A 144179-nucleotide genomic window follows, 5' to 3' on the forward strand; every position below is an offset into this window, starting at 1 on the left:
AGGATGGTGCATCTGTCCTGGGCCGCGGCCTGATTAAGATTGTTGGAAAAGGGTTTCACCTCACGCCAAAACCCATAAAATAATACAGTAAATAGAAAACCTTAAAATTAATTAATATTAGTTAGTACACTTACCCTAGTTAAACATTGCTAATTTAAATTATGGCCTGAGTTCTTTATAATTACTTAAGTTTATAATTATTGTTTCCATAAGAGTTCAAGTCAGAGGGTTGCTTATTCTGAACCATGGCCATAGGCCAGCAGGTGCATTCCGCAGCCAAGGGTGACTATTGGTAGAAAGTTGGCGACCAGGCTTCAGACCTCATGAGAGGTACGAGACCACCATATATATAGACACACACACACACACACTCTCTCCACAAGTTCTGGCAGTTAATTTACAAGCTATTTCTCACTAACATATAAATTTTGTAGGTTGGAATGACACTCATTTTGCAATTTTAAAATTTAAATTACACATGTTCTTCAGCAATCACATGTAGTTTTGACATCCTGCTGCCTTCTGTCTAGTTGATGCTGTTGTTATTACTGAGTATGCCAACTTACTTTGTAGGCCTGTGAGTTAGTCCACAAGTAGAGCACAGACACTTACTCGTGGCATGACTTCGCCATGTGGCCGGCATGCAGAAGGTGTTGGCCCGACAGAAATACCACCGGCTATAACAGGGACGCTATGCTACCTCAGTGGTCATTCCTATCACTACACAATTAGTAATGCATTGATTTTTGTAAGACTGCTTTTAATTGCACTGCCATCACCAGCAGTTTCATGGCTGAACCTGGGATTGGGTATAGTGGATGCTGGCGTGAATTGAAAGATACTGTCTGGGAGGGCATCAGGCTAACTCGTGTGTCTAACCAATGATGATGTGTGCACTAAGCTCACAGGCTAAAACTTAGGATTGAATAACTAATACACTACTTCACACTCCCTAGTCAGCATTGTGTGCTGATTCCTAGCTAGAGTAATTGAGTGTAAACAGGTACATAACTGTAAAATGTTTAACGAAAAGATGTGACTAAGTATACATTTCTATGTTACATGCAGGTAGCTCATGCTGAAAAAATTACAATTACTCTTGAAACACTTTGCTTGTTCCATCAGTGACAAAACAATAGATTAGTCCTAGAGGCAGTCTTGTTAAGATAGGGTAGTTTTGATTGGAGGCAGCCAATCTCGTAAATTAATTAATTAAATGTGAACTGGACTCTATAGCAAGAGTAGTGATGCTACATTAAATGCTAATTGTTGCTCAAAAGTTTAACTGCAGATCAGGCTCAACTGCTAGAGCCATTAATCTACGTTACTGACTTTATGAATGTCTTGGTGTTGGAGTCGGCCAGTGCCAATAAACGATTAATCGTGTGGCATAATGGTCATGCAGCAAGGCGAAGTTAGACAGCCGGGTTATGCCCTGTACCTACCATAAAAATGAACCGGGTGGGGGGAGGGGGGCTTGGGAAGCGATAAGAAAAAGGTTTTAGGTCAATGAATTATAGTTACCAGAGTTACGAAATAGTGCCCAGTAATCATAGTGGCACCCCGGCGCACACTACTGACATGCACGTGCAGGACATGTAAGGCCCTTCGACTTCGACATCAACTTCATATAAAATTCTACATAAAAAAATTTTCCACATACAATTTTCTTCTGGGATCCACTGTTAAAATACTAGAAGTGATTATTTGGCATTTCCTTACTCATTATTTTGTAATATAGAAATCTACCGTTTAATGATTTACATTTAGTTAGTGTGTCTTTCTAGCCACCAACACTCAAAACATTCTTTAGTGTTATCAATATAAATAAATACAAATAACAATGTTCATTTAATAGTTATATCCATTATTGTATGGCTTGTTTAAATATACAATGTTTTATCGCATAATCGTTGCACCGTTATTTTCAGGCGTCAAAATTTGGAAAAACAAATTATTGCATTGACGTCGTCCAAAGTGCTCCTCCGGCTCGCTGAGGCCATTATTGCCTGTTGCTGCTTCAGGCTTGCGTGTGCACCGGCGCCCGTGTGCAAAAGTGTAACAAATGGCCTTGGCCGAGAGGGGAACGCCCTGCAGAGGCACCACCATAAGAGTAATGTGCCTTTCATAAGGGTTTTATTTATGTAATTATGTGAGTGTGTAAATATCTATTTGTGTTGTGTACCTGTAGTTGTGTTTCCCGGGCGACTGAGCAGCGTCTCCCCGCCTGTGACCATGTGGGCTCCACGCACTCGCGCACGAAGGGAAGAGGGGGGAGGCCGCTGAGACGTCGCGGAGCGTGGGTCGAGTTAGTCGCCTGAGTGGGATGACAGAGTGCGGTCGCGAAGTTGTGAGTGAGAGTCGAACGGACACTGTCAGTCGTGTCACCGTTGTCACGTCACCGTCATTCGCGTTGTCAGTCACATCACCATCAGCCACATCACCGTCGTTCACGTTGGCAGTTACGTCACAGTCTTTCGTGTCATCGTCATTCGCATCACTGACAGTCACGTCACCATCAGTCACGTCACCAACGTTCGCGTCGGCAGTTACATCAGTCTTTCGTGTCATCATCATTCGCATCACTGCCAGTCACGTCACCGTCAGTCACGCCACTGTTAGTCACGTCACCTTCATGTCACCGCCAGTCACGTCACTGTCGTGTCACCGCCAGTCAGGTCACTGGTAGTGTCGTGTCGCGCTCAAAGTGCGTGGAGCCGGGCCTCGCCCTGATGGACTGTCACAGATGGGGGCCGTGACAGCCCATGTACAGTGTGTGACGTGTGCAGTAAACACAACTTAACGTCATAAACTCTTTTATTTCACCCGAGTTAGGGTAGTTCCCTTGCCACGTGGCACGTACCCTCTCTACCGGAGCAGCTGGGCAGCGACTCCGAACCACGGGAACGGCCCTAACGTCGACAGCATAAACGTTGCATGACGTTTTTGGTTCCGCTGCAGAGTCTGAGCGCTTTGTGTAGGTACATGTTAAAGCACCGTGCAACAGCAATTAGTTTCCAAGTTGCAGACAGGCAGTTTGGTGGTTATAATAGGAAAATACAGTAATTACAATACATGTTTAAGATGCACTTGCATAATACGTTTTCCTGTATAATATGGTAAAAAGTTTCAGTCATGCCATATTCTGTGGCCGTCAGGGCCACATTTAACCTTGTAATTTAATTTTGCTTTATTGAGGTTACTGGCTTTTAGTTTTATATAATTTTATTTTACGTATTTTTACGTTTTCATTTTTATTTGATGTTAATTCATCTCTTTAAATAATGGTTGTGACTGTTAATATTTTATTCTAAGCTAAGCGCTTTATTTTGTAACTATGGATTGGTAGTTACGTGATATCGATTGTGTTTCGCATGAGTTCCACTTGGTGCGCTCCCGGCGGTTTGGCGATGACGTCACCGATGCGGCCGGCCGGGAGTGGGAGGTATCAGCTGGAAGCGAGGACGATTGGCGGGACTAGTGGTGAGAGGACAGCATGTGACGGCGCGGACTGAAGAGCCGGGCGGCAGCGGGCGGTTATGGGCAGGGTCAGCATGGAGACACCACGCAGGACGACAGGGCAAGGGATTGCCCGACGATGCACACTTTGAACAAGGTAAAAAGAGGCGGCCGCATTGAATTTTTCCCTCGTGGTGATAAACTAACTGTTGCGAAGATCGTAATTTGATTTTATGCCCATGCTGAACTTTTCTAGTTTGGGCGGAACTTTTGCCCCCTTTTTGTGAGAAGAGGCCCATGTTTTTAATGTCACACATTGGTGATGTGATGACGTGTTTTTGTTAACGGTCGCCCGTTTGCCCGTTTTGTGGGACACAAAAGTTTATTTTTAAAATAATACGGCGTTTAGGAAATTGTAGCAACGTTTTGAGACATTGGCATAATCAGCGTATTTTCAATTGGACTTTACTAATTCTAATGACTTTCTGCAGTATTATAGAGTGTATGCGAGGGAGTTTTGCCGCACGCACGGACTGATGTTAGTGCGTAATTTATTCATTTTTATGTAACAGCATGTCGGCGAGGCATTAGACTCTCTAAGGTCAGCGAGCCGGCGGACGTCTAGAATGTTAACATAATGGCAAGCTTGTAGTGACAAATTATTTCAAGGAAGAGAACAATTAATGAGAACTGAGAAATACGTTTAATTAATGTTTTGTATTAGAACATTTTATGTACAATTTTATATAGAATTTTATATATATATATTTTTTATAATTGGTATTAAGGTAGGCCATCTTGCATTTAACTTTTTTTGTGGCCACACCTAGCGACCTTCGTTGTGATCATTTAATTATTAGTAAGGCCGTTGTTAATATTTATATACATATTATATATATATATATGTATATATATGTTGTCATCGTTATTTATATTTTTATAATATTTAATCTGTAATGATTATTTTTGAGAATGGGTTAAGAGACTGCCATTATTATCACCTTTTTTGTAACCAAACGTGTATTGTTATATATAGTAAATGCTAATTTTTGAAAAATATCTTTTTTTAATAGTAATTACCCAAAGTCTTGCCTTTATTTGGAATATTGTTTGCTCTGCTTTGTCTGCTTTAAAGTTTTTTTGGCCTGACCCCTGGGCATTGGTATGGGGAATTTTTTATTGTGTAGCCTTTCATATCTTTTCATAATTTTTGGAATTTCCCTTCGCGCCCAGAGTGAGTCGGGGACGCAACCCCTCTTCCAAGTTAGGAGGAAGAAGGGTTACAATTCTCAATAAGATACATGTAATTTTTTTCGATGTAAGATGTTGCCCACAAACTTCTTTTCCAGTAAAAAAGTATTTTATAGTTAAAATCTAATTTTTGTTTGAATATTAAAGCTTACTTATTTAATTAACAGAAATACAAAGTTGAATGATGTGTAAATTTTCTTTTGAAGATGTTTTCCAACATTATAACCTTTACCCGTTTGTCTTCATCACTGCTGTGTATCACTCATACAAATGTAGCCAGTGCTACATTGATGCCCATATAGTGTGTGTGCGCACAGTCAAATATCAATATAGACCGCTCACTGCAACACGCGCTCATTCTAGTACCGAGTAAACTACATTTGATAGCCCGCACTCTTTAGTGGTTAGTGTGAACTATGATGATAGTTATGCATTTATCCTAGCTCACGTTCAGGTCACAGTTTTCGGTTTTCTATTTAAATTTGCAAATAATATGTTTTTGTTGCATGACTTATTAATTTAAACTGTTTGGCGTGCTTTTGTACACTCTACTTTTTAAATAAACATACTTTCCATGAATAGATTTTGTTTTTACGAATGACTTTACCTCCACAAAAATGCTTTTTTCACATAAATATTGTAACCCTAGTTTCAAACTTGATTTTAGTATAAAATATGTGATGATTATGCGATAAAACACAATAGTGCAATCTGAGAGATAAAAGAAATTAAAAACATTTATAGACACTAGTGTTTTAAGGAACAACTCAAAACAATGACTTAACTGAAAACACTAAATTATTGCATATTTTCGATCACTGTTGAAGCAGTTTAATCACATTTAGACACAAAACTACGGCATTCAACAGTTCATAATTTAATTTTGTATACTTCTAGTGAATGTCCATTTTGCAGCAATGTCTCATCATTTATGCTTGAAGGCATGTGTAACCCTACACAGCCAGGGGCGCAACAACTAAATTTACAAAGGGGGGGGGGGGAGGGGCCCAATATACTTTTTTTATAAAGAATCATCGATCCCCCCTATTGAAGTGGGGGGTCCGGGGGTCCTCCCCCGGGAAAATTTGTATTTCAAGGTGGAAAATGGTGCTATTTAAGCAGTTTTATTATCTAAAAATTGATTACACAGCACTTTCTTTGCCCCCGTTTGCCCACACTTCAAGGTTTCAGAGGGGGGGGCAAAATACCCTTCCCCCCCCATGTTGTTGCGCCCCTGTACACAGCGAGTACTACTGAGCACGTCTAGCTTTAATTTGAGAGGTTGTGGGTTAGGTCCCAAACCATCTGCACTCCACGCTCGTGCTGGAATGAATGATTTAAGATTTACGTCTCATCCCCATTCATATCATTACATTAGAAACTACAAAATGAGAATGGAGAACTGATGGAATGAATGAGTACGGGAAACAGCAGAAACCCCCCCCCCCCCCCCAAAAAAAAAAAAACCTTGGCTCACAACACATCCACCATGTTTACCAAAGCGAAAAATTCAGTTCAACCAAAATAAAGCATATTTTACCAAAACAATTGCTGCCTGATTTTGATACAAGTGTTTCGTTTCAGTCATAATTTGAGCCATAATGATGAATATATATTATTATTTTGAATGTCACGATAGTCTAATATTGTGATGTGTTGCAAGAGAGGTGTGCTGAATTTAAATCTCTGGGCTCCTTGCAAGAAAAAGGGAGACCACTGCATTGCTGCAACTAAAATTTTTATGGGCTCACATGTAAAAAAGTCACCATGGAGTAATACAAATAGATGTGGCTGTAAATATGGACACACACAAGAGGTAAAAAATAAGCTAAAGTGTGTTAAGCCATTCTAAAAGCAGCTCTTCCCCCTCCTATTATTATATTCAGGTTCCAGGTAACAGAAGTATCATCACACAAAACAACTCGTCATAAGAGTAGTAACCACTTCAAACTCTTCAAACTTGCATAAGAGTCCTACTATGAGTGCTGGAAAATACTGCATAACTTTTTTGTATAAAATTTTTTAATTATTTTATTTAAATCAATTACACTGAAAAAAATTTATTTTTTCAAAAGTTTCTATTGACTACAGTCAATAAATATACAACTTAAGACTTAACTACTTACAATACCAATTAGAAGAACATTTATTTATGAACATTTATCTATTTCTAAATTAATCTAAGTGCATCAAATATTTCTATGGTTTTCTATACATGGCTGTTTAAAAAAAAATGCAGCTATCAGGCTTTAGATGCAAGGAAAATGTGTTTATAAATTGGATGTGTTGCAAGTAAAGTGTGCATGTGCAGTGAAATGTGGATCACATTCTGCAGAAAATTAGACCAAGATCCCAATTCATGGACACACTATCAGTAATAGCATACAGTTGAGATTTTATGTACGTGGAAACAACAGTGCAACCACAAAACTTGAACAGAAAGACTTTCCAACATATTGACGAGTGTTTTGGCCAAGTGCCAGAACAGCAAAAGATGACCGCAAAGTGCTAAGATTGTCGGTATGGAAGAACAAGAACAAATTACTTCCTACTGAAAGCCACCCTGACACTATCCTTGAAGGCATAGCCAGGGCAGCGGGTGTACTCTATGCCAATACGCTACTCTGTATCTTTGACACATCCTCGGAGCACAATGCATGTTTCCTAGAACACGTTCTCTGGACAGATAATGGCAACCATCACTAGAATTAAGTGGGTGAATGAGACATCTTCAGATAATAATGTAGTTCTGGGAACATCATTTCTTGGTGTATATCTAGTGTGTGATTGTAGGTACAGTGTGTGTTAGTGGGATGGTTTGTGTTGTTACTCGCACAGGTTGTCTCCTGGATTGAAAAAGTAAAAGTTTAGTGACTTTTATGTCATTTTAAAATATGTAAAATCATGTAATTTTCAACTTACTTAAAAAAAAAAAAACACACACACACACACAATTAACTGTATTATTTACACCTATTGATTTTCTAATTTATTGAAAAATAATAACAACAGTGCACTATAAATTATCCCACTTTTATACTTTCTGCATTTTGTAAAAATTTGTTTTGATACCTCAAAAGAAAAAAAATTAGGGTCTTTACTCTTTAATGAGTATAATTTTTACAAGTATATTTTCAAATAAACAAACATCAGAATTTATTGATATAAAACAATCATTTAATAGCCTAAAACAGAAAAATACAGAAAAGTTTTGACATTTTTAGGATGCTTAAGGACTTCTGTGATGCAGTCAAAACTTTGCTGCAAGGCGATCTACTGGATCTAATCAAGCAAGTCATGATACATCGCACAACAGCAACAAGGCCCTAATGATGTAATGGTTCACTCCAGAGAGATCATCACTCTTCTGGATAGTGGTGGCTAACACACTGTTATTGCATCGTGGACTCTACATGTTCCTGCCAACCACAATGTCTTAGTGAGGGTACAAATCATTCTGTATATTGTACATTTGTAACATTTCTTGAAGCATCTCGCACACCTTTGGCAGTGTACCACATCCTGCATCTGGGCACACGCTAACTATGTCTGCCATAGGAAGACTTCAGAAGATGATGCTGAATCTGCCATATATTTGTTAATGAAGTTGTCTTCATACATATTTCATACAGTCGCAAGCATCTGCCATAGTTTTTATACATACTCTATATGATTCTTTAGTTACATTTATTTAAAATATAAAACAATTAATACGTAGGTTCATCACAGTGAATAATTTACAGCAGAGTATTTAATTGAAAACCAAAATTGATACTTTAAAATACTTTTGTCAAATTTATGAGCACATAATATACACTAGAGCTGGGCCGATACCAATTTCCAATAGATTAATCAGCTGATATTGTTATTTTACCGTTTGTCGTGATCAGAATCATGCTCACTCATATTTCACACTGATCAGACACCGCATTCACCCGCAGAAGGGTCGCCCCCGCGTATGGGTCGAATCTATAGTTTTGGACCAATAACTGTACCATTTTCACCATCAGGTTTGTCCTTGAATATGGATCGCACCATATATTTGTCTTCAGTAGTTATATAGATAGATACAATTGAAATCTTTGTAATCCTCATCTCAGCTTATTGGCAAATAAGAAATACGGCAGACATGGGTGTTAGCTTTGGTCCTTTTTTGGCTACTTTCTGACCTACTTTAGTACTGAGATTGGGATCAGGTGGTAGTCCTATGCTTACTTCCCTCCCCCTTCCTTGTATATGGCCCATTCTCTTACCACACCACCTAAAAAGGAAAAGAATACTATTTTTATACCCATGTTTCCCTTCCCATTTACATATTTTTATTTTTTATTTTTACATGTCCCTTTCTCGAAGAGAGGAAAGGCGGCAAGCTACTTTTGTCTATTGCTACTACAACAACTACACACATTACTAAACTCAGGAAGGATGACGGGGGAGGGGGGGAGGGGGGCGGCTGGAAGGAGGAATACAAGAGCCCTACTTCAAAATCCCCCCCAACTATGGCTACAGTTTTATCATGGAATTCTACAGTTGAAAGCATGGGAAATCTCACGCAAAAACAATAATGTTTGGGCAATATTGTGTTATAAAAACATGTTTAACTAGACACATGAAGATTGTACCAGTGACAGTCCACCACAGATATTTACAGTGATGAGAGGGAGAGGGAACCATCATCACTGCAACACTGCTCCTTGGCCACACACACTCACAGAATGCACATACACTAACCATGACTGGTTTATTTTTAGATTTTCCCTCCAGCAATCCAGCCACGTCACTTCCTGGTGCTGACCTGGCGGCCGGCAGACATAGCATAATGATACAGTTAATGTACTTCAAATGCACTGCTGAGATATTTTAATTAAACAATTTTTACTCACTCGTAATGTTATATTTCTTAAAAATCTACACAGACTAGTTATTTAAGCACAAATTCAACCACACAATTGTAAACTTAATTTAACATGAACATTTACCATTATTTCATGCATCAACTGTAAAAAAATACTATAAGCTGCTGATATTTCAAATAATTATGCTGTTTATAAAACAATTTTCAATGACATTTTGGTGTAAATTATTATAATGCTTCCTTCAGTAAATTTGCGTGAAAATTTTATTTATTTGAATATCTTGAATTCAAGTGAAATATTCACTGCTGTGTTTGTGTGTCAATAGCAACAAACAATATAGTAAAACAAATAGTTAATTTAAAACTTTTAATATTGTTCCAATTTTATTTTTTTAATCACTATTGCCAACTTAGTCTGTTCAAATATTGGTTTGCATGGCTCAATTTATTAAATAAAAAAAAAGAAGCAACAAACCAACATGCTCCATGGTGTTTTAATGTTTTTTGAAAGGATGAACGGTTAGCAGCCAGATCCGCAGCAAGCGATCGGTATCTACATGATCTGCAAACTCTGATCGGTCCAGCTCTAATACAAACACATAAATAAATTTAATACTTACTTCATAATAAAAATAATAACTATACATATTCCTTGATTTAAAGGCTTTCATGATTACATAATTAAACTTCATTGCCAACCTGGTTTATAATTTACATACATTAAGCTACAATAAAAATTATGTTAATCTGCAGGGCAACTCCTACAATCCTTAAATATTTACAGTTGAAAATTGATAACTAGAGGAAGTACACAATAACATCGGTGTCACTATATGTTGCTAGACTATAAATTATATTTATGAAATATTTTCTCACAAAAATTAAACAACTAGGCTTGGTTAAATAAATAATTCAATTATGAAGGAAAATACAGTAGAATTCTATACAAATTCTTCATTCAATAATTAACACATTACCAAATAGAACTCTGGGATAGTTGTTGAAGATGTTTTACAACATTCTGTACAACATCAACACTTGTTGCCTGTCCTCCCAAGTCTGCAAAGAAAATAGAAAACAGCCTCTTTAAACTGGTTAACTATGATTTTAATAAAAAATGCTCGTTGACACACAAATCATTAACATGTACACAGATAGGAGGCCCACAGGTTTAAGCACTACATGTGTTAAGTGTTTGTGTCTGCAAAGTTTTATCATTGTTCATTAGCAACTAAAGAGTAATATTGTCAAAATATCCTCATGAGTGGATGAAAGATAGGGGACTTCTATCAATTACTTTCTCTGTATGCAAGCCAGAAATAATAAACATTACAATTACTACCATAGCAAATTTTTATCGGCAAAATGTAGGCTCAAATGTGATTTCAATTGTTGCAGGAAACATTTGCAGGGTATGATAGCATTGCTAAGTACTTTATCTTTGTCTATATTCCAGAACTTGTAAGCTACATTTAAGATGGTACGATAAAAAAAGCAAGGGTGTTATTTTGAGTTATGATGGGAGGAGGATGGTGGCAACAAAGAAATCATATTATAAGTAGAGGCACTGGAAAATAGCTTTTATAATGGCTGTTCGTAGCATTTATATTTTGCCATATAGCATTTATATAGCTTTAATTTTAATTCTCCCAGTTTATGCAGATGTTGCAAGCTTTGCACATAAGTATGTTAGTGTCACTAACATAGAAATGGTGCGACTTGTATTGCTCTGCACACTGCACGTGAATGCACGGTAACATATTTTGTCCGTCCCAAAATGGTAAAAATAATAATAATAATAGTAAAAATATTTTATAGTTCTAACTGCATTGCACGCAAACGCGATACAGAAAACCAACTTTAATAACCATAATTTTATTGTGAATAGCAGCGCAATATTTTAGTTTCACAGATTACCGTTAGTTTTTCGGGTTAGGAAATTAGGAAAACACTAGGTACGTTCAACAAATGAGCGACAAAAGCAGAGAGCTACATTGCTGCCATTTTTTTTTCCCGTTAAAGTGCTAACGAATTTTACTGAAGTAGATTTTCGTATTTTTTTTTTTTGTAGTTGCCAAATATAAGCTGCGTGTATTGTAAACTTAAATTAAAGCATTTTTATCTTTTAGTTGTTGTCATTTAACAGTAAATAATTTGATTGCTTGTGTTAATATCACGCACACACGCACGCTTTGGCAAACATGGCAGCTTCAATGTTTTCACCTTTTGTCTATGAATGTTTTCTTCACTTTCTTACCCGTGAAAATATTCATGCACGTAAATAAACGTCTCTTTAATCCTTTACATTTGTTTGGGTCGTACATTACTTTTGCCGTTAACCAAGTTTCTGCGCGAGCCTATGCGTATTTAAATTGTGTTTCGTGTTATTTACAAGATTCATAGATAGTGTTGATTGTTTATATGGCTCGCCATCGTCACCGTTTATTAGGTAATCTTCAAACGCGGTAAGAAGATGAATAAAATAAAGAATGTTCTTAATTGTGTGAGGTTAGGCCGTTAATAATAAGAAATGTTTTATTTAAAAATATTAGGTAAACCTAAAATTTACTGGAAATTTTAAAATTACTTGAAATTTTAATAATTACTTCTAAAAACGGGATTGTAGCGTTTATTCGTCGGTAAACCATTTTGTCGCTGTTATTCGCGCCTATATCGTTTTAACGATTTTCCAGTGCCTCTAATTATAAGGTATATCATCCAGCAAACACCATTCCTATCAAACTATGACTAACTATTTTTTCCATAAATGTTCCGTTTACACACACTAGTTCCTATATCTTCTTAATACATATAAAGGGTAAATACAAAAAGAATGAAAACACTCTTGACTAATAGGTAGGGACATGCCATTATCACATTTGCAATGTGAATTTTTAAGCAAATTTTGGTGATATCTTGGAGAAAACATGAATTTTTCACTTTTTATAAAATACTGAGAATTCACTTTCAAAAACTTGGAATACCGCAAAATTGACATTTAAAAATGAACTTACGTCAATTTAAATGATTAAGTAGTTTCAACAACTGCATGAAAACAATGACAAATGTTTGCATATATTATTTTTCTAACTAGTGTTTGTATTTTATCCATCCGCAACATATGTTGTTTGAAAACTTGGCATCATCACTAAAGATTCATGCTTCAATACTACTAAACTACGTGAATGCAAGCAGCCAAACAATGAAAGCTACATATTCGATAGTTTGGTCAATATTTTGAGTTCTATATGCTGTATTTAGTTTATGACCAGCAACCATTTGACTAAGAAGTGCTTCTACAGTAGGGGAGAGTTGAGACACTTTTTACATATATATTTTTTATGTGCTCAACAAAAGCACAAATATTTCATATTTTCATGTCTGCCTGGTCCGTGGTGTTACTTACATATAATTAAAAATAATGAAGTAATTATGTTTGAGCGAGTGCCTGTAAATTATTTATGATTTTTTTTATTTTATTTTGGGTTTGTGACAACAGAAAAAAAAGCTAAAACAGCAACAAAAAAAACTTAAACAAAAACAGAAGGACAAGTACATAAGAGATATGGTCACTGCATGCGGCCAGGCACCGCAGGTTTGCACTATGCCAAGGTGGTCACCACCACACAAAAAAAACCCATGAAGACGAGCACACCCGCAAGCAGTTGCAATCCACCAGTCAGTACGCACACATGCAGGGGCCAAAAGACAATACAAAAACAAAAACAAATACAATAATTATAGATACACCATTTGCTAATTAGGGGGAAATAATGAGCCAGGTATTTATATCACACAATATGAATTAACCTCAACAGTGAACACTGGTATTTGACAAAATCACGAGGTATAGCCCATTGAAATTTAGTAATTTAGAAGTGTTAATATTCAAAACCCAATTGAAGACAAATAATAAACTACTATGTATTTGTATAAATATCTGCACAGGCCTAAACATAAAATTTCATGCCCAATGCTCCATTTTAAAGAAGGCAAAATACTGAATTCATAATGTCCTCTGGACTGCACCTTTTTCTCTCTAATTAATTTTCCAATCCTCTAAGTCAAATTGTCTACTTAAAATGATCAAACATTAAATCCTGACAATGATTAAGAACAAGCTAAACTCTTTTACTACATGATTCATTTATACACATAAGTAAATAAAGAAAATATATATAGTTACTAACTTCAGTTCTATTTTAAGCAAAAAACTTTATTTTTAGGGAAAAATATTAAAAATCACTAAATAAAACATTTTATTGAATTTTAATAGACTCAAAATAGTACCTAACTTATGTTTTTCAAATTGCTTTGATGCAGTGTATACTTCGAGTAATAGCAGATTATGTAATCAAGGGGTGATTGTCAGCCAGGAAATACTACCTAAATGGTAGATTTCACATGTTCAAAAATTATTAAAGAATTAATAATTCAACAAATTTAATTTAAAATTAGTAATGCAAAATAAGTATTATTTCAAAAATTTACAAAAGCAGGGTATATTTTTTAAAATGCTGTTTAATATTTGGTTCTGGACTGAAGATAAACTTTTTTGTATAATCACTTTCCCTTTGCAATACACTGCTAATTTAGAGTTAGATTACTTAATTATTATAAGGTCAAATGTTAGTTGTCATTAATCAAAATTAACAACAACATAATTTTATTAAGCAAAATTTTAAACTTATATTACAATTTTTGGAGTTTTTGCACCAGGAACAGGACTATGTAACAAGTTTGCCTTGACAAAAATACTAAATTTAAATCTTGATACTTTAAAACTCTACAAATTGTTTTAATTAAATAAGTAAAACAAGGGTAAAGTTAATTGGGACAAGAACACTAGTACACTAAGGTGACCTCATGACACATTTAACCCTACAAATTAAGAAAAAAATATAAACATTAAATACCTGGTGTATGCAAACGATCCTCATTAACAGTCTTTTCAATAGCCTTAAGAATTAAGTCTGCATGATAATGATGACCCAGGTGTTCTAGCATGTCCACAGACGCATTCAACATTGCAATTGGATTGGCAATGTTTTTACCAGCAATAGCTGTTCCTGTGTTTCGAGTTCCAGGCTCAAAAACAGCATACTAAAAATTTAAAGAAGAAAACATTAGAAAAACAAAATCATACAAACTTAACAACAGTTGACATAAATAGATATTTAGTAATTTACTACATAGTCATGTACCTAAAGTGTAAAAAATAGTGCTGGGTCGAACGTTCGAATTTCGAACCGAACCCAAACTTTAGGGTTAGGTTCGGATAAAATTTCATTACAAATGTTAAGTTCGAAATACTGACAAAGAGTTCGTATTTGGTTCGAAATTGAACGTAATTAACGAACTTTAAAGCTAGCCCACACAAAAAATATCTTACATCCACAACTCGTATTTTTTTGGTAAAACAGAAGGTGAACTACTGTTGCCAACATCGGTCACATAATGATTACGGTTAAAATTGATTATTTATCGATAGTTGTAAGCAGAAAAACATGGCGTCGTCTGTCACCCTTGCATGCAAAGATTTCATGCGGATGTCATAGATTCATTAACACAGCACGTGTAGTTATTTAGTTGTAATCGTCAGAAAATACGTACATTATCTTTAGTTGAGCAAGCCCTAAAGAATCTGCCACACACAATGTGAGTACAATTTGATTCGAGACACCAACATAGACTGTTAAAAATTATTCCAATAACAAAACACTTTCTAAAGCTCTTTATCTCTTATGAGCCCAACATATACTAGGTCAACTTAATACAGTATGAAGAAAGTTTATAAATCAACTAAAAGACTGCAGAGGATGATATTAAAAGTGACCATCATATGATTACTTACTAGGAAGTATCAGTTTAAGAGGATAGTTCACAGGTATACAGAATAGTTCAACAATGTTATAATTATGTTATGGAGTATGAGAGATGATGGAAGAAGCTGTAAGCATCAATATTACATTATGAAACCAGTACAGAAATACCTCAATGAAAAGAAAACATTTAAAACATGTTTCATGATAGTCAACAAATATATTGCCATGTTTGAATTTACCAAGTAAAACTTTAAATGAAAATAGAATGAAAAATCAACACTAATTTTTTTAAATGTTTTTGGAGATTTTAAGAATTGAGTAGTTTCGATAATGGCTAGCAAATTGCAGTTTCTTAGAACTAACCTGGTCTCCATAATTCTTGCCCGACAACAAACCTGCACCGCCCACCAAACCACAAACAACGTTGCTTACGATCGTACCATACAAGTTTGTCATGATCATTACATCAAACTGGTGAGGCCGCGATACAAGCTGCATGCAGCAATTATCAATAATCATATCGTTGTGCTGTATCTCAGGATATTCTTTGGCAATTTCTCGAGAGGTTTCCAAAAATAGTCCATCAGAAAGCTTCCTGAAAAAAAAAAAAAATGTACATGTAAAGAAATCAATGGTACAAAATTTAATCCATAGATCAAAATTAATAAATAATTACATTTTTTTGACTCACATAATATTTGCTTTATGGATGGTCGTTACCTTCTTCCGTCCATGTTTTCTGGCATATTCGAATGCATATCGAGCAACCCTTTCAGAATTCTCTTGAGTAACCACTTTCATGGACTCTACCACACCTGTCACACTCTGCAAATAATATAACAGAATAAAAAACGCTAAATGGTCCAACAAATTATTTAAAACTTCATGGAAATATTATAACAAAGTCCAAGGAAACAATCTCTCAATGTTATTCCAAGTAACATGAGCACATACGAAAATTACAACTCTTACAAGTTTAAGTAAATTTTGTAAAAATTCTTTTTAAATCAAGGATGATTAAATGTATTACTAATAATTAATAAATTCATAGTGAGCTAAGAAATAAACTTCCTGCACTATGAACCCAGATGCATGTTTAAATGTAGAAATTTTGAAAATCAGACTTATTTGGGAAATAGTGAAATAATTTGTTTACATTTATGATTTACATCATAGTTAGTCACCCATTTTGGTTATTAATAAAGGAAAACCATGCCTACTTCTGCAATATCTCAAACAATTCCAGCACATTAATTTGCATTTATTTTCTTCTTGAGTCCCATCTGCATTGTCATAGATTGATGCAGCAAGTATGCTACTAAACTAATGTGTGCACATGGTAGACTATCACGAATATTGATTTATACATCGTTGCCACTAATGCACCCACTTTTTTTCCATAGAAAAACAGTTCCCATTTACTGTTGCCTGCCATGGTTGTAGATTATTTTATTAAAATTTTCTCTGCTACCAAAACAAGAGACAAAACAAATAAATGTTAGATTATATTAGACTTCAAACAATATTCCCCTCAAAGTCGGATTACAGTAAAGTTCCTTTCATTATAAAACTAAGAAAAAGTTACTTTAGTGGCTGGAGGAAGAGCTCTTTCTATAACAATTTCATTAATATTTTATAGATTGCGTTAATGTCTAAAGTTTGGATCACATCATCAGTTACTGTTTTCAGATTATTTTAACTAGTCAAAAAAAGTATTTTTGAATAGAATACAAAGCCATGATCTTTTCAGCATTCTATTCCAAAAACTCTGTTAAGTGAGTAATTTGTGGAAGCCTGTGTTTAGATGGAAAGTTATAGGGTACATTAAGTTTCCGCAGGAGATTCTTGCTCAGGATGGAATGTGTCTAGACATTCCATACTTTTGCCACAGACTTATAGCCTCTTGAGGCATCCCACATGCCTCTACTTGTGCATGTTTCTTCACCCAAAATCATGTCACACAATTTTAGCTCCACACATTTAATCTTTCTTCCCACACTCTACATTACATGAAATAAAACACCAGATCTATAAGTAAATGGCTTAGAGAAGATCCACAGCACACCTTCTGGACAGACAAAAGCTAGAGTTCGTAGATATGCACAAAATAATTAAACAGCCTGCAATTACAGTGAGCTGAAGGAGGTAGGCTCTACAAATAAAAAAAAATTAGAAAAATGTTTAGTAAACTTTACAACAGAACTATCAGTTCTAGTAAAGCCAAGTCTTATTCTCAGAGTATGTAAACAAACACTACCTCTGCCGGCAGTCCAAGCAGACTGAAGGAGGTGTGTGCACTAAACAGCAAGGTAGTGCACTAGTGCTAATATCACGACCGGTATAGATACACACAAACATTACAAAGATACAACATTAAAATAAATTAACAATATGTGAATGTTATGTCAAATAAACAAAACCACTATTTATTAAATATATAAGCAATAAATAATATATAAACAAATACTGTGTTTTATCGCATAATCGTAGCACATTTTATACTAAAATCAAGTTTGAAAAGTAGGGGTGCGACGATTACGTTAAAAAAGCATTTTTTGTTAGGTAAAGTTATTCATAAAAACAAAACCTATTCAAGGAAAGTACGTTCATTTATAAAGTAGAGTATACAAAAGCTTGCCAAACAATTTAAATTAATAAGTCATGCAACAAAAACATTTTGTTCAACTTTAAATAGAAAAACTGGAACTGTGACGCGAACTTGAGACGGAGCTCATAACTATCGTAGTAAACACCGCAAGAAAGCTTGGGCTATCAAATATAGTTAACTCGGCACCAGACAGAGCGCGTGATGTTGCATGCAATCGATGAGCTATCTGTATCGATATTCGACTACGTGCGCGTGCTCTATATGGGAATCGACATAACCAAACATGAATGATGCCAACTAGCGCTGGCTACATTTTTAGGAGTGGTACACAGTGGCGACGAAGACGAAAAGATAAAAGTTATAATGTTTTAAGACGTCATTAAAAGAAAATTTACACATCAGACAACTTCGTATTTCTGTTAATTAAATAAGTGGTAACATCCGAATGACTATTAGATTTCAACTTTAAAATACATTGTTTTATACAGGAAAACTACCTACACAAAGCACTCGGAATCTAAAAACATCATGCAACGTTTATGCAAGAATTTTTTTTCTCCAAATTTTGATGTCCTAAAATAACGGTGCAACAAATATGCAATAAAACAGGGTATATAACAAAGTTAAACTTAGTGAAACTATGCGAAAGTTAGTAAGTTCTATTCACTATTTTTATATAATTTAAACATAAGTGTACAATAATGTTCAGATTATCTGAGCTTGTCAGGGGCAGCGATACTGCAGACAATTCAAAATTGTGGAAAATCCGCTAAGTTAATGTACCCGCATTATATTTACTTAATAAATAACTTCAAAGCACATTGTTTTAAAACATATTAAAAATATTTTTGGTGGCTTCTTATGTATGAATTAATTTAAGTAGATAAAATAACACCATATAAATGCAAGTACAACATATAGCTGTGGCCAAAAGTGAACATCACAGCTAGTACAAACATAGTACATGTTATTAGCCAACCTAAATTCACCCCCATTATGAAATACTTATAATTTTCTTGCGGTTTGTGTGAATTAAATTTCTTTTTAATCCCTGCATGGCTCATCTGTATTTCCTATACTACGGATTACAACTGACCAACTATAACAACCCGGCAGCTCAATTTTACGCTTCTTCACAATGGCAACTTGGGGGCTTTAATCAGAGTTTTCAGCATTTTCGAAATTCTATTTATGAGCAGTGGCTTATCACTTTCGCATGCATCATTCTGACAGCTAGCATGCAGTGTTCTACTCTAGATAAGGTTAGCCATTTTATTTCATGATGTTTATGGACAGAGAACAAACAATATTACCTTCCTTGTGTTTGAATTAAAAAGAATGAAGCTTCATATTTTAACTACAGTTGTTATTTGTATTCTTAAAATTATGTCTTTTTTAAATGTAATGTAATTTAATTATAATATATGAATTAAATTAGCTATTAAATTAAGGTTTATTATTGTTTCATTACAACACATATTTGTTTTCATAAAAAATTTTGGTGAAACAAAATATATGATAAAACAATAAAAGCATATGCCAAGGGATGTTACTTTTTTTTTCAAGTCATCTGCAATCCTATCAAAAGAGTTTGCAAAGCCTTGATGAAAGAGGCTACTGTTTCTAAATATTTTGGTGGCCTTTCTCTTTTGAACTCTACAACAGTACTTAGGTTACAAAAGTATTTCAACCTGAACAAATCCTAAGGCTTTAAATTATTGAAGTAAAAAATAGGTATGTATTAACATACAAATAAAGAAAGAGTGGTGTCTCTGCAACTAGGGTTGCCTTACACATAGGAATGGTGAGATAAGCAAGATTAACTGACTGCAGGCAGCCAAGTCATCTCTACTAACAAGGGGAAGAAAGGACTGAGTGTTGAACAAAGAAGCACATTACAATGTTGTGCCGGGATGTCGTGCACAAACCTACTTTACTAGGCAGGCAGTAGTATTACCGAATACATTCTAAACCACAGTTCTCAATTTTTTTGTTTTGTTTTCCATATTGTAGAATATCGATTATTGACAAAACAATAGGTACAATTAATCTGTCAGTTAGAAAAAAATACTTTTTAATCAATTATTACTGCTGATGGGATTTGATAGAATTAAATGGAAATTAAATATGTCTATGCTACTCTACAGTTCTAAAAGAGCAGTGGATAAACAGCAAAGTGGATAGTCGAGAGTTCATTATACAAAAAAAAAAAAACCTTAAGAAATAAACCTAAAGCAACTACCCTAAAAAATGCCGCTGGTACACATTCACTGCTACCAACCCTCGTGTACTGTTTAAACAACATTTTACAGGTACACCCATGCATGCTCACACATATACAAAAACCACAAACACATAATAGTGGTCAACGTGGGACGTGACATGGCCCATCAGACTTATGGGCATGGCATAGAGGATGCAAACTTCTACAGGATAACATAAAATTCACAGTACAGACTTGAAGTGAAAGAAAAAAATAACATTTTGAATGGTATGCTTTTTTTCAGGCTACTTTATAATATTAATCAGTTTTACGATAGTATTGAACACCTTCTTTTACATAATAATAACTGACTTACTGTCTGTAAACAACTTTTACAAGTTGTATGTATACAGTAATCATGTGCACAAAATGAAATTTTACTCATAAACAACTAGCTGAACTAATAACCTACCTCATGTTCTAACATAGCATATTCTCCTTCAGTATTCTGCCGAATGATCAAAATATCAATATCCTTTTGACGTGTTTGAACGCCTGAGTAAGATTTGCAATGTAGTACATTGACGTACAGATCAAGTTCATTTCGAAGAGCCACATTACGTGAAATAACACTTCTTGACATACTGCCAGTCTCAATGTTCCCTATAAAAAAGAAGAAAGATCAGCTTACACCATTAATTTTTTTTTTTTAAATAAAACAACACTAAGCATGTACTAGACTAAAATATAATTTTTACAATTTTTTTCAATTGCACAAAATGAAGGTCACAATTTATCTTCTGTATTAGTTAACTGAATTAATTAGTATTTACAATCTTGCAAACAAAACTAAGGCAAGCAAGTACAATATTGATGCATTCTTTTGACAATGATTTTTGAAATTTGGTCAAATAGGTATGAAAATAAAACACTTAAAACAGGATATAACATAGATTAAAATAAAATAAAAAAAACAGACCTATAATGAATGATCACAAAATAAAAATCATCAAAAATAAATCATAAACACAGAATCACTTTCACTTAGGGAAGGTTTCTCCAAATGGATTAACTCTTTACACCAAACACATTTGACAAAACTAGATGAAGAATAAACCTACGCTTAAGTTTGAGTTGTGTTCCACCAATTTTTCCAAAAGTTAAATTTACCTGAGATTTCCTAAACTTTTCATTTTATGTCAACTGAGTTGCCTTTATGGTGGTGGAAATGCCCAAGAAATAGTCTTCTGTTAACAAACTTCATTCAGAAAAACAAGAACATTTACGTTTGTGTTATTCTGAAAGAAAAAGTAGCAGAGGTTGAGATTTCAGCACATACAATGGCTTGGGAATTAATAAAGGTTTATAAAATACCAGAAGTAAATAAAGCAAAACAGACAAACTATTTTTTTAGTTTGGTGTGCCATGAATGGCAATAGCTGGGTAAGTATTACTGTCAACGTAAAGTATTTTTAGGTTGATTTTTATCATAATATAAAAAATAAGTTTCATTGAATTCTAGGATACAAAGAAACAGTGAAAGTACCTCCAAAAACAAACAAAAAAACTGTATGTAAACCCTAAAAATTTTGTTTTTGAAAAATATTTTTCTGCTGTTAAATATTATATGCAGTATCTTATGCTTGTAGAACCCACTACATAAATTGTTGGTCGACAATTTATGTAGTTGTATGTTCTCAAACTCGTACAGATGCTAAATTATTATTACTACACATAGACAGAGCAATAATAATACCTTTATGATCCATACTTGGGTTCCAGTTTCTGCTGGTGTAAATGCCCACTTTGGTGGTATAATTTCTATGTGTAACCTTAGTCCGATTCTATGGAATTCAGCTGTTATGGTGAAATAATCAGTAATGTTAATAATTCAAGATAATGTGAAGCGAATATATTTTAGTGGTATAGATGAGCGTTATGAGTAGTATAAAAGTATTTCAGAGCCCTGGGTTTTGGGTGAGGTTGGAGGATGGGGTCCGCCATCTTGGATTATGTTATCATGTCAGCCATATTGAATGACCTTGACATTTGTAAAATTTACAAAAAAAATTATTTATTAAATTTTAATTAATAAATGCACTTACATCATGGAGCTTGGAGTCCTCGGTTTGAACCCAGTGAGGGTAAAATACAAATAGTGACGGATCCTTCCTCCACGGAAGCCACCGGCAGACTGACCTCCCACCACCAATGTCAAGGTGTATATCGTCGGCTTACTTCTAAAACCTCGTAAGTCCAGATTTTCATAGTTTTATATTCCGGATGTGTTTGGTGTATTTTTTCATTTTTTTTTTCCATAGTGCATATGCTGATAAAACCTCGTAAGTCAACTCTACTTAGTCTCTTTTCTATTCACAAATTATAAAACCTCGTATCTTTGTCAGTCCAAGCCGTGCTCCAAAAGCTCATAAGTTCTCCTGTATTGACTGAAATGGAGTTACGAGGTTTTAGAAGTAAGCCGACTATATATATTGCCAGCTATAGCCCGTCCCACTCTTAGATTGCAGTACACGGCTTATGGCGCGCGCTGTTGCCAAATCTCTAACACATTACGAATTTCAGGAGATATGTGTCTTTGTAATTGGGATCGAACAAGAAGCATTTTAAGAAATCATATCGTAATTTATAATATTTTATACTATTACACATATAAATTTGTAATAATGCCAATTTTATGTAAATTTCAAATAAAAACTACCTATTGTAGACGAAAATTTCTTATAGTTTTCTTTTATGTTCTAAAAATCGCATATATATATATATACACATATCACATTTTCATGGGCCCGATAAATGCCGTATTTTTGGACAAGTCATGTCCAAAATGATAAATAAAATACGGTAATGGAAATTCTCGGTCGAGTAAGTTATGGGAAAAATCCGAACAATTGGGTCGAAATGGGGAATATTTTTTTAAAAACCGGAAAAATCGCAACAACTCCCATAATATGAATAATATTGCATCCCTGTTAACGTATGATAACTCGGGGAACCTATTGCCAAAAAATGTTTTCTAAATAAATTTTTTATACGGCCAGCCATAACTGCATGGGTTCGAAAAATATTTTCACCGGACAAAAAAAACGTAACTGCCTTAGTAGACACCTTATCAAATCTGTTTAATTGGTTTGTAAATATCATAATTATTTTCCAAAACTTTGTCTAAAACAATGTTTGATAAGATGCTTGGTGTTGAGAAGGATAGAAAAATAATTCAAAATTTTGTACCATGATCGCTATTAAATTCCTTCGTATTTATTTCATACATTTTACATTATGTTCAAGATTCGATTAAAATATTTTTGTAGCAACCATTACTGCAAGGGGAAGAAAAAAATATGGGTTTAAGGATATAAAAATCCCTTTTTGTTCTAATGTAAATAAATATAATCATCAAAATCTTCCTGCGTTTTTAGGCTGTGCCGATAAGGAATTATTTTTAACTTTAACTTACAACAAGAATCTGTTCACACAAATTTCATTCATAGGAATTTATACGATAAATGTAACGTTAACTTTATTAAGAAATTAATAACATCACATACCATTTAATCACTATCGCTACCGCTGACCAATGTTGATACCCCTTCCATAAGAGTAGCATAGAGCTGACCAGAAGAATGGTAAGCTTCCTTAATTGCATTGCACACACTCATATTTTTTTGAAAAATACTCAAATACCTACATTCAACACAATCTTGCGCTCCCTCCCGCGTAGCTTACCGATATAATTTCTTTTCGGTGTTCTATCTTCCATATTTTATATTTACGTAATAAAAATAAATGTAGAAAATAATATCACGTATGTTAATACATAATTTGTCAAAATTATAACTGTAACGAGTCACCGGACACAACACGTTGCTTCGTCGCGAGACGCGATACTAACTGGCAGGCTGGTTTTCAGAAATGCGTGTCTAAGGAAATACATGGTTGACTAAGGAAGCCATGTATTTGAAATTGCTTGCAGGACAGAACCCCACTTATCTAAACACACAGCCCTGTTTCCTCTTACGACGGCAGCTTGTGAGAGAAACCTCTATTGCAGCACGCTCTTGTACTGATAAGACACGTCTTTAAAAGCTATTTCCACGGAAACTATAGAATCAATTGAGATGGAGCTACTTTTAAAAACTAATTCAATTCATTGTGAACATTTTTCACGCTTTCGTCCCCCATCTATCTTTAATAGAAAAAAAGTTTTCCGCTGGTCAACTTTTTGATGTGTCAGTTTGTGAGAAAATGCATTTCAATATATTAAAAAAATTATTTAAGTGAAACCTGTACAGTTTTTGTCTTAAAATTTGTTCGGTGGCGTCCTAAGGAATTAATTTATTAATAAAAAAATCGAATGAAATACACATGTAGGTTATTTTTATTTTATGTGAAACATCTCGGAATACTTCAAAACAGTTCGCAGTGAATAAGTTATGTTTTTTAATTTTTTCGGACACTTAAAATATTGTTAAGTATTCAAAATAAGCATTGCCTGATGCGTATTGCGATGCTATACAATATAAAAAAAGCTTGGTCCAAAAATTAAAATTTTAATTTTGTTTGATGTTTGGCAACAACGCACGAAGAAACAAGGACAGCGCTAACGGCAATCGGCGTGTGTTAGAGAGAGAGAGAGAATGCGCCCATTTACTTCCACACTGCAATCTAAGAGTGGGATGCTCTATAGTATGACGTCACATCCACCATCTAATTTTTCGTATGCTAGAGGGTGCTACCACCATGTTAGGTTAATTTTTACCTGCTAGAGTGCAGTAATAATTTATTACTGTGGCACCAGTCTTCTTGACATTTGGGTGCCATTTTGGAAATTCAAAATTATTTAGATAGAACTTCAGGAAAATTTCAAATTTCATCAAAAATAATTTGCACTTTATAAACTGATTGATTCGATCAGTTCCTGTCCTTGGTTCAATACTTGATCGATGCAAAAAAATTTCAATTTTAAGTAAAAAATTATTAATTTTAATAAATATGGTAGAAAGTCCTAAAAGAGGCTTAAATTCCTCTAATACCACCCTCCCGTAAGCCGATGATGACATATTGACCACCATATTGGAAATTTGTAATTATTTAGCTGGAAATTCTGGAAAAATTCCAAAAATCATCAAAAAAACACTCAATTTACTGATTGAATCAATAGATTAATGTCCTTGCTCCAATCCTTGATCAATGAAAAAAAAAGTAATTTAATTAAAAATACCACAAAAGTAACAGGTTCAAGAAATAAAACATCACAAGTTCTTTACAAACATACAAAAAATATATTACATAAATTCTACACTACCATCAACCAGGGCTACTTTGGTCCACGTGTACCTTGGCCCAACACAAAAAATAAGTTATTATTTTTTGTTCTGAACAAACATCACAACATAAATAACAGTTTATGGACTTGAAAAATAGTTTTTACCCTGTTTGAGGGTAATTCAACAGTTTGAAGTAAATTTAATTTTTTGTTATTGGCAACACTGGAGTTTATGTAAACATTTGTTTGCATGTGAAGATTTTTATCCTTCTAACTTTCTCCTGTGAAGCAATCTTTAAAAGAGTTAAAATGAAGGTTATTTTCAAAATATGACCTTTAGTAACCTGTCACCAATGCTAGATCATAGTTTGTCTGAATTTTTATGTTTTGACAATGAATTTTAAAGTTTTCATAAAGTTAACATATAAACTAGGTTTTCGGGGCTACTTTTTGCCAGGCCTAGTTTGGATCAAAGTATCCTAGCTACATAGAAATACAATTTTTACCACTAAAACTTTTAAAAAATGTTTTTAATAATTTTTTTCGAACATTGCTGTTGTAAAATGTTATTTGTTATTTTTGTTCCAGTAGCTGACGACATCATGAACAGAAATAACAAAAAGCAGGTTCCAGAAAATATGCTGACAACAATGCTGAGGTATTGCAAACTTGTTTGATGGACAAATGAAGTGGAGTAAGAAAATGCAAGTCAGTATTATACCTAGAAGCACAATAATAAATAAGCTTAAAACAAATTAGGTAAAAAAACATGGCCATCCAACAGTGTTTTCTCACGAAGAAGAATGTTTTTTCAGACCCATATCAACAAGCTGGATGAATTTGGATTTACAATTACTGATCTTGATTTGAGATACTCCATGAAATGCTTTCTTGACAGACAGGGGCATACAGTAAATAACTTTAAAAACAATTTCCCAGGACCTGATAGGGCAGCATTGTTTAGGAAACGCAACCCAAAATTAACGGTGCACACAGAAAGCAACATAAAACAAGAGCTGCTATTGATGAAAAAATAGTCAACGATTATTTTGATAATAACTTAGGAAATGTTCTCAGTGATGTGCCAGATGAAAATTTCTGAAACTATGATGAAACAAATCTAAAATATGACCCAGGGTCAAGAAAGATTATTTGTAAAAGAGGACAAAAGTATGTAGAATGTATTATGGAGTCTACGAAATCTTGTACTTCACTAATGTTAAGTGGAGAGATGTTACCACCTTACGTAGTGTACAAGTCAGAACACTTGTGGTCTACATGAACAGAATGTGGACCTGCAGGGTACAGATATAATAGAATCAAAAGTGGTTGGTTTGATATAGGGACGTTCAAAGTATGCTTTATCTCAACCCTGCTTACTCGTTTGAAAAAGCTCCTCTGAGACAAGGTTGTGATGAGAGATAATTGAACCTCGCATATCAAAGTAGAAAAATTAAAAGCATACGAGGAAAATATTATAAGGTTTGTGTAACTACCCCAAATTCTACTTGTCTAACCCAGCCATTGGATGTTACCTATTATGGTCCTATAAAAGGAGAGAGGCATAAGATTTTGACTCTGTGGAAAGAAAAAAGAAAAAAAAAACCAGTCAATGACAAACTTGCCCAAGGATCAGTTTCCTTAACTCCTAAAACAGGAAATTGATTATTTGTATGTAGAGAAGAAAAAAAACCTAATTTTTGGGTTGAAAAAAACAGGTATCATAACTATTTACAGAACCAACATTCTGGAGCGCTTGCCTCAAAAAAACATCAGCAGCGTTCTTTAAAAACTGATAAGAGACTCTTTCTTGCAAAAACTTGCAGAAAGAAGGTAGGAGTTGACCAAAAAATATCCTAGTAAGAAACGAAAGAAACTGGATGTGCCAGCTGGCAAAAGTGTCTGTTCAAATTTAGTTTGATGAATCGAGTGCAGATGAAATGGACTTGAACGTCTACTCCTAAGCCGAAAAGAGGACACCCATGTAGAAATCAAAAATCGAAAACCAGAAACTGAATCTGAACACTCCAGTTCTTACAGTCTCCATGAGGATTGTTGTTTTGATTCCGGGTCCAACTTTTATGAAAGTGAATCTGAAGATTTAGGAGAAGATGTTGGTACAAGTGGGCCTAGCAAAACACATCTACTGGAACCAGAATCTCTAAAAGGTAATTTAAAAGAAGGTGACTTTGTCATAGTCAAATATCCAGGAAAGCACTATCCTGGTTTGATAACAAAATGCAGAGTGGAGAAGAGTAAGGCCCTACAATAGACTGCATGAGCAAGACCAAAAAGTTCTAAATCAGACAATGCTATTCCTTCCAAGGTTTTCACACGACTTGAGAGCTACACACACCTGGCCTCCAGCAAACTTTTGTTTCCTAGGTCTATAACAGCTTTATCAAGTGTAGTGCTCTGTAACTTTTGCAGTGTTACTGCCCAGCTTAAGAGTCACAGGAAACATTCGGCATTTTTTGTCTCCATATCCTTCAGTAGGCTGAACTGTTGCAACAACTGGAGTTATGCTACCAAGACATCTTCATATTTTATTCTGCTTCCAATCGTAATTTTAAAAGCAAATTTTATAAATAGACATTCAGGTAATTCATGTTCTTCGATTTGTTCTCTCCTAAGAACAGGCCACTTTACTTTCTTGACAATCTCCAGTGCTCCATTTACAAGCCCGTCTGAGACCAATATATTTCACATTAGAATGACCCAGGATTCTTCACCTAACTTCAGCGCTGATAATAAACATCCGCAGTTATAGACATCTTTTGGAATGACAGTGTTTGGTGGCATATTTCCATATGTGGCTGTTTCACGATACTCATTTACAGCATTTGTGGTATAAACTCTACGTGTTTTCACATTTTCTGCTGTCATATTATCATTATAAGCATCCACTTGTTTCACAGTGGGTTACATTCGAACTGTAACTCCGACAGCCAACTCTCCTGTTAAAGACATTCTGCAATGTTCACATAACAGTTGCATCTTATTGGCAGTTAATTCACCAACATGCAAATTATTTAACAGATTGATTATTTCACTATTGTTATGCTAGCACAAATTTATTGTCAGCTCGCAAAATGAAAACTGATGCCACAAATTAATATGTGCTGCAAACATTAATGGTTGCAAAAAACACCAGTGACCTTTGACAAGAGGCAGTTGCATTATGTCACCAAAGAGCAAGATGTTAACTCCGCCAAATAATTTCTAGTTTTTAAATTCCTGTAGATGTAAATGGATAATTTATTCTCAAATTCTTGTAGGAGACCACTGAAATTTAGTCTATGACTAGCCAATTTATATGGCGGCACTTGTCTCTCTCTTGATGAAGCTTATGTTACGACTCAAGTTAAGGATGTAACTTAACACAATTTTGGTTTGAGTAGTAATACATTGATAGTTGGAGCATAACATTTAATGTGTTCCACTAGTAATTTTAATAACTATGACTTGCCACTGTCTGCACCTCCCATAGTGAAAAGTAACACCTACTCTTCAACACCATTTAAATCATCTTTAATAGCTTCAGAAACCATATGAAACATTTAAATGATAAGCATATTCTTCCTCTGTTTGGCTAGCCAGTTTCCTGTAAATTAAACTAAGTAGACGAGCACGGTGTTCAAAATCTTCATTTGTTAAATGAAGCTGAGAAGCAAGGGGTTTAATGTATAATATTAGTATTTCACGAGTCTATTTTTCTTTACCTGGGCAAGGAGTCCCTCTCCCCTTTGGCACTCTCCCCCTCAGTGATATGTACTAATGATGTTACTGCTTGCAATGCAGAGTGCAATGTTAACAAGTAATCAAAGTAAACATTAAAATATTCCAGTTTGTATCAGAGAAAGCTCTGCTAACACTTATGTTCCTTTTCAGACATCATTCAATGAATTTCGAGAAAGAATAGGTTATAACTGGTACTGTTATAAATTACAGAATAAATTTAAATATCAAGGATGGGTAATATTTTTGAAAATTTCTGCAAAAATTGAAATAATGGTTTTTCCTGTTTTTTTATATCTTGTGTAGTTTTTTTGCACAACTTATTATTGAGGTATTCTTGTACCAGCCAAGATGCATATTAATGTTAGGTATTCGTGTACTAGCCAAGATGCATGCATATGTGTATTTTCCTACAGTGTTGTTAATATATATTGTCTTTTTTTAACCAAGGTGTGCCGAAGTTGCGGTATTGTGGGTGTACTGGGCCAAATCATATATTTTGTCATTTTATGGGCCAAGAGTGCCAAAGTATGTTTCTTCGTTGTTGTGTTGACCATGAGGGTCTAATGATTCAAGAAATTCTGTGAAGCTTTGATTACGGAAATCAACTGTTTGGGATTATTTTGTATAAGCATATTTTGGGATAGGCATCAACTAAAATTTTTAAAGTGTAACACTACAAATGTAAATTTGCTTAGCAGGGATAAAGGATGGATATAAATTTTGTTTCTGACCATTGTTTGACACTATTGTAAACCAGATTGTCATGAATAATAGCATAACAAGATTAGTTAAACTTTAATAATAATAAGAGAGTAAAAGTTGTAAATTTTTCAGGAGTAATGTAATGAGTTTTAATGAAGGAATAGTGTAGTAATGATGTCTTCTTTTCACTGATTGATGATTTATTTATGTTTGTGCATAATAATCCTTGAAATGGTAAACTCACCGGACAAAAACTTAGTTACCCCTGCAGAAATCATTACAAGCATAATTTAATACAGGGTAAATCTACCTCTGGACTTGATAACTGCCTGGATTAGGTTAGGAAGTGAGTCCACAAGGTTGCGCAGGTACGTACGTCACATCCAGGTTAAGCCACTCGCTGAGGATTGGATCACGCAATTCCACCAAATTGTGGGGATGCTGATGTTGGTGTTTTACCCGCTGTTCCAACATGTCCCACAGATTTTTAATGGGATTAGAGTCAGGTGATTTTGCAGACCAATCGAGATGTAATAGGGTGAGGGAGTCTTCATAAAACCAGTCACACATATGCATCCAGCCCGATGGACTTTGCTATCGTTATCTTGAAAAATTGGGGTATCAATAGTATACACATCATGCAAATGTTGACTGAAAGGCACCTGATCATCCAGAATGTTTAAATAAACATGCTGATCCATGTTAGTCGTCACCGCAGTGAGCAGACCCCATCCATGTATGAAAAACATCCCCAAAACATCACAGACCCACCTCTGGCTTGAACCTGACCTTGTACACATGAAGGATGAACTGTTTCATTTGGCCTTCGATACACTTGACGATATGTGTCATATAATGCTGATTATTGTCGCTGGCATGAATATAATATAAAATATGCACATTTTCAAGTTATTTTATAGCTTTTACTTACAATTTAAAAAAAGTTAGAGATAAATCTTAGTATTTCATTTCACATCAGCCTGACCTGACCTACTTGTTTCTGCAATACTCTGTCAATTTCATCAAATAATACTGAAATAACATGGGGATAATTAGCTATAGTGGGCACCATCATACCAACAAACAGTTCAGAATGTTTAATATAATAAAATAAATATTGATAAAACTGATTTTTGTTGGCAATTATATAATAATGTTGCTTTGGCTAGGCATCAAATTATAAGTAGAACACAAGTTATTTATCTACTAGACCACTCGGTGTAACTAGAATGCTTTTGGTTTTCTGTAAGCAGTAAATATTTTATTTTTGCCAAAAATCACATAACATTGCTTTCTCAGTAGTTTAATTATATTTTTTATAACTAAGATATGTAGCTGAATTACTGAGCTACTGTGATATTCAATAAATACAATTAAGTTAGCTTTGCTAAATATGTATGGTTGCACTCACCAAAGGACAACATGGCTAAACTTATTTTGCAAAGCCTATATTCAATACCTTCAGGTATCACCCGGTCTAACCTACACTATGATTCTTCCAGCAGGGTGTGAACTAAAAGAAACCAAGCTATGTCTTTAATAATTTTGGAAAAGAAAGCTGAAAACTCTGCCAAGCCAGAATCACATCAATCTCCTGCCAAGCCATAAAATAATCTCCTCTTTTCCAAAATTACGTAACATTTTCAATAACGTTAATTTAAATTCCACCAGTCTTAGACATAAACAGTGCTGGTAGCCAAGGCAAAAGGCCACATCAATGACAACTGCATTCCTTTCATATAAATGTATAACACTTCCATTAAAATTATAACAAGTGTTCAAAATCTAAAATCCCAAAACATGTAGGTACTAAGTGAAACTTGTACATAAATATATTCAGAAATATGTAGAATAAAGAACAACCAAAGTATTTATTTAAATTTTAAAATAAACACTAATATTGTTCCAAAATAATAGTCCAAAAAGAAAGTACGTTCCTAGAGATGCAAGTATATCTTGAACTACATGAAATAAACAGAACAAATATTAAAATATATAAAATGAAACTACAATATGACTTTTTTGTGCATGTATATATACAACAAAAAAAACTCATCATCAAAGGGATGTAACACCTAACCTACTAAGTCACAGTGCAGTAATTAACGAAGTTATAAAAAAGGTATAAAGTTGTAACAACTCAGATTACAGCCTTCCCCATGCAATCCAGTACTAATAATTTGTTATAAACTTTTTGTCATATTTCAGGTTAGATGTAAAAATTTTTCCTTTCAGAAGTTATTGTGAACGTAATTCACCGGGTTTATTGTTTTTATTTTTATAATTCATAAGTTTATTTTTCTAGTATTTTTTTTGCTGGCTTCTTTGTGTGAGAAGGCATGCTGACGTAATTCTCCTTCGTTATTTCCACAACCGAGGCTTTGTTTCACACGCTAGGCGTTTGAGTCACTGTCACGGGAGTGAGAGAGAAAGAGAGAGAAAATTGCTGCGTCGTGGGAACAGAAGTAAGAATTTCGTGGAAGTTTCTGTTGCCATGCGCCGTGATTGGCTGAAAATTACGTCAGCCAGCCCAGGACACTGCCCGCACAAAGCGAAGGAAGGCTGTAAAGTTAGTCATTGTTTGAGCACCGGGCCAAGCAGGCCGTGGTCGGGCGATGGATCCGTGTTTTTATCTTTTCTGGATGTACAGTTTAATTTTTGTTTTGTGTTCTGTTGTGCGGAATATATATTGTGATTTTTAAGTGAATAAAAAAAACAGGTAATACATCGAACATAGCGTATAAATTACTTAGTGACCTGCTACCAACCTGTATGTACACTCATCACCTAATTTTGAGCTAGCGAGAGGTGGTGAGTGGTAACAAAGTTAGTATTGTATTCATTTGTACAACTAACATTTCTACAGTATAGTGACACACCAATTATAACCAAATAATAAAAAAAAAATATTCCATACAATCTTCATTGACATATTCTGAGGACCAATCATTTCAACAAATATATATTTTCGTCATATTGTAATATCGTCAAGAATTTTCAAAATAGTTATGTTTTTCACAAATACAGAAGCCTACACACTGAAACAAAGACATTAAATGTGCCTTTTTTAAAACTATGTTATTCAAAGCTTGAGCTGTTTTTTTTTCTTTTTTAAATTATATTAGTGGAAAAAACTGGCAAAACTTGGAACTCTCATATTAACCTCATTTTTTCCTGAAAAAATTGAGTTTAAGTGCATGGAGGACCACAATATAGAAATAATTGTGCTGATTTGCCAACTTAATGAGACTAAATTGCTTAGACTTGGTTGGTGAAACTGGCCCTTAGTGATTTTGAATAATCGCGTTTGGAACTGAGCAATGACAGCAATGAAGAGTATGCTAATAGAAGTCTCATCTGACTGGCTTTGATTAGCAATTACTTGGAGAGGAAGTCAAACAAGCTTTATATTGGTTGAAATATCAGTTTCCATAATGTACGGCCAACACAACTTGTTGGCTGTAATAATCTTTTTTTATAGACCTGTCCAAATAAAAAATAGGATTTGTCAGTTTATATTACAAAAATCAATCCTCTCAATCAATTTCAACCAAATTGTACACATGTAATCTTCAAGATCATGACTGTACAAAAGACAGACCACTACTCCCACTCACTGCATTTCTAATTTTGAAATATGATTTGCATGGAAAGAAAAAAAAACTGTTAAAATATACACGGAAATAAATTTTTTTTTTTCACTATATGGGATGAGGTGATTCATTACATTAATTACTTCACACTCACATCACCTACATAATTATTAAAAAATATGGCCATATTCCATCACTCACATGAAGACTCAAACATGCAAACCCATTAAAATTGCTTCATTATTCCATTCATGTTTGCAAAAGTAACAGAATGGCTACAGTTCACTACTTTAGAAGGTGTTTTTTTTTTAAATTCAAATTCATGATAGACTCTTCACAATACATAGTTCACAAATATGTTGTATTTGAAATATTCATTCTACAATGCTCTTCTATTACGTTGAGAAGCACCTGAAAATTGACTTAGCTCTTCCGTATTATTTAGCTACACACAGGCTTACATAAATTCTAAATTTGACCATTTACTAACACACTAACTTAAAAATGACCTTTTATCTACTAAATGCTGCCACCTTACTATGTCAGCCCATGAATCACTTATGCTTTAGGAAATGTGCAGACGATACACAAAATTAGCCGAAAGTGGAATAACATAACACTAACACTCATGTGCTATGGAGCTCCCTCCTACCCCTATGCAATGTATGCATAAATACAGAAACAAAACTTTACCTTTAACCCTTGTAATAGTTTTGTATTACTGTACACAGCTGTGTTTTATATCTAGGATACTACATTTTGCACTGCATTTAAATGCACAAAATAGGATTGAGTACTGTGGAATTAAAAATTGTGGGAGTAAAATCTGACAATAGCAGATAAAAATTATAAAAAAAAAAATTGAAACTGAAAAAACAAACAAATTAAAGAAAAAAATTAAATCTCTGTTCATGACACCACAGGTACACACTAAAAGTTTTATAACTTAATAAAAAAATTAATAAACACAAACCTTTGATTGCAACACCATTCCTTCTGATAGTAGTAATGGCATAATCCAAATCTTCATTGCTTTCACTCCTTGCATCAGTCTGAACTTCTTCAAAGTCAACAGGTACACCTCCATATCTGTAAATCACATGAACATCTGAAAATTCAAACATTGCAAGAACACAGAATGTGCTACAACACACAATACTAAAAATGTAAGTCCAAATTCACAATTTGAAGAAAACATTTGAGCATACTTGGCTAATCAACATAGTACATAATGGTAACGAAGACACAAGGTCAAGGCATAGATTGTAGGAAACAATCTAAAGGGATTTACTGTAGTAAAATTCCTTGAAACCTCTCTACCACCAAGCCTTGACACTGGACACTGCCAGGTACTAGCACCTACTTTGAAAGCATACATAGCACTCCCTGCTGTCAGCATGTGGAACTTTCTGCTTCAGTTTATCTGCAAAACATTATTGTTATAGCCCAAAAGGCTTTCGACCTTTAGCCAGTCTTGAACAATCATACCCCTTCTACCAAGATTTGACTCCTTGGCAGCATTACCTGCCAGACTTCTTGAGTTTCAATTACTTAACACCTGGACACCACTAGAAACTGTTTTACATGGAAAGCCCGGACTTTGCCTATGTGTATGTGTATTTATAATCACAGTTGACAGTATGTGAACTACCAACATATATGTATATCGTCTGGAGGACCTGGGTTTGAATCCCGGTAGTCAACCTGATTTGGATTTTCCAATGTTTTAGAAAATTCCTCCAGGCTGGTGCTGGAATATATGGATAATGCAAAGAGTTGCAGAGTCCTTTCCCAACACCCCCAATATGAATTTATGTTCTCATTTCTAATGACCTCATCAGCAAGACTTGAAGATAAATAAACAAAATAAATAGTAGCCTAATATGATCAACTCCACTTAAAGGAATGTAATTTTCTACCAAAAATTCAGGGAAATCTGCCTCCACTTAATAAACTTAGTTTTCTTTTTGTGTGTTGCCAAATAAACTACTGTTTGTTTTCCCCCCATAGTTCTATCAGAAAGTATCATACACTCAACATTACTGTAATTATTTTTACCATACCTAAACCATTCTCTTCTGTCCAGTTAAGAAGGCCTAAAACTGTACAGATAACACTGACTTTAAACATGTGCACAATTTATACAAGGTATTAAAACATTAAAAATTAGTGTCATGTTCTAAGTTACACAACTAAAAAAAAGTCCAGGTTGATGAAAACATATATTTCCACAATTAAAAAAAGGTACAAATGTAATAAACAAACAGACCTATTAATGCTTAAATGTTTTAATCAAAATTATTTTGCTAAATCTACATCAAAAATAATGTACTTTCTCATCAATCCAAACAGGTTTCTTATAAATTCACAGTAGCTAACAAACCATCTGTTACAAGAAATTTTACATAGAATACAACACTGCATTTCAAAACAATAATGTGGTATAACTACAATGTACACCTGATTTTAAGTACTGTAAAAATAATGTTTATATAGGTAGTATTTCTTATTGTCAATGCTTACATTTAACTTAGAGACTGAGACAGTGCAACTTGCTAGTAAATCATAAAGGTGTAATGTAAAAATGTTGACCAAAGATAAAAATAGAATATTTGTACATTGCCTTAAAAAATGTGATACACATCCTTGCTGTAAAAATAACAGCAAAATTGTAAAATTTGGCTAATCTACATTAGCTACATGCACAGTGGACATGCAAGATTTTCTGACTTTGTGTACTTAGGCTTATTTCATGACTACTGTTTTTCAAATCTGTAAACATCCTGCACTAAACAGTAAATGTCTTACATATTCATTAAATTATTATTTCTATACCATAATTTTTAACTCACACCATGTTATACCCTAAATACATATCTTACACGTTCCTCTATTTTCACAACTTGTCTGTGCAGATACCCAGCCTACATCATGGTACATACCTGAAAATCTCTTTCACATGGCCCATCAGTTCTGGCCCAATTCCCGACCCAGGAAGCATTGTGACAGTATGACGACCTCCATAATGGGCTTTTGGTATTGGTGGCTGTAATAAAATGACATAAAATAATTAGGCTGAAGACTAACTGACTTTCATTAAAAAGACTTTGAATTAATGATCTTCTAAAGACCACAAAAATTTTCTCTTCGTCTTTTATTTACATGTTGATAAATCAAAAGACCGGCACGGAAGAAAACTTACGTTATCTGGTGGCGTGTTAAAAGCATAATATAAATTATTAACTTTTTGCTATTTCTGTGCTGCACATGTGATAAATATTATCAGTAACAGTTGAAGCCACCCAGTCAAACAGCAATTCAGCACTGTACACCAGTAATTTTAAACTGTGTGTGTTTAATTTGTAAATTTATAAATACTTCATGAGAGAATATCGTTTCTGACAGTTTTTCACGCTTCTGCTAATTTAACACCCAGCTTCAATTATGTCACATGTGGGCTAGTGCTATTAAAAGTTGAACTCTTCTCACTTTCCCGTTCAGTAACCAATCCATGTTTCAGGCTTGGCATGAGACACTTGTTGGTTTTATGAATGTGACTATAAAAGCTAAATTGCAATAATTTTCCAAACTGTAGAAACTGTGCAGCAAATAAGGCATTTTTCTTAGCACCATTAAAATTCCTATTTTTTAGTACTTTGTTCAGTATATAGAAGCTCATACTTAAATTTTTATAACCTCTGTATCCTAAGGGGACATTATAATTTAAACTTTAGCCTGTGGGTCTGACGCAGGTGCCTGCCGAGCTTTCTTCTTCCCAAGCTGTGTTAGCAGCGTGATTCCAGTTCCCCCCGTCTTCCTGCATGTCCTGGAGTGTAATTTCTCCTGTCCTAGCCACCAGCAGCACGCTCCTGCACTCGAGTGCCTGCAACCATCAGCGCACCCAGAGCACGGGCGTGGCTAAGGTATCGGCTAGGCTCTGCGTCTTTTGTCAGGCACGCGTATCTTCTGTTGGCCTGCCAGAGCACGTCAGGCATTGCATATCTGTCAGTGGCAGCATTTTCCCCACACCCCTTCACCATTTTGTTTTTCACTGTAATTCTTCCCCCTCCCATGGGGCTTCTACCTTTATCCACATTGGCCCCCCAGCGCAGCGCTATTTGCACTATCTCTCGGGCCCCTGCGGAACTTAAATTAAGCCCTTTAACTCCGTTTTGTCCCACAAGACAGCACCCTCCCCTAGACCCCCATCTTTCAGCGATAGGTTATACTGCGGCATCTCTGAACGCCACCTAGCAGTACTGTCACCAACTATGGTCGGTGCTACTAAGTTCAGTTCGACTTCTCTGCCACCGAACCCCACTGGATGGATGGTCCTCCTGTAACCCCCCCCCCCCCCCTCCTTCCCCAAAAAAGTCCTTCCCGCATGGAGGCACTCGGTGCCACGAATCCCCCCTCCTTTTCCTGGGGCCCCTCCCCTATAACTTTTCGCTACTCAACAGTCTCCTGGTTAGCACACTTTCATCTCTACATGGACTATATTCTATGTAACTTTGCCTCCCCCTCCCCCCCCCCCCCAACCATTATTAAGGCCAACGTACTGGCAATGCGTATACTGCCTGCCCGCCAGCACTACTTAGCCTCCAGGCGGAATGATACACAAGGCCCGATATTTCTCTCAGCCCTCGGCCAGATCTCAAGGAATTTTCCAAGCCTTCAACATATTCGGGTGTGACCACCGCTCTAGTCTGAGTCACTCTTCACATATTAGTACTCAGTGATAATTTTCGATACGGGATGTAGTCAGAAAACTACAGGATTGGCTCCCAAAATCTCCGTCTATTATAACTTGTAGTTGCCTTTTCTGGTCTTTGCTAACTTTTAGATATTTTACCGTGTGTCGTTCTACGCGGCAGAGCATGGAAGCTCTGGTCTTTCTTGATCATCTCATCATGTTTTTATCATTCGTTGACTACCCAAATAATTGGCAAGTGGAATATTTTTTATAACTCTGATGCCCCTTTAATTTTTGTAAAGTTACGACTTTGAGTCAAAGTTCTTTTGCCTTTTACTGTCACTAATCATGCTGCATTATTTGTGATGCAGTGGGTCCAAGCACCGCCCCCCAATTCAACTGTTTCTCCGGTATACGGGCTTTTGAGGGATTCCCTGACCGTCACATCCTGAGGATGTCTTCTCCCAGGAGGCTCCTGACAGCTGCTAACATCCGTGTTTAAGGGAAGCAACTACTTTCAGAATCTATTTTCACTTTACCTTTGAAGCACTGAAATTCCTAACCTATGGACACCGAAAAAAAATAAGCCTTATAATTTTTGTGTAATGTTGTAGTAAAAACATAATGTTAAAAAGCCCCCAACCCCCCCCCCCCCCTTTTTTTTTTGTGTTGTTAATGAATTTTCTGTTCTCGTAAAATATGAAAAAAGAAATTTCTCCTGACCACTAAAGCATAAAGTAACAAACCTAACTGTAGTTTCTTTTCTTTATTTTTAAATCCTCGTCTCAACCAAAGGCTCCGTCCCACTGAGTGTTAATAATGTTTAACAAATTAATTTTTTAATAATTGTCACGAATCTCTCAACATCTGAAACTCAGCATGTTTTCCAACATTCTATTTATAAATAAAATACAAATAATGACAGACGTGACAAAACACGGAAAATGAATCTTTAATAACCACAGTAATGCAACAAGTCAGAAAAAGTTTTTAGTAAATAATCCATGCCTAACAACAAATTGCAGATGATGTAATGAAACATGTCTTTGGAGAAAAAATTTACAAAAAACATATTATGTAATACTTACATAGAAAAAAAACATAATTGCCACATAGGGCCTACGTATAATGAAATGAAAATGCAATAAGCAAACATAGCGGGTGAGGTTGAGCCTCAAAGTCTCCTAATTTTCATTTTTCGGATAAGCACAACATAGGTACTTATGAAACCAGCTTCAAGGTACAAGCTTTGGCACTGGTACTGACAAATCACTACTCTCGTGCCTCTGCTCTAATCTACTGTTCGCCCATTTTTGCTCTATTGATCCAGCAGGTCTGATGTGCTTCCGCGTCACATGTTGATGTGCGTCGAGTTCAAGTAAAATTTAAGGTCATTTAAGGATCCTTACGCAATAAAAATTGAATTAGAGCCTTAAGAAATTAAGAGGCATACAAATACATAATTTAAATTACAATTTTTACACATGTTAAATATGCCCCTCTCTAGTTGCATAGTACATCTACAAATTAGTTTCAACTTGTTCCAATATTCAGTCTGAACGATGTTAAAACATTCACTTCTGTTGTGCTAGAGCAGTGTTGCAGTTCTAGAGTTGTTGAAAATGGAGATTGGAGGGTACATAAATGGTTTTTTTTTAGCATATAAATGGGGTTTTTCACAAAATCCTGAAAATAAAAAATCACTCTTGAGTCAGGTAACCTTGGTGGCCAGTGGAGCAATGCCATCCAAATATGTACACCCCTTATGGCCAATCCCATCATTGAAAAAGCTCATTGTTAACAAAAATTTTTGTGGTGGTGCTCCATCCTGTTAAAAAATTAATATTCCTGAAAAAATTAGTTCTGCGACATGATCAGATGTGAAATTCCTGCAACACTGTTTCCTGCAAAAAATGTTAGAACCATAGAACTGTTCTTGGGAAGAAGCACAAAATATATTCAATTTTGAGAGGCCCTTTCAAGCTAGACTAGGTTGCATTTCCACCAAGATGAAGGATGATCTCATCACTAAGCTTGAAAGAATGTGTCATATTGCATCCCCATTCCCAGAAAAAATTCATAAAACTCCACGCTTCATTGTTTAAATCTCCAAGAAGAGCTTGTACCTGTTGTGATATGTGATGTTGGCATCTATGAGAGTTGGTATCTATGAAAGGAAGTGGTAGAGCGGGCAGTGGATCGTGATGTAATGGTGGAGAGTGAATGTAACATAATGAGTAGAGCGATTTTGAATAAATATGTGATAGTCGTACAGTGTAATGAGTTGATGTCCATTTAAACAAGGTGAAAACACAACATGGCGCAGTCGGTAGTAAATCGCATAGTGTTCGCAACGTGACCTTAGTGGTGTTGTTTCGTTGTTGTGCCACGTGGAGATAGAGGTTATACAGGATTCGGCGCGATGGAATCGTTTAAGCCACCGCCGGCGCTGCTTCTAGATGGAAATCTGTGTGAACACTTTCGGCGGTTCAAACAGAGCTTTGATATTTTTATGCTAGCGACTGGATATGAGTCCAAACCATCGGCAGTCAAGGCGGCGATGTGGTTAAACCTCATAGGAGACGAGGCTGTTGAGTTGTTCAACACATTCGATCTTCCAGCGGAAGACCGTAGGGATTTTGAAAAGGTGTTGCGAGCATTTGAACATTATTGTAATCCTGTAAAAAATATCGTAGTTGAGCGGTACAAGTTTAATTGCCGATCTCAGGAAGAGGGAGAGCCGTTTGACTCGTTTGTGAGAGATTTAAAAAAGCTGGTTCAAAGTTGTGACTTCAAGGACCAGACAGACAGTGTTGTGCGGGACAGAATAGTTTTGGGCATTCGGGACAAAGGGCTGCAGGAACGTTTGTTGCGTGAACCGGATCTCAGCTTGTCACGGGCAATGGAACAGTGTAGGGTGGCTGAGCTAGGCAAGCAACGTGCCGACGCTATACAAACCAAAGCTGTCAATCCTGTTAATCGGCGTGAGGATTCGTCGGATGATGAAATTCACCCGAGAGGAGGCACAGTTGAAACTGTGTGGCGAAATAGAAGAAAGCAGAAATCAACTGAACAGCAGCAGGTACCATACAAAGGGGGGGCTGAACAGAAGCATGTGCAACAAGGAAGTCCTAAGTGCCGAAGGTGCGGGAGGGTACATAGGAAGAATGAGTGCCCTGCCTTTGGAAAAAAAATGTTACAAGTGCATGAAGTTCAATCATTTTGCAACCGTGTGCACCAACCAAGTTGAAGAGGTTAGGTTAACGGGAGGTGAGATGGAAGAGTTCTTTGTCAGCACATTAGAAGTGGCAGAAGCAACGACCGGGGTGGAGGATGCCAGGCCAGGCCGAAAGGAGTGGATCCAAGAAATGTGGGTTGAAGGTAAGACTGTATATTTCAAGCTTGATACGGGCTCAGAGGTAAATATCATATCACAGAGTATTGTGAAGCAGCTGGCTCGCCCAACCCAGTTGAAATGGTCACACATAACACTCGAAGGGTTCGGCGGCAAAAAAGTGAAACCAGTGGGTGTCATTAAGCTAATGTGTGGAGTAAATACAGCAGATGGTGCTCAGGAGTGCCTGGAGTTTGTTGTTGTTGAAGATGGTAGCTGCAGAATGCCCATTCTTGGACTGCCAGGATGCGTGTGTTTGAAGTTAGTTTCTCGCAGTTTTGTCCACACCTTACACAGTAGCGTTTTATCGGAAGATAAGTTCCTCTCAGAATTTGCAGATGTATTTCAGGGAGTCGGGTGTATTCCGAACAAGTGCACATTGGTAGTAGATAAATCTGTTCAGCCAGTTGCTAAACCATCTCGAAGAGTGCCCTTTGCCTTAAGAGATAGATTAAAAATCAAGTTGGACGAGCTTGTTAAGCTAGGAATTATTGCCAAGGTTGATCAGCCAACTGGATGGGTTAGCAACCTAACTGTTGTTGAAAAGGGCGACAAAAGTCTCAGACTCTGTCTAGATCCAGTAGACCTGAATAAGGCAATTTGCAGGGAGTATCACATGATACCAACATTAGAGGAGTTGAGCTGCCAGCTGAACAATAAGTCCATTTTCACAGTGTTGGACCTGAAAGATGGGTTTTACCAGGTGGAACTAGATGAGGAATCAAGTATGTACTGCACTTTCAGCACACCATTTGGCTGTTATAAATTTCTCAGGCTCCCATTTGGGTTATCGAGTGCACCTGAAATTTTTCAACGAATAAACATGCAAAACTTTGGTGATATTCCAGGGGTACTAGTATACTTTGATGACCTCTTGATTGCTGCTGCAAATGAAGTTGAGCACGATCAAATATTGTTACAGGTAGCACAGAGAGCGAGAGCGCTAAATGTGAAGTTCAATGTACGCAAGATTCAGTTCAAAAAGAAGGAGGCAAGGTATTTTGGGCATGTGTTCTCCTCAAATGGTATGCAGCCAGATCCCGACCAGGTGCGAGCTATTCTAGCACTACAAACACCCACCAACAAAGTTGAGCTGCAAAGAGTGTTGGGTTTCATCAGCTACTTAAGGAAGTTTTTACCTAACTTAGCTAGCATCATAGCTCCACTGAGGGAACTCCTGAAGAACGATACTGAGTGGCAGTGGTTACCAGTGCACACTGATGTGTTGCAGCAAGTCAAGGAGTTGGTCAGCAAGGCACCAGTACTCGGCTTGTATGACCCCAACAAAAAACTGTCCATTCAGTGTGATGCCTCAAAAGATGGACTGGGATGTTGTTTAATGTGTGATGATCAGCCAATCAGCTATGCTTCCCGAAGTTTGTCCTCAGCAGAAAAGAATTATGCACAAGTCGAGAAGGAAATGCTCAGTATTGTGTTTGCAGCGAGAAAGTTTCATCACTACATATATGGAAGGCATGTCATAGTACACACAGACCACAAACCATTAGTTCCAGTGTTTAAGAAAAGTATAGCAGATGTGTATTCTGTTAGACTTCAACGGATGAAAATCAGGCTGCTACGGTACACGCTGTCGGTAGAGTATCTTCCAGGCAAACTCATGCATGTAGCAGACTTACTGTCAAGGGCGTATTTGCCAGAAGTGGAACATGCAGATGAAGATTTGTCTGCAGAAATGGTTCACCTTGTGAGTGTGAGTGATACAAGTCAGGTGTCGACTACTAGAAAGGATGAGTTCAGGCGGGAAACTGCTAAGGATACAGCACTGTGTGAGGTTATGAGGTACTGTCAAAATGGGTGGCCAGAACACAAACATCAAGTCAGCCAGCAAGCTCAAATGTACTTTGTCCAAAGGAATTGCTTGCATCTCGACAAGGGTCTAGTGTTCTTAAATGATCGCATTGTAGTGCCAGTGGCATTGAGGCAGCAGATGCTACTCTTACTCCATGAGGGCCACTTAGGCATAGAAAGAACCAAAGCACGAGCCAGGCAAGTACTGTATTGGCCAAAAATGGCAGAAGACATTGAGATATTGGTAAATAGGTGTTTCACATGCCAAAAATTCAGAAGCCAGAATAAAGCAGAACCACTCATATCTCACAACATTCCAGAATTACCGTTTGAGAAACTTGGTATTGATCTTTGTGACTATGGGGGCAACAGCTATATGGTTGTCATTGACTACTATTCCAAGTGGATTGAAATAGTACCAGTAGCAAATAAACAAGCTAATGAAGTCATAAGAGGACTGAAATCTGTGTTTGCTACTCATGGTGTGCCAAAGCTCATTATTTCAGACAATATGCCATTTAACTCCTATAAATACAGGCAGTTCGCAATGAGTTGGGACTTCGAAGTAGTGACAGCAAGTCCTCACTACCCAAAGTCGAATGGGCTTGCAGAACGAGCAGTGCAGATTGCTAAGAACATGTTGAGGAGGTGTTCGGATTCGTCTAGTGATCTACCTGTCATGTTACTAGAGTACAGAAACACTCCTCTGACTGCTGTAGGCCTGTCACCAGCACAGTTGCTAATGAGTCGCCGGGTAAGGACGAAACTACCAATGAGGCAGCAGTTACTACAACCGGAAGTGCAGGGAAAGGTAGCAGAAGAACTACATAACAGGCAAGCGAAGATCAAACAGTGGTATGATCAACGGGCAAGAAAGGCAACCGAGTTCGAGCACCAAGATAGGGTCTTGTTAAATAGAAACAATCAGTGGGAACCAGCAGAAATTGTACACAAGTCTTCGACTCCGAGATCATACGTTGTCCGTGATCAGGATGGCCAGCACGTGCGGAGGAACTCCCATCACTTGAGACCATCCAGCCTTGCTCCTGAGTTGCATAGGAGACGGTCCAGCCTGGACTCTGATGATGAGTTCCGGGGGTTCCCAGCAGAAGACGAGGCAGGAGGAGAGTCGCAGGGAGCAGGGTCAAGAGTGCGGCAGGGAGAGTGCCCACCAGCACTGATGAGTGGTAAGGAAAAGGTCAATGTGTCGAGACGTACAAAAAGTGGACGTGAGGTGAAAGTGCCAGCAAGATACAAAGACTAGTGAGTACCAAATAATATGATTCCCCAAACTGATGACTGTTTTAACTTTTGCTCTGTTTCTGGATTGTAGTAATATGTCAAGAGTGTGGATGTATTTGCTATAAAAGGGAAGGTGTTGTGATATGTGATGTTGGCATCTATGAGAGTTGGTATCTATGAAAGGAAGTGGTAGAGCGGGCAGTGGATTGTGATGTAATGGTGGAGAGTGAATGTAACATAATGAGTAGAGCGATTTTGAATAAATATGTGATAGTCGTACAGTGTAATGAGTTGATGTCCATTTAAACAAGGTGAAAACACAACAGTACCAACTAAATGCTGAATGGTGTTAACTGGTAGTAAATCTTAATATTCCTTGTATTCCTATGTGCATTGTATAATTAATCACAATGTTTTAGGGTTCATTTTTGTGTTACAGTGTACTGAAATTGAAAATTCTTTTTATGTAACCTTTATATACAAAAATGGCTAGCATAAGTCTAGAAAATTACAAGTAGACCAATAACCTTTCTAAATCACAAAAAGTTTTCAATTTAATCTATTACTGTCTTATAGCAAACACTACACAAAAGAAAACCAACTAAATTATTTTTCACATGAGAAATTTTTAAATATTTGAATAAAAACATCAAAATTAGTATAACTGAGGGAAGATGCACAACTTTCAATTCACACATGCAAACATACACAAAGGTCTACCTCACCTCAATTTACTGAGAACATTAAATTACAATGGAAGACACCGGAAGCTAGCAGTGACACACAAATATTGAAGTAATAATTCCAGAAAAAAGTAAAACTTTCAATTTTCTCTATTGGATAAAAGGTACCTAGCTTTTACATGCCCATATGTTTAAATGTTTTAACATCAACACTACGGTGATTATAGGCCAACTTACCACACGCTTCTGCAGTGGAGTCTTGTGCTGAATATCAAAATCTGAAAGTGTTGCTGCCTAAAAAAAATTGAAACTCATGTTAAAAATGTATTAATACCTTCAATCATATACATAAAAGTATAAAACAGAACAATGTAATCTACATTGCCCAGTATCATAAAACTAATATATTAACACGTATCATCTAAATAAAATACACTTGTCATACAAAGTGCCTGCTGCTACACTTTTCAGTATAAATATTATTTAGTATTTACTTATAACTAATTTTAACATAACATCCCTCCTACAATGACAGTATAAACAGCTACTGCCAAGTATAAAAAACTAAAAAATTACAATTTAAAGAAATTACCACGGTTTAAGTTTAAACCATGTAGTTTTTATGAAAAACCAATTTTTTTTAAATAATGTATTTTTAAATAGAAAATCTTAATTTTTTTTTAAAGAAAGGTCTGATTCCACTCTACTAGCAACAAAAATTAGCTCATTAATTTTTCTTGTGATTACAGGAACAAAAATTTAAATACTAATCAAGATCTTATCATTTTAATTATCTGAACAAGTTTTAAATTATGCCCAGCTAAATACTCCTGGAAAATGAAATTAATAAGTTAATTGTAGACAGAATGTAAAAAATGAGGAACAAAATAAATTTATTATTTAAAAATATTCCTATTCTGTGGGAAATCCCTGCCAGCCCTGAAAATCCATATTCTGTGGGAAACATCCTTGCTATGGAGAATATTCTTCCTGTGGGGAACTACCCTTTCTGTGGTTAAGTTCCACTAAGATATGCAGATTTGCTGAACTTCAGTTCTTTAGTTCTTTGATTTTATAACTTTTCTGGTTCAACATGAGTGGCAGAAAGCAGGATATTGTATGGCTTTCATTTGAACATGCTAAGAACCAAAATAACTAACGTAATTTAAAAAAAAAGGGTTACATAAAAAAAACCTGGTTTAAACCGAATAACCAAGTTTTTGGTTTTTAAAAAACCTGATTTTTTTTTTAACTGTTTTTTTTCCCAACCCTGCTTGGAATACTGTCTGCTATCCATTTTTCAAATGTAAGAATATTAAACTGGTTGAAATGTATTGGCAGATAAATTTAGTCCACCATGAGAATGTAATGATGTGTGTTGGAATAGTCAAAAAATGGGATAGGCAGTTCAGTGAAGGCTGTGAAAATGCCCATGAAGATGAATGGAGTAGTAATTGAGTAACATAATGCTAAAAATTAATGAGAACAGACAATTTAAAGACTAAATTCAAGGAAACAATTTTAACATGGAAATTATCTAGGTATACAATTTATAAGGGCAGTAATGGCCAGTTGCAAGAACATTTTGAACAAATGATTTAAGTTCCGAACATATCCTTGATTCAACTAAAGTTCTATAGTAAATGTGTTGCTTACTATTCTTAATTTCTATCACTTTGCTATCGCACGGGGGGTCGTTTCGGATTGAGTTGGACGTTTCATTATGCCTAGGGCGCCACCATATGTGTCTCTGGGCATGTGGACCCAGCTACTCTTAAAGAGTTGTCCAGGACACCATGTGTGATGGATAGAACTAAAGTTCGTAGAGCATGACAAAAATTCAGTTAATGATAAAATAATAATAATTATGTAAAGTAGTCTACTACCCAAGGTAAGCCCTGAAGTTATGTGAAAGTGATTTATACAATTTAAACGAACAGATGGACATGGATCAGTAAATTACAAAGTTGATGACGACGGGTAGCGGCAGCAACAGACTGAACTCCTCTCAGTGACCAGAGGCAGGTCACCTGCTCGTTTCCGGCCTATGTACGTTACAAACAATTGGAAAAGGGTGCCACTGGGAATAACAATAACTACATAGAAACCTTACTTACATTTAGCCAAATGGCTGCAAACAATAATATTGATTAAGGCCCGCTTCGGGACTGTTCTGCAATTTTCGGGTCTCGTAATATTTATTACATTATAATTAAAAAGTACCTGTCTTTAAGTGGTCATTCTGTCCGCTAAAAACACAAAACACCACGGAACAAATAAATCAAGTTACATACCAATTATTTACTTAATTTAGGGGAACCAAGGTGGCCACTCTTCTGGGATAATAAAATTCCTGGTTTTTTCCAGGTTTTTTTAAGGGTGGTATTTATCAATATTTGCATACAATTTGCATTTTTGTTACACAAAGCACACACAATATGATGTTTTATTGGCGTTAAACAATAGACAACTTAACTATAGGCTTAAAAATTAAATCAACGAACTTGCTTAAAACAAAACCTACCACCAACAAAAAAATTTATAATCACATCACCAAAATTACTTGACACGCACGTGTTTTGCCCCTCTTGCGTGGCTGGCTAATGCTGTTCTTCCCATGCTACCGATATTGATTTTAACATTACACAAATTGCAAATGGCGATTGTCCTGCACTTTGGATCTTTCTCCACCCATTCAAACTCTTCCGTATATTTGTCATTGTTTGTGGTGACCGAACTCTGACATTTTGATAGTCTGCGCAAATTACATGTTAGATTAAAAAATTCAAAACAACGTCCCGCACAACTAAACTTTTAAAAAACTCGAGAAAATTATCCATGATACCGTGACGCAACAACATGAGCGCAAAGTAAAAAAAAATATAGGCTATATATAAAACTAGTGGTACCACCCTACAACTTTTTCAGCCAAAATGCTGTTGCTTCTGAGTACAGAAACAATAAGTATGGAAGTCTGAATTGTTAACAGTTTCTTACGTACTACAAAAGTTTTTAAATGCAATATGAACAAATTAACTTTCACTAAATATAGCTCGCGAGCATACTGTCGTGCTTCGACGGGTGGTGAACGTGCTCACGTTCAAGTTTCTCCATCATAGGCTTTTAACAGCCGTATATTATCGCGATCGTTACTTCATAAAAAAAATTCCCAGTTCTAATAAAAATTCCTGGTTGATTCCAGGTATTCCTGGTTTTTTAAAGAAATCCTGGCTATTTCCCGCATTTCCCGATTTCCTGGTTGGCTGGACACCCTGGGAACGAAACACTGAGATTACCACCCTCTAGCAGTAGCTTGTAGCGTGCTGTTCAAACACTCTTACACATACATACGCACACAAACATTGGGCTGTTTGAGACAGAGGGTGAAGATGAGAGGAGAAGGGATCTAAAGTGGCCACGCACATTGGGCTTAAGGGAGGGCGTAGCCCTGGATGAGTCACCTTGATATAAATTATAAGTGGAGAATTTTTTTAAAACCATATTCATACAAGCAAAAATTGAATATTCAGGCCTCTTTTTTGTTAATTTTGCTTTATGGGCAGTAAGCATGTACAGAATACATAATTTAAATACGCTCATCACTGACTCACTGACAGACTGTAACGCTGTATGAATCTGTTTTCATGCGCTTAAAGTGTTTTCATTACTCTTCGCTAACCTGTTCCTTCTAGCAGTGCTGCAGAGTCCGTGGTGCAAAGATAATATGCATGGGGCATAGCGCCATATTTTTACTAGGCCGATAGTTTTAGCAATTTTCAGTGATAAAGTAGTGAGTTGTGGCTTAGTTTGCTACATTTTGGTCACATATATCAGTTTAATATAATTCAAGTTGTTGGCCTCCACTTGCTAACATGAATCTATCAACCACTGTTGTCTTTTTCAGCGCTAATAATACGATTAAATTGACTGCGAATAGATTTGAATTGTAGCATGGTAATGTTGTGAACTCTATTCAATTGAGCACCTTCATACGAATCGCACTGCCAATATGGTTGCCATCCTAGTGTATATTGAATCGAATCCACAGCAAGAAGAGGTTCTTCATTAAAAAAAACTTTGTCAATTTTTTTTTTTATCATTCACATTAAAAATTATTTTCATTGCTCAATATAACAAGAAATTGCAATTTTAATAAATATTACACGTATAATAAATTCAAAATGTTTGTTATATTCATAATTTTTAACAGGTGCCTTAGGCACCTTTTAACTAACATAATATAGCAAATATTCATAAGATAGCATTATGGTTGTGATTTTGGTGCTGCAAATTTGGAACTGCTCATTGTGTGGAGAAAAGCTTAGAAGTTATGAGATACTGTTTAATGAAGTATATGTTTTCCATAGGATTTTAAATGTACAGATAAATTACTACCTAAAATCTGAAAATGTCATAGGTTAAATACATTTGTTTTTCTAGTTAATTTGTGTTAGTGGTTTTATTGTGAAAAGAACCAAATATGCTTAAATGAAATGTTTCTTAAAGTAATCACTATGTTTATTCTGACACTGAATTTTAATTTAATATTATTTATAACTGTTCTATGCAGTCTGAAAGGGTATCATGCCAATTTTAATGTGCAAGAAATAATACAGGTAACATCCAATACCAACATTAATCTTGCTAAAAGGATCTTAAGGCAAAGTTTATGTTTGGTACTTTCATCGCGGTCCTGCCGTGTAAATCACGTCACTGAGAAGCTCACGGAAAACACTAAACTTGTGTAGTGGATCAACATCTGTAGTTCAGGCCGTGTCAAGTTTAACATTCTTTCTGAAATTAAACTAAAAATTATTTGACTACAGATGTGTGACCTAGGTCAACCATGGGATTACCCATGCTGAAACTTCATCAGGCAATTAGGGCCCACTCATAAAAAACTGTGGAACATTTTCTTTGTTGATCACTCAGTAATTTTCTTGTTTGGTGCCACTGGAAAGTCAATACTTAGTTCAAGCAATAAACTTATTTTTAGGCAAAAATCTGCAAGAATATTATCATAAGTGTAATATATTTTGTGATAAATATTATTCAAGTCTTTCAAACTCATGACTGTCTTTAATAACCTGTAATCATCGTAAATTAATGTGGAAGCACTAACCTTAAAATCCAGAATTTTCTTTTGTTCCAGTCATTATTGTAAGTTTACTAAACAATTTAACTAGTAAAAATATCAAACATTAAAGATGTTACTTTTCTTAAAACTGCTTCAAATTAAGCATTTTATAATCAATATGGTTATACAGAAAAACAGATAGGTAGGGCCTAAGACTATGAATGCTTAGATTGTATGGTGTAATCTATAATATGTGTTGGCAGAAAGTAAATTTAAGGTTTAGGGGTTTTTCTAAAAATTGAATTTAAAGTCTAAAAAATTGTGTTTTTTTTGCTGTGTCGATAATATTTCTTAGTGATGCTCTGGAAGTCATGTCCCCCTACTCCGACGGTACCAGCTCCGCTCCCATCGTCGCTCGGTGGCTAAACCCAATGAAGGCAACTGTACGGGCGCGTGTGGCACATGCTGCCCCATCCCGCACTCATGCCACTTGCCCAGCGCAATGTTCATCTGCGGCGTGGACGAAGAGCTGGTGGGGAGGTGCTCTATATGTAAGCCCGTCGGCTCGCTCCCTGGAAAGACTTGTTTGTGGTTGGTTTCCTGACTAGTTAAATATACGTTACAAGTTGTATTTTTTATTATGAGCAGGAGTAAACATGTTAAGTTTTGTAATGTAACTGTAGATCATCCTGTATGACTTACATTAGGAGACATTTGATGACATATTGGGTTAAATCAGTTATATAAAAAATAAAGTTTTGAATTCAGACTGTAATTGATCCATATCACATATCCAAGTTTATACCTTGATCCTGATGGCATGATTATGTATATATTCATTCCTATGGTACGGACATGCTATTTGCTGTTTCGATTAAGCACACTGAAAGATCCTGGCCAAATATGAACTCTAATATCACAATACAACCAAATAATATTCTGTCTTGTGGAAATTTTTTCTTTCGCATTCAACTTACAATCATAATTCAATGTTATATCAAGTTTTTATAATATCCAGAATCTTTTGACAAAATACCTTGCATCATGGCTTTTCTGCAAATTAAAATAAAATTACGAGATACAATTTTCCAACACTAGAGATATTCTTGTATTTACCCTGAAAACTGCATTAATAAATAAGTAAAAGTTCCTTAGAAATCACACTTTCAATTTACATTACAATACCCGAGCATGGATGATGGTGCCACTGCCATTTATTGTTTACCCATATGGGTTTCTGTGTTTTATTTTGAGAACTTTAGCCAACAGAGGTATTGTTTATAGGGTCACTTTCAAAATAATTGCCAACTTGCAGTCCTGATAATTTATAACTAAACTGTATAAAATGTATTTAATAAATAATTAATTTGAAGTCTTTGATTTAGAGAAAAAACCCATTGCAATTAGAGAAAAATAATTTGCTTTGCATCACAATTATTACTTTTAGTTAATTTTAGTCCTACTTAACTAGGTAACATTGTTTTTCATCTGTCCCTGCAGTTAATTTCAATCTTCATTGAGCCAATTAAAAGTAACTATTACTTAAAAAAATATTTTACTAGCTTTTCTGTGATGTTTGATTTCTACAGTTAAATAATACATGCAAGTTTTGTTGTTTCATGTGTGTTTATTGTCTGAAACAATTCATTTTGTCCTGTCCCCAAATTCTCTCATGAGTGTTATCTCATGAATGTTACACATGACTCAAGCAGTCAGGGGGGAAAAAAACATGTAGGGTTGAATGTGATATAGTGTAAAACTTGGGGTGAAAGTAATACATTAAAAAAAAAAATACTTTTTGCTATACAAAAAATTTGAAGAAAATATATTTGTTTGCCTCTTCTTTATTTATTTATTTATTATTTATTTATTAAAATTTGTGACATGCACACCAACAGCCGAAGCTTTAGAGGTGTGCACAGAACAAGTAATACAAACACGACACATACAAGCGAATAAATACAACATAAACAGGATAATAAAAGACGACACATACAAGCGAATAAATACAACCTACACAGGAAAATAAAGGACGACACAATAACAAACAAAACAAAACAAAACAGCAACTGAGATAATTTTAACTAATTGATCTAAAATTGGAAGAATAAACAGGATTATAAAATTACTCAGAATATTAGGGTAATCATAAAAATTAAAATTTGAAGTTTTTAATAAAATTTTCATATTTATTGAAATTTGAGATAAGTCTGTAAATTAAATCATTATTATTGTGTAAGGAACATAATAGGGATCGAAGGCGGCTTTTGAACTGCGGGACTCGAATACCAGAGTTATCAAGTAAGTATAAGCAATTAATTTTTGAACTATAGCACTTAAACACAAACAGGGCATCCAGATGGATGCGACGATTTGAAAGAGATTCTAATTTGGGTAATTGATGGTGTCTAGAACTAATTATTTTGAAAAATTTATTTTGTATGGATTCAATTTTGTCACTGTCGGTGGTGTTAATACTGTTCCAGATAACTGAGCAATATTCGAGTTTACTTCTAACTAAGGACAAATAAAGAGTAAGAATGGATTCAATATTAGATGCATAGTAAGTTATATAATTTATTAAATATAAGGTTCTACGGGAAAAGGATACTAAAGAATTAACATGTTGATGAAAGAATAGTTTGGAATCAAGAATAACACCAAGATCTTTTATACTAAGAGATTTGGAAATTTTTGAGTTGTCAAGAAAATAATCATATTTAACTGGATGAATTTTCCTTGTGAAAGAAATAATTTTTGTTTTATCTTTGTTAAGTGAAACTAAATTCATTTTGCACCAATTATCAATTTCAGTAATATCAGATTGAAGAAGCAGACAGTCATTTAAGGAGGAAATTTCTCTGGATATTTTAAGATCATCAGCAAACAGAAAACCAGTAGTATGATGAAGAACTTTAAAAATATCATTGATATAAATATTGAATAATAAGGGAGATAAAGTACCCCCTTGAGGCACACCAGAAGTAGCATGATATAAAGTAGAAGTTTTTTTATTAAGTGAAACAAAGAAACATCTATCTTTAAGGTAACTAGTAAACCAGGTTATATAATTATTACAGAGACCGAAGTTAGAAAGTTTAGCTAGTAAAATGGAGTGATTGACAGTATCAAAGGCTTTAGCCAGATCAAAATAACATGCATCAACCTGCCCCCTTGTTGTAACTTTATTGTATATAGGATTAATAAATGAGAGAAGATTAGTAGAAGTTGTCATACTATTTCTAAAGCCATGCTGATTAGGAGCTAATCTGTTGTTTATTGGAAAGTTAATATGTTTAAATATTATTTTTTCAAAGATTTTAGTAAAGCCATTTAATAATGATATAGGCCTATAATTAAATACACTGAGTTTACTACCCTTTTTATGTATGGGAATAACCTTAGCTATTTTCCATTTAGTGGGAAATACTTGTGATTTTAGACTTGTATTAAATAGATGCAACAATAGAGGCATTAGAATAAAAGAGCAGCCTTTAATAATGAAATTTGGTATACCGTCAGGACCAGTAGACATAGTAGGTTTTAATGATTTAATTCCCCATAAGACCTGGCTTTCTGATAAGAATGATACAGGAATTGAATCGTGAATAATATCGGGATCAATGATACGAGGGTGGTTGGTGGATGGTACATATACACTAGCAAAGTACTTAGCAAAGACATTAGAAAGAATACCAGGATCATTACAGATATCACCATTGACATTAAGAGAATGGGATTCACTATAACCATTTTTCATAACATTGACATATCTCCAGAATTTTTTAGGGTTATTCTTAACCTTATTATTGATACTACGATTCCAATTAGTTTTATCACGCTTAATAAGATTTTTAACTATTGCTCTATATTTAGAGAAAAGAAGGTAATACTGAGTATTATTGTTTCTTTTATAGAGTTTATGAAAGTGTTTTTTAGATTTTAAGGCATGAATTAATTCACCAGAGAACCAATAAGGATGTTTAGAGGCCTTACGTGTGGATAATGGAATGTGAGTATTGATTTTATCACAGATACAAGATGTAAGTTGATCTACAAGAGCATCTACATCAGTGGTGTTATAATATTCATCCCAATTGTGGGTTTTTAGAGAGTTATAAAGGCTTAAGTAATCACCAGCTTTGTAGTTTCTGAAAATAGAATCTGGAGTAAAATTGTGTGAGGTCGCCTCAATAAGTAGTTTAATAAGTAGGGTAGGATGATAGATATCCTCTTTGACCAGAGATTCAACAGCTTTTTCAACCACACAATGGGATAGATTAGAAATACAAAGATCTAGAAGATTATTGGAAGATTGTATTAGGTTGTGCTGAAATAAATCCAAATTAGATATGAAATCAAGCAGGCACTGAGCCTTGGATCTGACATGTGCACGGGCAATATTGAAATAGTGATTTCCTTTCCAATCTATCCCAGGTACATTGAAGTCACCTAAGATAATCACATTATCATGAGAATTAACGAGTTTTTGTTCAAGAGCTTCAAAATACAATGTGAATAGATTAGGTGATGTAGTTGGAGGAAGATAAATATTACCCAATGTTAAGTACTTATTAAAGGCAATTTTAATATTAATCCATACGGCTTCTACTCCACGATAGTCATATAATTGAATTAGCTGAACAGAAGGGAATTTATGTTTGTTCACTGCGATCAACACTCCGCCACCACGTTCCATTGATGAGAGTAGCGGATCCCTATCAGTTCTAAAAATAGAATAATTATCGGTGAAATAATGAGCATTGATACATCTTTCGTTGAACCAAGTTTCTGTTAGACAGATTATGTCATACTGAGTATTAATAAGATTATCAAAGAATTCAACTGATTTTGTTCTAAGTTCAACTGATTTTGTTCTACATCCCCATTCCATAATGAATGTTATAAACCTTTGGCTACATTTTATAGGAAATGAAAAAGTCTCAAGCAAGAAATAATTCGACCAAAAAATTTTCATGTCTAGGTCCAGCAACTTAGGTCATATCTTTGTGTGCATAGAAGATAGCTTCAAAATTATAGTTTTAAATGGTGCAGGAAAGTATCCTCTATGTTTTAATGCTTACAAAGATAGTCTGACATTTATATCTTAGTTACTATTGCTGCCTAAATTTTTGGGGTGAATATGATACAGAACATGGGGTTAATGTGATACACAGCATGGGGTGAATGTGATACCATAATTTTAGGTAGTTTTATAAAAAAGTGCTTAATATTTATATTTTCCACTGCTGAATTTGAAATGTACGTTGTCATTAAAACCTTGTTTTTTTTTACCTTAAAGCTATTTCTGTATGTTGGTAAACCTGAACATAAACAAATTGTTGTACTCCAATTTGTACAACTTATTGTTCTATGTAGACCCCTATGTTTATGTTTTAGTGTAATATGAATAATTTAACATCACATGTAGAACTGTGTATTTCTAAGCATTCCATATTTTAGTTTGTAATTAGCTGCTTTTATTCCTTTGCTATTGTTGTATTTATTATAAATAGAGAGAAAATCCTTATTAGGACCACAGTATTTCTTCAATTTGTTGTTGGCTGAGAAGATCGTTCAATAATTGGACAGTACGTGGATAAATGATCAAAATTGTATGTAGAATTTGTTTGACTAGTCACTAGTCGCATTTATGTACTGTGACAAAATGTATGCTTCTTTAATATAGAGGGAAAATATTCACTCTGTAACATGACTTCATATTTTATGTCAGAACTCGAGGACCACTAAACTGATTGTCATGAAATTTTTTGTGGGTGATACACATGTATTTGACCTGTCTCACACGCACCCCACCACACTGATAGCGTTGCTAGGAAGTAGGATATAATGATGTATCTCATTCACCCCACCTGTGTATCATATTCCCCCCAATCGCAGGGTGAATATGATACACTAAATTTATTTTTTATCAATCTAACTAATTAATCTAAATTTTTATTGAGTTAGGGTTAGGTTTCTAAAGCCCTAAGAAATGTGCGTAATTTTTCTCAGTGGTGTAGTGGTCTTAGTTAAAATAATAATCAAAAAGTTTCATTTTTTGTATCATATCCACCCCACCTGACCCTAACAGTAAATTTGGAGGAAGCCATTTTGTGTTGGCTTTCAACTGGTGCTGTTTGTCAAGGTCATTAGATACCAGGTCATCTCAACAGAAGAGAAACGAGTTCGGGTTGTTCGGGTGTTTCCGTGATATGACGTATTCGCTAGACCTTCAAAGTAAACAAAACTGTGAAATTGCCTGCTTGTTTTGATTTTGTTTTCGTGCTGTGGTTTATCAATGTAAAAATGCCTGGGACGCGTTGTTCTGTGGGTGTTTGCTCCAATAGTTTGCAAAAGACTAAACTAAATCCAGATACTGTACATATTAAGTACCATAGTTTTCCAAACGATGAGAATGTGAGAAAGATATGGATACAACGTTGCAAGCGAGATGGTAAATGGAATCCATCGTCCTGCCATGTGTGTTCATTCGTTCATTTTAAAGACGAAGACTACGAAAGAGACCTCAGGAACGAACTTATGGGCTTAGTTCAAAAGAAGGTAAGTTAATGTGTATATAAGAAGTTATTTAATGCATTTCATTACAGTTGTTATAACTCTAAAAGTTTGTCAGTACATACAGAGAAAAGGCACATGTAATATCTGATATAATGAAGACTAATATAGCAATTATCAAGCATTAAATCTGTTATGCAAGTTTTATAAGGGGAATTTCGTTAATTTTTTGGTGGTTATATTCTGTATTGGGTAAAAGTTCTGTATTGCATATCCAGGTGTATCCAGATATAACTTTGATCCTGATGGCATGATCCTGTACACCTGATCCTGTGGTACATAATGCTTATTTTTTTAGCAGTGGGGAGGCGTAGCATCAACACGTTTTGTGCGACAACACGAAACCTGATGTAAAAAATAAATTACTTATAAGATAAATTAGGTCAGGTTTCGCTTCAAAGGTGTCGGTGCTACGCGCCTCCCTACTGCTAATAAAACAAGCATCATGTACAGGTGTACAGGATCATGCCATCAGGATCATACAATCAGGATTACAGGGTTAACTTGGACACGCAATACGGAACTTTTACCCTGTATTGTGCTTTCTTAGTAGTGACATACATTCAATTAGATAACTATGTTGCCCTTGTGTTAATTTTATTATTGTGGATAATTTTCTGAAGTACCTAGGCGCACATCTGAAATTTTTTAAATAAAATACAGAAAATGGTATTTTTGAGTCTCTCTCATATTATTTGCTTTTATGAAGCGGTATTGCGATATATCAAGTACAGTAAGTCCTCTATTTACGTCGTTTCGGATTAACGTCGCTAAAGTTTGAGTACTCATGTTTCAATTTAAGTTGTCGCCGATTCACAATAACGTCGTTTACAATGGCCGTAAATCTTTATTTTAACCAAAACACCGTATATAATTCGTTTATAAATCTTTGTTTCCTTCGGTAGTTAATTTATGCTACGTAGCGTAAGCTACACGTTCACCGCCTTATCTTATCATACATCATGAGGGACGCTTCCTGCTCTCCGCTGCTCTCCGCGCGGTGATGCAATACTACCAGCCCGCCCGCTCGGCCACCCACGTATCTCGCACGTATCCCGCAACGACACAGCATTTTCTCCTACCCCTTTTCGTCCAACTCCTTGGCACTTCAGTAGAGGTGTAAAAGTAACTAAAAAAAGTGTACCCGTATGTATTCGTTACTATAACAATTAGTACTCGTTACTTTCGTATCGTTACTCGTTACTTCTGATACCGCATAACATGCTATGTTATGTAACAGCAACGAATCGAGTCGTATTTCGTACGCGTACAGTATGACGTCGCGTAAATAATAATAAATCGAATATAAACAATTAAAAGTATTTGATAATTAAAGGCTTTTGTTAACCAAGAAACAATAAAATCTCATTAGAGCAGCTTTATTATAATATCTCTTTTAAGATAAGAACAAAAAACGTGAAAATACGCGATAGTAAAAAACAAAAACATACATATTTATAATTTGTAAAAAATACTTTCTTACGTTGTTTCTGTTCCAATCTCAAACTTTGTCTACACACACAATACCTTTAATAAACAGTAAAAAACTTGGACGACGAATTTCCAAATTATACTTTTCTTAATAAACAAACATCGTTCTTTGTAACGAATAAGCGCGCGCATGCGTAAAACAAACGAAAAATGCGAGTAACGAATTGCATTCGTGTGTAACGTTTCGTTACTCGTTACTAGATGCCGCACCCGTTACTCAGTAACGAATACATACGGTTTGCTACAGCTCTACACTTCAGTCGCTATGATATCATTGAGTTGGCCGGAGTTTTAAACGTGCCGTTGTTAACTTTATCGTGATTAAATGCGTTTGTAGTAGGCCTACAGTATCAGCTCACTGCAATTTATGATTTTTTCTTCATAAGATGTCTTCCAAACGACTATATATCTGTTTTTATATTTCAATCAATAAAGGTAATAAAGCAGCTGGTTAAATAACGATTCTATAAAGCTGAGAAGTACTAGTTGAACTTGTTTCCCACGCTGTCGGTTGTAATTTTCTGATAAAATTACCCGTTGTCACGTCTGTATGCCAGCGCTTCCGGCCGACCTTGGGCCGTGGTCGGCCGGTAGCATGAAACATGGCTCATTTTGCGTCGTTTCTATTTACGTCGCGGTTTTCAGGAACGTAACCCCGACGTAAACCGAGGAATTACTGTAGTTCAAAATTTGAACAGTTGGTTGGTTAAGTTAGGCACATTGAAAATAATTTAAAATTATGTCATTAGTGGGATATGTTGTTGCCATAAAAAATTAATCCTGTATTTCAAAACAAGTACCTAGTACCCCAAAAATACCTTATTTGATTTTTTTTCTCCCCTTGGAAATTTGTATTCCAGGAAATTGCTTTTTTGGTAAAGTGTGTAAATCTGAAAAGGAAATTCTGTAGAAAAGGTACTTTTATATCAAACACATTATCTTACTTCTGGACATGTTTAGCAATAATTTTCATAAAAAAGACATTGCAATTCATGTAGTTAACAGTTATAACAAGTGGTGAGGTTACCTAAATTAGAAATATTGTAAAATTGTGAGGGTGGTTGGTTATGTTAGCTACATTTAAAATACTCTTAAATAGTGTAATTTTTTTTTGGCTCAGTTAAGTTAGCTACATTAAACGTACTTTTGGATAATGAGAGTCGCTGCTTAGGATAGGTATGCTACATTTAGAATAGTGTGGACGGATGGTTTGTTGAATAGTTGGTTAGGAATTAGTTATGTAGATATTTTAAATGTACCATACCACAATAAACTTAATCAAACTAACTGTCCACACATGCTTTGTATTAATTATAATGAAGCAATTTAACAAGCCAGTCACACAATCGCACAATATATTAATGTGGCTAACCTAATCTTTCCAGCTGATCTCACAGTTTTACTGTGTTTCTAATGTACCAGACAGTGAACCATTAAAACTGTAATTTACTGTGACTGTTTGGAAAATATGCCAGGCATTAAGAAAAAGCATGTTAATTTTTTTTATATGTAACAAAATTGCTTCACAGTTTTAAAGATGTTTGTCGTGGGGTGAAATGCACAGTTTATGAACATGGTCGAGGAATTCTTCAAATAACATTTATTCATAGATTCTAGGTACTTTGTTAGCAGTGTGCCACCACAAAACACATTTGATTAATAATCACATCATGTAAATGTACCAATTAATTTTAAAATTATCAGCCTTATTTATTTTTCCAGGTGCTGAAGAAAGATGCAGCTCCTTCATTGAAGCTTTCAAATACCAATGATGACGAAAGAAGAGCTTTGGCGGCTGAGAATCGTGTTTCTTTATCAGAAAAGAGGGAAAGGAAACAAATTGTGCATTGCTTGCTTAACAGTGAATCTAGATCAACAAGTGATGGCATACATGCTGTTGGTAGTAGTGGTGACATTAATGACAAAATTATTTGTGGCATAAACCATGAAAAAAATGAACTAAATTTTGAAAAACTGAATTCCAAGGTTTTGCAAAAAAAAAATTTCCTATCTTCAAAAAAAAATTAACGAGGCTAGGAAAGAAATTATAAATTTGAAAATGCAGGTTAAGTGTCTGAAACGCTCAAATAATAATAATAAAGTAGTCAAGAAGTATGCATTGGATATACTGAACAGTATTTTCACTCCATCCCAATGCAAGGCTCTTCTTTTGGGGAAAAGCCATTTAATTGGGATAAAGAGACAAGTCAGCTTGCACTGACATTAAGATATATTAGCAAGAAGGCCTACTCATATTTGAAAAATCGTTTGGGATATCCATTGCCGTCTGTTGCTACTCTTCATAGGTGGGCATTATCCATCCCTGTTGAGCAAGGTTTGTTGGAAACTGTATTTAGTGTAATGCAAAGTGCCTCACACAAGTTGAACACACTGGAGAAAGTGGCTGTGCTTCAGTTTGATGAGATGAAAATTAAATCATGTTACGAATATGATAAGAAAAAGGATGAAGTTATAGGGCCATACCAACAAATGCAAGTGATCCAAGTACGTGGACTTTTTTCAAATTGGAAGCAGACTGTTTGTGTTGATTTTGATACAAATGTTACAAAGAGCCTTCTGTTGTCTGTTATCTCTAGACTTTATGAAATTGGATACACAGTAGTAGCCTGTGTTAGTGACATGTGCAGCAGCAATAGGGGATTGTGGAATTCTTTGTGTGATGATGTTTACAACCAGCCATTTTTCCTTCACCCAAATGATAAAGGTAAAAATATTTACCTGTTCCCTGATGCCCCTCATTTGCTAAAACTAACACGAAACTGGATTCTAGATATTGGGTTTTTGCTCTCTGATGGCACCATAGTCAGCAAAGATGTATTCACTAAATCGATTCAGTTACACAGTAATGAATACAAGGCATGCCACAAATTGACTTTACATCATGTTGAGTGTGAAGGTAGTCAGCGACAGAATGTTCGCTCAGCAGCTCAGCTTCTTTCCCACACAACTGCTTGTGCTGTAAAGAGATACCGACCTGGTAATTTGAGTGAACAAGAAGCTGACAGTGTTGCAGGCTTTATTGAACTGGTGAACAGCTGGTTTCACATAATGAACAGTTTCACTCCATTTAATCAAGTAAAACAAAAATGTGCGTATGGGAAATTTCTGAATGACCAAAATACTGTACTGATTGAAACACAAAATGTTATAGGCACACTGAGATGTAGAGGGAAGAACAGTGTTCAGATATTCCAGAAAGGAATTGTCATGACAGTGAATGCTGTCAGGGGTTTGTTTTGCGAATTGAAGTCTAAGTATGATGTGGAGTATTTACTAACACACAGATTGAATCAAGACTCCCTTGAAAATTTATTTTCACAGGTTAGATGTAAAGGTGGCATGTATGATCATCCAACACCTTTAAGTGCATTGCAGAGAATTAAAGCCATTATGCTGGGGAAAAATCCTGGTATACTTCAAGAGAAAAATAACAGTGCTGTTAACTTGCATGTCAAAGAAGACCATTATCTTGTTGGTGATGTTTTCCAGAAAGCAGATGTAGATGTACAAGTTAAACGTCAGGATGTACTTGCAGTAGAGGGAAAAAGTCCAGTAGGTTTGGAGTCCCTGTCAGAAATGAACCCTGAAAATAATGATGTTAACAGTGTCAATGGTTTTGTGGATTTGACTAATAGGCCTACCTCTGTAAATGTATTAAATACCGAGAAGACTAACAAAGCAGCTTCAGAAAAATGTAGAAGTGAAATTGAAGAAGATGGTATGTGTTACATAGCAGGTTGGATTGCCAAGAAACACAAAGGTTTGCCACATCTTGGTAATCAGACTGTTAAAATGTCACACGAACATTTTTACAATAAACCGTCTTGGGTCCAACAGTTATCTCATGGTGGCCTCATCCAACCAAGTGAGGAATGGGTGAAAATGGTAAAAGAAATGGACAAACATTTTATTTCCTTCCATGGACCTACATATATATCAAGAAACATACTAATTGCACAAGAGCCCTTACAGAAGAATTATCATTGAGGTATCCTGCTGTTGAGAAGAAATTGGTTGATTCATTTGTAAGAATAAGGACTTTTATAAGATTGAATCATCTCAATCGACAGCTAAGTAAAAAACGTGTAAGAAGAAGCAGCAACAAAGTGTGCAAGAAAATGAAAAAAATTGTAACATAAATAGCAGGCTTATAGGTTTTTTGAAGGAAGTGTCATTTAATTTAGATTTAGCAAAAAAAAATTGTGGGGTGTATTTCGAGTGATAGTAGTCTTTTGTATTTCATATGAAATAATTTACATGTAAATTGCAGTCATGGATAATTTCAGAATGTGTGTTTGCTACTGATTGTTTAACAAAAACTTATGACTTCGCAAGATAGAACTTCTAAAACTGTTTGACAGTACTAACTGTTATTAGATGTGTTATGTTTGTAGGAAAACAATAAGGCTCTTGATATTGCTCATTGTTCATTGAATGAAAGCATGTTTGATGTGAACCACCACTAATGAACTTTATTTTCTGGTATAATGAATTTGTCATTGCTTTGTTTATCTTTAAATAGCAAACATTCCATAGCTTGTCAGATCACTCATTCTTTCATTGTATTGTTTTCTTTCTCTGGTTTTTCACTAAATTGAAACTAAATAAATAACTCTGGACATATTGCAAAAAGTTGTCCCTTGTTACGTTCACAAGTAATTGTCTATGTTCTTATCATATTTACATATTTGTGCATTTTATAATTTTTAATATGTTTTGTGGTAATAATTGGGCCACAGTGATTTAATGCAGTTTAACAAAAAAACCTGAACCTAACCACAGTTGTTTTCAACATGAATAGAAAATATGTAGCATATCAAACTAATTCAGATGCATGGAAAAGTTACAAATGTGTTTGTATACTTATGTAACAACAAGTGCACCCATGTGATATTTTGAGGGGGGGGGGGGGGGGGGAAGTGAGATCTCGAGGTATATGGTGTTTTAAATATTTTGGAAGACGAATGGCGATTTGTAAGTAGGTACATATATTTAAAATCTTCTACGTGAAAATATTTCCGTGTTGGACGACTTATACATAACTACATTTTTGTCTTTCTCTGTCGGGGAGGGGGGTCCTCTGAACTTAGGCTACATCTGTTCAGCAAGATCACGTGCTTTGTATTATCATATTGATCAAATGTTTAATCAAAGAACACTGGATGAATGTAAGGTAAGATTTGTTATCCGTGTTTTATAATTTGCAAAAAAATTTTTAGTCTATAACAATAAAATTTGATGTAAAATTATGCTACTCTTCCTTGCTGCAACTATTTCTTAAGGCAGCATGGTATCTAAACCAGAGCTAAATGCATTAATTAAAAACTGAAGGTTACTTGAAGCCAAAACTTCTGCCTTGGTAATTTCTAACATTTAATTGCTGCGGAAGAAACAACGCTCAAGAATTGTCTTTTTAGGACGTCTGCTAATAAAGTTGGCAAATAACATTATGTAGGATTGTTGTTTTGCAGTTTTTCAATGTTGTCTTCCAAAAACCAATAACGTCCAACTGACGCTTAAAGCATTTATTTATCTACCATGCCCCCTAAGCATCTACTAAACTTCTCATTTTTTTTACTCATGATCCCATTGATTCTCCACCTTGAAATTTGGCACAAATCTAACCAATATATGTAGGAATAACAAACTTTTTTTAAAAAAAAAATCGAAAATGGTGTTTTTTAGAAATTCAATATTAAAAATTTTGAAAACAAATAAAAATTATTTTTTTTCCCAAAGTTGGTCATGTTACATATCAAATTGAAGCCCATTCAATGACCTTTATAATGAGCTGTCAAACAGCCTTCTAGCACCATTAGTTGGAAACCTACAAGTATTTGAGTGATCCAAAACATTGCTAAAATTGGCTATTTTTGCAATTTTCAAAAATTTATACAAAAAAAAAACTACTCAATTTTTTTTTTTTTAGAAAAAATAGATTTATAATGTATTTAGTTGATATTACCAATATACAAAAAATCATGTATATCTGAAACATGAAGTTTCTAAATTAATTTTTCATTGGTTGATTTGATATGGAATGACTCATAAGTAAATGTAAATTATTATGGATTACCTATATATTTTGTTAAATACTGAATTTTGAATTACTTTAATGTAATGAATTATGTTCTGGGATCAGATTTGGAGTGTTGAAATATTTGTGATAATTATTTGAGAAAAATTACCTTGTTACTGTTCTTAGCAGTAAATAATTATGATGAGAGTATACAGACTGCATCTAATAAAATGAAAACAATTTAAGATATGGAGAAATATGTTATGTTCATGAAAAATAATGAATATCTGATAAATTTATAGTGACTTTGAAATGCAAATCATCAATATAATCACTGGAGTACATTTAGTAAAATATTTAATAGTCACAAAAATAAATATTGCAAGTTTTAAAAGATGTTACACTCCTAGGATATAAACACTTACAATGAAATATTTTTCACAGTAAATTATTATTTTTATTTGGCTCAGTGGTTTGTACGTGGTTATGGATTACAAGTTTCCAGGTTTAAATCCTGTCACTTAAGAATTATTTTAAGTAGGTACATAAATTTTTACTACATTTTAACACTCTAGAGTTATAGAGGATTATATTATTGAAGGTTATGTTACCACTGGGATGGTAACGGCGTCACCCGGTTACCTATGTTTTGTTAACAGTATTTATTTGTTATGATTAATTAATTTAGATTTATTTATTTCTAGTAGCAGGTAATATTTTTTCTTTTTTTTTCTTTCGAACATTACCGTGTTGGTGCGGTCTGGACGTACTGACAGTTTGTGAAGTTGGTACCAGTGTGACTGACATCTTCGGGGTTTTTCGGTGGAGTCAAGGATTGCCGAGTGAGGAGCCGACGAGCAGTGTGCGGCGAGCGCGGGAGTGCTGGTCTGGACGCCGAAGTGGGCACATCGGGAAGTGGCGGCGAGGCCTTGCAGATTTGCGGCCGAGCACGTATCGTCTTCGGGGCTAGTGCGAGTCCGAGGGTATGGCATGAGGCATCACGCGACGCGAGCAGCGTCGACGAGTTCCCGGGCCCAGGCGAGCGCCGAGGTAGCGGCATGACAGCACGACGCATTGCAAAGTAAGGCAAACAACTGCATTATTCTCCATCATGAGAGTTTCCTGGCTACAAGACATATTGAGAGTTAAATCGGACCTAGTACTACGATACTCGTGTGCACTAAGTCACGGCGAAGAAACTGTCGTCTTTGGTTAACTTTCATTTACTATTCATTAACTTGAAGATAATAATAATAACAACTTTTTCGTGGGACAGATGAGAGATAATTAATGGTACCATAAGTATAATCAAGTAGCGCGCTGCAGTAATGTTACGTTGGTCAGATGGACTCATTAGTGGACTGTTAGTTTCTTAATATATTATTATTTTTTTAATGTATTACAATATTCTTACTAGTTGCATGTATAGTATTACCTAGGAGTATGAGGATGGTAATATGCTGGTTCATTGATAGAGCTCGTAACGAAAAAGGTGCTCAAAGTATTTATGCAAATTAGGTATGCAAGTAATCTTTTTTTATAGTAAATTTTATTTTTTACTAAACACGAGTTTTTGTTAGATGTCGAGCCCCATAGTCTCCCATGCCACCTTACTACTTGTTGATGGTAACTGGATCCTACACCCACGCAACAGGGAAGGGCGACGTTGACTTTTTGGCTTTCCTATAACAGTGGAGTGTGGAAGGTTTTTTGTAGACCCCCGGTGCTTGAGCTATAGGCCCGGGGCTATAGTTATTTGGTCACCTAATTGTTGTAATTACTATTAGCTTGGTCATTTTTCACTAGGTGGTCTTACAACATTTATATATTTTTTACTTGTAACAAAATATTAATCTTACAAACATAATCAAGGAGATTAATTACAAACATGTAAATAAACATTTATATTGATACAAATTAAGTGTATATGTTTGTTTGCATGCTGGTTTGTTTTTTTTTATACAAATCTACAATTTTATTCTACATTAATAAAGTTTTGCACATTTAACCTTTGAAACTAGGGGAATGTCACTGTCTACACATTTAAAAAACCTGTTTCTTTTTCTATCTCTTACAGCAGAATTTTGGCATTTTGTGGTGAAATTTTTTGTAACTAACAGTTCAAAATAAGATTACTACTGTGAAAATCTGATTACAAAATAAAAAACTATTCCCATGCTCCATCTTCTGCCAGTAGTTTAATTTTCTGACAAATTAAAAAATATATTTTTTTATTCTTGTTACTCTCGTTTAAAAAAAAATTATGTGTGTCTAAACTGCAAATGATGTTTATGTGATACTGTTTCTCATTACCGGCTTAGTACAATTTTACGTTCCAATGTTAAGAGATGAAATAAAATTACCCAGCAAATGTATCATGTAATAAAGACTTTGAACAATGGTCTGTGATATTTGTGTTTTAAGCCACATATTTGCGGACCACTTGTTGGAAAGAATCACAAGGTAGGAATAAGGTGTTTCAGTGTTTTAGGCATGTTTTCTTCCAGAAGAAGTGTTCAGGTAAATCAGAAACTGAGAATGCCTCACTGCCTGCACTATGGTGCGTAAGTAGTGGCCGTAGTGGGAAAGGAGCATATTTAGGAATACCAGCTTGGAAACATGTACCTGCCAAGAATGCCAAAATACCGAAATATTTTTGTCATGGTAAATGATCTGGGAGTTTGTTTTGCAATTTTAATTTGAGATTTTATATCAAAATTTAATAGTTAATGTGGTAATTATGGAGACTATTAGTTTTTGGTAAACAAGTTGAGTAAGGATTAAAATGAAAGATTTTAAGCAGGGAAATACATATCTTTTAAAGAATTAATTACTTTAAAAAAATAATTGTGTTATTATTGTACACTAATAAATATTTCACTTAGAGCTACCATTTTTCAGAATTTCAGATCCTAGTTAACCTAGCAAACCTTTCACATAGTGATCATTTACCATGTTACTCAGGAGTTACCATTCTTAAGAATTACAGCTGATGGAAAGGGACATGGTTAATAGTAGGCCAGGCAGCTTTAGAGTGCAGTTTAATTTTTTTACTTCAATTAATAATCATAAATGACAGGTCTGTAAGAAAACTTTTCTATGCAAATTTACTAGCTCACTTAATATGAAATTAATGGTAGGAAGAGGGTGTGGTGACATGGAGTACGTACCACAGGGGAGTGCCATGGGGCCCTTGCTGTTCATAATGAAAGATGTCTGGGAAAGCATGATGAGTAGATTAAGATTGTTCGTAGGTGACTGTGATATACAAAACCTTGGGAGGAGTGGCACATCTATAAGATGAAATTAGTGTTGGTCAAGAAATAATGGAATGGGGATAAATGTAAACAAAAAATAGATGGTTAGATTCACAAGAAATAGAAACACAGACAAGCAAGTATATTACTGGAATATATTGCAGGAGATTCTGTAAGCAATAGATGATTACAAGTATCTGGGATTAACACTACAGAGAGACCTAGACTGAAAAAAAAAAAAGATACAGTGGATGGTGAAGAAGGTAGTAGGGGTCTGGGGTTAACTTCTATGACTAAAGGAGAGAAATAAAAGTCAATGAAACGGCATATTCCATGCTGGTGATACCAGATATGGAATACGCCACAGGAATTTGGGACCTGTACCTGGCAAGGGACATTTAAGAGTTAGAAAGGTACAATGCAATGTAGCGAGATAAGTAACAAATATGTGGAGGCGAAACGATGACGGAAGAAGGAAGATGCATAGACCATCAGTGATGATGGAGCTTGTGTGGGATACACTGTAAAGGAGGAGAAAGAAAGAATGGTGAAATTGTTTAAGGTAATTAAAGGGAGGGGATTTTGGAAAGCTGAGAGATAGGTAAAGGGCAGAGGGATCACATGTGGAAGATCCACAGGTTATAATGCAATGGATTAGATAAATCATATTACTGCACACAAATATTAAATTTGGTAGTTAAAGGGCCATTAAATATTCTTACAATATTTTTGGAGTATAGTCATTACCATAAAACTTGTTATATTGTATGATATTCTTAATACACTTACAAAGATTGGGTTTGTTTACTACTGCAAATGAACATAACGTGTTGACACTTAAACATCTAGCAAGGAAGCTAAATGTAATATTGAATATAATTACCTATCAATGGTAACAAACATAAACAAATTAGTGTTAAATAACACAATGTTGTGAATATTGCAAAAATAGCACGCATCACAGTGTTTACCAACAACACCAGTTTAGATTTTAAAATACACATTTGAGCCTAATTTACGATTAAATTACTGACAACGTAACAAAGATTAAATATATTACTCGCGGAAACACATGATACATTTAACCTGTACATAAATTACATCAGTCTATATGAATAGGGAAATTTAAGAAAGTGCCATTTAGACATGTGATTAATTTGAATTCCCGCGGCAATGTGGTCTAGCATGTACGTCAGACGCGATTGACCAATAACAGCAAAATAGCGGGATGAGATGACCTGGTATCTATTGATCTTGGCTGTTTGTTTATCTGCAAGAGAGCTATTTCCTCTGAAAACTTCAGAATACGGTTTTCACATGGTGAGTATTTTTATTGATTATCATGAGTGTTACCATGGTTTATTAAATAAATAAGATTAATGAGCCTTTTTAATGTATATCAAGACAAAGAGTAATGAACTAACATTAAATTGCCCATAACCCCACTTTTTCACTGTATATAGAACAGTTGGTATGAATTATTTGACAAATCACGAACAGTTATGTCTCTCCTCATGAGTGTTACTTCTTTGTGGTTACATTAATTAGATCAAGTCACACTCATGAGGTATTAAACAGTAATTTTCATTAATACTTTTTCATGTTAAAAAATAAAAAAATAAATGTGTTGCAATTAAACATTGTTTAGTGGTATTTGTTATGACTTTATTGTACTCAATTACAATTTCTTATAGTGTACTTAAAATCTATTAGGTCTACATGTAGTTTCACTAAAGTTCATTCTTCCCTCTTATTCAACTATAAATACCATTTAACTAGTAGGAAATTAAAATTTTAAATACTGTTAATGATAAACTGAAGTAAATATTTGTAGTCTAGCCATATTTTTTTTTTCATGCAGGCTAAGCTTACCACTGCAGAAAAGCAGCGTAGATACAGAGAGAAGCGGCGTGAAGATCCTTCGAGGGAAGAAGCATACAAAATTAAACGGAAAGTCAGGTAATTAAAATAATATAGGTAAAATACCCCTCTTAGGAGTTAAATGTTAAGTTTCTGAAATGTGACTTTTAAATTCTAGGAATGCCAAGCGAAAAAAAATTGGGGACATGATAGAGCGAGAAAAACGGAAACAGAGAGACAATGGAGGCAGCTGGATCGGAATAGAAGGCAGAGAACAGCAACTTTGGCGCATATACCTATCCTCACAGATGACACACCTGATACACAGTCTCCTCCCACTGCTTCAAACAGAATTCGCGGACTAAAACAAGTGAAACGTAACCGGTCAAAATGTGTGAGAGAAAATATTAGGCTGAACAAGGTTATAGAAGACCTCAACCTAAAACTCCTTGCTGAAAAGAAGAAAACTAACAAATACAAGAAACACTTAGTAAGACTACAGGAAACCAGGAATACAGAGAAAGCCCAAGACCTTGAGATAACTCCTAAAAGAGGAGCAAAACAACTTTTACGGGAAACCTACGGAGCACAAGTTATTAAGAAAACAGGGTTAAGGAATAAAGTAGCTCGTACACTTGTTTTTCACAATGCACTAGTATCATCTCTGAAACAACTCTACACCAAAGTAAAGTCCAGAAAAGAAAAGAAAATAAAACTTTGGGTATGATAGTAATCTCATGACTATTGAAACGGTACCATCTTCAACGTTTGGCTGGTAAAGCTGTTGGTCTTGCAGACAGGAAGAGAGTGGTTTTGAAGCAACATAAAAAAAACATGGAAACACAAGAAAAAATACAAACATTTTTCCCTAAGTGATGATGCAAGTAGAAGTACTGCCGGAATCAAATAAACTGTAACACGAAACAAAGTAAAAAAACAGAAACGGTATATTGTTGCTCCAATGAAAACATTGTATGGGAAATTTACAAATACTAATCCTGGAATGAAGATCTCTTACACTACTTTCAGCAGAAGCAGGCCATTTTTTGTGTGCAAGCCAACAGAAATAAACAGAGATACCTGCCTATGCAAGCAACACAAAAACATTGAATTCAAGGCATCCAAACTCAAGCAGCTTCATGTGTTGGATGATGATAATTCTCATGCATTGTGCAAAATGATAGCCTGTAACAAAGAATCAGCACAATGCATGTATAACATTTGTTCTAAATGTAAAGATACTACCGTACCGATTAATTTACAGTCATCAAATGCAGATGAGATGGTAACTTGGCAGATGTGGGACACAGTGAAAGAAACAAGGGAAAAAACAAAGAACGGTGGAAAAACTTCGGTGGAAGTAAAAGTGGCAGCTAAGCTGAACGTTTTGGGTACTCTAAAACAATTGGAAGAACATTTTCAGAATGACATCCAAAAAGTTCAAGAACACAGACAATCTTCCAACTATGCAACAGCCCACTGCAGAAGACACATCAAGGAACATATGTTTTAGTGAAGTTTTTGAGTGGCACAAGAAGAAAAATAACATTTCAGTACATTGGTGTTTGCCAAAGTGAAGTAGAGGATGATGGTGAGATAAAAGTCATGTACTTAAATGTGTGTGGTGAAGACAGATCTCTATTTAAAATTAATGAAACGGATATCTCGAATGTAGAATTTACCCAAATACTTGGCATACTTCCCACTCCTACTATCAAAAAAAAGGAGATCGTATTTTTTAAAAATTTCCATTTTCTGGCAACGTATTTGAAAAAGGCAGTCATATTCAAAGTTTGTAGACATTTAAAAACAAGTGTAAGTTTGTTAATATTCCAGAAATATTTTTAAAAAATTAAATTATTCAGTTTTTTTAATGTTTGTATGTGTAAACCAACTTGTTTAAGTTTGGTCACTTCATGTTTAAAATGTAATGATTTCACAGTAATTTATTTTCTTACAGAAACCATCTGGTATCAGTTATCACTTTAAGTAACTTAAATAATGTAAAAGTAATGTCATAAATGGTGTTACTCAGGTCTCATGAACCTGTTTGTTCTTTCCTGATTTGTACTCTTTGTGTCATGAGTGTTACTGTTGGGTCTCACGAGTGTTACTTTTGTCTCATGAGTGTTACCTCATAAATATGGCTTATTGACTCTAACATAACAGAAAGAATAAAATTGAGCAATGGCATAATGCTACGATTTTCTCAAGGTTATAAATTAAATATATTGCCACACCCTCCAATGCTGCAATACTATTTTACAATTAAAAACAACTTCAGAAATTTAGTTGAAAGTTAACACTCGTGCAGAATGTACAAAAAAATAGTGTAGTAATTTCAAAGTATTATTTAGCAATCCAAATGTCAAAATCTTCAGTATACTTATGCAAAATAAATATGTAGTTATAATATTTTTGGTCATTCATTTTAATTTTTTTATGTGCATATTAGCTGTATGATAACACCGAATAAAATTGTGTGCTTGCTGGTACAAAAAATTGTTAAATTACAGAAATTCAGTAAGAAATCTCGTGTTTCCTTGATAAAGCGACTAGGTTAAATATTTGTAATTCTAAAAAAAATACAAATGTAAAATAAAAAAAAATTTATTGGTAAATATGTAGTGTACGGATTATCGTAAATTTTTTTTTTTTAAATCTGAAATAACTTTCATTATATGCTCTTTTACGTCCTCTTTTCATTACAGCATGCGGAGATAATAAATTCCAAATACTTTAGGAGATATTGAATTTTTTAATTTGCATATTTGGGCTATATTTGTTTAAAAAAAAATTTTAAATTCCGAAAATACTTTTATTCTTTGCTCTTTAACTTCCTCTTTTCATTAAACCCGGCGGAGATAAGAAATTCCAAATACATTAGGAGATATTAAATTTTTTAATTTTCATCCTGTGCACTCATGCTGCATTCACAATTGTTGCTTGTTTACGAGTACGATTTTTTTTTTTTCGCGATGTAGGTGAACGACTACATTTTCTACTAATGGCAAAGGAATTGTACCCACCTCTAACTTAGGTGAGTTTTTAACGTTTCAAATTTTAATGTTTTATTTGTTGCGCAAGTAATAAGTAAAAAGAAAATTACGTGAGTTCCTACTGTTCATTCTTTGTCCCGGTTTGTTAGGTCAGGTCAGCTAAATTATAAATACTTTAAAACTAAACAACCATTAAAATTACTTTTATTATTTTTAATGTCCGTTCAGTTTCAAAGCATTTATAATGTAGCTGACCTGACCTAATCTACCTTTGTCCCATTTTGTTAGGTCAGGTCAGTTACATTATATATACTTAAAACTATACAAGTAAAATTAATTCAGATATTATTTTTAATTTCCGTTTATTTTGAAGTATTTATAATGTAACTAACCTTACCTAATGGAAAATTTCTGTTATTTAGGCATTCACGTACACACTGCAAAATATAAAATGGTGACGGTCGAATGATTACATATGTCTTGTATTGCAAAATAAGAACGGTGATATCTCCAAAAGTAATTGGAATTTCTTATCTCCACAGGCTGTAACGAAAAGAGGATGTAAAAGAGCATATAATGAAAGTTATTTCAGATTTTTAAAAACATTTTTTACGATAATCTGTACACTACATATTTACCTTTTTATTTTTTTCTATAAGAAGTCTCAAATAGGCAATTATTTTGAAAATGACCCTATAATAAAAGTAGTAAATGACTCAAGAAAGTCATTTTTTTAACATTTCATTTACAGTAGTGTTTTGAATCACGGGTAAATATGTAGTGTACGGATTAGCGCCAAAAAAAATCGTACAAATCTGAAATAACTTTCATTATATGCTCTTTTACGTCCTCTTTTCATAACCGCCTGCGGAGATAAGAAATTCCAATTACGGTAAATATGTATTGTACGGATTAGCGCCAAACAAAATCGTACAAATATGAAATAACTTTCATTATATTCTATCTTACGTCCTCTTTTCAGAACCGCCTACGGAGATAAAAAATTCCAATTACTTTTGGAGATATCGAATTTTTTAATATTCATTTTTTGGCGATTTTTTTTAAAAATAATTTTAAAAATCAGAAAATACCTTTATTCTGTGTTCTTTAACTTCCTCTTTTCATTAAACCCGGCGGAGATCAGAAATTCCAAATACTTTAGGAGATATGGAATTTTTTAATTTTCATGTTGTGCACTGATGCGGCGATCAGCGGGAAACCTACGATTCACACATCCTTCTGGACATACCCGAATACTCACGTTGGCAAGCCTTCTTTTCTTAAAATTAGCAAGAAGTAATTAAAATTACTTTAAAACATTGTAGATGGTTGGTTATATTAGGTAAGTATAGCTACATTAAAAAAACTGTAAAATCATTTTATGGTTGCTTAGCAAATAACATTTTAATATGTAGCTATCCAGCGCTAGGAAACCGTTTACATGATTTCACAGTATTTTTAATGTAGCTATCCTAACCAAATCAACCATCCACAATGTTTTGAAGTATTTATAATGTAGCTAACATAACCTAATTGACCATTAGTTTTCATGAGTTGCATATTTATTTACAATAAACAAACAAAAAAAAAACTGAAGATGCACGATCGGGCGTTTGCCTCTCGTCTGTTGAAAGAAGGCTTGCCAACGTGAGTATTCGGGTATGTCCAGAAGGATGAGTGAATCGTAGGCTTCCCGCATTTACCATTGTTGCTTGTTTACAAGTATTATTTTTTTTTTTTCGCGACGTAGTTGAACGACTACATCACGTAAAAAGAAAATTACGTGAGTTCCTACTGTTCATCCTTTTTCCCGGTTTGTTAGGTCAGGTCAGCTACATTATAAATACTTTAAAACTTAACAACCATTAAAATTAATTTTTATTATGTTTAATGTCCGTTCAGTTTCAAAGTATTTATACTGTAGCTGACCTGACCTAATCTACCTTTGTCCCGTTTTGTTATGTCAGGTGAGTTACATTATAAATACTTAAAACTATACAAGTAAAATTAACTGATATTATTTTTAATTTCCGTTTATTTTGAAGTATTTATAATGTAACTAACCTTACCTAATGGAAAATTTCTGTTATTTAGGCATTCACGCACACACGGCAAAATATAAAATGGCGTCTGTTGAATGATTAGATAGGGCTTGTATTGCAAAATAAGAACGGCGATATCTCCAAAAGTAATTGGAATTTTTAATCTCCGCAGGCGGTTTTGAAAATAGGACGTAAAAGAGCATATAATGAAAGTTATTTCATATTTGTACGATTTTTTTTGGCGCTAATCCGTACAATACATATTTACCCCAATTACTTTTGGAGATATAGAATTTTTTAATTTTAATTATTGTAAAAATTTTTTTATAAAAATCTGAAATAACTTTTATTATATGCTCTTTTACGTCCTCTTTTCATTACAGCCTGCGGAGATAAGAAATTCCAATTACGTTTGGAGATATCGAATTTTTAAATTTTAATCACTATACCTGCACATTCACACGGCTATCACCATTGTTTTATGTTTACAAGTATCAATTGTTTTTTTTTTTGGATAATGTTGTCACGTGATAGTTCGTGATAGGCCAATATTCAAATGAACCAATAGGCCGCCTTCAACTTAGGTGAGTTTTTAACGTTTCAAATTTTTATGCTTTAAAAAATTACGTTCGTTCCTACTGTTAATCCTTTGTTCCGGTTTGTTAGGTTAGGTCAGCTACATTATAAATACTTTAAAACTAAACAACCATTAAAATTAATTTTATTATTTTTAATGTCCGTTCAGTTTCAAAGTATTTATGTAGCTGACCTGACCTAATCTACCTTTGTCCCGTTTTGTTAGTTCAAGTCAGTTACATCATAAATACTTAAAACTATACAACAAGTAAAATAAATTGATATTATTTTTAATTTCCGTTTAATTTAAAGTATTTATAATGTAACTAACCTTACCTAACGGAAATTTCTGTTATTTAGGCATTCACGCGCACACGGAAAAATATAAAATGGCGACGGTCGAATGATTACAAAGGTCTTGTATTGCAAAATAAGAACGGCGATATCTCCAAAAGTAATTGGAATTTCTTATCTCCGCAGGCGGTTATGAAAAGAGGACGTAAAAGAGCATATAATGAAAGTTATTTCAGATTTGTAGATTTTTTTTGGCGCTAATCCGTACACTACATATTTACCGAATCATGTAGCAAAAAACGATTCATAGGTTAATTTAGATACATAACAAATAATTATGGTTGGTTGGGTCGTCAGTACAACATTACAAATACTGTGAAACCATGTTTCTTTAATATATAGCAAAGTTAAAAATAACTTAAAATATTGTGGATGGTTGGTTGGGTTAGTATAGCTACATTAAAAATACTGTGAAATCATGTGAAGAATTGGTTAGGTCAGGATACCCACATCTAAAATTGAAAATATACCTATTTACCACACAATATATTTAATTTTCTAAATATAAATAAAACTTAAAAGAACATGTTCCCAGGAGTAATCGTTCTGTGTAACATATTCCAATTATTTTAATGTAAAAAGTTAAAATAAACTAAGCAGATGAATATAATTGTTATTTGAAACTGTACCATCGCCAAAATCTATTTGATTTTGCATATATTCTTTATAATGCTTTAATATTAACTGGATAAGCGACGTGGAACAATTACCCAATCCAAAAGTATATAAGTACTAAAACATTTATTCATGTTCATACTAAGTACCTTCCTTGAGATAATCCGCAAATGTTTTAACGGATTTGAAGATACATTAACTCCCGCTATTCTATGAACCACACGACACGCCATGTTTTTGAAGCAGAGCAGACAGCATATATTATCATTTCAGAATAGCCAAATTAACTTAGAATATATTTTGGGTAAAATTCAGGAACATTAAAGAAATTTATTTTTAATTCGTATATTTAATAATTAATAAGCATGAAATAGAAAGAAATAAAAAAAACTAAAGTATATTATTTCAGAAAACGCAAAAATTAAATTTAAATAAGAAACACATATTCCTAAATAGCGTACATGGTATTTCTGTCTTCATTCCTTACCTACTCGCAGACTCTTTATATCATATTCAATTTCGATGAACACATGCGCATTTCACATGCTGGAAACAGATAACATAAGAAATAATGATGCAGAAAGGGGGGGGGGGGGAGGATTTTTCTTGTGGGAAATCAGTTAATATATTATCATACTCATGTTTGTGTGTAAAACTTTTTTTTTTTGTTCAAGGTATGTTACCTAGAATTTCGTAAAATCTTTTGTAGTCATTCCAGTTTCTGTGAAGATATTAAGCAAATTTGGTTTGAATCTCACAGTCTTTGTTTTCTTCTGGAAAAAATGTGTTTGCAAGAGAATGTAAAATTGAAAATAGATTGACTGTCTTACTACATATTCTTTATTTCCCACACGTCTGTTTAAATACTGTTCATCCATTGTTGGCACACGTGATACTGTGTCAGGAACAGTGGCGTAGCCAGGATTTGTGTATGGGGGTTGTTAAGAATCATGCGCCCCCCCCCCCCCCCCCCCGCCAACAAAACCCAAAAAAAAAAGGAATTAAGTGGGTGGTCCGGGGGTCCTCCCCGGGAGAATTAGGATTTTAAGGTGTAAAATAGTGCTGTTTTAGCAGTTTTCAGGTCTTAAAATTAAATATTGTAATGGTAAAAATTTTGTTAATTTTAATATGAAATTTGTTTGAGTGATGAATAAGAAATTAATTAAAGATTTGGTTCTAAAGGGGGGGGGGGGTTTGAACCCCTAAACCAACCCCTCCCCCTGGCTAACCACTGGTCAGTAATTATATTATTCATGCCTTTCAATAGTTTTGCTTAGAAATCGAACTATGCATTCAATTCGCGAATTTTTGTAATTTCTTATTATGTTTTACCATGCATTTAAGAATCTCAGGCTAGGATGATATCTGTTTCAAAAGTAAAATGTCTGCCATATATGTACATACTGCTTAAACAGATGGAAGAAGTATCTTGTTGCACCTAGTTATAATTCTGTAGTTAACCAGAGAGTTTCATTAAGTGTCAGTTTCATAGATGCAAATGCTATAATGCGACAGTTTCGGTGTTCATCCTTTTGCATTGTCGCTCCTATATTTGTTTGAGATGTGTCACAAGCTAAAATAGTTTCACTGGCTTCAACAATAATTGTAATGCACTCCGATTCACCGGGGCCATACTGGCGTACATACGAGGTTGTGCTCGGGGGCAGGTTCTCTCATCTCTGGACCCATTTGGTGCTACCACATTGTTATGGTGGGTGCTGAAGCCTGTGCCTTGTCAAGGAATGTCAGCTCTGGCTCGGTGTCTGAGAGGGGTGTGGTCAAGTCGTCGAACTCCGTATACTCTGTGATGATGGTTCCGACAGCGGGAATAGTGACGCATGAAACTTCTTGGGTCTCCAGACCGTATTCCGGGTTCTCTGGTGGGGCCTCTGTGGGGCACAGGTTGTTCACAAGATGCTCTAGCTCACAAAGGCTGGCGTTGCGCGAGCCCTTCTCGGGCCACGTTCTGGTCGGTGCTTCTGCTGGGATCGGACGATATCGGGAGTTGTACGTGGTGGGTTGTGCAGGTCATTTATCCCCTGCGAAGTGGGTTCACATCCATTTTTTGACCCCACTTTGGGACCAGCTTGGTCCTCTGTGGGCTTCGTTAGCGGAAAATTCAGTGGGGGTGGAGTAAGTGAGGCGTTCGTTTCCCTGACACCGCGTATGTCATCCCTGTGACTTTATTTTTCTTGCCATTGGGCAGCCTAACTAGGTAGGTGGCAGTCCCGAGTCGTGCTACGTCTTCTCGTGGGAAGGACCATTTCGGGGCCAAGCACGCGCAGGAGTTTCGGCCCCCGGCTGATAGGTGGTGACACCTTATGTGTACCAGCTGCCCAGGGGATAATTGGGCGGGCGAGTTAATAGACTGGGGGGTTCGTTTCTCCTGGAACAGGGCCTAATGTCACCGCACCTCCTCCCGCTTCTCCACGACTGGTACCAGGTACGCAGTCCCAACAATGCTTAATCTCTCCAGGTAATGCCAGGTTGTGCCCATGCAGGAGTTCACCCGGGGAGTGGCCAGTGACCTCATTGGTCTGGCACCGGAAGCATTACAGCAGGGTAGGTAGGTGAAGATCCCATTTGGTGTGGTCCTCGTACAATCGGAGGCGTAACTGTGTCTTTAAGTCCCGATTATGGTGCTCTGTCGTATTCGCACAGGAATGGTAGGTGGGGGTGGTGTGGTGATCAGCCCCCCATTTCTGGAAGGACGTCCGCCAATGGTGGCCCACAAACTGGATGCCATTGTCAGTTATGAGTATCCTGGGAAAACCATAATGCGGGAACACATCCGGTCCATTAGAGTGACCACAGTTCCAGCTTTGACATTTGCCACCGCAAATGCCTTTGCCCACCTGGTGAAACGTCAGTTACCACTACCAGGAGCCACTTCCCACGAGACGTACGCGGGTAGGGACCCATTATGTTGTGTAAAGGTTGGGCAGGGCACCTAGGCACATGTTGTTCGACCTCGTCGGGCCTGTGTGACTTGCGCTGCTAACAGCGCTGGCACAGGCAATGTAGCTCTGTACCTCGGCGACTACCCCTGGCCAGTAGAATGTGCGGCGCACCTACTGCAATGTCTGGTCGGCGCCAGGGTGTCCCACGAGCTTGTGAGTGTGCAGGAAGTGCAAAATGGCCGGACATGCGGCCAGAGACACGTGGATCAGCCACCGGAGCTCTCTGCCGGGTGCCTGGGTTTCAAATATTCCTACCCAGCTCCATTCATTTGGGACTATACGCCTCCCACACTCAGCGAGTCGGGCTTGCGTGTGCTGGTCGTGATGTTGGGCGTCACACACATGTGCGATGAGCTCCGCCATGGTCGCGGGTTCGGGTGGTTGTCCCGGCGTGTCCGTTCCCTGGAGCGTGTACAGCAAGACGGCTGGCGGGCCCAGGTCGGGACGAGGTGATGGGGGTGATAGGGGTGATGGGGGCAGGAGATAGTCTCATTCCTGATTGTCACTGATGATGATCTGTGGATTGGGATGTCGAGGACGTTCATCCGCCAGTTGGTTTTCTCGTCCCGGGATGTGTTTTACCGTGAACGAGAAAGTCTGGATCCACCAGGTGAAAATTCTTAACACTAAAAAAGTATTAACTAAAAAAACTTTGTATGAGAACCTCTATTCCGATTTTTTATTTGCTTAGGTTATGGGTCCACCCAACAGATAGTGACACATGTCACGTGAAACATGGTTTCAGTTTCCACTGTAAGAGTCGCACTTCTATATCTCCCTCCTTGTTCTGTGGCTGGAGCTGTCTTTCGAGGATTTCGCTCTAGCTTCCTTTCCTTCCTGGAGCAGCCCTCTGGGGATTACGCTCTAGACTTCCTCCTCTCTCTGGAGGGCCCCTCGGGGATTACGCTGACGTCGTCTGGCCGACGACCACCCCAGAGCCCGACCTGCACCCGCCAGTATACGCTCCCGCTAACGGAACACACCCCTGGCCATGGCCCACCCGAGTCAGGCGACCCGAACAGCATTTAAAGGCAAAGCCGCGGAAACCTGAGTAGACAAGAGAAGAACCGTACCCATTCCTCCTGAAACATTAAATTAGGATTTAAGCGACAATAAAATCTCTTCCAGACACACCCGTTTAGAGTCTAGCGTAATGAGGTCACGCCCGGCGCGAGAGAGGCCGAGCCTCCCTCGGACGCCATGCCAGTTCGGCAGTTCAGCGCAGCTCACGGACCGGGGCGGACCTACGTCCCACGGAGAGGCAACATCCTTTGTCTACATTGAAAGTAACGTCCGGTAAATATAGTCACTAATTAACAAAACCCCTTTTATTACTTAACCTCTCCGTGAGTACCCGGTCCCTTTTTTCGGTCCAGGACCTAATCCGGCTGCATCAACTTAAGGACACCCCGCACCACACTTGGTCAGCGGGGCTGCTCTTCAGCATACGGCACGGGCCGTCTCCCACAACGTACAGAACTTTATTTAAGGTCACGCGCACGGCGCTGACCACAAACCCGCAAGGGAACTTGGACAAACTTAATTGCGGTGCGTGTTTCACCACAGTGGGCACAACACCCGCGCCGAGACATTTGCATACGGGATTGGCCGTCTCCAATCGCCCGCCCCCTTAATTCAGTGTATTTTTGTATCCCGTATTTTGTACTGCTAACTTACGTTACCCGAGTAACGAGTGCCACGTAACGTGTGCGCGCCCCCTTAATCCAGTGTATTTTTGTATCCTGTGTTTTTTATTGCTAACTTACGTTACCCGAGTAACGAGTGCCACGTAACTTGTGCGCACCCCCTTAATTCAGTGTATTTTTGTATCCCGTATTTTGTATTGCTAACTTACGTTACCCGAGTAACGAGTGCCACGTAACCTGTACACGCCCCCTTAATTCAGTGTATTTTGTGTCCCGCCTTTGTGTTGCGAAATTACGTTACCTGCGTACCCAGTGAGACGTCTGAGACATAACAGCATCCAAGGCCACGTAACGCGGAACACAAACAATACGGCGCCACGGAATAACAAGTAAAACCCCCCCCCCGGGGACCTCTGTAGAGTGTTGTATTGAGTACGACTCGCTCCTCTGAATAAAAGGTACGACACCGCCACCTCAACTCCACGTCTCTTATTTAAAATCATCTCACGCAACACCGCCGCCGGCCCTAGTGGGCCACGCAGGGGCACATACATCCACGACCCCAAATTCACGACTAGAAACGAGCTAGTCTGGTGCCCACCCGGACAACCCAGATCAAGAACCGCCTTTTCCCACTAGGAGCCACACCGGGACTCGAGCCCGAGACCCCGGACGACGGCAACGCTCTAGACTCCCTCCTCTCTCTGGAGCGGCCCCTCGGGGATTACGCTCTAGACTCCCTCCTCTCCCTGGAGCGGCCCCTCGGGGATTACGCTCTAGGCTCCCTCCTCTCCCTGGAGCGGCCCCTCGGGGATTACGCTCTAGGCTCCCTCCTCTCCCTGGAGCGGCCCCTTGGGGATTACGCTCTAGGCTCCTTCTGACTCACCTTCCCCCCCTTTTTTTTTTGCCAAGATCCTCGGCCGCAGCCCACCTCAGCCCGACTCGCCGCTCGACTACGGGAGCTCTTCGGCGACACTTGAGCTCACCACCTCCATCGTCATCGGTCTCTGCCCAGGGACACGTCAATGTGTTAGAATTTTCCATTTTTCGGGCGTAACTTTAGAACTCATTATTTAATTATTTCTTATTTATTTATACACATAACTTCCACATTCATGAACAAGGGAAAATAGACGAACACAAGGAAAAATATTAATACACTTTCAAAAGAAATGGTTTTTCCCTCATTATTAGCCTTCTACCAGTTATATCTACTCTAAAATCAATGTTGTTATACTAACATAAGGATCTTTTGTCAACTTGTTAATGTTCTTTAGATGTCTGTCGGAAAGAAAATAGCGGATCATTCTAGTAGAATTATTCCGACAGCACAAGAATAGGCCCCCAGCTGACCTTTGAAGGAAACTTCCATCGCGAGATAAAGCCCTTACACTTACTTTATATATGTCTGTTCATGTTGGGTGGCAACATTCTATAAGAGTCTCAAAAGTAAGGAGGACAACGTTAATGTATGTTATCTTGAACGTAATATGATGATTATACACACAAGAGCGAACAGATAAGGTGTAAGATGTCTTTTTGAAAGTAAGAATTCGTTTTTAGGTGGATATGAGGCACTTAGGCTGTTGTTACACCAAGCTTTGGTTTACTTTTTTTCACTTAGCACGATGATCTCTGATTCGAAGTTAATTTTTATCGCCTTTCGAAAATATTTTTATTTTATAATTGCTTGTGATTTCCATGTAATTATTCCGGCTCGTAATTTTGAAAATATAAATTTTATCCGAAGTTGGCCAAATGTTAACTGCTCGGTTGTGTTCGATGATTAAACCTTTAATACATTTTATTTTCCCGTGTACAAAACTTTAATCCCTGGCTTTCTGATGTTGGTTGCACTGGAATGCATTTATATTTAAAGTTTACAATTTTGACTAATAGAATTGTTTGAGTTTAAATATATATACAAAATAATAATAATAAATCATTTGTGCCTGTGGAACTGTTAAAAAAGCATGACTGATGAATCAAATGCTGCTGTAATTGCTGTGCCTCGAGAAGATACAGAAGGAGATAATCGGTGGATGTCAGTGGTATGTAATATTTGAGGTTTTGTTTATTGGTGCACCGGCGTATTACAATTAACCCAATGTACTGATGCTAACTTATTATTCTTTTGTAATTTTTTGTAACTGTACACACGGGAGAAAATAATTTTGAAAAATGTATTAGCGAAAGTGAAGCCAAACTATCTATACTCAATGCGTTTTTATTGACAAAAAAAGGCGGATAAATCTCTTGGCCACAACATAAATTTACGTCACTCTTTTTACATTACGGGTAATAATTACTATAATTTTATTCCAACATGCAACACGAAAATGCCATTTGCCATTTTTCCCATATGGCTACCTAACCTATCCTCTACTTAAAATGGTTGTTACAGGGAACTACTTCTAATTTTCGCGCGTCGTTGCTTTTTCATAAATAAAATAATACAATTTGGGAAATACATTTTTCGAACACGAAATATGTTTCTCTATTTACTCTGTAAAAAGTGTTTCTTAATTCCTAGTAGTTTCTGAGGAATTAATGTTTGTAGTTCACATTTGATAGCCTATGCAGTGAAGCATCTGCTGACTTGTTATGTGTGACAGTACGTAACCTGTCGTATGAAAGGTATTATTACGTTTAATACATGCAATGACAATTCCTTTTATATTTCAGGTCGGTGCTGATTGCCTCCATACTGCTAGAAAATATCCCTTGCAAGGTTGATGCTTGAGTTTGGATGCACAGAAGGGACGCATGTATTTTTTATAAGTTATTTTTTACGTTACATTGCATTACAATATCCAAATAAAAAATTGGCACGTTCTTATGTATGGAAAACCACAGGATTGGGTAATATTCCTACAGAGGGACTTTTACATAAAGTAAAAATAAGAAAATACCTTTTTCAAAAACTAGAGACATTCCTTTATTAACCCCGAAAGCAGCATTTTTATATTCTTACTGGTTTCTGAGGAATCACAGTTTATATATTTCATTACAATACCTGTGCATTGAAGCAGTCACTGCTTTTCCGTGTTGTTCAGTGTGTGTATGATTTGAAGGAATTGAGTTAATTTGTGAAAATATTGATTATGTTAGGTTAGCTACATAAAAAAAAATGCTTCAAAACAATGTGGCTGTTTGATTGGGTTAGTATAGCTACATTAAAAATACTTTAATCATGTGGATGGTTGTTTAGTTCATGATAGCTACATTATAAATTGGTAATTCTTAAGCAACCATTAAAAATATTTTACAGTATTTATAATAAAGTAGCTATACTAACACTACCAACTCTCCACAATGTTTTGCAATATTTTTAATGTAGCTAACTTAACTTAATATTTTAGTCTCACGATTTTAAAAATTTTGCTCCCATTCAAATTGTTCGGTACTACATCTTTCAAAATACTACTTTAAATGCAAACGTTAAAAACAAAGATTTCATAATGCAATTGGTTATTTACAAAAACAACTAACAGAAAATAGAAACATTGGTAAATATGTAGTTGAGCGATATGTGTTAAAAAATTTTTTAAAATTCCGAAAATACTTTTATTGTATGCTTATTAACTTCCTATTTTCATTAAACCCGGCGGAGATAAGAAATTACAAATACTTTAGGAGATATCGCCGTTCTTATTTTGCAATACAAGGCCTGTGCAATCATTCGATCGCCACATTTTTTTATTTTACATTGTATTCGTGAATGCCTAATTAATTTAAATGGTCGATTAGGTCAGGTCAGTTACATTATAAATACTTTCAAACTAAGCGGACATTAAAAATAATATGAATTAATTTTAATGGTTGTTTAGTTTTAAAGTATTTATAATTAACTAACCTGACCTAACAAACCGGGACAAAGGATGAACAGTAGGAACTCACGTAATTTTTTTTTACTTATTACTTGCGCAACAATATGCAAATAACAAATAAAACATTAAAATTTGAAACGTTAAAAACTCACCTAAGTTAGAAGCGGGTGCAAGAAAAAAAAAGGTTCATACTCGTAAACAAGAAACAATGTTGAATGCTGCATGAATGCACAGGTATTGTGATGAAAATTAAAAAATTCGATATCTCCTGAAGTATTTGGAATTTCTTATCTCCGCCAGGTTTAATGAAAAGAGGAAGTTAAAGAGCATAGAATAAAAGTATTTTCGGATTAAAAAATTTTTTTTAACACATCACTCAACTACATATTTACTGAAATATTTAATTTACCTTATAATTGCAATATACAGTCATCATATTAACTTCTTTGATCATCAAAACAATACTTCTGTTTACTAAATTTCTTAAAAAAAAAAAAAAAAACTCATCCGCATTGTACTGTAAGCTGTCAACTGTGATTTCTCATCAGAAACTAGTGGGAATTCAGAAATACTGTTTTCAGGGTAAATACAGTTATAGCTCTAGTGTATGAATTAAGTAGGCTATATTAACTTTTTTTTTACTTTACGTAAAAGCCCCTCTGTAAGAATATTACTGTTGGTTGGGGTAGGTTAGCTACATATAAAATAGTTTGGACTGTTAGTTGTCAGGTTAGCTTATAAAATACTTTTAAATATTGTAGATGGTTGTTTAGGTTTGGTATGTTACAAATACAGTAAGTCCTCGGTTTACGTCGGGGTTACGTTCCTGAAAACCGCGACGTAAATAGAAACGACGCAAAATGAGCCATGTTTCATGCCAACGGCCGGCCTCGGCCCAAGGTCGGCCGGAAGCGCTGGCATACAGACGTGACAACGGGCAATTTTATCAGCAAATGACAACCGACAGCATGGGAAACAAGTCCAACTAGTACTTCTCAGCTTTATAGAATGGTTATTTAACCAGCTGCTTTATTACCTTTATTGATTGAAATATAAAAACAGATATATAGTACATACTGTACGTAAGAGCAGGAAGCGTCCCTCGTGATGTATGATAAGATAAGGCGGTGAACGTGTAGCTTACGCTACATAGCATAAATTAACTACCGAAGGAAACAAAGAATTATAAACGAATTATATACGGTGTTTTGGTTAAAATAAAGATTTACGGTCATTGTAAACGACGTTATTGTGAATCGGCGACAACTTAAATTGAAACATGAGTACTCAAAACATTAGCGACGTTAATCCGAAATGACGTAAATCGGTACGACGTAAATAGAGGACTTACTGTACTGTTATATTTTAAGAATGGACGGTTGGGTTGTAATATTTATATTTAAAATACTTTAAAATATTGTAGACAGTTGGTTTTGATTATATAGCAATATTAAAAATAGTCTCGACGGTGGTTAGATTATGTAGCTATATTAAAAATCATGGGCGTCGCAAGGATATATTTTTTTTGGGGGGAGGGGGGGGGACTGCAATTGATTTAGTTGTTGAGGAATATCCATCCCCTGCAAAAAAAAAGGGGGGGGGGGGGTCCTCCTCCGGGAAAATTTGGGGTTTGAAGGTGCAAAAAGTTGGTTTTTAGGCATTTTTCTTTCCTAGATATTCTAAATATAGTTGGTTGCAATATATAATTTATTTTTTATAAAAAATATTTTTAGAGAACAAATTTGTAAAAAAACAGTGCTCACATTACCACGATTGGACTAAATGCACCATGCGCAACATATGGGTTATATCACAGAAATCATATTTTTAATATTACTACGAAACTAAATATATTATTGGAGGGGATGAAATTGAAGACTTTTATTATTGGGGGGGGATGTTTCCCCCCCCGTCCCCCCCGATTGCGATGCCCATGTTAAAAATACTGTAAAATTGTAAGAACTGTTGTTTAGGAATTATCGGTTTCAAATGTAGTGAACTTAACGTCATCAATCTTCCTTATAATTTATTTATATTTGTTTTTATATCGCTTACCTAACCTAACCTAACCAAACCAATTGTTCACACAATTACAAAGTGTTTTTAATTAGCTAATATAACCTAACCAATCATCTACACAATTTTAAAATATTTTAAATAAGCTAAAGTTACCTAACCAAACCAACCTTTCTAATTATTATACACTATTTTCAATGTACCCTAATCTAATCACTTACTAAAACTGTAAACTAGTGGTAAATTTCTTTAAATATCACATCTCCTTAAACAATGATTCTAAAACATGCAATGAAGTGAAAAAAAAAAGTTTGATTTAAAAAAAAAAGAGGCTATCATTCAGAGTATTAAAGTTCCTTGTAGCTGTAAATTTATATTACCAGCTAAAATGAACATACATAGCAGATTTAGCTTATTGAAATAATGTAGGCAATAACAAGCATATTGAATTAAAAACTATAAAATTGATTTTTTTTAAAATTTGTTTTTTCAAAATATTTTTTTTTTCTCCATGGCTACCACTTGAGCACTGGGTAACACGGGAATGTGTGGTGGTAGCTGGTAGCTCCGGCCTCATCAGCGGTGGGGTCTCTCCACCACCTCCATGTCGTCCAGTGGGGCATTGGCGGATGTGGAGAAGGGGATGGCCTCCTTCACGTCACGTAGGTCAAGCATCGCAACTGCTACAACACATTCTTGAATTTAGAACAAACTAGCAGTCAGTTTGAATATAAAAAAAGTTTACTTTAAAGCAAGCTATCATTTTACGTTACTTTAAAACAAGCTAGCATCATACTTTACTTTTAAACAAGCCATCATTTAACACAAGCAATTTAAAACTTGTTACTAAGTTATCATTTAAAACAAGGTATCTTGTAAAGAGTTTACTGCAAGCAATTTCATATTTTTATTTTCACTTTTGCAACAGCTTGCATTGGAAACAACTATATACTTTAAACATACCGACTGTTTATTCTCCACTTGCGTAATGGAGAATATCAAGTGGCTCAAGGTTGACTCTACCAAGGGTGGGAGGAATAGAGAGCGCTGGTGTGTGCCTACGACCTGCACTTAAGCAGTATGAGCAGGGGAAGGTGGAAGAGCACTGGTGTGTCCCTACAACCACTGCTCAGAAGAAACGTCAGCAGTATTCTGACTGCTGAACATAAACTTGAAAAATTTGGGGGTAAAAAAGTTAATTTATTTGGCATGAGTTAGGGAAGGGTGCAGATCTTTATACCCTCAAGGGAATGTGCTGGCACCGTCTTCAGAAAGCCAACGCTTATCATCTCTTGAAGACAGTTCTACCTTGTTCACTTGCTCCGTAAATGCGACATGGCCTCACGAACGGAAATGGTACTGGCTGCAGAGTACACACAAATTTTGAAGGAGGCAATCCAGGTACTGAGGAAACAGGAGTGATCGCAGTACGTTGGCCTCGACACCCTTTGCTTTATGCGTACAAGTACCGTCCTCCATTTTGTATGCATAAAGTTTAGGGCGAAGACCCACGTACTACGTGATGATATTGTCAGTGGCTTCATCTGTCATCACCCCTGTTACATCCTTGTTGACTAAGTGGAAGCATTCATCATTACTTAGCGCATAGTTGGAGGTATCGAAACATGAAGTTAAATCGGGACGAATTGAATCGTAAATATTATCACACTGAACATGGTAAATTAAAGAATCAGAGTCTGAGTACAGGAGATAGGGAGCCTGTTGATGGAATTTCGCTTGCATGTAATTATAATGAAAGTCGTATAAAACTAATTTTGACAAATCCAAAATGGCAACACCCTTGTACAAAGATTTGTCAAAGGTTATTGAACCTTTCTGCAGTTCTATTAATACTTAAAATTCATCTATAGTTTGTCGGGCCTTGAACGTTGGACAACCAATCAGCTCAGCTGCCCTATAAATCATATCTTACCGCAAAACAACACGTATATCCTTGCATTTTCTAGAATATTTCAGTGATTTCCTGAATATACTGTTAGAAAGTAATTAAAAAAAAAAAAAAACAATTTTTTGAATGGATTCGCAGTCTGGACGTGACACGAAGTGTTAAACTGAATTAAATTAGTCATCCAGGCTGCCTGCTCAAACCTTAACACTCAGTGAACCTGGTTGATGACCGCTTCATACTGAATGTTTTGGCATAGACATCATTTTGCACGGCGCGAGAGTTAACAGTAATCTAATAATACAGCCATTTGGTGGTATGTCATTCTCGGAGGCCGGAAGCATATTTGATAGGCAATCGTGACACTCATGGGGGAAGGACAAATCTTCTTCAAAAAAATATAATGTTTTACCATCTATGTTCATGGTGTCGAAATCCCAACTCTCATATTCATCCTTGGGAACCCATTGAAAATTACCCACAGGAAGTTTGCCTAACTTAGTGTGAGCATACAATGCATTTACATAAAAAATGACAGATGTAAGAAGACGGAAGGTTAGGGTTGTAACTGGACATGTAAATAATGTTGGCTTTTGCGTGGCGATGACTTACGTTTGTTATACCTCCACGTATGGCGGATTCCAAGAAGAGCTTTTTATATCCATATCCTTTATCAATTCAAGTCACGCACCGGTTTTACTAAGATGAGCATCGGATGTGAGAGAGGGAGCAGTGATGTAATGAGCCGGGTGCAAAGAATACTACTGAAAACATACAGAACGAAATGACTAATAAATCAGCCAGTAAACAAGTATCCATGTTTAGATAATTAAGTGCTTACACATTCAATGTGGCACAGTGAAATACGTCCTGAGCTCTCTGGGCGTGAGTGTAGTCCAGATTACTCATGTCCGTGCCACTCATGTTATGGAACGATTCCTTACTTGGGAGTGAGACGGTCTGCAAGTCTTCTATGGATGTTACAATATCATATGGGAAAACTCCTTTCCTAGTAGATATCTCAAACTGTGCACTTTCTGGAAACATTGATAGGATGATTTTCAACTGATCTGGCGTGAGATTGCCAGCAAGGGTTTCCAGAGATGAATTTAAAAACTTAAGTGAATGAATGAATCTAAGTCGAACAGTACGCACGCCTCCTTGCGCATTATCTTTTACAGATAAGTATTTTGTAATATATTTGTAACTCTCCAGAGCTACGCCAACAACCTTGACTTCACGGGGGTCTCAACGGTGAAGGAACCGTCTGGCTGTGCAATTCGCCCCGATGCTAAATGTTTTTTTCAAAAAGTGGGAGTTGCAATTTTGTAAATTATGAAATACAGCGATGAGTTGATTTTCCTGCAACTTGAAAGCCAAGTTTATCTTTCTATGGGCATAACAACGTATTTCACCAGAAAAGTGACAATGGTCGAGCACCTTCTGCCCAGCCAATACCTTCTTACAGATATGACAATGTGTTTGACTTGCTAGTCGTGCAGAATCGGCTGGAGTCTGCGTCTTAACAGCGATGGTCTTTAAATAAATATAACTTACTCACGTCATACAAACAAACTTTGCTACCATTTGAGAAATACAATTTTAACCCTCGAATTGCACATATTTCGACAAAGAGCTGTCGTACCCACAGACCAACAAAATGCTATGCGCATAGGCTACGTGTTTGTTTACCCGTGTGGTTCTAGAAGACGTGTCACCAGGCAAACAGGTGGAGAAAGGCTTGAGATAACACTCAGTATCACTGTACGCGATGAAACTGAGGTGATCCTGTTTTGCAACATTCCTAAACTCTAAAATCTTGTCCTCCTCTGTACGGAAACAGGACCACACTGCCTTATGCTGGCTACAGAGATTAGTGTGTGAATTTAATCTGTCTTTGCTGTGAAAATATTGAAGTCAGAGCTTGCAAAACCAGTTCTTATGTTGACGTTTTGAAAGTTGTGAATGCAATAATCTGGACAGAGATTTAATGCATACAAATTGTAGGTGCTCTGTCGCGCCACTCGAACGAATAGCCAAAATATTTACATGTCTCCCTCTTTGCTTAAAGGATACGTGAAGAGGGCTGGATAGAGGATTCAGATTTTCCAATGAAATATTCATCAACAATATTTCCTTTCCCATCCACGCAAGCGTAGACGGTAACGGAAATATTATTGTTCCCCTAGAAGGCTTTAATCTGATGGAGGGTGGAGGGAAAAGTCAAGCCATTCGTATTAAAAACCACGAGTGGATCTGGATACGAACTGGATTGGCTCACATTCCCTTCCGCATTCGTCACACATGCCATGATAGCATACAAAAAACATTCTTGCTCAGGACACTCAATGTTAATATAAGCTCTCCAGTTGGATAAAAACACTGGCAATGTCGTGTGCGGTGCGCCAACCATATAGGCCCTATAGCTTGACACACGTACATCCATTTTAGTCAAATGCTTTATAGCCCACCCACTACTACATGCAGCGAAATTGCTTACGTTCCTATTAAGTTCCAGAATAAATACTGTATCATAGATTTCTCCTACCTCATCAAAGAGCAGTACCGTCATTGAGTGGGTAGTGAAATGAATTTTTTTTATTTTTTTTATTATTTTTTTATTTTGTCAATTTGTTACATGCCTACCGATGGCATAAGGCCATGAATGGTAGGCACGAAAAACATAAAAAAATACATAGACTAAACAAATACATGAAACAAAATGAATAACATTAAGGACAATACTATAATAACACATACACAAGACAACACAGCAAGCAACTAACAGATATACAAGAACAAGTTTCATAATTCTATAACAACATTAATGATAATCCAGAACCTTATTATAAAAAAAAATTAAAAATGGTAGCATCATTAACCTTAAACATATTCAATTTAAATTAAGATAAGAAAAATTGTTTTATATTTAAATTATTTTTTGATAGAGAGACATAGCAACCATGTTTATTAAAATTTGATATAATTCTGTATAATATATCATTTGATTTGCCTAAGGAGCATAAAAAGGTGTCTGTCGACTGTTATAGGTGGGGACTTTAATCCCAGTATTATCTAGAATATAATTGCATTTTGTTTTATTAGTATAACAGTTATAGATAAAAAGGGCATCTAATAGTTCTCTTCTTAGAGCTAAAGATCTGAGAGAGGATAGACTATTAGAATTGTTGGTCTTTTGATTAATGATATATATTAATTTATTTTGTAATTTATCTAGTTTGTCACTATCTGTTTTTGTGATATTGTTCCAGACCATGGAGGCATACTCAATCTTGGATCTTACTAAAGCTAAATATAAACTAACAATAGAATCAAAATTAGTGGCATTGAAAGTAATATATTTAATCAACGCTAACAATATATTACATTGCGATCTAAGAGATTCAATATGGTTATGAAAGTACAATTTATTATCAAGTAAGACACCTAAATCTCTAACACAAACTGACTTCAAGATAACATGATTACCAAGTTTATAATCAGAAGCAATGATATGATGATTTCTGGAGAAGGTTATAGATGTAGTTTTCTCATAATTAAGGTCAACAAGATTTCTTTTACACCAATCGAAAACTGATGAGATGTCATTTTGAAGAAGTTTACAGTCTAGATGAAGAGAAATTTTTCTGTAAATCTTAAGATCATCAGCAAAAAGTAGGCAATTAGAGAATTGTAATACTTTGGTAATGTCGTCTATAAAAATGTTAAAGAGAAGAAGGGATAATGTTCCACCCTGGGGTACACCAGAACTATCTATATGTAGATCAGATTTAATATTATTAATTGAAACATAAAAGATTCTATCTAATAAAGAGCTATTAAACCACTTTAGATATTTATCGCTTAATCCTATATTTGATAATTTTGTTAGTAAAATACAATGGTTAACTGTGTCAAAAGCCTTGGCTAAGTCAAAGTAACATGCGTCAACTTGACCCCGCGTTATCACTTCTGAATAAATTGGGTTAACAAAACTAATTAAATTAGTAGTAGTAGATTTCCCCTTTCTAAGCCCATGTTGACAGTCGGAGAGTCTATTTTTAAGATTGAATTCAAGATCCTTACATATAATTTTGTCAAATACTTTAGCAAATCCATTTAAAAGTGATATCGGTCTGTAGTTTGCAACATTAAGTTTACTCTTTTTCTTATGTACAGGTATTACCTTTGCAATTTTCCATTTTTTGGGGTAAATTCCGCTATTTATACTAGTATTGAAAATAAAGTTAAGTATAGGGGCCAGAATAACAGCACAACCTTTTATAATAAAATTTGGAATACCATCAAGCCCAGTTGACATAGTGGATTTCAATGAAATGTCTAGTGATATGATTGAATACCTCCAGGGGCAGTGGATTATGGATTAGGATTCAGAATTCGTGACCTTTGACACTTATAATCACCTCTTCCCCCAAAGTTCCCAAAAATTTCCCAATTTCCCCAAATTTCCCATTTTTTCACAAAATTTTCCATTTCCCCCAATAAATTTTCCATTTTCCCACAAAATTTACCTATAATTTTTTTCCATTATAAGTTTTCTAAGTCTCCAATCATATTCACAAAGTGGTTTAGTATTCCCCATTACTCCACCAGATAACCCACCCAACAAACTTCTAGGGGTATGTAATATACTTTTGATTGGTCGGATCATGCATGAAATATTTGTTTCAGGGTTGGCCATAATATTGGTTAATATTATTTATAAATATTAGAGCTATGGTTTATATTTATGTACTGCTATAGTGAACGAACATAGGTCACCATCTTGGATTATTGTCATTTCCATCCATCATCTTGGATTCAATTTTTTTATGCTTTATCATTCCACTTATTATGTATGTCTTCTATTATGTAATTTCCATCCACCATCTTGGACTCAAGAACTTTCTGACAATTATAATTATGACATCACATCCACCATCTCCAAATCAAGTGCCCAACTCCTATGTATTGCACTTTTCGTTACGATGATATGATCGAGCACCTTTGACCTTTAACATCACAGACACCACCTCCTCTTCTTCATAGTCATCATAGTCTTCTTCCTCCCATTCTGCTCATACATCTTGTATTTAATTTCTTCATGTTCTCCCATTTCACTTAATTAATCAAAAGCTATATCATTAACTTTTATTATTTATCCTCCGCTACATCATCCATAAGCTGATGTTTTGTACTCTGCTCAATATCACTACTAAAAAAAGTGCAAATGTCTTTTGCATCATTAAAAGTATTTAGCTAGTAGTAATCTTTCAAAATTCCCCTAAATGCAGACTCACCAAGTAGAATCCATTATCATTTGTCTGTAATACGGTCAGTCCAGTGTTAAGTTTAGATTCATGACCAGATGACGATGAGGACGGTTGCTGCCGATCTACTTTAATGCTGGAGCCTGTACACATGGTAAACTATAGCCTAAATTAAGGAGTCAAAACATTCACAAGCTGTTTTGCAGGCAAGCGAAATGCCTTTTTGCTTACCTTCAAGTGTCTTTTCAAACTTCACTGTGAGTAAACCATAGATTGCTCTTATCAAATTTAAACTTCACACATGAGGGATTCTTTGCACATTTACTTCTCTCATGCCTTCGTGCAGCATGAGCAAAAGCAAAATTCATGTCGCAGTAGTTACATGGATGTCTAGTTGAGGGTAATGTGCCTTCCAAGACTTACGTAGTTGTGACCAAGGCAGATGGTGCTACACTTACGCTTGGTGTGCTATTTCGAACATCCATGGTGTCGGTTTGATGTGATTTACCAGAGTGAGAACCACTCAAGCTGTTAAAATTGGATTAGAACTGTCAGCATGTGTTTTGGGTAGATAATACACATCAGGGACCAGATGCTTGTCTACCCTTTCCTCCCATGCCCGGCAACTGCTGCAGCAATGTTTATATTTTGATAGCTCAGGCAATTATTTATTCCACCTCATTTACAAAAGAAGGATTTAAATCAGCTGGTGCCTTTCACACAAGCATGCCCACATTGGAGAAAAAATTCCCTAAACTTTTACTGCACTGTTCAAGATGAGGTGAGACTAATTTGGCAGGCCTTCAGCGAACATATTTTCTTTAGTTGCTGAGTATTCTTACAATATTTACAAAATTTACATGATGAGCAACTCTCGTGACAATAATGAGGTGTCAAATCTGAATATTTGCTGAAAGACCAATCAAAAAAGTATCATGAAAAAAGTGTAATTTTTTTCCCTACAATTTAAATAAAAAAGTAATCTTAAATTTTGATACTATATTGCGTGACAAACATAGTGTATTGAACTCAACGTAGAGTCGTGAACAGTTTATAGGTCAACAAATGATGGTTCTGAATTAAAAAAAAGATAGTGTTTAAGTTAGAGGGAATTTTTTTGAAGTTTTAAAATCCCTACATTGTACCTCTGTTAAGCTCTATCGATTTTTGTGGAGCTCTGTCGAGTTCTGTTGAGCTCTTGTCGAGCTCTGTCGGGCTTTGTAGAGCAAGTTTCCATATTATACTATTCTATTTATTTGTTACATGCAATTCTGAATAACCCTACAATTGATAATGATTCAAAATAAAATCAAACATGCAATTTTTTTTGGGAGGAGAGTGATTCACATGACTTATGAGAGAAAAAAATTTTTAACCTGGCAAATGTTGACTATTCATACTGTAAAAATAATGTACCATGCATTTTCAAAAGTGGCTCATTTAAGCCCTATTTAAAAATTAAATTTTTGGTCACTATATCTAATAGTTGAATGCAGGGTGGATATTTAGAAAAATTATCAAGGAAAAATGCCAATTACTCGAAAGCTAAGACTTTTTTTTAATTTCAGACTGTAATTAATTGGCCTATAAACTGTTCACAGCTCGTACGTAGAGTTCTGCAACATCCGTAACTTGACTTTAGTCTCACGCTCACCTTTTTCATTTCATCGCATACAGAAAAAGTTTTACATTTTTGTGACCCAGCAAAAGGAAGAGATGGTAATGGAGAGATGTTCCTCCCAACTAGAGACACTGCTATTTTTCCTGTCGCTTTTTCTCTCCTTATCAATATTTATCTTCTAATGGGGATAAAGCACTATTATTTATCTTCTTATGGGGATAAAGCACTATTAATAAATGAAATCCTTGCACTACAACCATTTTGCTCGTTTTACTAAGGGTTATCTATACTAATATTATAAAGCTGAAGAGTTTGTTTGTTTGTTTGAACGCGCTAATCTCAGGAACCACTGGCCCGATTTGAAAAATTCTTTCAGTGTTGGATAGTACATTTATCGAGGAAGGCTATAGGCTATATTATATTATCAATAACATTAGGGATCCTTACTTAAAGTCCAATAAGGTAACCCAAGGTGTAAAAAAATGACCCGAAAAAATCCTTACACGGCGTGCGCTGCGAAACATATTGATTATAGAACAAAACAATGTACTACCACTTTGCAGAACATATAATTGTCTTCAAAAAATATTGCGTAACCATATGTCTAACTATTGTAGTTATCTCACAATTAGTGTTTTATTTTATTTTTTTAAATAATTAAAATGCTGTCGCTTCAAAAACTCTTTATTGTGTAGCTTGGTATTAATTCTTATCCAAATAAATTACTGCATATTCAAGACGAATTCAATACCTTTCTAGAACTTTTTGAATTATTCAATTCAGACGTTTCATTCAAAAGATATCGCGATATTTAAAATGTAAGTATTAGTGTTGTAGCCAAATAAGTATTAAGTATTGCACGCGCATGTATGACTAGCATTGAAGACCTAATCTCTAGAGTGTACCCAGATGTAGTCCATATAGAAAACAAAGACTACCAGTGGATGTGTCAAAGGGCAATATTGGCAGCTAGAAACAGTAGCGTTGACGACATCAATAACATGATACTGGGTAAACTTCCAGGAGATAGAGTGAACTACAGGTCCATTGATAAATTAATGGATCAAGAAGATGCGGTACATTATTCACAAGAATTTTTAAGTTCTTTAAATCCGAGTGGCCTTCCCTCATATTCACTCAAATTAAAAATTGGCTGTCCAATTGTGCTGCTAAGGAATCTTAAACCACCAAATTTATGCAACGGAACCAGACTCCAAGTAAAATTCCTTCGCGATAACGTGATTGGTGCTACAGTATTGACTGGTCCAGCAGTAGTGCAAACAGTGCTGATACCTCGCATACCTATGATACCAACGGATTTGCCTTTTCACTTTAAGCGAATTCAATTTCCGGTGAAGTTATCGTTTGCGGTAACAATTAATAAGGCCCAGGGACAAACATTTAAGTACGTAGGAATAGTTTTACGCCAAGAGTGTTTTTCGCACTGGCAACTATATGTTGCTCTGTCGAGATCTGGTTCGGGAGAAAAACAATTTCTACTTCTGCCGGAAGACAAAACTAAAAATATAGTTTACGCAGAAGTACTTTAATATACCATTGGTTATGAGTGTTTTGAGAACAACCTAAAACTGTGCATCTACCATCTTATCTCAGAAAGTCACAATACCCCCCAACAAAGTCCACGCGGACAAAGTCGCGGGCACTGCTAGTTTAAAATAAAGCTTTGTTGCACAACATATATATGGAAGAGTAAGAATTTACGAAGTGCATGTAAATGTTATTTGATTTATTTAAGCTGTTCATTCATCAAATGTGAAAGAGAGCAAGATTATTCATACCAAATTTTAAGACTTAATGTTTATTGGTGTAGTATAACCAAAAAAAAAAGCAAATTTCTTGACATCGTGTTTTAGAATATGGACAATAGCCGGTTTTCTTAAAATTTAAAAACATGCGTAGTTATGTGCAGTACCTAATAGTAATGTGTTTATATTTTAAAAGTGCTTCATAAGTTAAGTTTGCCATTACATAGGTAATTTATTGGTTTTAAAATTTTTGTTTCTTATTTACAAGCGGTGGCAATCTGTTAATGTGCTAAATGTTTCCTACAATATTCTTATTCAGATAGTTGTATCTGTGCGGTTTTCTTAATGTAGCATAATATTTAAGTGATCTTTAATTGGACTTCGACATAGACTTTTACTTTGGCATGGACTTAGATCTTTTAGGCTTAGAATTAAATTCAAATTAAATAAAATGTTCTTTACCCACCCTAATTTAGGTGTAAAAAAATTTTTTTGGTTAATTAATTCACCTTGTTTCAAACAGTTGCTGAACTATACAATTACCTTGATCTCCAAATTTCTAAGACTGGACATTTGTTTCACTTAAATATCATGAACAGAATTTTTGGATTTGTCTACCCTAAGTCAATTTATTTTGCCAACATTTACTTCATAATATTATATTATATATTATACTATATTATAGTGTAAAAATGTTTGCTGACCATTGTTTTGTGTGTTCTTAACTTTTATATTGCAATTTCCTTTTCTTGTATCTGGGGTAGGTCGATAAGGAGATAAAATTATTTTTGTCTTCCAATTAATATTTAGTATGTATAAAACTTTGGTTTATTAAAAATAATATCTGTGACTTTTGATTGTTTCAGCACCTGCGTTATGTTGCACAAGCAAAGCAAAAAGAACCAGAAATAATTTTTCTGGGGGATTCGGTTGTACAGAGGATGGAAGGAACACGGTTTTGGCGTGAAAGTTTTGAACAGTTGCATGCTTTGGCATTTGGAATTGGTGGTGACCAGACACAGCATTTACTGTGGCGTATTCAGAATGGTGAACTTGATTTCTGCAAACCAAAGGTAAGTAACTTGGGCTGAGGTTTTTTATTAAAGTTATTTTATTTTTTCCATATAGTCGTGTGCTCGGGATATAGAAAATGTCAAGTCAATTAATACGTTAACTAGCTAAATAACTTATGGCTTCGCTTGTGCAAATCTCAGAATATTGCTGATATTTTACCACATTTTGAAAGTAGTAACTTGTAAGCTCATTTATTTATTAATATAGATTATTCTGATTATATAACTCCCGTTATAGTGTATTTGAAGATATATTTTATCTTGATGAAATAAAACTTACTTCCTTTTCATTTCATGAGAGACCCTATTTAAATGTTTCAAAACCTCACCAGTTAAAATTTCTGAAAACGAATAAGAGTAGGTAGTTTATAATAGGTAAATTAATCATTACCAATGTCTTAAAACCATTTTGGTTGGATTATTAGTTTTTTTAAATTTTTTATTCGTGGTTGGCCTTCTTTTTGTTGATGACCTAAAAATAGTTTAAAAAGTTAATCTTCCTCAGGACTGTTCTCTACTTCAACGTGACATTTTGTATCGTAACCTTGTGAACCTTAACTACGGGAAAACGACTACTATAACTTTCTCAAGAAAATATCCCATTGTATTTGAATATAAACTTGATAATCAGGCTGTTGTAAAATCCATATTGTGTTGGAGACTTAGGTATCTAGCTTGATTTTAAACTTTTCATTCATATTAATATTGAAACAATTAGATCTTTTGCTTATAGAATGTTAGCTCTGACTAAATATATTACTTTTAATGTATCTAATTTATATTCAATACTTAATCTTTATATAGCTTTGGTGAGATTCAAACTTAAATATGACACTGTTATTTGGACCATTACTAAAACTGACAGTGACAAATTAGATAAATTACAAATCAAACCAATCAAAATTATAGACCAAAACATAAATATTATTCAAAAGGTGGATGTGCACTCCCTTCTTGGATTTTTATCTTTAAGAATAGCATTATTAGATGCTTATTATATATAACTGTTACAGTAATAAAATTAAGTTTTATTATGTACTCGACAATACAGGTATTAAAGTACCTACTTTCAACAGTCATCAGAAACCTTTAATATCCACATTAACCAAAACCAATGACATTTTATACAGAACTATTTCAAATCTCAATAAGTTTAGAAGTTATTTTCCTCTAGCTGATAATAAAATAAATTAAAAACAATCCTATCTCTTGATTGTATTATACAAATTTTGTTGAGGGTCCAATAATGTTATGTTGTATATACTATATTGTTCAGTTGCGGTTTGTTTTTTGTTTTCATTATCAATTGTTTTGTTTTTAGTATAGTTTTGTCTTTGTCATTTATGTATTTGTGTTAGTTGTATCGAGCCTATCATCCAAGGCCTCAAGCCATCGGTAGACATGCAACAAATTTTAAGTAAATAAAAAAAATTAAACCCTTTAGGGGTAAAATTTTGGAAAGTGGTAAAAATGAGTTGGTCAATTGTATATGTTTTTAAATAGATTCACACACTTTGCCTCCCACTTGATAAGCTTCGGAGGTATGACTTTTATAATGAACTAAAACTAACCTGCTTTTCACCCCCCTTTGCAGTCACATTGGAAAAAATCTGATAACATGCTATGCAACTCATTATGTATCATTCATGTCCAGTTTCTTACTTCCCACTTCATTCGCTTCAGAGATATTATATTTTATTATAAAATCAAATTTACGTGCTTTTCACTCCCTTTGTGATAGAATTTCGAAAAATGTTAAAAATACCCTATAAAATTCATGTAAATATTCATGCTCAGTTACTTACCTCCTGCTTGATTCTTTGGAGATATGACTTAATTCTATAAAAAGTAACGTTTCACCCCCTTTTCTTTTGAATCTCGAGTAAATATAAAAACATGCAGGGTAACTAATTATGTACATTATTTTTGCTCAATTTGTTACCCCCTGCTTGATTTTCTTTAGAAATATGTTTTTTTTTATTGCAAAACAAAATTTACCCCTTTTTCACCTCCTTAATGGTCAAATTTTGAACCACAGAAAAATACAGTACATAACTCTTTATGCATGTTCATTTTTAGTTTCTTACCTCTAGTTATATTACATTTGGAGGTATGTATTTTTCTTCTTAAAACCATTTTTATACCTTTTGCACCCCTAAGGGAATGAATTTTGCAAAATGTCAAAAAAAGGATTGGTTGTTTTGATATATTTATTACTGAAAACCAAATAATTTTTAATGCTTGATAAGCTTCGGAAATTATTTCAAAACAATATTCACCCCCTCAGGGGTGGAATTCTGTGATAATATATAGCCTAGTTTTTAAGTTTTCCAATGTCCTTATTGATTAAAAAATATTCATTAAATTCAGTTAAGTAGTTTTCAATTAATTGCAGAAAAATCAGAAAAAAGTTTTAAAAACTATATTTTTGAGTTCTAATTGATGTTACTAGCCATTTTCAATAGTTATTTCATAATTTCATCCAGTGTGTCTACAGAATTTATATCTTAAACAGTTTTAATATTAGTTTCCATATATACATTTCTATTAACAGAAATTTAAAATAAAAGTTTACAAATTAACTTGTCTAGTTTATTAAAATACATACAGTACAATACAAATAACTTAGTATACTTACTTATTTAATTATGTTGTTTCTCCTTGTTAGTAATTTTATAGAATGTAAATATTTATGTACCAAACACAAACACTTGCACCTAGAAATGTTAGTTTTCCAGAAAAGTAATTTTTGGGGAAATTTTCCTGTAATCTACCAGAAAAGTTTATGCAAAACTGAGAAATTTTCTGAGTTATATTTAAAAAAAAATTATCAACTTTTTTATACAAGCAGAACCAAAAAAAAACATACATTTTGGCTTTCTTTACCACCTAATGGCTCATTTAAAATTTGAGAGTTGGGTAAACTTATGCTACCCTCTGTCAAGTGATAAGAACAAAAAGTTATTGTTTAAACCATATCTACCAAGCTGCAGAAAATAAATTATTGTGTAAAGTATATCAACCTATCTTAAACAATATTAATGTTGGTAATGGAAAAAAAGGGAATTTTTCTGGAAAAAAAAATGTTTGTTATGTCTCACATATCTACACACACCTGTAATTTTGTACTTATACACATGAATTTAGAGAGAGGAAAAGAAACAATTTTTTTTTTTCACCACAATGAAATATTTATACAAAGATAGTATATAATTTGTAACTGCAAGCTGTGTTCCTTAGATGTACTATAAAATTAAGATATGAATACATAACTTATTTTTGTTTTGCAAAAACTATATTAAGAATGTTTGATATTGCATTATGAGTGGTAACTTGTGGAGTAATGTTTCACTGTAATTATAATTATTTTTGTTTTATTTATTGCTTCCGATGATAGTCAAACATTTATGACAAATTGCAAGTCAGTCCAGAACTAGGTCTAAGCTCCACTTTTACAAAGTGCTGGTAACTTAGTTCTCATAACAATCTTACAACTTAAACAGGAACTTCCATTTTACAGTTCCTTTCATACTATTTGTTAAAACATGAATGTGAATTGTAACACACTTTATTATTGGCAATGTATGATGTTTTTTATTGTGTGTTGAATAAAAGTTGTTTTTGAAAACCAACATTAACAAGGTTAATGTGTAACACTCCAGACCTCTGGCTAGCTCAAAAGTGGTCTAGTACACATACATGAACAGTTAAAATAATATTTAAGTTAAAAAAAATGTTATTGTCAACAATTGATTACTGGAATAATGTTTCTCAGATACATTACAGATTTTAAATGTTTTTATTTATCTTTCACAAAAATTTACTAGTCACAAAAACAATTACATGTTGAAAATACAAATGGGTCACACAAAACATCTCCACTCCCTCCAAAAACACAAATTTACTCTTCGTAGATACCAATAAATGGATATTAAAGATTATTCTCAAGTATTTCCTGTGGTTGCTTGCAACTCACGGTATAAGCCGAAGGACTCAGTCCTCGGAACAATGGCATAGTTACTCATTGTTTTGGGCTAAATGCCGACAACCAATTCAAATTACCAAATCTAAAAATGTTTATAAATCGACGCCACCTGGACCACAGCCGCAAAATATATTTCAACTCGCTCCATTATTATTTAATTTTGAGTTATCGTCTGACCACAACCTTTCGGTACCACAACCATGCAACGACTGACTTCATGGTTGCTCTTTTTTCCTGAGGAAGGGTAAAGGGCGCTAATATGATGTAATCTCCGCCCAATCACAAAATTACACAGAAGAATATCAGCCAATACTGGCCCATGGCAACAGCATTTCAACTAAAATCCAGAGTTTCTCATGGGCAAGCAACTTCTGTCTCTCTCTAATCCTTACGTACTTGGCAAACTGTTGTATCAGCCTGTTTCTGAACAAAAAACAGGCCAAAAATATTCAAAAGAAAATTGTGTGATCACACATCTACAAATACAATAAAAATGCAAGCAATACTAAAAAAAATTATACGTGGAAGCACATAATATGTAACTACACAATCAAATAGGTAAAAAATAACTTTAAGTAGCTTATTCACCATAAAGCAAAAGAATCATCAGAAACACTTAAAGAAGTATGAAACTGTTCCTTTCAACTTACTCTTAAAAGCTGAAAAAAAATTTAATCAGGTACTATGCTGAGAAAAAATTCTACAGTCATCAACTATCATCAGCATTACTAAAAAAAAATGCAACAGTTAAATCAGGAGCAATGCCTTGCAGCGCACCACTAGAGTGGACATGAAGCATTTAGAGCAGCTCTGTAAGGCATTGGGTGTGGTCCTGCAGCAAGCGGACAATGTCAAGTAATAGCCTCGTCAAGAGGCAGGACCGTCTGGAGCTGCAACTGTTGGCACTGCATCGTCACAACCAGGACCTGACAAGCTGCATGGGCAAGTACCGTGCCAACTTGGCCAGCAAACGCCCTGGCTACAGCGACAAGCTGCTGCGCTTGAGGCACAGATGCTGGCTCAGGCTGATGAGTGCGCGAGGCAGCCACAAGCTGTGGACAGCCTGCGGACATCCCTGAAAACTGCTGAGGACACAAAAGCTGGGTGCATGGATCAACGCACAGCAGCAGGCGCAGGTGTGCATGAAGGAGGGCTTCGCCAAAGAGCTGCATGCTATCACAGGCCATGAACATCTATCTACAAGTGTCTGAACAAGGAGGGGAGCTAACTATGGAGAAGGTGCTGACCAATGCCAACAAATGAACCGGGACCTGGAGGCAAACCATCATTGTATACATGTCTGCTGGAGAGAAGCAAGTGCTCTCCGAGGCGAAGCTTAGGTGGGATTTGTCGTAGGACGAGTGCATCACTGCCAAGGAGCAGGAGTTGAAGGCAACGTATGAGCTCGTTGCTGCTATTGCTAAACAGCAGATTACTGATGCCGTGGAGGGAATACTGGTGGAATCAGAGCTGCTTCAATAGCTACTGCGCTAGCCTCTCGGAGAAAGTGCGCATTATGAAGCAAGAGAAAAAGTACCACCTGGTGTATCTGCAGAAACTCTTGGAGGATATGGAGGCATGGGCCTCGCTGCTCAGGAAGCAGTGTGAAGACAACGAGTGGGGGTTCGGCTCTGTGATCGAGTAGTCTAAGCAGCTGGATGTGAATGGCCAGGAAACGAGGCAGTCGTGTGACCGGAAGGCACATATACATGAGCGGCATTCTTCCTGCATCAAAGAGAATTTCCTCCTGTACTCTCAGGTGTTGTACCTGGGGAAGCAGGTGTGCCACTTGCTGCATTAAATTGGGGTAGTGCGTACTGTTAAAGTTGGTTTCTCCAGTAATTTTCGCAAAATTTTGTGATATTTGGAAACCTTAAAGAACTGCCAGAGAACAATCGGAAGCTCCTAAAAAGGTTTTCCGAGCTGAACAAGACTGCGGAGAGTGCGAGAGGTGAATGGTGCAACAGCATCAGAGATAAATGTTTCCTTGGCATCCCAGATACAGGTCTTGAAAGGAGGAGGTGGAGTGCTAAAAGTCACAGGCAAGGAGCTTTTGTCGTCCAATGGGATGCATTACTCAGGCATTACGAGCGCCAAATCTACAGCAGAGTTGACCCCACATTGAGGAGGAAGGTCCTGGCCACACCTCATCTAGCTGCAGCGTCGAGGAACTGACAAAGCAGTTGGCGGTCAATGCTGTTGTTGGACATAGATGTGAACTTCGAGAAGGTGATGGTGTAAAGAGTATTGCATGGCCAGCTGGAGGTGGAGCTGAAGGTCGCGCACGAGGAGGTGGAGAGAAAGTGTTACGAGGTTGCAGAGTCATCAAGCTGCTTGTTGAGAGCAGACGTGGCAGCCGGGGGTGCAGTTTCCGCAGATGTCCACTAGCACGCCCGAGGTGGATGGCTTGCAGCAGTGTGTGGAGGACCTAGAAGCACAGCTGGTTAGAAAGCGCAGTGAGACGGACCCCTGCAGCAGAGCCTGGAGGACGCGCAGCGATGTGCTACCACATTCAGTGACATAGGTGAGCTTTTCGAGTGCTAATGACAGGAAAAGGCTGACAGGTGCCACACTGCTTGGGAGCTGTACAAACACCAGCTGTTGAATGCTAAGAAGGTGGAGGACAATGTGAGAGTGGAAGTGACGGAACTGACAGACAATGTGGCCAGGCTGATGGGTGACAGCTCTGAGCCTGTCACACACTTTCAGGATCAAATGGTGGTCGTGCAGATGGATAGATCTGCTTCACAAGGAGCTGTGATCTGGACAGTAGTCTGTCATCTTGCAATTGGAGGCTCTGAGAGATATTGAATAGAAGTTGCACTTAGAAGAGTTGGATTATACCACTGACAAGCAAACGGTGGCACGGTTGAAGGAGTTAGCAATGGTGTCTGGCCAGCTGGTGACCCTGGCTACAGACAAGTAGGCTGAAGAGACAGTGCTGGTCAGCCAGAGCGAACAGTGGGCTCAGGAAGAAGGCGGAGTTGAAACAGGAACTGATCCGACTCCAGGAGTTGGAAGACACTGCCTGGAAAGTGAAGCAGCTGTTAGTGGCCAAGCATGAGCGATACAGCAGGCAGAGAAACTGGCCATGGAGGGCCATGCTGCCCGCAAGGAGGCAGCATGTCTGAGCCAATTGTACGCTTGCTGGTGGTGACCACGGCCTGTGCCAACCAGGAGGAGCGTCTGCGGCTGCAGCTCAAGCATGAGGTACTGAGAGAGTGAATTGCTTTAGAGTCTGGTGTTGGGGAGTGCATGTAAAGAAGTGGCTGCTCTGTAGAAGCAGGTTGAGTAGTAGCAGCAGCAGCTCGTAGAACTGCCGGCAAATAGCGGCCACCCAGCAGCACAATGTGCACATCCCTAAGAAGTTAGTGTCTTTCGCAACAAGGTCGGAGAGAACATGCACGTCACTAAGAAGTTGAGTGACTGTCACAATGAACTTGGAGAGAATGCATGTTCTCTCCAAGCTTGTTGTGACTGTCACTCAACTTCTTAGTGATGTGCAGGTTGTGCTGCTGGGTGGCCGCTATATGCCCATGCAGCTTCCTCCTGCAGTTCCTCTGCGTGCAACATCTCCAACTCCTCAGCCGGCTTTTGCAGAGCAGCCACTTCTTGGCTGGCACTCCCAGTGTGGCAGTCTAAATGACAATTCACTCGCTCAGTGCCTCGTTCTTCGCTGCAGCTGCAGATGGTACTTCTGTGTGGCACCAGCTGTGGTCTCCACCAGACAGGTGTACTGCTGGCTCATAGTGCTGCCTTCTCGCGGGCCGCTTGGCCGTTCGCAGTGGCTCTAGCTTCCAGGCTGTGTCTTCCAGCTTGTTGATAAGCTCGTCCATGTGAACGGACAGTGTATCTCACTTGTCTTGCCATATGCTGTTGTTCTCCTCCGCGCATTGCAGCACTGCCTTTTAGACATTCTCCTGCTCTGGTGCAGCCATGGCCTGCACCTCTGTGCTGCTCTGTGCTGTGGCCCAGCAGTGCTGCAACTTCTAGCTCCTCCAGTCGTACATTCCAGCCATCGTGCTCTTTTCCATCCGAAGGAACTTGAATATCTTAATGAGCTATTCTCACAACCACGCCACCTCAACAGCTTAACTGCTGCCGGACGTTGAAGAGTTGGCCAATGTCGATCCCCACATGTTTTTCGACATTTTATAGTGGTTCCGAAACCATCTGCATTATAATTTATTCTGTCCGGTTCGTTGCTGTGGAATATAGCTATTGGATGTGCTTTTTTTAAGTGAAATTTATATTCAGATTGCAGTACTCTTTTTTCTTTAGTATCTTTTCTTTAGTGTGCTAAAAATTGACTGAGCTCCAATCGCCTGGTATGAAACTTCACTCTATACTGCTTTTTGTCAGTTAACTTTTTTGTTATTTTTGCTTTGAAAATTTTATATATATATATATATATATATATATATATATATATATATATATATGTTGTATTGGCTTTTTTCATATATCATCAAATCATTTTTTCCAAAATCATATTCTTAGTCATTGTATAGTCCAGTTTCCTGTCTAATTCCTGTTATATTGTCTTTACACTGCCCGCAGGATAACTTGATGCTTGGGTGACGTCACGAACGTTCAGAAAGCTTGTAGGGGGAAGGGGAGCAAGCTGGCTTAGTATACACAAACCAAAAACATTGAGTCTATATTATGGATTAATAAAATCACTTAAAAAAAAAACTGAGAAATTCCAAGTTCTTCGATTGAAAAAATATAAAGAGTATTGTACACAACCAAAAAACATTAACTTACAGTCTATTATTGGTTAATAATAATAAAGTCACAAATTTACTCGCTCTCCTCAAGAATTCCAATTCCTTCCATTTCATCTTCGGTAGAGTTCGAATCTTCACTGCTACTGTCTACACCGCCAAGTGTAATAATTATTTTGTCGATTTCAATGTCAAAACGAACATCCCAGCTGTAATACTCCTGCTCTAATTTTTCAACATGATTACAAAATGGAACCCAATCTTCTTTTCCCATGCTCTCAAATTGTTCTTCGCAAAGTCTTTTCACGTCATCTATTTTGAAGGACAGACTTTTTGATGCAACAATACCCTTAACTTTACCCCATATACCTTCAATGGGATTCAAGTCGGGATGGTAGGGTGGAAGTCGGAGCGGTGTGTGACCGAAACTTTCAAGAATCTGGTCGACGGAATACACTATGTGCTGTGGCTTATTTATCTTAATAAGTTCGTACAATGTTGGCTTCAGCATGTCTTCAGTAAATGAAATTTTGTTTTCTCACAGCCATTTTTTCATATCATCTTTTGTTGACGAAGATGTGGGCGGTTTGTTTACACGGACATTGTGATAGGGTGCATTATCCAATACCAGGACGCTGTTTGTTGGCATGTTTGGTATGAGTTTTTCCCTAATCCACTTCTCATAATTGGTCTGGTTCATTTGGTGGTGGTAGTCACCAGTAGCTTGATGTGATTTCCACATAACGAGGGCATTTGGCACGAATCCATCTTTACCGCCAGCATGTATCATAATAAGGCGTTGCCCTTTCGCTACTGGCTGAAGGACACCGTTTAATGTTTCATCTGCCCAGCTTTTTTGTTGCACATGCGAGGATAACACATACAATTCATCTACATAGATTATATTCCTGTTTTCATTTCTGAAACGCATAATGCTCTGTATATAGTGAATTCTTTTCTGCCTGATATCATGCTTTTCGATAAGAACGAGGCGGTGAGATTTCGTTTTACGCCACTGAAAGCCTAACTTTTTCAGAATTTTACGAAGGGTGCTATCGCAACCTTGAAACCCTATCTCCATCTTCAACTTCTCCCTAAGCTTTGGCACTGTTGGCGCACATTTTTCTGTGATATAAAAGTTATAAATTATACTACGAACTACTCCTTCGTCAAACCCATCCAGTTCGTATTTTGAAGACTTTTTTTCTTTTCTTGTTAGGCGTCTCGAACAATCCTTCACTATCTTCGTTAATGTGTTGACCTTCTTTCTTTATACGTTGTACAGTAGCACGAGAAACTCCCGTTGCTTGCGCCGTGCGCAGTTGCACTCGTTCAAGAGGAATAGATAACGACATCACACCATTCCGAGCTTCATTTTCCATAAAATTTAACACATTAAACACTACCTCTCGCGCCTGCGAATGAATTTTTTTCTGTTTAATTTTAGATAACGTAGGCGGCATTTTTATATTCAGAACGTGGGGTAAAAAACGTCGCGAGAGAACACTTTACAAAAAAAATCTAGTATCTATATTATACATTACAACAAAGAACCACTACTGCGAACTTGTTGATAGCTTACGTTTAATACTATTCAGTTTACTATTCTCTCTTTAGCTATAAACATGAAACACTTCACGATAGCACGTAGCGGACTGGTCAATGTTTTCATTCAGGGTGGTATGCGAAGTGAAAGTCTCGGAATACGTTCTCTGCGCATGCGCGCTGGGCCTCCCTCCCTTATACTCCCCTACCCGTCCCTCCCAGGCAAGGCTACCGTAACGGTCACTCAGGCATCATCTTATTCTGTGGGCAGTGTAAATGGCTACACTTGGCTTGTGGTAGTTTTTTTGTGAAGTTTTTGTATAAATTTATGTTTTACAGCATCAGCATTTGTTGGTATTGTTACGAGGCTACTGGAGATGTGGGCCGGCCATCGTAGTGGATTCCTGGGAAAAACTCATCCCTCTCCCTATGTGAGTTATGGCATGGATCATTCCCCCCTCCCCCCCCTTCCCAGACACATGGGACCTTCCATTAGCCAGCCACTTTTTAACAACCACACCACACTGCCCTGCCTTCCCACAGTGGGTCCCTTGTTGTCTGGATGGTTCTGAGGGTTGCCAGATGGACTGTTGCATAGCTAGGACACCATTATTCTCACAGCTTCGAGTGCCAGTTCAAAGATTGAAAGGACACCATACTTCCGAGAGCTACGAGATGTTTCTATGGGAGGACCCTGGCAGGTATTAAAAGTGGGGCCGACCTGCGGCGTAACATTGAAGAAAGTGAATGATAAGTGAGTCCCTTGGTGAGTGATAGCGGGCAGTGAGGGACAGGGTTCATGTGTGAAGATTGGAGGATCTGGGAGGGTGTTTTGGGGACCAGCGGACGAGTGAGTAGTGCAAAGTAGTGTGTTTGTACAGAGGTGCAAACAGTAGCGAGAGCCACTGTCAAACCGAGCTCCAGTGGGGAGTACGCATAACGAACTTTTTAAAGTGTAATTAGTTTTGTGGATAGTCATCAGACTGTTATAAACTAGAGAAAATTGTTAATATTAGTCAATGAATAATAGTTAGTTAATTGGTCTATCCTTTTATAACCCTGTTCCCCTAGTTCATAACAGTACTGGCACAATCTAGATAATTAATTTTATTTATATGTTACACAATTTTTGTGTATATTTGCATCGCACTCATCGTGACAGTATAAACGAGATGTATTGTGTTTAAAAATTTCAGAGTAGTTGGGCATTGCAAACTCATTGGACAAAAATTCTTAATCACTGTTTAATGTAAAAATTTCAGTGTGTTTAAGCAATCAAGTAAACATAGCAAAGAGCTTGCAGCAGGACGTTTTATCTGGATAAATGAACTGTGGCATTTGTAACAAGCTTTGAACTAACCTTTTCCAAATATCTGCTATGGTCTAGCTGCAAATCAGATAATCTGCTTGAGGACAAATGACATTTTACTGTGCCTGTGGACCATGTATCCTCAATCATCTAAATAACTGTTCTTCTACAAGTGCAACCGATTAGCTACAAGCTTTTGGCCTGTTGACTCCTACAAATGAAATTCAAACATGAAGAAATTGACTGGTCATTATTTTGAGACCTAGTCCCATTTAGCTCATGTTCTTGGTGCGAACAATCTGTAATTGCTCTCAGACTTATAGCTAGTGAGGGCATACTACAACATGGCTGTTCTATCTGTAATGGCTGCAAGGTGTGATACCTGGAAGAACATCTCTGACTGCACGAGGAATGTCACCAGCATAGTCAGGATTGCCGAATTGGCACAGTCATGCTGGGGAAGTCTAATGTAGTGACATCTCTGCTTAGATTCTCATAGAAGCACACAATCAGAAATGGTTTTGGACATATTGTTTATTAGCCTGAGAATCTAGGGTGGATCGGGTAGTAGTGCTACCCAGGATAATTGAACTGTCTCGGAATGAGATGAGAGGTTTTTGGTGTGTTGTTACAAACTTGTACTAAGACTTTGAGTTTTGGTCAACTGGGTTGTTAGAAATTTCTTCAGGGTGGCAATGAACTGGCATGTCTTTTTTTTAGGCCCCTCATGGATGCCTAAGCGTACCAAGACACATAGTGCTGCATTACGATATAGCTTTTGGAGTTCGTCAACAGTTTTAGTATATGTTGAGCCAGACTATAATGACTCACACTCTTAATTCACACATTACTTCCTACTTGAATTGGTGAAAGGTCTTCGATTCCTCTTATCATGTTTTGTGACGTGCATTTTTCCTCCTGAACTTTGCTGTGGTTAATGGAGAGTTTGATTTTGTTGAACCAGTTTTATGCATCTCTTCTCCTTGAAGTGGTTGACAATTTTTTTATTTATTTTTTTTTTTATTTTTTTTTTAGTTCTCCATCCCTACTTTACTCTGCTGTGGCCTCTCACATATTCCATGGAAGTGCAAATGGTGAGTTAAGTTAACTATAGGCAATATATTTCATAATTTTCTCCCATGTGACAGTTCTGCTGAATATAGGCCTAGTGTCTACATGAACAAAAATTTGCCGTAATATTTGGAATTTCAGATCTCTAAAGAAAACATTTTGCAGTTTCCCCTTGACTATCGAAATCCTTGCCTAGATTTTGACATTGAAATTATATGCCTTGGTAAACTGTTTAAAATAAAGTTATATGAATTTGAAACCCTGGTATATGCTGTTTTGGGAATAAGATATTATGGTGAAAAAGATACTTTGAGTATCTATGGTAAACATATCCACACTCAATACCTACAAAATCTTACAATATTTGTCTTTCACAACATATAGTATTTCTTTTTTTTGAAACATTTAAGTCCCAAACATTCATTTATACAACAACAGGGTTACTACAAGCTTGAAATTTCAAAATTCCCTGACTTCCAGGTTTTCCATAACCTGTAATTGACAACTTTACTTGAACTTCCGGACAAGAATTGTCGTGCTTCGTGTGTACGTGTTTTCTGGGTACTAAGAAGGTTGTATATGTTGTTTGAAAGTGACATTTTAATCATGAAATGAATGACATGTGATAAAATGTCTTTTTAGAATAAAAGACTGGAAATTGACATCACCTGCACATCTCAATAATAATTACACTGTGATTTAGCCACAGAGAAAATATATGCCCTGCTATATATAGTGTGATGTTCTGAGATAATGTCTTCCTATTGAAATAATTTTGTTCAGTAATATCACCTTTAAATATCAATGTATTGGTTGTTAAAATTAAACTTTACCATGTCACATTTTTTTTGTCCAAAAATTTCCATGAATTTCTTAGTCATACCTGAAACAGAAGTAAATGTAACACAGAAAGAAATGTTAACAAAAATATTTTGGCAGTAGGTACTGTGGCTTTAGCATAGGTTTACCTTACTTATTTTCCAACCCAGTTTCACAAGTTCAGGTTCTATTATATTGACTGCTTGTTTTACGAGCCAGTGACTATCCAGACACAATAGCATAGTTACATATAATGCCCATACCATACATGGAAGCTTCTCATGTTGCTTTGTTTAATTTTTTTTTTTTCATTTTGATTTTTGAGACAATTTCTGATGCCACCTTTTTTTTTTTTTGTTATCAAAACATGTGGGGGTTGTTTTTGTTTGATATATTTTGTTTGAATATATTTTGTTTAAAATGTATTAAATGAATACGTATGCATGCAGTCTACACGAATGTGGCCCCTAGATCTTTTAAAGTGTGAGTACGAAAGACTGGAAGGGAAAAACTCAAAGCTAAATTCAAACGTTGCTGAAAGGTAGCAAAAATTACAGTCCTAGTGGCTGGGTGGAAAACCTTTTCATGACAAAGATTCTCTCAAACTCTTGGAGGGATAAGGTTAAGCTATCAAAGATGCAGTGCTTAAACTAAAATTGGCACTGCAAATAAGATGCACATAAAAGTTTGTTAAAGACGACCACATACACACAAGACAAAATAAATAGGTGCGTATGTATTGCATATTTGTACCAAGTCCATCAAAAATACACAGTGACGTATTAAAAACAGACATCTCTCTCTCTCTTTTTGTGAAAATTGCATGTTAATAATACTTGTGCCAAATGAAAATAACACACAGCTTTGTAAGTCATAAGTGCAAAATATAAGGTCAAATCTTGTGCAGTGCAAGGTCAGCATGCCAAACACCAGCACTGTAAGCAACGGGTAATAGTTGTATCATTTCAACTTAAAATTAATAGCTGATGTATTTCTTGCTATAGTTCAAAAGTTCCTCAAAATAAAACTCATGGAGGTTGATACTATGTGGGCCGTAAGTCAAATTAGCTACTCAACAACAGTGTCTGTTGCTAGGCATTAGCAAATAAGCATTACTTAATAGTTATTACTGCATGAAATTTTTCTTGTACGAGTCACTAATCTCAGGTGGCTATCTCACAAGTATTCAAGTAAAAAGTATAAGGTCAATGTTAACAGCTGAGCAAAGTAATGCTTGTGATGCATATTGCTGTGCGCTGCAACTCATATCAACTGGCACCAAGTGCTGCTTACAAAATGTCTCAAACCAGATTGCGGCTTCACTGCTCAACGTTAGTAAACTGGAAGTTTGTCTGCTAGCATGCATTGTGCAAATGTCACAAGAACCTACACACTTAAATGCAGTTGCCTCTGTAGATATGTATAGACTAACTGCCTTCAGACTTGCCGTGAGGGTGGGCCAAAAGCTTAAAAGTCAGAAAATATAAGACTCAAAAATAGGCAGCGACGAATCAATGAGTAAGCTGAAGTCCATAGTCAGTAGTCCACACAACATCAGCATCGCATGCCATAGGCAGGTGCACGTATGTCCAGGCTGCTCCCAGCTGACGGAGTCCACGAGCTTCCAACTTCCTTGGAGCGCCGCACCGCAGTAGCGCAATCCCGCTGCGGTTACCCAAAACAAAACAAAATTTGGAAAGCAAAAGTGTACTAAAGCTAACAACACAACCTAATTAACAGTTATAATAAAATGGCAAAGTGTGAAAACTCGAAAGACAAATATATTAAATTATTTATTTTTTATTTATTTATTTTTATTTGTAACATGCTTATTAAAAGTTACGTAAAATAACTTAGACAATAGACAAATTAATAAGCCTAACTGACAAGTCTAACAAAAAAGAAAACTTTGAGGTGGGCACAGCAATGTAAGGCAGGCTCTGCTCACAAGGCAGGCGCCGCCTACTAGGCAGGCAGGCACCACCTGCATGCAAGCATTACTCAAAAGCAGAATATGTATACTCTCAAGGACTGGCATCTGTATGTGTTAATTAGCTGCAGAAGTAGGTTGGTTTGAGCATTAAGTATAGTTGCTGCATTTGTGTTCGCCCTCGTCGTCACTACCCTTGTTACATATATTCACTGCTTAGCGTTTACAGAGTTTCATTTACTAAATAATTTGTATTAATTATGGGTAATTGTGGTACCAAATTAGTACTTTTGTATGAAAGCTTATGTAACTTTGTTATTTGCAGAAACTTAGAAGTTCATGGGAAGTTAACATATGTGTAGTGTAAGTACAACTTGTTCAAACCTAGGTCATGCACGCACAAGAGTGTTACACTAGCCTGTTCATTCTGATAAACATTGATGGTAATTTAATTTTAAAGTTCTTCTGAATTAATTTTGAAGTATTCTAACACATTTTGTATTGCAAGTTTAGTTGTTATATAATCCTATATTCATGCTTGTAACAGCTATGCTGTATTGTTCTCCCCTTTTTTGTGCTAGTGCATAACAAAATTGTTGTAAGTGGTTGCTATACTTTTTTTTTTAAGTTCAAATATTACTGCTAAGTTCAGTACAATAAATGTGGAATAGATTAAAAGTGTTATTTTCTAAATTTAATATACTATTTTGTAGTATCTTATAACAAAATAGGATTTTTTTAAATTGTGTGTTTTATCCTTGTGCCTATTTCTTCCTCAATGGGGCATACGTTAAATTCAGTGTGATCCAAATTTCATTCAACTTTGTCGCAAGTTGCTGTTTTAATTGCTCTAGAAGAATAATGTATCAGAAAGTAATCATTGATTCATAATCTTATTATCAGAAAGTAATCATTTATTCATAATCTTACATGAGAAAACATAATTATGTTGCAATTGTGCAGTACACTTATCCCTCACTTAGCACGACTAATTCGTTCCTAAAAATGCTTGTGTTATTTTAAATAGCGTATTCTGAAGCATTAGTTTCCATAAATAGCAAGGCTAATTTATTTAATGTGTTCCAAAATTGTGTATGAAAATATATTTTACGTAGCCCCCAATATAAATGTGTTGAATAACACTCAACTATAAATATGTCACACCATTTATCTTTATATGTCTCCCATCACACTTTGTAGGACAAATACGACACCGCGTAATGGGAGACACGTGGTTATGTACTCTATCGTCAGTCGGCTGGCTAACTTGCCCGCCTGGGAGTGACCTACAACTCACGTCGTGTACCTTTCCAAACCATCCTTTACTAACAGTGAAACCGATATTACTGTCCGGATAGTTACATTTTAATTTTTTATTCACGTATCACCACTTGGTTCACACCAATCCTGTCAGGCCAATGATTATCAGTGAAACCGATATTACTGTCCGGATAATTACATTTTAATTTTTCAAAAATTAATTTTTTATTCGCGTATCACCACTTGGTTCACACCAATCCTGTCAGGCCAATGATTATTTTTTTTCAATGCAACATTCATTTAACAACCTTTTCCATGTGAATCATCTGTTCATTTCTGTTCTGGTATCTAATGTCAAATATATTTCTGCTAGTACAACCATCATCATCAGACTTGTATAAACTTTTGGTAAGAGTCCTTATTTCGTACGATTGTACGCACAGTTGACTTGATTAAAACAAAAGTGCGACCAACATAAGCGTGGCCTTCATGACAATCTGCGTGCCGTAATACTTGTAGTTTTGTCTCAAATACTTGAACACGCATTACGAGTGATCAAGCATGTGCAGTTACCAGCAGCTGAATGGGCAGACGTTGCTTTTGTTTGAGTGAATTCTCTGCAACTGGCTAGACTAAGTTCACGGCCCGGCAACAACGGTACGGCACAGCGGCATACGCGCGGATGTAAAAAATTTGGTCCTTTACACTCCATGGCCGCAATTTAACTTGCCATAGCTGATGTTTGTACAACAGCCGATAGCGTAGACAGACCTTTGCGCGCATCTCTTCCCCCCCTTCTTTGGCTAACTGTATTCCACGACACATCTGTTGTTTACAGCAGAAGTTGAAACAGACTTCGTGGTGTTCGTGCTTGATTTTTTTTTTGCCTGCCGAGATTTTGTGCTAACTGAAATTTACAGACATGCTATTCGAGACTGGGGCTGTAAAATTCACATCGTGCTAAATGAATCCGCGGAATCTGAAGACGTGTTAAGTGAGGGATAGGTGTACTGTAAATATTGTACTGTGTATTGGCACAGTGAACTATCCCTGAGACCTGTGTGATGTGTTTTATGCACTGCTGTGAAAAAACACCAGGTATGCATCACTGTCAGGTCTGTTATGCCCTATTCTTCAAATTAATTTTGACAGTGTTTGAAGTCTCTTCATGGGTGTAATGTAATTAAATTGTAATCAGTAATCATGCGTATGGGTTTTTAGTCAATTATTTGACCAGTTTCATAATTCATGGTAAATTGTTAGCGGCAGTTAACCACTTAGAAAGAAATATACTTCCTTGTGTTGCGTTTTTTTAATTGGTTTGTAATTCCAATGTGTGTTTCCCGATTAACTCTTTTGTTTTACAAATTTCAGTAAAGTTCCATAATGAAGTTTTTTTTAGTTTTTAACTAAGTTTTGATACTTGCATTTTTGTTAAACTTCTGTTTACAAATGCTAGAATTATTATTAGATCACAAAAGTATTTATTGAAAACTACAAAAAATTACTTTCTTAAAAAAATTTAATATGACGTAAAAGCTTGTTTTGATCCTATGAATGAATTGTGTGTTCAAAACGTTGCATGTCATTCAAAGAATTTATACATCAATAATGTTTCTGTACTTGGCCTTCTCCAAGAGTAATGAAAATCATTTAACCAGAATTTGAATCACTGAACTGTATTTTTATCTAATCTTTAAAATTTTGTTGCACTGGGGGTAGTATGTAGGTGAAAACTTATGGACATACGCCATTGGTAGACATGTCAGTCGCAGAAAGCCAAGTTTGAAAAAGAAAATATGTAAATATGTACCAAACATTGTTAGATATTGTCAAAAAGAAATAATTTCACGTGTAATTCTGAAAGTCATTAAAACAATAAAAAACTAAATGGGAAAACATAAAAAAAGGTAGTAAAAGGGGGCAAAACTAGGATATAATTACTGACAATGTGCAAAAGCTCTGGATGGCAACTAAGACAGCACTGACAAAAACTTAAATGAAACAAGGTGGCGCAGTAGTAAGACAGTGGAATTACACCAGAAGACCCAGTTCTGCCATCCTGTTTCCTGAAATCACTCAAGCAAATTCTTACTGTAGGCCATGGCCAATTCTTTCCCCAATATCCCTGATCTGTGTAGTTGTGCGTTCATAGTTTGTAACGACCTCGCTGTCGAAAAGGCGAACACAGTAGCAATAAACTCAATTTACTTGGAATTTAGTTTAATGCACCGATGAAAACACAGGTGAACATGGTATTCTGATTTTTTCATATTTACGTATTTTGTCAGTCTTTGTTTTTTGTGTCTCACAAAAGCTTTGCAATTTTATTGTCTATTTTTGTTATCAAATAATAACAAAATAATTATTTTTCATATAATTGATAATTTATGTATACTTTATATTTTATATCCTTTATAAAAACATTGTGTACGAGCTGTTGCCTCAGTAGTTAGAGCTCCTGGCTGGTGAGTCAGGGTTCCAGCCAGGTTTGGAAATTTTCACTTGTAAGAATATTCCTTCCTTGGTTGAGGACTGTGTTGTGCTGTTCCTTCACCTTCATGCTGGGGAGGCAAATTGTATCACCTTTTTCGCCTACTCATAGCTGTGACCTCTATCGATCAGCCCTTTGCCATCATCACAGGAACATTAGACATGTATGAATAATTAAAACCACATACTTTTTTTTTTTAACCTTTCTAACTAACCAATAATTGGATTGAAATTGGAACTGGTATTTTTTCAGTTGCTTCTCATTGATACACCAATTCTATAAATCAGTACATATTGACAAAAACAAAGACTTTATTTAGGCATTTACATTCTACGATAACTTCTAAATTGGGCATCACATATAAAAAAAATCCAAAATGCTTCAAATATCAGTTCTTCTTCAGCAAAAAAAAAAAAAATGTTAGGAATATGTTATTTCTGAAAATGTTCCCTTCCAGCTTTCCTGTTTTCAGAAGTATGGCAGAGACATCATCCATACTTGGTAATTTTAGTTTTTAGCTGTTGTAAGTAGATGCTTTTGTATTTCATTTGTGTACTTGATTACTTGATGTTGTGTATTTGATTACTTGATGTCCTAGTTGAAACATAGTGTTATGTTTACAGATGGTGATCATTCACATAGGAACAAACAACTTTGGTCATAGTCCTTCCCAAATTGTAGAGGGGATTGCAGCAGTAGCAAAAGCTGTCAGGCAGAAACAACCTGAAGCATCTGTGACTGTCACAGTAAGTAGTTTCTATCCATATGTTAAATATTCTTGCAAAAATTATGAGGTTGGGGTTATGCAAAATTACAGCCTAAATTACATGTTGGAAGCTTAAGAGAACACGGCTTAAGAAGTCACTTAAACACCTTGTGAATCACTGTTATTCAGAGGTACCATGAGCGCTGCAATCGGGAGTGGGGGGACTCATCCCCCCCAATAATTAATAACTAACCCACAAAATGCATTTTATTCTACTAAATCCAAAATTTGCATACTACCTTACATGTGAGAATGGAGAAATAAGTGAGATAAGACAGTGAGACTGACAACTGCCAGGTTATGTCTATTTTCAAGGAAAAGAAAGAGGTCAGTGTAGAACAAAGATGCACAGTGTGCTGTGATGTGTTGCTTTCTAGGGAGTGGTGGCATGAGTAGTGTTCCAGAGTCATTATAAACCATTGAGACTGCAGTGTTTAATTTTATCAGTTTTTCAGTACTGTCTTCTGTAAGTTCTTGGGCATACAAGATAGGAAAGTGACAATACATCCTCTACAATTAATTGTTACCTTGACAAAATTAATTTTCATGCTGTTTCTTCTATATTTTGTGGAGATTTCAAATGCTCGTTTCACCCCAGGAAAATCTGTTCAGGAGTGACTCAGTCGGTGCCGTATTACAAATTGTGCAGAGTTAAGGATTGCCAGCTCAAAGAACTGTTACTAAATCCACATGTGGACTACCATCCAGGCTGTGTTCTGAGTTGGTATCACTCCAATTCATAATGCAATTCTTTAACATGTAACATGCTTCCCCTCACAACACTTTCCCATCCCTCAGTTCCTCGGTGTCACTCGCTCTAGGTCACAATGTGTTCCTCATAAGTTTAGTCCTAGGTTGTAACTAAGGCTGGGGTTATAAACTATGCTTGAATGCAACATTGCAACAATGTAACATGCAATTAATGCTAGAAAACCACTGTCGTTTATGACGTACGGAAATTTAAATACCGTAAATTTATTCCTGGGCTTATTTTGTTTATTCATGTGTATCATGAAAACATAAAAGTGTCAATAATTTCATTTTAAAGTGTTACTTTCTTCTACTGTGAAAATTTGAATGAGTGCAAATGTTGTGTATATAATAAAAACAACATCGTGGCCTTCTATGCATATAACATCTGGGCCTTTAAAATATTTTGTAACACTCCACTTTAAATATGGAAGGCGGAAATGCAAGCTGAAACGCAATAAGTTGAAAGTTGGGCAATGCTTGGTTGCATTTTTGGGTGTTGTATAAATTATGAACAAGTATTTGAAAACATTGTTATTGAACTATTTGCATCTTGCATTTCTTGCATTATTGCATTTCTTGTGTAGTTTATAAATTCAATCTTAGTAATATTTATATGGAAACAATTATGTAAGAACTGTTTCATTATATTGATGTACATTACTTATGATGTGTTAAGTCAATTTTTGCCAAAAACAAAATTACTGCTTACTTTTTTGTTCACATGTATTTATGTTATTTGGTATGTTCTTTGAAAGTTTAGTCACTTGGTGAAATATTTTGAACATATGCATTGCAGAACCGTTGTCTGTCGTAGAAAACTAGGACTGATAAAATATGTTAAAAGGTACAAAAACAAGCAAGATTAGCTATTGTCAAAAGAAAAGAGTGTGCTTCTTTTGTGTTGGATTGGTTCCTTAATCTAGCAAATCACAGAATAAAGACAATCCATTCTCATTTTCTTAAAGCTGTTTGGTTTTTTGACATTTTTGTAAAACAGTGTGTACCATTCTTAATATTTTCTTTGCTTCTGGGTGTAGGCTGTGTCAGGTAATTGTCTTGCGACGTTCTGGCAGTCATTGCAGCTGCCATCATCAGGTAGTCTACCTGACAATGACTGCCGAAACGTCGCAAGACAATTACCTGACACGGCTTACACCCACAAGCCAAGAAAATCCAGACAATGGTCATGAAAGTCTGTGATCTTTATTGTTAGTAGTTTAATTTTAGGAGTGTTAAAATAATTGTGAGTTTAATGAATATCCTAGTAAAAGCTATTAAATTGTTTTAACCATGTGTGCATTCTTTGTAGGGTTTAAGTTTTGCATGTTTTATTCTTTCAAAATTTATTTATTTATTTTACTCTTTTAATTTTCAGACATTACTACCTCGGGGCGAGCATCCAAATCCATTACGCACACGTAATTTGGAAGTGAATGCAATTTTGGAAACTTACAATTTTGGTTTCAAAGTGCACCTGGAAGTCATCGATGCAGGATTTGTGCATCCAGATGGCTCCATATCTCATATCGATATGTATGATTATCTACATTTAACTGATGAAGGTTACCATAAAGCTTTTGGAGAACTATATGAGTACGCCAAGAACTATGTTGGAGTAACTCCATCATATTGTGTAGACAATGCTGAGGACACTGCTGAATGGGAGGAAGATGAAGATGAAAGTATTAGTGGTGGTGCTGGTGAAGATGATAAAAACAATGTGGAAGATGTATTACAATAAGTTATTATGTGAATAAGACTGAAGGAACAACTCACGAAAACATGAATTTGCTCATGTATTGAATGATCTGTAAATTTTTCAATACACAAATTATTTTATTATATTTATAACATGCTTTGTGCTGTGAAGCTTGTGTCAGTATTTTTGCCATTTTTTTAAAATAGTAATTCAATGCAAAATTTTGCTCATTGCTGTAGGTTGCAATTTTTCTTGTTAATTGTAGATGTATATCTAATCTATGCTGTTTATAACTGCATAATAGTTGATTTATTTGATTTTTTGTTTGGTATAGACTCACCTAAACAGAGCAACATGATAACTATAAATGTTTCATATAGTTAATTCTTAGTATTGAATAACTTTAAAAAATTAACATTTTGCAATAAAATATTAGGTATACCATTTGTTGCATTTGTTAGAAATTTATAGCATTAATTCATGCCATTTTTTATTGTAAGATTATTATGTTCAGTTTTTGTGCTGTAAAATATGCAACGGCTAAAATTTAATAATAATATTGTACGCTTGTTACTATTATAACTGCAAGTGACAGTGATAGTTTGATATGATGTATCAGTTTCTGAATAGTCTTTGAGCAAATAAATTAAGCAAAAATATTTATTTAAATATAAATTCTCGTTATTAATATATTATTAGTGACATTTGTGAACCAACTGTATTGTAGCTTTATGGTACTTGGTGAAAGTGTTAATTTTTTAGTATATGTTTTATTTTGGACATTGTGAGTGTAAAGTTTTTTTTTTAAAGATAAGCTTATTCAGTCTACATATTTTTTACACAAATGAAAAAAAAAACTATTCAGACAACAACCAAACACATTTAGGATTTATAGATAAAAAATTTATATCCAGAATACTCTGAAATTCAATTTGTTACTCCTAAAATATGATACAGTAAATTAAAAAAAAATTTATATATATATATCTACTTATTTATTGAAATGTTCACTAATTCTGTCGTTCAGAGTTATTGTCTTTAAACATTTAGGAATATGTAATTAGAAAGATATAGCTTATTGAGCATGTAAATTAGACCAGCTGTGTTTGGAATTTTATGTTTTTTGAGAATTATTTTCTTGTTTGAGTTGCATAAATTTCAGTGTAGACTTAGGCAAGGTGCTGTAGATTGTCCTACATAATTAATTATGAAATTACCAGGTTATTTTCATGGGAGAGAAATTAGTAACACACATTTGCAGTACAATAAAATTTTACATTCATTAAAAATATCACTCCTACTTGAAGAACTTATATTTCTCTGAGAGTTACGGAAAAATGCTGAACATGGTTGGATCTTAAAAATATACATATAAAGGCCCTAGCTCAGGGGTCTGTAACCTTTTGAGTCGGAAGAGTCAAAAATTACAATTTACAAAATTTCAAAGGTTTTAAAGAGCCACAAAAAGTTTTCTTGCCAACAATAAATAGTACTTGCCTAAATAAAGTGTTTTGATAAAAAAAACTAATCTTTTTATTTATAAGAAAAATATACATTTATTCATATATAAGTAGTTTTTTTTTTCACAACAAATTAGATAATATATATGGTATTATTAGATAATCACTTATTATTTAAGTAAAAAATTAAAACATTTACTTACAACACTAACTTGTACTTCAATAACAAACAATTGAGCAAACAAATTCAATGAAAGCGATGGCTTTGCATGGTTATTCAAGTAGAAAATTTAAACTTTACTAAACAATGTAACTTGTACTTAAAAATAAAAACAATATCCTACATTTGAGCAAACAAATTCAATGGGAGCGTTGGCTTTGCATGGTTTTAGAAAGTTTGGATAAATTTGGCTCATAACTTGTTTTAAGTTTCAAACATGACTCTAAATTTTCATTTGTTAGTTGACTTCTTACTTTACTTTTAATTATATTCATGCAAGAGAATGCTTGCTCGCACGAATATGTCGATCCGAAGATAGTCAGCACTCCAAATGCCAACTTCTTAACCTCACTGTAGCAATCTGGAAGACTATTCCATGCGTCGAATATAAGTGCCTCAACTCGCGGCATTTCTTTTAAAGCTGTCCACTTTTGTTGCGTTATATACATACATTTTTGGACCTCCTACTCTTCCAATTTTCTTTTCAACTCTGTAAATTTTCCACTCCACAAAGCTTTACTTTTTAAATCGATCAATTGCATTTCTAGAGAGCCAGTATAAACTCCAATTGGCTCAATGTGGATTTTGTTACTATTTGTGTTGAGAAGATTTACTATGAATGCTAGAGTGGTTTTGTTGGTTTTGAATTGCTGAAATCTGTCAGCAAATTCATCTTTAATTTTTTTTTATAACTGTGCTAAAATAATTTGTGTCAACAGTTGCACTGGGTTTATCGCGATATTGCTTTAGAAATTGAAAATGGAGTAATTGATCACTCTGAATATCTTCTGCAAAAATAATTAATTTTTCTTTGAAACAAACCAATTCTTCTACCAAAACATAGGCTGGGTTTCCCTTTCCTTGAAGTTTGAGATTCAGCTCATTTAATTTCGCTGTGATATCCACCATAAAGTAAAATTTTTTCAACCATTTGCCGTTCTCTAATTCTATGTCGAGCCAGGTTCTCCATCGTTTATTTCCTGTTCCAATCCTTTGTCAAGCCTGGCTCTCCAGACATCTAAATGACATTACAATGTTCTATGGATGTTTTGGAACACAACCATATTTCTCTATGTTGTTAGTAAAGGTCTCAGGCAAAGGTTACTATATGCATTTTAGTTCATACGTCTATGAAATTTATTTCATATTTTGTTTCCTAGGTGCACCACTGTATAGCTATGTCTATGAAAACACTCCTGGTTACAACAATGTCAACAAGCCGCGAAAGTGATTTTCAAGGGTTTGGTAGTGATTTAGAAGATTATAATGAAGATTCTGATTTCTTTTCATCTGATGATAGTAATGTGGTTTCCAGCGATGAAAACAGTGATAGTGAGAGTGAGGTACAAGACATTGTTTGTGATGATTGGAAGGAGTGCACCGAAAATGACCGCGATTTTGATTGTCTTCCATTTGACTCAAACGATACAGGTTATAGGCCACCTTTACATGATAAACCAACTAATGCTGTACAGTTTTTTCAACTTTTTTCAGTGTTAGTCTTTTCCAGCAAATTGCAGCAGAAACTAATGCCTATGCAAAAAAAAAAAATTTCTAAGATTATGCCACTGAAGCAACATTCCATTTGGTGGGGGTGGAAGAAATTATGGCTTTCCACAGAGTTTTGTTGAATATGGGACGAAAAGCAAAAACATCTCTGCAAGACTTTTTTCAGAGGATTGGTTGGATTCATCTGGATTTTTCAAAGATATTTTCATCTGGAAATGTTTTTTGCAAATTTTTTGGGCATTACATGTGTCTCCTCCCGATGCTGCAAAAAGAGAATGTAGGCCAATAATGTCTAGGCTCAGCAAAGTGAAAAACATTGTTGAATATACTGGCAGTAAATTTTTAGAATACTATAGTCCAAGTCAACATTTAGCAGCAGATGAATCTACTGTAAATTTCAAGTGCAGGGTTGTTTTCAAAATGTATAACCCACAAAAACCAACTGAGTGGGGTCTTCAGATTTATGTAATAGCAGATTCACTGAATGGTTACATTTTAGTCCTGATACCATTTTATGGTTCTGTAACTACCAATGCCTTATTACGACCCGATCTTACTTTCACTTCTCGTATAATTTTGGAATTGATAGCAATGGTTCAAAACATTACACAGAAAGTGGGGTACTTCCTCTATACAGATAGATTTTATACAGGTGTTGACCTTGCAAATGAGCTTTTGAAAAAGGGTATTTATCTGACAGGAACTGTACTGCAAAATAGGAAGGGACTTCCAATTCAAATTAATAAAAAAAAACCTAAAACTCAAAGTACATGATGTGAAAGCCTACAGAAAAGATGATAAAATAATGGTGCTAGCTTGGCATGATAAACGATATATAACTATGTTGAGTACATGTCACAATTCTAATGTGATGATGGTACAGAGAACTACAAAAAACCAAAATGAAGAGATTCCTAAGCCATAGGTAGTAATAGATTACACAGCACACATGGGAGCTGTTGATTGAGCAGATCATTATTGCACCAGTTATGGTTTTGTGAAAAAAAGTTTGAAGTGGTGGAGCAAACTTTATTTTTGGATTTTAGAAGTCTCACTTGTAAATAGTTTTCAATTGTATAACATGTACCAAACTAAACAAAACATGCCTGTTTTGCTACACAAAACATTCAGGAAACATGTTATTGAAGGTCTTGTTGGTAACGTACGCAATCAATCTCGAAAACGTGGAAGACCATCGACTAGTGATCAAGAGAAACGTTTAGATGGTAAGCTTCATGTGATAGGAAAGCTAGAGGGAAGAAAGCACAAAGACTGTGCAGTGTGCTCCAACAGAAAAGAGAAGGGAGGAAGAAGAGAGACAGTCTTCTTTTGTGAAACGTGTCCACGACAACCTGGACTTCACCCTGATCAGTGTTTCAAAAATTATCACACCCTCAAAAAATTTCGAAACAATTAGTTTGTGTTCTATTTTGTCAACATAAATTATATATTTTATATATTTTGTGTAAACAACTTTTGTCCCTTTAGTTAAAATAATTTAGTGATAAGACATTGTGAAAAAAACTTTTTGAAGAGTACCAAGAAGAATTTGAATGCAAGTAACTCTATGGTCATAAGACCTATCTGGATCATATAATCAACCAAATTGAAGAGGAAGATATGCACTTTACTTTGAGATTTGTAGAACTGAAATATTTCAAATAGTTTAACCATACTTCCTCAAAAATCACATATAACATTAAAATTTTTGTTTTCATAACATGACTTTAATTTTCTTTTAATTTAAAATAGAAAATACACTAATTAAGTCCTCATAATGTAGTGGAGGGTCTGAACCATATATATGGTGTATTAGCATTTTAATATTTCTATTTGTCTGGGTTAAATGTAATTTTGATTGAAGGCCATTTTCAGTCAAAATCTCTACATAATTTCTTCCTCCTGATTTAAATTGGATCTGGACAGGTGGTTTGTAGAAAATTAAAGGGAGTGCAAATGGTTAATGCCTTTTTCATTGAGGAATGTATTTATTTCATTCAAGCACAAAGCAAAACGTTTCAACACCTTACCTTTGGAAAGCCATCGCGCTTCATTGTGAAGAAGGAGGTCGGAATACTGAGTCTCCATTTTGTTTAAGAATTCTTTAAACTGATGATGGTAGAGTGCTTTTGACAAGATGCTGTTAACAATCTTGATTACCAAATTCATGACCTCAACTGTTTCGGCCGGAAATGTTTGGGCACAAAGCGCTTCTTGGTGTATTATGCAGTGAAACGTAAGAATTTCATGGTTTATTTTGCTCTGAAGAATAGTTGTTGTCCCTTTATTTTGGTTCCTTCTGGTTCCATCAGTTGCTATTGAAACAATTTTATTTAAATTGATCTTATTATCTTTGAGGCATTTTTGCAAGGCATTCGCTATATATTCCCCTCTAGTTTGTCCCGAGAGCGGTAGCAATCCTTGAAGTTCTTCTTTTGGACCTTGGGAAGACATATACCTGACAAAAAGGGCAACATGTGCCGTGTCTTTTATGTCGCAAGACTTATCTATAGCAAGTGATAAGGCAGAAGCCAGTTGAATGTCTTCCTGCAAATATGTTACATTTGAATACATTTTAGCTATTCTATCTTGTACTGTTTTAGCGGATAGTGGCAAATGTATGATTTTTTTCAAGATTTCTGGTTTGTTTTTGAAATCACGAAACAGTTATTCAGATGCACGTATGAAGCAATCTTTGACATACTCACCATCTGTGAATGGTTTTCCTTTTTTTTATGCATATTCTAATGATACAGCGAAGCTTGCCTGATTAACATTACTTGTAGATTGCTTCAAGTTACTTAACATGGAACTTGATTGCTGTTTTTGTTTTTGGAGCTCATCGACAGCTTTTTTCCATTCTTCGCTGGCTGGATATTTTCTAACGAACTGAGTATGTTTTGTAGTGAAGTGTCTCTCTAAATTTGATTTTTTATTGTGTGCGAGTTTTTCGTGGCAAATGAGAAAAGTCGGAAGGCCATCTGAGTTGCATATGAAAGCAAACGACTCCGTCCAATCCCGATTGAATTCTCGATGCTCTTCTTCAGTTCTTCTCTTTTTTTTTTGTAGATGCCATGCTTGCGGTGAAGCTGTAATAAAGAATTTTTTAAATTATTATTTAAGTATCCAAAACAGCAGATGACAAGTTTTGTAATTATTTACTATGTCAACGTATACCTATGTAAATACATACGAGAAGCCGGGCATAATGAAATATAATTTATCAAAAAAAAAATTTACAACGATTATTCCCAATTAAAAATACTTACCTAAATAAAATAAATAATTCTCTAATAATTTAATTATTAAAATAAATAATTTAGACATGAAACACTGTTTGTCTCACTCTCTCACGTACTGATTGACTTTAAATACATAGTTTTTTCGCATCTGTGGTCGCCTCCCGTGTGCAGTGATCGCCGATTGGCACGAACGGACTTGTCAGAACGTATTTATCACGGCGCAGTCTGCACTGTTTAGTTTTTTTTTTAATTTTGGCAAATATTAGATACATAGTTTACGAGTAAAGGTGTTTTGCCCAGCCATGCCGAAATCAATGAAAATTGCCAAACATATAAACAATCTAAAACTGCAAATACCTACCTACTTTGATCCTCAGAGTTCGAAAATAGATTTAGAAAATATCAATGTATAGGTACTTACACTTATAATTTATTATTATTTTAATGCAAATTTTAAAATAATAAAAGCTATAAAATAGATAAATAAAATAGGTAATTTATTAAATATATATTTTAATAAAAACACTTTCACGGTAATATTAAACAGTAGTACTTTGTTTCTTTTTTGACAATTTTTATTGACTTCAAAAAAGTAGTCAGATATCTTATTTGGAAAAAAATATGTATAATATGTATTTTAAAAATATAATATAGTAGAACCTCTGTAAGTCGAACTCGAAGGGAGATGCCAAAAAATTCGAGTTACAGAGTTTTCGAGCTATGGAGGATTTCGACTTAAGCGGATTTTGATTCGACATAAAGAGGTTGAGATTCATTCTTATACATTTTGAGTTATAGAGGTAAAATAAATAAAAATTCAAGTTGCAGAGGTGACAAACATATTTTTATTTATTATAAATCAACATTATTTCAAAATATCCTTAAAATAAAAAAAAATATGGCATTAAAAAAGTCAGTAATTTTTTTTTTTTTGCTTTAGATAATTCGGTTGATCTCTATCTATAGCATTTTTAGATTTGCCGATGACCAATGGTGAGAGTTTTTCTGTGCCCGACATGTTTGCTGCTAGCAGAATAGTCATGCATTCCTTGCTATGCTTCCCACCATGACATTTATCATTTTTAAAAGTTAGAGTCTTATCAGGAAGACATTTAAAAAACAGCCCCGTTTCGTCAGCATTAAAGATATTGTCAGGTTCGTAACCATGTAACAAATCTTGCAATTCACTTTTCCATTTGTTACAGGTTTCAATGTTGACACTTGCACTTTCCCCACAAACGTTTTTAAAAACAAGTTGATGTCTTCTTTTGAACTTTTCTAGCCATCCAGTACTGGCCCTGAAATTAGCGAGTCCTAATGATTTAGAGTATGTTTCCGCTTTTTCTTGTAACAGTGGTCCACTAACACTAATATTTTGGCTCCGACACTGCTCAAACCATTTAAGTAAGCATTCCTCGAAGCCTGAAAATTCTGCAATTTGTTGTCGCAGGACAAACTTTGACCTTTTTCTATTTTTCTCATGATGTCTGATTCATTATTTATTATTGTTGACAGAGTACTTATGGGCAGGTGAAATTGTTCAGCAACATCTTTCTTCTTTTGACAGCTCTTCACAGCTTCGAGCACTTCCAATTTTTCAGCGAGACTTAAAGTTTTCAGTTTATGTTTCACAACACTCATGTTTTAACAATTTTATTTGTAAACTGTTGTACAAATTGATGTGTAGCAGTCGTAACAGTCGACAAGAAAAGACTTGCTTCGCTAAAGTTCAAATGAAATCAAAAATAATAAAATTTAACACCTGACACCATGCAAGCAAACATGTGATTCATAAATTCGTGGTAGTCCTATTTATTGTATACTCCTAAATTGATTTCTACGAAACAATGGTGTACTTACATTGTCGACAAATTATTAAAGTCGGTAACTTTTTTTTCTTCGAACTATAGAGTTAATAAGTTTCAAATAATCGATTTGTAAAGGTTTGAAAATAAAACATTGCTATGTTCAAGATTCAGAGAATTTTTCGATTTATGGAGGGAAAATCTGTACCAAAATGGCTTGGAGGGACTCACTGATTATTTTGAATAATAGAGGGTTGAGATTTCGAGCAATGGAGGTTTTGGGGCTTGAATGGAAGGGAACATAAAATTTTTTCAAGTTCGGGAGGTTTTCGACTTATCAAGGTTCGACTTAAAGAGGTTCTACTGTACTTATTATGTTACCTACCTTTACTTCGGTTTTTTATTATTATATATGTACATACATACCTAACTTCTAACTCTTCTACTTGAAACAACAAACTATATGTCACAGCCAAAGCACCGGTGAAGACGCCAAACTGTCTTGCGTCGAAAGCGAATTAAAACCTACGTAGAAACATCCGACGATGGCGTCATTCGAGAGCTTCCGACGGACTGACGACAGTGACGACGCGTGTCACGGGGGAGGGTGCGGTGAAAAGTGAGTACAAGTGGCTGAGAGATAGAAATGGTGCCTAATCCTCGTTAATCAATTCAGAATGATTTTTAAAGGTTTTTTTTTATGAAATAAATAATATTTGCCTATGGAACTAAAGAGCCGCAACTTCACATCCAAAGAGCAGCATGTGGCTCGTGAGCCGCAGGTTGCCGCCCCCTGCCCTAGCTGATGCCATTGCAATATATAACTAGTGTAATTTATTTAATTAATTTATTGATATTTGTCACATGCCCACCAACAGTCGTGGGACTTTAATGGTGGGCACAACACATAAAGACAAATACAAAGTCATCACTGAAAGTATAAAGACCCCTTCCCCCCCCTTTTCTTCTCAACGGCATCATAGCAGGCTAGACAACCACGTATGACCCACATACGAGGACTAGAGCACTGTACACCTTCAGTGATAACAACAATACAAACAGATACAATACAGTAATTATAAGCAAAACCATACGAGTTTTACAGAAATACATAAATTACAAAAAAAAAATACAAACATGGATGATAAAAAGAAGACACACTACGAATGACAGATACAAATAGCATGGTAATAATAATTAATACATTTAAGGATTTAACGAGCAAAGGATGAACAATACAATTACATTAAATTTATTGGACATGATTCAAATAATATTGTTTTAAAGTTATTAATTTAGTTAAAGTATAACATATATGAGATGTTTATGTGTTGACAGCAGATATTTTTTTAAGAATAGGCTTGTTGCTGGTTTGTGTTAAGAGACTCTCATACTTGTTGAAATAAGTAAGAAGTCTGTAAATTATATAATTGATTTTGTTTTTACATAAAAGTGGAGGTTTACGACTATTAAATGATGGAAATGTTATGGCTGTAGATTCAAAAATATAAGGACAGTTGATATTGGAATTATAGCAATTATATATGTATATATAAATATTGCCTCTAAAATATTTCTTCTCTCCGAAAGAGTACATAGACAGGAATTTAAATCTGTATCAATAATTTTTGGTTTATTTATTTTATGACAAATGAATTTCATATAATTTAGTTAGTATTGTGTTGAGTTTATCAATATCATTATTAGTGAAGTTGTTCCAGATTATTGACCCGTATTAAAGTGTGGACCTGATCAGAGCAGTATATAGGGATAGAATAGAATCTTCAGTGGAAGTATGATATGAAATAAATTTGATAAGACCAAGTATTCTGTTCGAGTGACTCAGAAGTGATTCAATTAGTAGATGGAAAAATAGCTTGTAATCTAGAAAGATACCTTGGTATTTAACATATTGAGATTTTGAGGTAGGTATATTTTCATGATTATATTTGAAAATGATTGGGTGGACTTTTGTAGAGAATGTTGTTATGGCAGATTTATCGTTGTTTCGATTAACCAAATTTAAGTTGCACCAGTTAGCAATCGTGGAGAACTCAATTTGCTTAATTTTTTATGAGTAGGAATTACCTTTGCACGTTTCCATTTGCAGGGTTATATACCGCTGTTGATGCTGGTATTAAAAATATGTTGCAGTAAAGGTGTAAGGAGGAAAGTGCAACTCTTTATAATGAAATTAGAATACCCTCTGTGCCTGTTGATAGTCGATTTTAAAGTTTTGGTACTTGAGTGAACAAGACTCTCCATGATGTAAGGCATTGGGATCGAACAATTTGAGTTGTTGGTATATGGAGGATTATTTTTGCAAGTTGGGACTGAATATAGATTAGAGAAATATTGGGTGAGATGATTTGCAACTAGTAAAGGATTATTTATAACATCATTAATTTTAAGGGACATTTGCTGGCCATAACCCTTTCTCATAGTCCGAATGTAATTCCAGATTTTTTTTAGTATTATTTTTGATTTTGGTGTTTATAGTTAAAAGCCAATTTTTTTTGTCTCTAGATATAGAAATGCTGAATAATAATGATTCATATTATGTTTGTATAATTTATGATAATTTTTTTCTGTTTGAGCTATTGAAATAATTGTTTAGAGTACCACTGAGTATACTTTGAAGTGGTTTTAACAGTACAAGGTATATAGTACTCTATGAGCTCATTGATTGTGGATGTCTTTCCTGTTATCTGCAAGTGCAAAACAGAATAGTTAATAGCTAAACCATCATTGTTGTTACAGCATTGTAAATCAGGTAGTGTTCATAGTGTTCCTGAGGACCTGAGGGAACTGCTTGGAGCATGGTGAACTGTCGGGCAAGGTTATGGTTACTCCTCGAGAAAGACATTAGTCTAATATCTGCAGACATGAACCTGAGTGATGTTTTACACTTCCAGTTTTGCATTCATTTGGTTTGTATGGTTGGAGCTCTGTTTTAAAACATTTCAGCTAGATAAGTAATCATCTTAGAATTTTTTAGCCCAGCTTTTTTGTGGAAAAGTTTAATCACTTTCTGTTCTTATTGGTATAATAAAATAAGCAGACCACAATAATTACTTGGAAGCTAGGGAATGGGTTATATGTATAGAGAAATAGTAGATCCTTTTAGGAATATTGGCAGTATGCGGTAAACAAAAATATGACTTGTGTTTACTATGCCAGACAAATGGAGTGAATATAAGTTAAAAGTCTCATGCTTAGATTGCAGTACAGAGCAAATGGTGCCCATTGTTGCCTGATTGATAACACCCGGCGTATTATTAACAGTAGAATTCTTCATTTGAATGCCATCAATCATTACATTACATTTTAATTTTCTCAAAATTGTACTATTTATAGATATTTCGAAGGCCATAAAAGTGTCTTTTGACAGTATTATTACAGTTGTATATATTCTAAAAGAACAAATATAAATTGGAAACACTATTAATAACAAGGCATCCTATTAATTATGCGCTATGGCCAAACAGCCAAATTTTTTAATAAATATGATACATAAACTTTTTATGAAAAATGGTTAAATCCAAGATGGCATCTCTTAGTTGTGTTTCCTTAGATGTAAGATGATGAAAAACAACAAAAAAGTATACTTCTAATCTTCTCATTCCAAATTTTTCTTTACATAATAAATTTTTTTATTTAAATTTAAAAAAATTCTCATTGTGTTTTATAGTTTTGTATCAATCTTTTATGCTCTTTGGGTATATCTGGCAACAGAGCACACTGAAACAAGGAACAGTGCTAATAGCAGATATTGTGCATTGGAAAGATAAAGTAAGCGCCTATAAAAATGAACACGGCAAACTATGAGTTGCTATGGAGACACAAAGGTTCAAAGCAACAGCACCTCCATGAATATAAGGAGAGGCTATACAATTTGAGTAAAGCAATCCCTCACTTAGCACATCTTCAAATTGCATGAATTCATTCAGTGCAATGTGAATTTTACTGCCGCAGTCTTTAATAGCACGTCTGTAAATTTCAGTTAGCACGAAATTTCCACACGAAAAAAAAAGTCTGGCATGATGCCACGAAGTCTGCTTCAACTCGGTAAACAACAGAAGATGTACCGTGGCAGAAAAAGAGATGTACGCGCAGGTCTGGTTACGCTATTGGCTATTGTACAAACATCAGCTGTGACAATTTCAGTTGCGGCTATGGAGTATAAAGGACCATATGTTTTTACGTCCGCGCATGGGTATGCCGCGGAGCCGTACCGTTGTCGCCCGACCACAGACCAGGCTGTGATGAACTTCAGTCTAGCCAGTGGTAGCTGAACTTGCACGCATAAACACAAAGCAACATATGCCCATTTGTCTGCTGGTAACTGTACGTTCGCAAGTACCTGCAGTTGGAATCGTATTGGAATCGTGGCTTCCAAGTTCACTGAAACAGAAATGAACAGATGTTTCACACGGAAAAGGTTAAGTGAATGGTGCAATGAAAAAAAAAAAAAATCACGGGCCTGACATTATTGTTGTGAACCAAGCAGTGATACACGAATAATCACTTTAATTTTTGAAAAATTAAAATGTAAATATCCGGGCAGTAATATCGGTTTCATTGCCAGTAAAGAATGGTTTGGAAAGTTTGTGGAAAGGTACGCGACGTGAGTTGGTCACGCCCGGGTGTGGAAGCCAATCAGCCAACTGATGATAAGTACATAACCACCTATCTCCCGTTATGTGGTGTCATATTTGTCGTACAAAGTATTCAATGGTAGGCTTATAAAGATAAATAGTGTCACATATTTATCATTGAGTGTTATTCTACGCATTTATATTACATAAAGAATATTTCTCTGCACATTTTTGAACAAAATAAGTAAATTATCCTTTCTATTTATGGAGACCAATGCTTCAGAATATGTGATTTTGAATAACACAAACTTTTTTTAGGAATGCATTAATTGTGTTAAGTCTAAGTCTACGTGACCAAGAGACCTCTATGCTATGGGCTATAATGACAGCTGCCTAAACACTGGAAGGTGATGAAAACCTTAAATCAGTCTAAGTAGTTACATTTAATTAATAGAGGTGTGAGGATCCCAGAAAATATGTAGAAATGAAGGGCTGTGGGCTCCTTTTGTTGGTTTGGAAAGGGCATCTGAATGTAGACCTACTACCTTAATAAAATATTCCGGGCTTCTCTGAGTTTTATAATTTTACACCCATCAGACAATTGTGCCAAGCACCAAAGATATTCCTTAGTTTGTACAAATTATTGAGCCTTACTAATTTACTATAGAACTACAGATGATGTTTAAATCATAAATTTTATGCATTTAAATTAGAAAATAGGTTTTTCAGCATTTGTGTGTATGTACATAATGTGTGATAACAAATGTTGACACAGCACATGGTGGTTCACACTTTGTTGTAGTGTTGGGTACAACCAGCTAGATACAGCACAGGAAATACATGTTTTTTCGTGTTTTTTGCTACAGCATGTAGCACATTGTGCTGTTCAGTTAGTTTCTTAACATGTCAGCATGTAGTGTGTTACAACCCAGACCAAGCTAGCTCAAAAACTGGTCTGAATTGCACATACATTAAAACACTTGAATTTGGGTTCGAAAATACCGTTTAAGATTCGTAAATACGTTGCTCTAAATTATTTATAATGAAAATGAAGTCTCTCGAGAACAAATATGGATTTTACTGCTTTTTTTTTATCTACCGAAAATTCACATTATCATGAAGGCCGCCATCTTCCGACCACAACACTGTTCCAGATAATTCACAACACAGCAAAAACTAAAACAAAGGTTCGTTGCTTCCAGAAAGACAATTTACTTTAAAATGGTACTGAAATGTCCAATGAAAATATTATTTATTACTGCTATTAAATCCCATTATTTCACACGAACTCATGTTACAAGCCAAGTACATACTGACATACTTGGACGACGACGAAACGACTCATGTTTGCCTCGTTACACCGACGACTGCATTAAACAAATTCGAGATTAAAAAATCTAAAAGTGTTTATCAAGAGGCGGGCACCTGGACCACAGCTGCGAAATTTACTTTTCGACTATATAATTATCTAATTTTGAGCCATAACTAGCTAAACATAACATGCATAGGCTATTCGCTAGTTGGCGCCTACGGCGACCAATTCCACCTCAAACGTCTCCGTGGCAGAAGGCTGCAGGTCGACAGTTTATTTGTTTCTTTGTCCGATAATCACTCAAAAACTACTGGACCGATTTTGATGAATTTTTGTTTATTAGAAAGAACTTTGGCTAACTTTAAAACAAGGCCAGTGGCGTAGCGTGGGTGGGGCGGAGGGGGCGGCCCGCCCCGGGCGGCAGCCCGCGGGGGCGGGTCGCCGGTGAAGCGGGTTGAGATCTGATCTATGATTCATTCATTACATGTGTCAGACACACTATAATGTTCCATTTTTATCTAACATTTTGCGCACCAACTATTTTTTAATATTTATTTAAAAGAAAAACTGCGAAATCACTGACAGAGCTCTTTATAACGTTTGTTTGTTTACATACGAACGGCAACATCGCATCACGCCGCGCCGCCCGGCGCGCGCGAGCCGAGTTGAGCGGCACTCCTTATTATGTTAATTACTCATACAAAATCTTTTGTTTCACGCGTCGGCCCGTGTCGATGGCTCTCTTTCGCACTCATTGAATTTAGTACTACGCATTGTACTGTAAAGTTTGACCTTAACCCAGGGCAAACCAAACAACTTCCGCGAACCGGGACACAGTAAAACTCCTATATTGCCCCGTACCGCGAGCGCAGGTAAACCCAAAAAAATATTAAAACCCAAACTAATAGCAGGCTTAAAAAATACTAATAAGGTTGCGAACAGTGAGAGGAGGCAGCAAGTTAAAAAGACGCAAAATTTATATGACAACATTTAATAAATATATATATATATATCATAAAATCGTTTCATCACAAATCGGCGCATCCATCATAAAATACCTGCCCTATTACTACTTATAAAAAATAGCTATATAATAATACTAAAAAAATACTTTAACAATTCCCCGAAAAAATTATAATTTGATCATATACTTCGGAGCTCCAAAAATTAAATATAATTACCAAAAAGGCATTAAAAATATATAAGAACATATTAATACAAATACAAATACAAATACAAATATAGATACGCACCGGGCGTATCACCGCTGTAAATACTAATTAACATAGGCGAAATCTAGCAAAAAATTGACACACCTTAACATGCAAATAAATATACCAAAAATTTAGCAAATTACAAATTATGGGTTTACAAGCATTTTCTAACGGTCGACGCCTTTTTTCTTCTAGGTCTGGCAGGGATTGGGTGAAACACGCTGAACGTAAAATCCCAGTTTCAGTTTTATTAGTCCGTTAATTTAAATCCCAAAAATCCACAAATTATAGTTTCGCACCAGGGGTCTAAAGGGTCAACGGGGCAGTGGCACAATTACCTCAGATCTACTATGAGCTCCGCTAGACTATAAACTTGGCTATATTGTCGATTGAACAAGAATTGGCTGCTAATATTGATTTTGACAAAGTTATTTCTGACTTCGCTGCTCATAAGGCCCGTAGAATCCGCTTGTAAAACCACTCATCCTATTTTAACTTCAATAAAAGGTACCTCATTGCATGTGAAATTTAATTTTAACTAAGCACCTATAGAATGGGGGCGGCAAAATGGGTCTCCCGCCCCAGGCGCCGAGATGGCACGCTACGCCACTGAACAAGGCTATATATAATTACAGAACTCCACACCTAAGTGGATGAAAAAGATTAAATATGGTTTTAAGATTATTAATTGTATTTTCGAAACTAATAAATTTAAAAAAGAAAAGATACACGTTATCAATAATTAAAATACAAAAATTTTAAATTTTACGGAAAAAAAACCCTAATGGGTTAAAAGGTAGAAGTATATCAGAATTAAATTAAGCATAATAAATGATATTGGATAACAGTAATAAACATACGAATACAATAATTTTTTTTATATTTGGCGAAATTCAAACTCTAAGAGTAGTATATAATGGGGCTCCGGAAACTGGCTTCTGGCTGTGGTGGCTGTGGTGACACCCGCCATCTTGGATTGTGACGTCACGGCGGCCATCTTGGATGACCTTGACCTTGACCTTTGACCTTGACCTTTAATTTGATCCTCAAAAATCGCCAAAATCCGCCAAAATTGGGTAAAATTTGCCCAAAATTCCTCAAAATTCGCCAAAATTTCCATTTCTGTGGAAAAAAATTCCGCCAAAAAATCTCAAAAAATTCCACAAATTAAAAATTTCTCTTTTCGAGGGAAAAATTTCCCGTTTCGAGGGAAAAATTCCCGTTTTTAGTCCTTAAAAATCCCAGCGGCTGAAAATTCCTATAACTGGCTTAAGCATCCTTAACGCAAGCCTCAGTTAAGCCATTTATAGGATTATGACGTCACCGTTGCATTTTCCGTTACGCCCGCCATCTTTAACTTTTTTATTTATTATCCGATTTTAATGAAATTTTTTTAAAAATTATAAAAAAATTAAATTAATAAAATTTTAATATATTTTTTTTAAAAATTGTACTTTTTAGACACGGAGTTTGGAGTCCTCGGTTCGAACCCGACGAGGGCAAAAAAAATTAAAAATGGCGACCGATCCTTCCTCACAGTGGCTGCAGGCAGACTGACTCCCACCACTTTTTTTTTTTCAAAGCATATATAACGTCACCTAGTATGACGTCATGTCCGCCATCTTGTCTTCGATGTTGGAAGCCATCATCATTGTATCGGCGGCGAGAGTGCGCTGACGCAATGTTAGTTTGATTCTTACCCGCTAGAGCGCAGTAATCATTTATTATTGCTGTGACACTCGCCATCTTGTCATTTGGCCGCCATCTTGTAAATCCGTAATTTTAATGCTAGAGATTCGGGAAAAAGTTCAAAATACATTAAAAAAATTTGTAATCTATATACAGATTGATTCGTTCAGTTTCAGTCCTTGGTTCGATACCCATAACGTCACCTAGTATGACGTCATGTCCGCCATCTTGTCTTCGATGTTGGAAGCCATCATCATTGTATCGGCGGCGAGAGTGCGCTGACGCAATGTTAGTTTGATTCTTACCCGCTAGAGCGCAGTAATCATTTATTATTGCTGTGACACTCGCCATCTTGTCATTTGGCCGCCATCTTGTAAATCCGTAATTTTAATGCTAGAGATTCGGGAAAAAGTTCAAAATACATTAAAAAAATTTGTAATCTATATACAGATTGATTCGTTCAGTTTCAGTCCTTGGTTCGATACCCGATCGATACATTAATGATTAATTTTATGTAAAAAAATAATAATTTCAATAAACCATGTTCATCATTCTTAAAGAGACTTTAAAACCTCTACTACCATCATCCTATAAGCCATCAACACCACCATCTTGGAAAATTCATAATTATATTGCTAGAGATTCGGGAAAAAATTCAGAAATCATTAAATAAATTTCCAATCAATGTACCGATTAATTAGATCGACTTAGGTCCATGGTACGATTCTGAACGATGAAAAAAATATTAAATATAATATAATAGTGGCAGGTCCGAGAAATAAAGCAACACAAGTTCTTTTACAAACATAATATTTATTACATAATTTCTATTCTACTACAGGATCACTTACGAAAGCCAGCAACTTTATAATCAATCATTTAGTTCCGCATCGGTGTGAAATGACTAATTCTTAGCTCCAATCGGTTTATACTAGACAGAGTCCAACCAGAACCTTTACTGACATAGTTCTCCTCTTCTTGACAGAGTTTCTGGATACCGTTTTTAACAGTTTGCTTCACATCGTTAGAACTGTAAATTACTGCAGCCGATGTCTTGAATGCACACTTCTTCACTTTGTCATCTAACGGATATGGCTTTCCATATAAACAGTCCAACCACAAGTTATATTTTAATGGTCCGTTTGTTGCTACGTCATCAGTAAGCTGATTGATTATGTCCTGTCTGATATCATCAAGAAAATTACAAATGTCCTTCGACTCACCGAACGTATTTAGATAATAATAGTCTTTCAACGTTCCACGAAATGCAGACTGCGCCAAGTAGAACCCATTATCGTTTACTTGTAATGCACCGAACACAGTCTTAGGTTTATTTTCATGTTCAGACGTCATAGCAATCGGTTTCTGCACATCTGTTGTTTTGGTTGTACGCTTTCGTGTCTCCAATCTAAAGCGAGGAGTCGAAATGTCGGCAGGTAGTTTAGCAGTAGGAGCACAGACTCCACCTTTACATTTCTTCGCATGATGTCGCAAACTGTCAATTCGAGTAAACCATTTAAGGCACTCATCACAGCGAAACTTCATGCGAGAAGGATTCTTCATGCATTTGCTCCGCTCATGTCTTCGTGCGCCATGGGAAAATGCGAACGACGTATCACAGTAGCTGCAAGGATACCGTGGTGATGAAGACGAGCCTTTCAGACCTAATCCAGATACAGGCGTTGCAACAGTAGTACCATTTCCAGGCATACTCTTATGCACATCGATGCATCGTTGTTGCACCGAAACCTTTACTTTCTGTCGCACGGCAGGACCTTTGCATGCCTTCATGTGCGTTTTCATATTATCTTTTCTAGCAAACCGCTTATGACATTTCACACAAACAAACATTTTGCGATATAGGTTCTTGGCACATTCGCTCCTCTCGTGGCGTCGAGCATTGCTGTTGTTTGAGAAAATCTTGTTGCAGTAACAGCACCGATGTTCGTTAGTTGTCAAATCAGCATCCATTGAAGTCTCCATCGAGTTCGAATCGTTGTTCGTCGTGGTTTCCTGCACAGCCAGCTCTGTAGTCATTAAGCTCTCTTCTGCTGGTGGTACCACGACTGATGAAGTCTCCTCCAATGTTGTCGTCCTCGTTGCCAACGGGATCTGCACCTTCTTAGTCGTCGCTGACGTCAAGGTTCCCGTAGACGATGGTACAACGTCCATCGAGTTCGCCGTTAAAGTCGGTAAAGATGCCATCGAGTTCGCAAGATCAAGTAATTACGCAACTTATGCACCAGATGAATCAAATTAGGTGATCCTTACAACGTCGTCAGTAACAAACTGAGCGACCCGATGTCTAGGACTCGCTTATATACATGCACCGGATGGAATAATACGCTAGTCAAATCAAGATCAATTTACTATAATACTAGAGTCAAATCAACATTAAAAATAGAAGCACCATTAACAAAAAAGGAAGCACATTTTGGACGCGCAGTCAATAAAAAGGAAGCACATTCTACAAAACGAAAGCTCATTTAACGAAAAGGAGGTACATTCACACTTACATTAAACTCGATAGGATGCGATCGTCAGTGTTAAGCTAGGATATAATGTCTCCATAAGTCTATGAATCCACCAGTTAGTAGTTCCATAAGTAATTGACTTCAACAGTCTTTTGGCTCTAATAATCGTTGGCTACAATTTTCGTAGGCTCCAATATTCGGTGACTCCAATATTCGTTGGCTACAATTTTCGTAGGCTCCAATATTCGTTGGCTCCAATATTCGTTGTCTCCATTATTCATTCGCTCCAATATTCGTTGACACCAATATTCGTTGACTCCAATAATCATTGGCTCCAATATTCTGACGTCCCTCGGCTTCAGGTCCCCGTTTTCCCGTTGAAATAAATGTCCTGTTATGCCCGTACTGCCCTCGTCGGAGAGGTGTGGGTCCAGGCCAACGTGGCCGGGACCGGGAAAGGCGGGACCTGGAGGGAGAGTGAAGTGATTGCGAGGAATGTTGGTAGGTTGTCGCAAGCAGAACACGGCATTAACGAATTTCACGAGCCGTCTTTTATTAACGCTTATAAAGTCCTGCCGCAGCCTGGCGGAACCGTCGCGGAACAAGTGCCCTACCACGGCGACACGGACTCCCTGATGACGGGGCGGTTCTCAAATACGTTTCGGCGCGAATCGTAAAGTTTATTAATGCTAGGCTGACCCAGTGAGAAAGGGCCCGAAGACGGAACGCTGTACATACGCGGCCCGTTACGTAATGTTCCGTGGACGGCGAAAAGTTCAGAGACTCGTAGCACCACGTTCGCGTTGTAGAAACTGCCCGCTAGACACGTCTCCCGATGACTCGTAAGTTAACAATGCTAAGCTGATTCGCGGTGGCAGCTCAGCTGCCGTGACCGACTGCGGACTGAGCGAACGTTCAATCCCGAGCGCAACGTGCGCGGCTCGCGGAGCAACGAACACGTCTGTCTCCGCTCGAGACCAGGACGCGACTGCCTCTCCCCGCTCGCCCGCGGGCCGGCGCCCGCGGGTGGCGGGGAGGGAGGGGAAAATCGGCCGGCGTGGGAGAGAGCTCCGTCCCGCGGCGCGCCAGGCTGCGATTACATACTACGGCGAAACCCTTCAGAAAGTTATTGAATTATTTACAAAGACATACACGAGACATTAATGAATAAATAAGTTATTTACATTTAAGACCCTTGATCGTTTGCAAATATATATACACAGACATAACCCTCACTGGCATGCTAGGGCGCACGCGGGTGCGTCCCTGGCCGTCGCACTCCACTGGGGACACACAGGGAGGACGTTGACGAGGCATAACGGCCTGAGGGAGCCGAGGAGACACTTGGGTCGACGTCAAATGCCCCCCCTCCGACGAGGCCGTTATGTCCGTCAACGCCTCTCATTTATTAAATGGACATGAAGCACCAGGCCGTGGCACTGGAGAACTGACCTGCTGAGTCCGGGACCCTCGTGACAGATGGAAGGGGCGTGGCACCTTTCGCGTCGCGCGCGGCAGTGGGCGGCGGCGTCGCGTCAAAGGTGCCCACGTGATGGTCCGAAGGGGCGTGGCACCTTTTGCGTCGCGCGCGGCAGCAAGCGGCGGCGTCGCGTCAAAGGCGGCCCGCATGACAGTCCGAAGGGGCGTGGCACCTTCCGCGTCGCACGCGGCAGCTGGCGGCGGCGTCGCGTCAAAGGTAGCCCCCGTGACAGTCCGAGGGGGTGTGGCACCTTTCGCGTCGCCCGCAGCAGCTGGCGGCGGCGTCGCGTCAAAGGCGGCCCACGTGACAGTCCGAAGGGGCGTGGCACCTTTAACGTCGCGCGCGGCAATGGGCGGCGGCGTCGCGTCAAAGGTGGCACACTTGACACTTCGAGGGGGCGTGGCACCTTTCGCGTCGCCCGCAGCATCAGGCGGCGGCGTCGCGTCAAAGGTGGCACACTTGACACTCCGAGGGGGCGTGGCACCTTTCGCGTCGCCCGCAGCATCAGGCGGCGGCGTCGCGTCAAAGGTGGCACACTTGACAGTCCGAGGGGGCGTGGCACCTTTCGCGTCGTCCGCAGCAACAGGCGGCGGCGTCGCGTCAAAGGTGGCACACTTGACAGTCCGAGGGGGCGTGGCACCTTTCGCGTCGCCCGCAGCATCAGGCGGCAGCGTCGCGTCAAAGGTGGCACACTTGACAGTCCGAGGGGGCGTGGCACCTTTCGCGTCGCCCGCAGTAACAGGCGGCGGCGTCGCGTCAAAGGTGGCACACTTGACAGTCCGAGGATGCGTGGCACCTTCCGCGTCGCACGCGGCAGTTGGCGGCGTCGTCGCGTCAAAGGCGGCCCACGTGATAGTCCGAAAGGGGCGTGGCACCTTTCGCGTCGCCCGCAGCAACAGGCGGCGGCGTCGCGTCAAAGGTGGCACACTTGTAACTTCGAGGGGGCGTGGCACCTTTCGCGTCGCCCGCAGCATCAGGCGGCGGCGTCGCGTCAAAGGTGGCACACTTGTAACTTCGAGGGGGCGTGGCACCTTTCGCGTCGCCCGCAGCATCAGGCGGCGGCGTCGCGTCAAAGGTGGCACACTTGACAGTCCGAGGGGGCGTGGCACCTTTCGCGTCGTCCGCAGCAACAGGCGGCGGCGTCGCGTCAAAGGTGGCACACTTGACAGTCCGAGGGGGCGTGGCACCTTTCGCGTCGCCCGCAGCAGCTGGCGGCGGCGTCGCGTCAAAGGTGGCCCACGTGACAGTCCGAGGGGGCGTGGCACCTTTCGCGTCGCCCGCAGCAACAGGCGGCGGCGTCGCGTCAAAGGTGGCACACTTGACACTCCGAGGGGGCGTGGCACCTTTCGCGTCGCCCGCAGCATCAGGCGGCGGCGTCGCGTCAAAGGTGGCACACTTGACAGTCCGAGGGGGCGTGGCACCTTTCGCGTCGTCCGCAGCAACAGGCGGCGGCGTCGCGTCAAAGGTGGCACACTTGACAGTCCGAGGGGGCGTGGCACCTTTCGCGTCGCCCGCAGCATCAGGCGGCAGCGTCGCGTCAAAGGTGGCACACTTGACAGTCCGAGGGGGCGTGGCACCTTTCGCGTCGCCCGCAGTAACAGGCGGCGGCGTCGCGTCAAAGGTGGCACACTTGACAGTCCGAGGATGCGTGGCACCTTTCGCGTCGCACGCGGCAGTTGGCGGCGTCGTCGCGTCAAAGGCGGCCCACGTGATAGTCCGAAAGGGGCGTGGCACCTTTCGCGTCGCCCGCAGCAACAGGCGGCGGCGTCGCGTCAAAGGTGGCACACTTGTAACTTCGAGGGGGCGTGGCACCTTTCGCGTCGCCCGCAGCATCAGGCGGCGGCGTCGCGTCAAAGGTGGCACACTTGTAACTTCGAGGGGGCGTGGCACCTTTCGCGTCGCCCGCAGCATCAGGCGGCGGCGTCGCGTCAAAGGTGGCACACTTGACAGTCCGAGGGGGCGTGGCACCTTTCGCGTCGTCCGCAGCAACAGGCGGCGGCGTCGCGTCAAAGGTGGCACACTTGACAGTCCGAAGGGGCGTGGCACCTTTCGCGTCGCCCGCAGCAACAGGCGGCGGCGTCGCGTCAAAGGTGGCCCACTTGATAGTCCGAAGGGGCGTGGCACCTTTCGCGTCGCGCGCGGCAGCAGGCGGCGGCGTCGCGTCAAAGGCGGCCCACGTGATAGTCCGAAGGGGCGTGGCACCTTCCGCGTCGCACGCGGCAGATGGCGGCGGCGTCGCGTCAAAGGTGGCCCACATGACAGTGGTCGCGGCACGCCCTTGTGTGTGCAGAGCGGTTGTGTCAGCACAGCCGGTTCGCACCGCGTAGGCTCCTCGTGAGCCCCTACGGCAGTTGGGGGCGGCGGCGTCAGGGGCGGCGTGTCTGAGTCGGCCTGCCGTATCCACCCGGACGTCGCGTGCCAGTCGTACCACAGGGGCTGGACGGGCGCGGCTTCCTCCGTCTTCAGCGATGTCCTGCTCGGCGTCTCCACCCCATAGG

The 144179-nt window shown here is 36.4% G+C and overlaps 2 protein-coding genes across 4 annotated transcripts; one reads left to right on the forward strand and one right to left on the reverse strand.

Moving 5' to 3' along the window:
- Window positions 1-7865: 7865 nt before the first annotated feature.
- LOC134529586 (isocitrate dehydrogenase [NAD] subunit gamma, mitochondrial-like) lies at window positions 7866-76493 on the reverse strand. The gene is made up of 9 exons (XM_063363835.1): window positions 76382-76493; window positions 45580-45636; window positions 36464-36567; window positions 34495-34610; window positions 20674-20864; window positions 16082-16215; window positions 15754-15985; window positions 14482-14668; window positions 7866-10624 (listed from the first exon to the last, which is right to left on the reverse strand). Exons 1-9 carry the CDS (start codon window positions 76463-76465, stop codon window positions 10539-10541), a joined length of 1191 nt encoding a protein of 396 aa, XP_063219905.1. The 5' UTR covers window positions 76466-76493; the 3' UTR covers window positions 7866-10538.
- Window positions 76494-82639: 6146 nt separating this feature from the next.
- LOC134529587 (platelet-activating factor acetylhydrolase IB subunit alpha1) lies at window positions 82640-121353 on the forward strand. 3 transcript variants are annotated; one of them, XM_063363836.1, is made up of 6 exons: window positions 82640-82889; window positions 83524-83569; window positions 87243-87346; window positions 98114-98320; window positions 118084-118206; window positions 120355-121353. In XM_063363836.1, the coding sequence occupies exons 1-6, from the start codon at window positions 82812-82814 to the stop codon at window positions 120718-120720; spliced, it is 924 nt and encodes a 307-aa protein (XP_063219906.1). In that variant the 5' UTR covers window positions 82640-82811; the 3' UTR covers window positions 120721-121353. The 3 variants fall into 3 exon arrangements, with proteins under 3 accessions (XP_063219906.1, XP_063219908.1, XP_063219907.1); XM_063363837.1 differs by having other exon boundaries at window positions 82861-82889; window positions 83524-83606; XM_063363838.1 differs by lacking the exons at window positions 83524-83569; window positions 87243-87346.
- The last annotated feature ends 22826 nt before the right edge of the window (window positions 121354-144179 follow it).

The sequence above is a fragment of the Bacillus rossius genome, chromosome 2, assembly GCF_032445375.1.
Source record: "Bacillus rossius redtenbacheri isolate Brsri chromosome 2, Brsri_v3, whole genome shotgun sequence".
Taxonomy (NCBI): Eukaryota; Metazoa; Arthropoda; class Insecta; order Phasmatodea; family Bacillidae; genus Bacillus; species Bacillus rossius.

Excerpts from the sequence above, each read along its gene's own strand:
- LOC134529586 (XM_063363835.1), bottom strand. The coding sequence starts at position 76,465 with ATGGCGTGTCGTGTGGTTCATAGAATAGCGGGAGTTAATGTATCTTCA. Across the intron at positions 45,637-76,381 it reads TGCGGATTATCTCAAGGAAG|GCAGCAACACTTTCAGATTT; the intron begins GTACTTAGTATG and ends AATTTTTTTTAG. Across the intron at positions 16,216-20,673 it reads ATGCTATGTTAGAACATGAG|AGTGTGACAGGTGTGGTAGA; the intron begins GTAGGTTATTAG and ends TATTATTTGCAG.
- LOC134529587 (XM_063363836.1), top strand. The coding sequence starts at position 82,812 with ATGACTGATGAATCAAATGCTGCTGTAATTGCTGTGCCTCGAGAAGAT. Across the intron at positions 82,890-83,523 it reads ATAATCGGTGGATGTCAGTG|GTCGGTGCTGATTGCCTCCA; the intron begins GTATGTAATATT and ends TTTATATTTCAG. Across the intron at positions 118,207-120,354 it reads AAGCATCTGTGACTGTCACA|ACATTACTACCTCGGGGCGA; the intron begins GTAAGTAGTTTC and ends TTTAATTTTCAG.